Here is a 119941-nt window from a genome sequence, read left to right on the forward strand (position 1 = left end):
CCACTACTCTTGTGTTACCTGTCTCGCCCCACTACTCCCCTGTGTTACCTGTCTCCCCACTACTCCCCTGTGTTACCTGTCTCCCACCACTACTCCCCTGTGTTACCTGTCTCCCACCACTACTCCCCTGTGTTACCTGTCTCCAACCACTACTCCCCTGTGTTACCTGTCCCCCACCACTACTCCCCTGTGTTACCTGTCTCCCCACTACTCCCCTGTGTTACCTGCCCCGACCACTACTCCCCTGTGTTACCTGTCTCGCCACAACTCCCCTGTGTTACCTGTCTCCCCACTACTCCCCTGTGTTACCTGTCTCCCACCACTACTCCCCTGTGTTACCTGTCTCCCCACTACTCCCCTGTGTTACCTGTCTCCCAACTACTCCCCTGTGTTACCTGTCTCCCACCACTACTCCCCTGTGTTACCTGTCTCCCACCACTACTCCCCTGTGTTACCTGTCTCCCAACTACTCCCCTGTGTTACCTGTCTCCCCACTACTCCCCTGTGTTACCTGTCTCCCACCACTACTCCCCTGTGTTACCTGTCTCCCCACTACTCCCCTGTGTTACCTGACTCCCAACTACTCCCCTGTGTTACCTGTCTCCCCACTACTCCCCTGTGTTACCTGTCTCCCACCACTACTCCCCTGTGTTACCTGTCTCCCCACTACTCCCCTGTGTTACTTGTCCCCCTACTACTCCCCTGTGTTACCTGTCTCCCACCCACTACTCCCCTGTTTTACCTGTCTCCCACCACTACTCCCCTGTGTTAACTGTCTCCCCACTACTCCCCTGTCTTACCTGTCTCCCACCACTACTCCCCTGTGTTACCTGTCTCTGCCCGACTACTCCCCTGTGTTACCTGTCTCCCACCACTACTCCCCTGTGTTACCTGTCTCCCACCACTACTCCCCTGTGTTACCTGTCTCCCCACTACTCCCCTGTGTTACCTGTCTCCCAACTACTCCCCTGTGTTACCTGTCTCCCCCCACTACTCCCCTGTGTTACTTGTCCCCCTACTACTCCCCTGTGTTACCTGTCTCCCACCACTACTCCCCTGTGTTACCTGTCTCCCACCACTACTCCCCTGTTTTACCTGTCTTCCCACTACTCCCCTGTGTTACCTGTCTTCCACCACTACTCCCCTGTGTTACCTGTCTCCCACCACTACTCCCCTGTGTTACCTGTCTTCCCACTACTCCCCTGTGTTACCTGTCTCCCCACTACTCCCCTGTGTTACTTGTCCCCCTACTACTCCCCTGTGTTACCTGTCTCCCACCCACTACTCCCCTGTTTTACCTGTCTCCCACCACTACTCCTGTCTTACCTGTCTCCCACCACTACTCCTGTGTTACCTGTCTCCCACCACTACTCCCCTGTGTTACCTGTCTCCCACCACTACTCCCCTGTGTTAACTGTCTCCCCACTACTCCTGTCTTACCTGTCTCCCACCACTACTCCCCTGTGTTACCTGTCTCCCACCACTACTCCCCTGTGTTAACTGTCTCCCCACTACTCCTGTCTTACCTGTCTCCCACCACTACTCCCCTGTGTTAACTGTCTCCCTTCTACTCCCCTGTGTTACCTGTCTCCCTTCTACTCCCGTGTTACCTGTCTCCCACCACTACTCCCCTGTTTTACCTGTCTCGCCACAACTCCCCTGTGTTACCTGTCTTCCACCACTACTCCCCTGTTTTACCTGTCTCGCCACAACTCCCCTGTGTTACCTGCCCCCGACCACTACTCCCCTGTGTTACCTGTCTCCCACCACTACTCCCCTGTGTTACCTGTCTCCCCCCAACTACTCCCCTGTGTTACCTGGAAGTACACCATCCAGTAGGGGATGAGGACAGCAAAGACACACAGGACCTTCTTCAGCTCCTTCACATCCTCCACCAGGGAGTCATGGAACACTCCACCATGGCGATGTTTGGCATAGTCCAAGAAACTCAGCCTCTCATGGAGTGGCTCAGCCTCATCCACCATCCTGGAGGTAGAAACAGCACTGTCACGTGACAACAGCATCCTCTGACTCACACATGGCGTGTGTTATAAATTATCTCCAGGGCTAGCATTTCGGTAAACCTACATTAACCTCTTGATCTAGTCCCATGGTTCTCTTGATCTCTAATTACCCGCCCTTGATATTCATTAACTTTATACCAACCAATCAAACGTCGAGATAATGTAATACGAAATGGGTAATGCTGGAGGACATGAACACATCCTTTCCATCAAAAATATTTTTAAGGGTTTTCTTTTGCATGTTAGTCAGTTTTTCAATGTTGAGTTTCTTGCAAACTCTATCGTAATCAGTGGGACTGGCTACAATGTTGTTGATATCGCCACACCAACATTGAGTCTGGTTTCTGACTCCCAATTCTGATTGGTCTGTTAGATTGAGTAGTGCAGCAAGTTAAATTGGCCAATGAATATCAAGGGATGTTAATTTGAGGTGAGGTGAGGTGAGGTGAGGTGAGGTGAAATTGGGTTTAACGTCGCGTCCAAGATTATTGCACTTATATAGAGACGTGCATGCACGTGTGTGTGGCTGCTTGTACTAGTCCAGACTGATGCCGATTTATAGTGCTAGCTCACTGAGATACCATGCCGCAGTTTAACATGAATACCCCATTCAGACATAGTATACAGACTCCGACCCGACCAGTCCTTGTTTCAGCCCCTTAATGCCAAGCACCAGACAGGGTTACAACAAGTACCATCTTTTAACGTCTTTTTGTATGACGCGGATGGGGATTGAACCCCGGACCTTCCGCTCTTCGGGCGGACGCTCTACCACAAGACCACGGAGGCGGTCATTTTGAGTTCGCTAGAACCATGGGAATGCATTCAGGTGTTAGTATAGGCTTACTGAAATAGTGAGTGAGTGCATGAGTTTTATGCCTCTTTTAGCAATACTCCAGCAATATCACGGCAGGGGGACACCAGAAATGAGCTTCACACATTGTACCCATTTGGGGAATCGAACCCAAGTCTTCAGCGTGATGAGCAAATGGTTCAACCATGAGGCTACCCCCATGGCCTCTTACCAAAATATATAGAGAAGATGCCTCCTTCCAAAATTTAAAAACAATATGCCCTACAGAGAAAGAGTTTGCTGTGATCGACTTGAACTACTTACTTTCCACCAGTTATTGACTTTGTGCGATAGTCCCGGCGTCTTCGACGTCGCATCCGAAAAGCTTCACGGATGATTCGGAAAATGTTTGTCAGTATACTTCCAGCAGCTGGTCGTCGTACATAACAACAGCCACCTGAACAACACAAAACAACCTAATACAACAAATTACGTCTAAACAACATCCTCATTTACATCAAAACAACATCCTCAATTACGTCTTAACAACATACTCAATTATGTCTTAACAACATCCTCAATTACGTTGAAACAACATCATCAATTATGTCGAAACAACATCCTTAATTACGTCAATCTTTACAGGTGATTGACATCATAAGAGTCAATCCAGGCAACTGGGAAATCAATGACATGCAATCTACCAAGTCACCAAGCCTTACCACCCGATCAACTGAGTTGCCCTTACAAACACAGATGGCTGTGGAACAATATTTTAAATCTTGAAATAAACGCGAGCGTGAATTAAATGCGAAAAATGCCAGAGTGGTCTTTGCTCGCTTTTTTAAACATTCATGTTTGAGAGGAGGGGTGTCACATTCATATTGAGTCGCATTTTGGGCTAGGGTCCACTAGTCACATTCTTTTGGAGACGATTTAATTTCACGATTCACAGTATTCTTCCCCTCAATCCTCCTGTCTACCTACCCAGTATAAAGATGATGGCCCCCACTGACAGACACACACAGGCTGACAGGTAGCCGTAGAAGAAGCTCTTCATCTGCTCCACCCAGGTGATGGCGAGCAGCCCGATGAAGGCGCCCAGGTTCACACACCAGTAGAACCAGTTGAAGAAACCAAGTGTCGCCTGTTGACCCTCCTGGTTCACCTGCATCAAACAGACAGGTACACTTCATATTTACATATTACATATTACATATTACATATTACATATTACATATTACATATAACATATAACATATTACATATGACTTTTCTTTCCGAGATAGGGGCGGTCGGGTAGCCTAGTGGTTAAAGCGTTCGCTCGTCATGCCGAAGACCCGGGGTTCAATTCCCGACATGGGTACAATGTGTGAGGCCCATTTCTGGTATCCCCCGCCGTGATATTGCTGGAATATTGCAATAAAGCGGGGTAAAACCAGACTCACCCACTCACTCTTTCCAAGATAAAGCAGTCAAACAAAAAATATTCTATATTCAACAGAAAACCCCCCAACTCTTTCCAAGTCTGCTTGTTGTTACCCTGGAGCTCGACATTAAGGGGATAAAACAATGACTGGTCTGTTCGGAGTCTGTACACTGTGACTGAGTGGGGTATTCATGTTAAAACTGTGGTATCTCAAGACTATAGAAAACGACATAAGTTGGTTTAGACTAGCACAATCGCGCATGCACTAAAAGTTTTTTGCAAAGATTTGGCAAGACCTGATCATATAAACCATTGTTATGATAATGAGTGTTTAGTTGTTTGTTTGTTGTTTAACGCCGCACTCAGCAATATTCAAGCTTACTTGTATGTAAGTAATCATGTCTGGACCAGAAAATCCAGTGATTGACATCATGAGCATCAATCCATGCAACTGGGACACGATGACATGCATCAACTAAGTTAGTGAGCCTGACCACCTAATCCCTTTAGTCGCCTTTTATGACAAGCATAGTCACCTTTTACGGCAAACATGGGTTGCTGAAGACCTATTCTACCCCGGATTGTCACGGGCCTAGTTGTTTGTAAACGTATGTCTGCTAAGCATGCTTATGAATGGCGAAACAGTCGAGATACGAAACAAACTATAGATGGCGATACGAAACAAACAATAGGTGGCGAAACTGTCGAGATACGAAACAAACTATAGGTAGTGAAACTGTCAAGATACAAAACAAACTATAGGTAGTGAAACCGTCGAGATACGATAAAACTATAGGTAGTGAAACTGTCGAGATACGAAACAAACTATAGGTAGTGAAACTGTCGAGATACCATAAAACTATAGGTAGTGAAACTGTCAAGATACAAAACAAACTGTAGGTGGCGAAACTGTCGAGATATGAATATACCGGTATACGGAATGACACTAAACCGTTCACATCTACTCACTTATTAGTGGAAAATTAAAGTGACATTCACAGTTACAGTACTCACCTGATCTGCACCAAATGGAGCAATATTTGCTTTGAATGAGCCATTTCCTACAGCAATGACTGTCAGGACAATGTAGACGAGCCAGGCACATTTTTCATCGAATGGATTCTTGTCATTTGAGTTTGAGTCACTGAGATCAAATTCATGCGTGTGATTTCTAGGAAATATCGGTGTGATGTTGTGCACGTGGATTCGGCAGACGTCTGGCAAATAAATGGAATTGCTGTCGTCCTTTGGTGTCAATAGAGGCATAAAGGCATACCCAACAATATAAATTACTAGCGCTACTATGATAGCCTTGAATCTTCCAAACACTGAATCGGCCAACCATCCTCCAAATAATGAAGTCACAAACGAGAGACCTAGAAAGTAAAAGGAAGCGTTCATCGCATGATACGACTCCCATGTGAACGGTTGGCTGTTGAGAAATAACACTAAATTTCCAGCAAGCGCATAGAATGCCAGTCTTTCCAAAACGACTGACAACAGGATCGCCCCACAGGCAGATCGAACAGAACACAAACTATTTCGAGTCCTGGATGGGCCCAGAGAAAGTTCTTCATTTCTACGAGGAAGCAGGGCACGGCGTTCGTCTGACATGGCGGCGGATATGAAATTTGTGTATTGCTGCTGTCCACGTTATACTTGTCACTGGTTAAATCGTATCATCACGTTAACAAACTTTCTCAAGGCGCGACGAACTTTGTTGTTGTACTCCGCCATCTTTCCTTACAATGTCATGTGATCAAAGGTCATGTGATCTACAGCAAGTTATGGTATAAACCAATCACATTTATTATGACGTCACGAAGACGACTTGAAAAAGGATTACCCAAGGTAAACCCTCGGATGATCTCGGACAGCTTTATACAACCAGAGACCATATATATATATATATATACTATTATATGATCTATTATATGATCTCTGATACAACACACAAGACTTTCATATGAACTACTGGGTGTGATATAGTCAGAGAACTATTGATTTTTGCGTCCATCTTGCTCGAGAAATATTTTTCCATCACTAACGTCATCTATTTGGCTGTCAATGATGTCATCTATTTGAATGTCCACTAGATCTAGGTCACGAATCTCATCTATTTGACAGTCATCTATTCAGTAGTTTCTAAAAGTTTCTGTCATAATTTCAACGAAAAAAAGGCCCAACGACCAAACAAAAAGAAAATTAGTTTATTATGATATTATGGTGGCATTATAGAATACTATCCAATTTTTATTGAAGTGTCTACCGTATAAACTACACATTATTATTGTCTCGTGAACATCCAGGTTATTAGTGGTCACTGGATTATTTACAGACCGTCGTCATAGAAGTGGACTATAGTCCTGTGGAGCGTAAAACAAACAAACACATTATTTGTCCACTTCGAAGTCTACCTGCATTTGATAATCAGCACGTTTGCTATGAGATGTATCTGTTGGATATATATGTAAAGATATATCGGAATATATTGACAAGAGACCCGTGAAGATCCGGGGTAGAATAGGTCTTCAGCAACTCTTGCTTGTCGTAAAAGGCGACTAACGGGATCGGGTGGTCGGGACCGGGTGGTCAGGCTCGGTGACTTGGTTGATGCATGTCATCGATCCCAATTGCGTGGATCGATGCTCATGATGTCAATCACTGGATTGTCTTGTCCAGACTCGATTATTTACAGACGGCCGTCATATAGCTGGAATATTGATGAGTGCGGCGTAAAACAACAAACAAACATACAATGACAAGATTTAGATGTTCCCCTCTTGCGCTATTCATCGAGAGTGGACGCTGTACTGTGGTTCCAAAATCAGAAACATTATGTAATTTTGTAACATCCATGCTACCACGGACGAACTCCACGTCTTCGAAGTGAGTATTTTAAGTCAATGTGTAAAATATGATTCACTTAGGCAATTAACAAAATGCCTAAATATTTCTGTGATTTCACAAATTGACTGAAAGATCTGTCAATTCGTTTGACAAATTGACTAAAATTATAAAGAAGTTCAAAAGGGCCTCAAAAGCACAATATACTAATTATGTTATGATTAGACGCCAAAAATCGGAAAATATACATTGACTTTCATTTTGCTTTTAATCTTATCGATTTCAGTCACTGGGTGCTAAAATTAAACATAAAAATGTTTGAATCTAGTAATCATAATAAAATATATAATGACAGATTTTTCAGCCAAATTGTAAAATAGATGAAATATTTAGGAGTTTTGCAAATTGATATTTGAAAAAGTTGAGTCATTTTACACAATGAGTGTGACGTGCGCACGTATCTCCACAATGAATGAGTGAGTGAGTTGGGTTTAACGCCGCTTTTAACAGTATTCCAGTTATATCACGGCGTGTCAGCTGAATGTTGGAAGAAAGCCCAGATTTCTGGCACACCCAGGCGACAGTGAATCGGGGTGCCTAAGAAAACAGGACAATCCATGACCCCTGCAATATGAAGATATTAATACTTTGATATAAACATATACACGTTACCACAAAATAGTGTATTTTGTACATAAGAATAAGACACAATTTACAAGGGACGCAACTCTGCACAGCGAATCGCGGCACCTTAGACGACTGGCCCATCCGTGCCCCCCCCCCCCCCCAATGAAGAAAAGTTATCCCTGTGTACAACATTAAGGGCCAAATATTATGCATTCATTGCCATTCAAGTATCTATATCAAATGTTATTAATATAAGTTAATTATACATGACTATTTACCACGTAGTAGTATGTTTCACAGTCCCTGAACACCATTATTCCCACCTCCTACTTCAATGAAAAATCAAGTCTAGATTATCCATAGGTTCAGTGTATGAATCTCCGATCTCGCTTGGGCTCCTTTTCAGCTTATATGGAGTAATATAAAAAATACAAGTATATTTTATTATATTTTTTTTTTAAAGAGACAAAGTGTTGACTCATTTACCACGCATTGTTGTAAACATATTTTTGTTGATAACGGTTAACGTGTATACGTCCGAGCAACACTTCTGTTCTATATACATATATATGTATATGTAGCCTTAATTTAGTGCCTGAATAAAGGTTGACACAACCACACATATCATCGCTTTTTCGAAGCAGATAAAGACACACATTGCGAAACGTAATTAATTACATTATGCTAGTACATAGATCGAGGTTGGAGACAAAGGTGGCGCCAAACAATCATTTTATCAAATTATGCTCTGGCGTCTGGAAGAATGATCATTTTTAAGACCTGTGAGTACATTCAATCAAAATCTGCAGGTAAAACAGCACTCACTCTTCTTTGTAATTCGGCAATTCTCACTCACTCACTCACTCACTGACTCGACTGTGCTCCATCATGTACTATTGGTTGGTTGGTTGGTTTGTTGTTTAACGCCGCACTCAGCAATATTCCAGCTACATGACGGCGGTCTGCAAATAATCGAGTCTGGAACAGACAATCCAGTGATGACATCATGAGCATCGATCCACGCAATTGGAATCGATGACATGCATCAACCAAGTCAGCGAGCCTGACCATACGATCCCGTTAGTCGCATTTTACGACAAGCATAGTCGCCTTTTACGACAAGCATGGGTTGCTGAAGACCTATTCTACCCCGGATCTTCACGGGGCCCATCGTGTACTAGAAGTTATTCAAACATAGCAAGTTTAGTGTAAAATTATACTTGTATTGAAGCTATTTGGGCCCAGAGTGACTACCTGATATTGATTCTGTGTTTATAACATTTCCTCATATGTCTAGAACACGTGATACCAGCACGGGATACACAAGGCAATGCTAGAGCAACAATGTCATGTGAACGCTGTGACACGTCTGTTGCACAACTGAAAATAATTTCCTTTAACAATCAATACTTCCGGATAGAAAGCCAGTTGACAATTGCTAAAGAACTATATGCATTCGGAGGAAGTCCGTAATTAGGCTTTTGAAAGGAACAGTGTCATGGTGACGACCAATAACGGTCCTGTACTGGGGAATGTCCATACTTCCGTTAAGGCCTTTAATGTCGTAAGAGGCGACTAACGGGATCAGGTGGTCAGTGAGTGAGTGAGTTTGATTTTACGCCGCTTTTAGCAATTTTCCAACAATATCACGGCGGGGGCCACCAGAAATAGGCTTCACACATTGTACCCATGTCGGGAATCGAACCCGGGTCTTCGGCGTGACGAGCGAACGCTTTAACAACTAGACTACCCGACCGCCCGATCAGGTGGTCAGGCTCGCTGACTTGGTTGATGCATGTCATCGTATCCCGATATAGTGAGAACATGTAAGGGTTAGATAAAAATTTGAAAGATTTTGACCGAAAATATTAGGTTGCATTTTTCAATAGTAGGTTGAACTGGTGCACGTCCATAAGCATGCTTAGAAGACATACGTTTACAAACAACTAGGCCCTTGAAGATCCGGGGTAGAATAGGTCTTCAGCAAATCATGCTTGCCGTATAAAAGGCGACTATGCTTGTCATAAAAGGCGACTAACAGGATCGGGTGGTCAGGCTCGGTGACTTGGTTGATGCATGTCATCGTATCCCATTGGCGTGGATCGATGCTCATGATGTCAACCACTGGATTGTCTGGTCCAGACTCGATTATTATACAGACCGCCGTCATATAGCTGGAACATTGATGAGTGCGGTGTTAAACATCAACCAAACAAATATAAATTACTATTTTCATAATTAATTGGTTTATGGTATTTTTACAGGACCATAGGTCCGATAGTAGAAAATACAATAAATATTTGAGGTACATTCTTTCAAGTGATCCTTTAAATGTAGACAAACCAAAGGGTTTCTGAACAACGCTGTTTTTCGTTAATAAAGCTTGTTGAGGCACCAAGAAAAAGATAAGCTGTTATAAAAGATAATTCTTATGTACATTTATAAAATGTTTGTCCAACGGGTGTATACTCCAATCAATTAAAGCTGAACCACCTTACCTTTCCGTTCATTAGAAGATGTTCTAAGTATGGTGTATCAGATGCACTGCACTGATGCCGTATTGTAATGCCCTTTTATGGAAACACCGGGGGATTCCGAGCTTATTCGACGAACCGGCAGTAAAATCCATATCTGGTCTAAGGGACATTACTCTTCATAGCATGTACGTCAGATATATTCGGGTCAATAACGTATCCACTAATAAGAACATTTAAAATACAGTTGAGCCTGTTTGTAAGTAGCTTTAAGTTTTGGGCTGGTAGAAAAGCTATTTTTATACAAATATCCATTCCTCTGACATGACTGACAAATACATCGTTATATTTTTATTTGATGATGACTTTTGCATATTTTGTAATGATAAAAATCATATGCATGTTTATAATGTGCCAAATCAAGACCCTAAAATATGCCCAATGTACGGTGGCCCATAAGGGACATGGAGTCTGTTTTTTCAATATTTTGATATTTCACTAACTGTTATCGTAACCTTTTGCAAATTAACACGATTTTTCATACAAATATGTGATAAATCATGTATAAAGTAGATATTGAATCGCTGAAAAGTGAAGCGAAAATGTCAAAAACTAAAATTAAAATGTCAAAAACAAAAGCGAAAATGTCAAAAACTAAAATGAAAATACAGAAAACTATTTCACCGCGGTGGAAATAGTTTTCTGTATTTTCATTTTCATTTTTGACATTTTCGTATTTGTTTTTGACTTGTCCATTTTAGTTTTTGACATTTTCGCTTCACATTTCAGCTATTCAACAGCTACTTGAAAGTACATTTTCCATGTTTTCGGTTGTTTTTAGACATGATTTATCACATATGGTTACCATAAAAGTAAGTGAAATATCAATTGAAAATATTGAAAAACAGACACCATTTCCCTTATAGGCCACCGTACCAAGGGCTACATTATTACCACGGTCAATGGTTCCTGGGGAGTATGCAACCCAAGCTGGGTGTGGGGCGCTAGAAGATTTACAGTCCCGTTACCATCTTATTCCACCGGGTACCCATTCACTGCTGGACACGGGTAGCCCAGTCGTCTAAGGCGCCGCGATTCGCTGTGCAGAGTTGCGTCCCTTGGGCACGCCAGAAACCTATGATTGTAGGTTCGAATCCCGGTTCGCCCCGATTATGTTTCTTGGTTTGTCTGCACCATACCCGTGCTCGTGGGTTTCACCAAATTGGTAAACGTCTAAGACCTGCATCACTTCGGGATTTCCTCCCACATTAAGCTGACACGCCATGATATAACTAGAATACTGTTAAAAGCGGCGTTAAACCCAACTCACTCACTCGAACAGAGACAGCCCTAGAAACACCCAAGTCAAGTCAAGTTGTCAAACGCAGTTACCCTTCCAACTACTCGCCACGACCAACGTTGCTTATCTTGTGCCCTGTGCCCTGTGCTCTGATCGCTGTGCACATTGACATCATTAGAACTCTTCCTAAGGATGTGTCTTAGAGACGGAACATTTACAATTCTTGGATGGGGTGGGAGCGGTATGCTTTATTGGTCACATCATACATTTTTCTTCTCTGAAAAGGAGAGCCGAACACTTTTCACAAATATTTTTTCGGGACATTAAAATTTTGCTACCAATGCTGCCAGTGCAATTTGGAAGCAAACCCAAAAGTATATCAGGTTGTAGGTTTAAAAAATACAGGGTATATTGTGTATTCGAACCGTTCACAAAAAGCGATTGATATTAAAGGCATTTATAAATAAAATATATTAAAAAACGCTGTAAGAGAGCTGCAGCACCTTGAATAGATAAGTAGCCTGAAGATAGCAGCGGTTTCGTCTTTGGTTATTCCTTTTTCGAATATTTTAAAACGAACCGGCAGCGAATTCGTTATTAAAAAAACACAGTAAGTCAATCTAATAATTCATTGAAATGTCTCCAAGTATATATAATCAGGTTGCCTAACATAAGTTTATTTTTTCAGAGTTTATTTATTCAGTACTTTATTTCAGTACTCCATTAAACGTCTGGGCGTTCCTTTCTTCTTCAGACGCTCTTTATCCCCGGCATTTTAATCACAAGGATAATAATGGAGAGAATTCGTGCACAAAATATACCCGACGTTTAATCGAGAGCCAGCGTTCAATCGAGACCAGGTGTTTATTCGAGGCCCGGCGTCTAATTAAGAACCAGCGTTTATTCGAGCCTCAGTGTTTAATCGAGGAAATACGGTAACTATAAAACAACCCGCTGCTAGTTTCCGGCTGCTCGTGCAGCTACTAAAAAACTGGAGATGGTCAGGTTAAACAACGCTGTTGGTATACACCAAGGTGTGACGTAGGTGACGTAGGTGACGTTGACGTGAAATGAGTGAGTGGGTGTTTTAATGCCGCTTTGAACACTATTTCGGTTATATCACGAGGTGTCATCTTTATATAGGAGTAGGGCTTCAAGACAGTTTCCCACTCTGGTGAAACCCCATCTTCCCGAGGCAAGAGCGTCCACGGGCCTTTTTATCAAAGTCAATCTCATTAACTAATGAACGACCTTTCATCCGACCAATCAGAGCGTCGCTTACTAGATCATGAAAGTGACAGTCGGAATGTGATTTCTAATCATGCATCCTCGTAAACTTTAACACAGGGTATTCCGAACGATAGTTGTGGGCTTAACGACTGAATCCATACAATCTTGACCATCTCTTAGCCATTCCAGAATGTTCTTTTGTTCAGGTTTCAAATTTTTAATCGAAAATTTGTCAAAATATGTTTCGAAGCGTAGCCGCCAATTTGAAATGAGTGCCGGAAAGCACGAGAAAGCTAATGGATAATGTCGACTTCTTGTCAGTCATTCCATTGGTCGGTCAAAGTTCGCGAAAGGTTGTTCTGACGTGACCCGTAATCGGATGTCCTCAGATCTTTGTTTAGCGGTTAGCGAGAACTAAGATCTGATTTTAATGAGATTGTATCAATATTTCAATAGAAACTAGGCTATGATATAGGCTGGTGGCATGGTTGCCTCGGGAAGATGGTGAAACCCACGATCACGGGTATAGGTTGTTGACAAACCAGTGGCACTAATCAGGAAGAGGCTTAAATTCATTCCCATTAAAAACGGCGTGGTATGTTATTCATGATATCAATAACCGATTATTTACAGGTCGATGTTAAATATACCAATTATTTACAGGTCGATGTTAAATATACCTGGAATGTTACTCAAACAACAAACACAGAATGCCGCCAGAAGTGACATTTCGTAACAGTTCACAACCTTAACAAGACCGCCTCCGTGGTCTCGTGGTAGAGCGTCCGCCCGGAGAGCGGAAGGTCCGGGGTTCGATCCCCAACCGCGTCATACCAAAAGACGTTAAAAGATGGTACTTGTTGTTACCCTGTCTGGCGCTCAGTATACTGTGTCTGAGTGGGTTATTCGTGTTAAACTGCGGCATGGTATCTCAGTGTGCTAGCACTATAAATCGGCATCAGTCCTGACTAGTACAAGCAGCCACACAAACACACACATGTACATGCACGTCGCTATATAAGTGCAATAATCTTGGACGCGACGTTAAACCCCATTTCACCTCACCTACCTTAACACTGAAATATGTTGAAACAACAGTAGCATACCGGGACTTTTGGAAGTATATAAAGAGTTGTTATAGCCACGCCCAAGAACCTGTTTATAGTTCGACTCTCTCTCTCTCTGAGCTAACAGCTGACACGCTGACCCAAAGAAATCACCAACTGTGAGAAATAAACCACACCATTCCACATACTAGTATATAATGTATTCCAAAATGGTAAATTCACAGTGACTACATATACACACCAACCGTGTAGCGTTAAACTTAATAGCTCACACGCATTTGAAAAAGTAATATATACGCTATGTTGTTACATCAGAACATCCGGCGCAGCAGATGCAGTCATATCCTGATAAGCACCTGCACATGCATGTTGGACACACGTGCTAACACGTTTATCCTTCTAAAATACACAAAGAAGATAAGACTGCGCATTTTCTATTTGACAGTTAACGGATTTTTGGTAAACCAATATGCATTGGTACAGGTCGCAATAAAAAAGATTCCGTGCAGCTGAATTCTTTTTTATTTTGCGTAGTGGCTGTAGGTTTAATGGTAATAAAATACATGCTAATTTTGTTTCAAGTGCAAAATCGTTTACATTAATGTCAGCGAGTGTTCATTTTTAACGTCGCATCGGCAATAGTTCTGCCACAAGAGACAATAACTAATCGTATGCATTCCTCAAAAACATAACGGGAAAACGGCAAGGTAACTTCACCGAGTCAGTATAAAACAGTTAACATTAAAAAAACAGGAAACATTAAAAGACATTATTTAAACTTTGATATACATGATAAAAGCGTGTTATTTCAAAATATATGCACTGTTTGCAACGACAAAAACAGAGACGATACATACAATGTATTTAAACATTCATATTTAACTAGTTAACAGCTGCTATCTTCGTTTGATTTTTGTTTAGCTGTATCTTTATTTTTGACTAAACTATCGATTTATTTGACGGAGCGGTAAGGCAAATATAGTTCTATAATTAAGCTTGTTTAATTAGTTTCTGCGGAGTTGGACTCGATCGTATCGCTAAAACCGTAAAGAAAACATCGTCTAAACGGTTGGTTGGTTGGTTTGTTATTTAACGCCGCACTCAGCAATATTCTAGCTATATGACCGCGGTCTGTAAATAATCGAGCCTGGGCCAGACAATCCAGTGATTAATATCATGAGCATCGATCCAGGCAATTGGGATCGATGACATGCATCCACCAAGTCAGCTAGCCTGACCACCCGATCCCGTTAGTCGCCTTTTACGACAAGCATAGTCACCTTTTACGGCAAGCATGGGTTGATGAAGACCTATTCTACCCCGGAATCTTCGCGGGTCTCCGTCTAAACGGATGTGGGGCTACCAACTCCTTTTGGTAAGCGGATTCGGGATGTATTTAGAGGGTGTTCGGAACTCATCAGTCAGAGTGAGGTACGCGGGGCGCAAATAAAAGCATATCTGGTATTCAGATTCAACATTTCATACAAATATAATGGTGTACGTGAAAGTGTTCATTATATATTATATATTTTCGATATCTTGCAGTAATTTAATTTCAAATTCAGAGGTAAGCAATGAGACTCGAAGTGAAATGTGAGATGGTATTCGGGATACAGAGGATGGAGAGATTGGCACCCTCGGATCATCAATTCCTTACCCCTCCTACCCCCCTCCTGTTAAAAAACACGTCGTCGGGTGACGGCTGTATGGTTGAGTGAGTGAGTGAGTTGAGTTTAACGCAGCTTTTAACAGTATTCCAGTTATATCACGGCGTGTCAGCTTAATGTGGGAGGAAAGCCCGAAGTGATGCAGGTCTCAGACGTTTACCACTTCGGTGAAACCCACGAGCACGGGTATGGTGCTGACAAACCTAGAAACATAATCGGGGCGAACCGGGATTCGAACCCACAATCATAGGTTTCTGGCGTGCCAAAGGGACGCAACTCTGCACAGCGAATCGCGGCGCCTTAGGCGACTGGGCTACCCGTGCCCCCCTGTATGGTTGAGCGCGAGTCATGTTGGACGGGTGGCCACCTGGGAAGCCATTTTGTTTGGATCTGGCGGTAACGGGTGGATATGTCAGCTGTTTCCCAGTCATCATACGGTATAAACCCGAATTTCGTGGTGGAGGGTGGGGTGGGTTTTGGGTTGTTAACGATTGTTTGGATTGACGAGATTTCTCAACATGTTAAAGAACTCGTTAAAACCTTCATTGAAAGGAATACACCTCAAATAATATCTTTGTTGTTTAACGCCACACTCGGCAATATTCCAGCTGTATGACGGCGGTCTGTGATAATCGAATCTGGGACAGAAAATCCAGTGATCGATATTGTTGGCAACAATCCAAGCCGTCGGGGTGCGATGACACGCTGTCAACCAAGTCACCGAGCCATTCGTGACCAACGCGTGTTATTCCGGGACAAGCCGAATGCAGGTTACGGAAAGGGGCGAGTGGTGGCGAATGTCACCGAGCCTGACCACCCGATCCGTCGAGTCCAGCATATAGGTTCCTGGGGACATTCTTACCCAGGATCGAGGGCTTTTTAAACAGCATTCATATTTGTCCCATGTTATTTCCAGTACGAACTATTAGTTTCCTGATGTCTTAGGACTCAAGCATCCATTCATCACGTTCCTCACTGATAATCGTGTTTACTGCAAGACTTACACATATACGTACTTGACTGAACTTTGATGTTTATGCATGAGCATCCTTGTCATCACGTGATGAGTGATTGACGTGAGGCTTACCGCCACTCTGTAACACCATCGCCTGCCATCGCCTGAACATGGCGGGAGCGGGACCTTGGCGTCGTGTTGAATTTATTAATAAGTGAGTCAGTAAGCTGGCTTAACGCCGCTTTTAGCCATATTCCAGTTATATCACTACGTATCAGCTTGATGTGGAGGAAAGCCCGAAGTCATGCAGGTCTCAGATGTTAACCACTTTGGTGAAACCTATTGGCACAGGTATTGTGCTGACAAACCTAGAAACATAATCAGGGCGAACCTGGATTCAAACCCACAATCATAGGTTCCTGGCGTACCTAAGGGACGTCACTCTGCACAGCGAATTGCGAGTCACCTGTGTTCCCAAATGTATTAATAAAGCTATGGAGACTATATTTCGGAAGGAAAATGTTCACCTGTCATGCTAAGGTTGGTTGGTTTGTTGTTTAACGCCGCACTCAGCATTATTCCAGCTACATGACGGCGGTCTTTAAATAATCGAGTCTGGACAAGACAATCCAGTGATTAATATCATGAGCATTAATCCACGCAATTTGGATTGATGACATGCATCAACCAAGTCAGCGAGCCTGACCACCCGATCCTATTAGTCGCCTTTTACGACAAGCCTAGTCACCTTTTACGGCAAGCATGGGTTGCTGAAGACCTATTCTACCCCAAAATCTTCACGGGTCGTCATGCTAAGGAAAAGTATTACAGTGGGTGAATCGCGATAAGCTGCACCCACTGACCTATGTTGGGTTCAAAACCCGGGTTTTCATCATAAAGATCGTTCTGTAACCACTGGCCCACATGAAAACTTTTACACACCATATACTGTAAACCTTTACCGTATTCTTACGGTAAATTATCGTCATCTGTGCTGCAAGCTTTTTACAGTACTAATCACGGTTTACAGTTAAACTAACATCATTACGTAACTACATAAACCGTATATATCATAACGATTACCGCAAAAAGTCAAGCTGATTTTTACCCAAAGTAGAAGATGGTTTGTCAAATACGCTTTGCACCTTTGAATATTTTACTTCATGTAGCCAAGTGTCTGACTCAAATATCATTTTTTATTCAGAAATGAATGTGATCATGTACGGCATCTATACTTGAATCGGAGTATGAATGGTGAAACATATACGAAGTATTATTTTTAACGTACACCCCTCTCAATCCCACACCAAACACACACGCGCGTGTGTTGTGCCCTTGAACCTACACTGGGCACAACACGCGTACGCATGCACGGCGCGAATGCTCAGATAAGGCGTCGAGACCCATTTTCTCATCGACAAACAAAAGAGAAATAAGATTTTAATAGAAAAAAGAATATGTCTCAAACAGTGGTTCCTCACACATCAAACCCGCGTTAAACCAAACTCACTCACTCACTCAAATAATGGCGGCAATCCACTACCGCAATGCATGCTTCTATTTTCGGTGAAAACCCAAATATTGCACACCACGAAAGAACACAATTACAATTTACCGTTAGTCTGATAGTACGCTACAGTATATAGATACAACCGAAGCCCTGTAAGTGTTAACAGTAAACTACAGCATGTCTTACGGTAAAAGTTTACAGTGCATGTACACAAACTGTTGTTTACAAGAGGAAAGTTCGTTGGTTTCTTTAACGTCGCACACCCCACTCGAAATACTCGGCCTGTAAATAGTCGAATCTTGACCAAACAATCCAATGATTGATATCGAGAGCCGATGATTGATCCACGGAATTAGGATACGATGACTTGTAATCAACCAAGTCATGCACCGTGTCTGACCATTTAGTTGCCACTTAAGACAAACATGGGTTCCCGGGGACCTATAAACTTACCCGGAATCCCACAGATGACCAGCAGAGTGTATGAAGTGCAAAATGTGATATTTACACGTCTTTTTAGTAAGAAAGTGTAAATATCCCTTGTTTAGCTATATATCTAATGATGGGGAAAATATTCTGGAAAATGTAACAACTCAGAGGTGAAAGGGTTTGGATGAGGAGACATGGCATATTTAATTACCATCAAACATTAAGGGGTGACAGCTGTAGGGTGATAACGCCCCACCCACCACACGTCTAGCCTCACATTAAATTTTGAGGAAGTGAAATAAAAAATAATTAAAGAAAAGTCTCCAATGAAAAAGCTTGCATGGTATACTAAAGGAAAGGGTACGCAAAGGTCCAAGTATTGTTTGAATGGAAAAGCAATTAACACGGCCATCGGGTGCCCCCAAGGATACTGGATACCCGCTGGTCTAGTAGAATATCACAATATCACCACAACGAGCCACTGTTTGCACGCCGTCCTTTGAAACCGATCTCATTCCCCGCTCGAGCGCACGAGACCTATAATTAGATCACATGACCTCGCTTGAATATATTAGCAGCCGACATCAACTTCGGGCCAAGAAAATAGTCCCTGCAATTGGGTCGAAGACGTTGAAAGTTTCAATCACTCGGTATTAATATATTATGTTTTGATGAATATTGATCACACGGAACGTAGTTTGTTGCTTACGATAGAGAATCTTCGGACGTGACATATAGGTCTTCGCGGATGTGATTATATGACAGGGCGGATTAATACATCGACGGATCCGAGCGATTCAGCATGGAAGAACTGACCGCAAGCGAGGGTGAACTATGAATGTCAACCCTTCAACGGAATATCGGGTGTTTTTACGGGTGATATTGTGTCGGAGTGGCATTGCCTACCTCACTAAACTGATGTAGAAACACGCTGGATTTATACTTTGCCAAGACGATGGCGAAGACAGCCGACTTGTGGACATATTTCTGTGTTGTCACTGTGTTTGGTAAGACACTTTTCTTGTCTATTTCAGTCTTTATTTGACACTAGCTTCATCACATCGTGTCGTTTTCACGTAACCGGCACGAAATGCGCGTGCTTCACACCTCTTGTCTAACTTGATTCCTTAATCCTGTCAATCATGTGCGCAGAGCCCGTGCTACGGACGGGGCATTACCGTTGTTATTGCCTTGTGTATTGCAACTCAGTATCGCGATGTATTACAATGTATGTATATTGGAAGCCGCTACTTTCTCAATGGATGCTGCGATTCCTGAGTACCAAGTAACATTGACATACATTGTAGAACCCTATCTCAACGTTTTATGCTTATTCTATGAAAATACATCATCATATCACACATCTATTTCACGCAAGTTCAATGAATGGGTATATTGTTTCGGGAACGGGCGTTAGTTAGGTACCATTTATGTTGAAAACATCTGTTTTTCACGTTACCATTTTGAAATTCCTGTAGCACTTTCGCTTTAGTTTCGGAACTCGATCGTTCATTCTCTGTGTGTGTCTTACGTCCCTGAAGCCAGAAAACTGTAACTTTTGGAGATCTGTTTGTTTGCAATATATCTCGACTTGTTTGTGGGTCAGGGCTCGTGTTGCCCGTCCGGCTAGGGGTGATGTTGGGGTCATCTAGCCAGTATGGTGTGTAGGTATGTGTAGAGGTGGCTGTGCCAGGAAGTCGTGTTCATGAAGTGTTGTTCTGATTTATGATACAATCAGCTGACTCACATACACTCATCATGTATATATATACACTCACCGAATATACCCAATGTCGTGCCAAGTGTAAGGTTCTAGAACTTAGGAAAGTGACACTGATGTGATGTTTTTGCATCTTCCTGCCATTCATAGTTTTGTTAATCATGTTGACTGAATGAGTCACAATGCAGAATGTTATTTTGTGTGATAAAACTTAGAAAAAAAGACAGTTTTACATACTGATACGTACCAAATATAAATATAACAATGATATCTCACCATATTGCTATTGTCTGTTCATGTTTATCATTTTGAAATAAGATTTTTGTTCTTTTTACATTGACATATGAAATAATATTTACCATACTGTTGGCTATACATAGAAATAAAGGGAAATAGTAGAAAAACGAAAAAATGGTTTAAAATATATTTAAAACCTGATTAACCGCTCGTTTCCTTTTCATTCTTGGTATTGTTTTGTCGTGAATGTATTTTTCACAAGAAAAGAAGATTTGATGCGTAATTTCCCTTCTCGGTAAGCCTGGCCATGAGACATGCCCTTGTTCTTGTCTGCTGTCAATACATGGATTTGTAAGTAGTTGGGTCTGTCACCACCCTCACAACCACAACTCTGGCGGAGACAAACATATTGAATAATTGATCAGTGTGGGGGGGAAATACGACTTCATGCTCTGTTTATTCAGCAAGCGAGTCAATATTTTTTTTACCTCATCAGCAGCATTCAAGCTCTATCAGTGTGTGCTGTACTTTCTGTGGTGAGTTTAATGCTATCTTCCCCCCCCCCCCCCCCCCCCCCCGTTGCAAGTATATGATAGCTAACAGGTGTTGGTGCTAAGGCCCAGACGGGAGCTTTGAGACAAGATTCCGTTCCAGAAAACGCTGGGTTCGGTTTCATCAAGCTTTAATTACTTTCATTCAGTTGTCTTCATTAAAGTTACACGATGAAACCACATGTCAGAACCTGCCACTTGAGTTGTGAAGTCGTTATTGATTTGCATGTTCTGGTGAAATGAGAGTTCAGCTGCATCGATTTGGATACCACAGGAACTGTTGTGTGTTGTGACTGTTGAAAATGTGGTATATGGTGTGTGTTAAAACTGTTGGCCTCAGTAAAGCTTCTCAAACGGTTTTATGGTAGACATATGGAAGACATTTCCAAATTTGACGCATCCATGACAAAAATTATGTCCGATGCAATTCCCTATTTTGACTTGTACCATTGGGTCCCGTTTTCTTTTTCAGGCGAAAAATTGACTTGCTTTTGCATGTGTTTGTGACATGTGTCACCGATGGGGCAGGATAAGCTCCCATTTTCGCGAACACCTGGTGTCATCACTATTTGTTAGTGATTCATAAACACATGCTTATGATATAGTCTGAATCATACAATTGACTCTTGCTTTATGCAGAGATTTCTTTTGGATATGGAAATGGTTTTGTTGCTTTATTATTAAAACTGTTAAAATGATTATGTTTGTTAGTATTGTTGAAACTATTGTGTATGTTAATACTGTTGAACTTAGGAGGGTGTTAATACTGTTGAACTGAGGTGTATGTTAATACTGTTGAACTGAGACATGAAGACATGAAATGTTTGTGGATAACAACTTCTTTATTGATTTTATGAACATTTCAGGGCTACTTCTTGGTGAATGCTTCTTCAGGGGAATGGTGTTTAGGCATAGACCCGTGAAGATCTGGGTTAGAATAGGTCTTCAGCAGCCCTGCTTTCTGTAAGAGGCGACTATGCTTATCGTAAGAGGTGACAAACGGGATCGGGTTGTCAGGCTCACAGACTTGGTTGATACATGTCATCATATCCCAATTGTGTAGATAAATGCTCATGATGTCAATCACAGAATTGTCTGGTCCAGACTTGATAGTTTACAGACTGCTGTCATATAGCTGGAATATTGCTGAGTGCAGTGATTAACAAACAAGCTTGGTGAGCATAATGAGTAAATATATACTACTCAAAAGAAGTTAAGGATCACCTGATTCTTTCATATTAAAATAGTTAATCTTTCATGCCATGACAGATTAACATTACCAATATGAAAGAATCGGGTGATCCTTAACTTCTTTTGAGTAGTATATATACATGCTGATATGTTTACACAATATAGGATTAATGTACAAAGATAACAATTTAACAAGGAAAGTTTAATAGTTTGAAAGGTCCATTTCACGATAAATCCCTTTTTGTTTAATTTGGATGCTGAACTTATATCATTTATTTGGTGATAAGTAGTTTCCACATGTTGGACCATGTGCTGTGTTGGTGAACACCTGGTGCATGCTGGGAGGGGAAGTTGGCCCAGCTGTTACTGCGGGTAATTAGATTAATCAGCAGTAATCAGGAGTAATCCAATTATAGACTCCCACAGTAATAACTTGACCAAGCCTCTTACACTAATAACTCTATTGCCAACACAGAGCGCCAGATTACGCTTTGAGCCGTTGCGTTTTTCTCGTTATCATACATATTGGGCATTGATAGTTTTTCAGTGTTTAATATATTTTTTACTCCCTTGAGTCTATTGGGTATTTTTGTGGTAATAAGTAGGCATTTTTTAAAATATTATTTCTGCTCAAACTGTTATTTCAGGCGATTTCTAATTAGTATCTGTTTGTGTGCTGACCCAAGTGTGTGCATGTCACGTAGACTCACAACAGTGATATACGTGTCTAACTAAAAATAGGCAAGATGTAGTGTTCTTATGCAATATCACTGCAGTAGAGTTCGTGTATCGGTGATTTCTGTTTTCAATCATTAAAATACAAGTAACCAAGTTGAAAAGGATGCTTTGGGTAATTACTCAGAGTGTTGTTATCCTATTGAATTTAAAAAAAAAATCATGCATATTTGAATGCAAACAACATTAAAATTAATTGGGTAATGGCGATTTCTTTTTGCTTACACTATAGCTATTGTTTGTTTGTTGTTCAACACTGCACCCAGCAGTCCCAGCTAAATCATGTTTTTGATGACAGACTGTAAATAATCAAGTCTGGACCAGACAGTCCAGTGATTGACATCATGAGCATCTATCTCTCAGTTGGGAATACAATGACATGAATCAACCAAGTCAGCAAGTCTGAAGAACAGATCCTCATTTGTTGCCCTTTATGACATGCTTGGGTTGCTGAAAATCAATTCTAACCCAGATTTTCAGGGGATATGTACGAGTACCTGTCTAAGTCGGGGATAAGAACATACATATTAGTGTAGCCACATGTTAAGTTGTTCTGTATACCCGTGAAGATCCAGGGTAGAATATGTCTTCAGCAATCCATGCTTGCCGTAAAAGGCGACTATGCTTGTCGTAAAAGGCGACTAACGTGACCGGATGGTCAGACTCGCTGACTTGGTTGATGCAACCAGTAAGTAATTCAGAACTCCTGGGCCCACTTGCACAAAGCGATCTTAGTGCTAAGATGATCGTAACTCCCATACCTTAACATAGTTTTTTGGGGGGGCCCGTGAAGATTCCGGGGTAAAAGGCGACTAATGGGATTGGGTGGTCAGGCTCGATGACTTGGTTTATGCATGTCATCGGTCCCAATTGCATAGATCGGTGCTTATGATGTCAATCAATTGATTGTCTGGTCCAGACTCCATTATTTACAGACCGCCGTCATATAGCTGGAATATTGCTGAGTGCGGAGTTTAACAACAAACCAACCAACCAATCATTTAAGTATTCCTTGAAAGTGTTTACTGAAGTAATGGTAGATATAACAAGTCACATGAAGTATATTGTCTTTGGTAGACACATGCTAGACATTGTATTCCACTTTTACCGATAGTTTAAAATATCACATTGAAAATGATTTAATGAAGTAACTGTGGACATGAGGGGCCAACATAGACACTGGTTGATTTTTGTGGACCAACATTTAATCTGTGATATGAATATACTTGGTTAAAATCTATTTTAATATATACTACTCAAAAGAAGTTAAGGATCACCCGATTCTTTCATGATGGTGAAGTAAATCTGTCATGACATGAGAGATTAACTATAGTAACATGAAAGAATCAGGTGATCCTTAAATTCTTTTGAGTAGTATATAATAAAAAGACGCTTGAGATTCTAGACTTGCCAAAGTTATGTAAACTTGCTTGGGAGTTCTCAGATATACTACTCAAAAGTTGTTTAGGATCACTGTATTCTTTCAAATTACAATAGTTAGTGGGTCGTGCTGTGAGAGATTAACTGTAGTAATATGAAAGAATTGGGTGGTCCTTAGCCTCTTTTGAGTAGATTTGTTTAGGGTCTGGAGTGAGTGAGTATGGTGTAACGCCGCTTTTAGCAATATTCCAGCAATATCACGGCGGGGGACACTAGAAAAGGGCTTCACACATTGTACCCATGTCGGGAATCAAACCCGGGTCTGCGGCGTGACGAGCGAACGCTTTAACCACTAGGCTACCTGACCGCCCCTTTTACGGTCTGGATGTGGGACCAGTTGATAACACATGTATTGGGGTAGACATGTTATTGTTTTCACATTTAGAAGTTATAATGGTTATGAATGCAGGACATTGCATTAGCCGAGGCCTTGTAATTCCTCTTGATATGAGACGAGAGGAAGAATAAGGGGTTTAATATGCTTCTCTGGGCACTCTGATTAATTCTGTGAGTTATGAGGACTGAATCTTTATGAGATATTACTATCATCAGTTAAGACTATTTCTGTAATCTTAAATCTGATTTTACAAGGTTTAAAATGAACTTTGCTGTCATTAATATTCCTACGAGAATGATTAATGGGAAGTTGGATCGTTTTATGTTCTTAGAGGAATCGCTGTTATAGAAATGTTTGATTAAGGTTCATTTCTGTGGGGTAGTTTAACGATCAGCATCATTACAAGTTTCAAATCAAACGTTATCCCATGCGGCATACACATGTTACATGGATATTGCTGTCTTAAAAATCCTTTGAAGTATTTTTTGTAATCAAAATTTGAACAATAAAATTGGTTTTGATCACATGGATTTGAAAATCAAAAGTCACTTGGTTGCAATCTGTGACTCAAAAGTGCCATACATCCCTAGACTGAAGCCCAAGTCAAATAATAATCTGTATGGTCTATGTTAAAGTTAGATGCTTCAGTCCCTATTAATGATATGAAAGTGATATAACCTCCCTGTTTGTGATATATAAGGGGCAAATTCTCCATATACATGATGGGGCATTAAGGTAGCCTAGTGGTTAAAGCGTTCGCTTGTCATGCTGAACACCTGTGTTGATTCCCAACATGGGTACAATGTGTGAAGCCCATTTCTGGTCTCCCCACCCTGATATTGTGGGAATATTGCTAAAAATGGCGTAAAACCATACTCACTCACTCACTGATATGTAAGTGGCAATATCTGCCGGAGGGCAGGTTCGATTTTGTTAATTGTGCATAGTCACTTATTGCTGTTTTGTGTTTATGGTTTGTAAAATACAAAGAAAAGTTGTACTCATCATTCTTACCATAAAAACGGTTTTCTTAAATTTCCTATCACTTAAGCTTTATTTATGTATCTGTAAATTAAATTATCGCACAGCAGCATCACATAACCATTGACCAATGGCAAACTCAGCCAATGACTAGCTCTATATACCTTCGACCAATGGCAGCAGTGAGATCATTATCACATGCACATGCAGTGAGTGGTATATTTTGAAAGTAAATAGTTGAGCATGTGGCTATATCATCTGCCTGCCACTTTCATCTCTGGGCAAGGCGGATATCGGTATTCAAGACAAGTAGAGAACCAGCCTGTTGAGATAGGGGATGGGTCGGTTTCGGCAACGTGAGATGTGTATAGGGAACCTGCATTCTGAATAATAACTGATGAGAGAAAAGATCATCCCCAGGGACTGGTCATGTGTTATAGGTTGGGGGGAAATGACAGTTCTATTTTTTTTCATTTTAAGGGAATATGAATTTTAACATTTTTTAGGGACTGGTTGATTATTATAGGGTGGTGGTCATGAAAAATGTTGAATATAATTGGGCCCAACTACCAAAAATTTCAGCCCCACCCCTACCCTATAATAAATGAACTTTGGAGTTGTGTATATTTTGCCCCCGTTTTGTTTGGTCTTTGGTACATCAAGAGAATGTTAATTGTTGAAACTTCAGCGAACAGTTCAATGAATGATAATAAGAGCTTTTATGTTTTTATTTATTTTTTTGCTCTAAAAGTTCTGAATGAATGATCTGCTCACAGTGATATCAGTCTGTTTGATACGATATGTGATAGTCTTCATATGCTATGTATACATGATTCATGTGCACATGATACAGTGTTTTACAGGTTTATTGCATATATTAAGCTATAAACTGGTATTGAATGACATGAAGTCATTATTCTGCCTGAACATTGCTCTAGTTCTCCTCCTTTAAGTCAATATTAGAATTGCAGATATCTATACTGATCCAAAACAATTAGGGATAATGAATTTATATATATTTTGTAGTGAAGACAGAGCACTCAACATGCTCAATTTCATAAAATATCCCAAAATGTATTCATGATGCTTAATTTTTGTTCAGAATTGAAGTTCTGTAACATAAGGCTAAAAATATTATAGTCTTGGTTCTCAGGCACTGCCCACATCATCATAAAGTTCATTTCATTGCACATTTCATTTTTGTTTCCATTTCCAATTTTTTTTGCACATTGTGTTTAAGTATTATGATTTCTATATTTTAAACAAAAATGGAAATAAAAACAAAACATGTGGCTGACTTTATGATGATGCGGGTGGTGCCTGAGAACCAAGACTATTATTTTTTTAACCTATGTGTCTAAAGGAAGATGTTGCTGGATAGATGGGCGTCCAGATTACCTAGGTTTCACTGAACCACATCCACACCAACAGACTTAAACATGCACACAGGCTTCCATAATGTTCCTGGTTTTTTAGACCCCACCAAACATTTTTTTGATGGGGGTCCAGATTACCTAGGTTTCACTGTACCACATCCACACCAACAGACTTAGTTAAACATGCACACAGGCTTCCATAATGTTCCTGTTTTTTTAGACCTCACCAACCATTTTTTTGATCCCACATCCAGAATAGGATAACACTGATGCTGATAGAGCATTGGCCACCACACAGATGCATGTTCAAAGTGCATGGCATATTATCCACCAGTCAAGAGACCAGCATACATTCATATTGCATGCTTCCCTCTGCGGGGATATAGAGCCAGCGCCAGGTGTTATTATGGTCATAGACTGGGTGTGTATTCTCATCATGGGACTTGGCTTGTTGGAGCTATTTGAAGACCCATGTATCATGGGCTCATGATTTTTTTAAAGCAGCTAGAATTTTTATTTTTGATTCAGTGTGTTTGACCTATGACATCCTCCTGAGGCGAGAGAGTTAACTGACTTTAAAAAGTCCAGTTTCCACCCTTGCCGAACTAGGCTGGAGTATTCCTGGGCTCTATCGTAGCGACAACAGTGGTTATTACGGTATATATCCCTTCTAAGCCTCTCCTATGGACCAGTCCAAATCTATAACTTGCATTTGCTTCAAACAAAATGGCGGCACCCAGTCAAGACGATCTGATAGATCATCAAGATTTATATTGTGATAAAAATTGTGTCTTACATCGCGAAGTACATCAAATCACGCGAGCACCTTGATTAAAACATGAAAAGGTTTGGAAAATATCAGTTGACAACAAGTTGGTGGTGTACATGCTTTGCAAATCCTGCAATCGGCCGAAATCTGCACGACAGTTTACGAACCAGATTTCAATTCCGTTGCACGATTTTAATTGGACTATGCATAGACTCGTTAGTCCAGCCAAAATGTAACTCCATATTACCAGCCTAGTTCGGCAAGGTTGGAAACTGGACTTTGATAGTCGGTTAACTCCCTTGCCTTGGGAATATGGGCCTATGAGAGCCAAAGGCCGCAATCAGAATGAAATTAAATAAGTATCAGGGCTCGGTTTAGCTTTGTTAAACAGTGCAAACGATTATTTATGTCTACATGCACCAAGTGCTTGTTAAAATCTTTTTAAATTTGTGGCAAACCCTTACATGTCCACACAACACCTTGATTTTTTAACGCATTCAATATCTCAAAGCTTTATTTACTATGTTATATCTACAATCCCTGTGTTGTGTGTAATTTGTCATGCTTTTGGGGGCTTGATGTCATCAAACTGTGGCATCTTCAAGATTATGAGCACATGTTTCAACTGTGATAAATTTATGGGACCCAAGTGCAACCTGGTTGTGTCTTGGACAGCTTGGTTTCCAGCCTGCACCTGGCGGAAGTTATATCCAATTCCTTACAATAGCCCTGAGTATGCTATGTTTCCTGATGACCGCTCTACCTTTGATGGATTAGAACTATTAAAAGATAAAACACGTATACAAGTGACTGTTTTAATAACGGAAACTAAAAAGATCAAATAAACAATGAACAAGAAGGAAATGGTAAGGCCTCAGGCCAGTGTAAACACTTTAATATCAATTAATTACCATGACTAGAAATCCAGCCAAAAACGTAGTATTTATCACTGGAGTAATGTGAACTAAATGGTTTGATATCTGAGTAGATAGTGCTTTCTGTTCATTACTTTACTGCATGATCTACTGTTAATGTATCCAGTAGAATGTAGCTTCCACAAGCGCTTTGGCACGGATGTTTCAAGTGGACACCAGCGCTATACTAATGTCTTGTTATTATAACGTGTATCAATCATGTTCAGTACACATGCAGGGGTGGTCAGGTAGCCTAGTGGTTAAAGCATTCGCTCGTCACGCCGAAGACCCGGGTTCGATTCCCAACATGGGTAAGATGTGTGAAGCCCATTTCTCGTGTCCCCCGTCGTGATATTGCTGGAATATTGCTAAAAGCGGCGTAAAACCATACTCACTCTCACACACACACAGTACACATTTGTATCGATACATAAACTTGGAGACCATACTGTTATCCTTGCATAACATGTTGCCAATGGGTATTTTATACTAGAATTGAACCTGGAGGAACGAGTGTTGTCTAATACACATCATTTGCTGAGCAGAGTTGTGTCCCATTGGGGTGCCAGAAACCTACCGATCGACTTGATGGTTTGTAGGCATCATACCCGCATTCGTGGGTCTCGCCAAAGTGGTAAATGTCTAAGAGTGGCATGTCTTCTGGCTTTGTTCCACATCAAGCTGACGCTGTGATATAACTGAAATCTGCCCAAAGTGGCATTAAAACCCACTCACTCACTCACTCACTCACTCACCCACTCTCACTCACTCACTCTCACTCACTCACCTTGACATGACAACTACAGTGCAATGTCATCAATGGAGAGAGTGGTAGTAAAAGAATTCAGTATATACTCCTCAATATCTGTCCTTGAGTAGAATATGATTTTTGTGTAATTAAAAGAGTCAAGCCGTTCTACCAAGTGATCACTTGACCTGATACAACTGACAGCAAGGTGACCTGAAGACATTAGATACAGTCAATTATATGTGATTTCTTTGTCGTCACTGTCTCCTTCAACATGGCTTGCGTTATTGTGGTTGTAAAGAAACGGTTGACATTGCCAGCTGCAATACCTGTGTTGTCAGCTCCACCTACATTCAAACACTGCCCGATCTCACGTCCCCCAATCTCTGCTTGGCCTTTTATACTGGGGCTTGCGATGTTTTTCTCAGATCACACGCGATAGTTTACGAGGCAATAAAAAGAAAATTACAAATTGATAGGAGTTTTTGTGATAGGTAGAGACTTCAGTGTATTGACTTATGAAATCTCAACAACTTTGTTCAGAATGCTGGGTGCTTTTGATGTCAATAATCTGAAGATTTTAATTATGTTGGTGGTTTCTATGGAAACAGGGTAGAAGAACAGTGGAGGTTTATGATCTGTGGAAATCCAGTGTGGTATGAATGCCTGATGTAGTACTTTTGTTAGAAGTTAGATTAAAGATCTGTATCAGAGATAACTTAAGTAGAGAAAGGTTTTCAAATGTAGTAGATTAAAAAATATTTTTATTAAATGCTCGGTTGCCAACGTGTTTCAGGTAAAAAAAATAGACATCACACAAGTTCTGTAGAACAGCATGAATGGCGTTTTTTGTTAATGCTGTAAATTGGGTACTTTGATGTTAATAGTTTTGTTCTTACTGAAAGGCTCTTAAGACTTTTAAGTGGGAAGCATATTAAATTGTCGAGAATCAAAGGATTTTTTTTAGACCCAATGTAGGCATGGTGAGGGGCCCGTTTTTTGTTTGATAATCAAACAGTTTTTAGGCCTACTTTTCTGAAGGTTAGAGATTCTGTTCATTTTTAAAAACATGTAACATTTAAAGGCCTATTTTTCTGCAAACAAGAATACACCTGTAGGTGGCTAATACGTGAGTCTACATGGAGACTATCCTCTACCATGTTTACAGGATGATGCCCTTTTCTTGTAATTTTTAGACTTGTAATTTGTGTCATTTGTGAAATTGAGACATTGTCTCCATGTATTATGTAAAGGATATGCATATGGTAGGGGGCGGTCAGGTAGCCTGATGGTTAAAGCGTTCGCTCGTCACGCCGAAGACCCGGGTTCGATTCCCGACATGGGTACAATGTGTGGAGCCCATTTCTGGTGTCCCCTGCTGTGATATTGCTGGAATATTGCTAAAAGCGGCGTAAAACCATACTCACTCACTCACTCGCATGTGGTAGTTTTATCTCAAAGGGAGTCCCTGAACCATATTATTTCCCCTTCTGCACAGCCTTTATGTAATGCTATGGCCTCAAATGAAGCAAGTCTAGATTTTCCACAGATTCAGGTTCTGAATCTTTCTCCCCCCACCATCTGTCTCTCACTGGGAGAATGGAGCTGTTCGTTTCTATCAAAACTATGTATTTTCAGAGACTGGGTGTTAGTCTAGGCATGTGGGAACACCAGGAATAGATTTTGTCATTCATGCCTTGCTGGTGGATGGATTTGAGTTGAATGTCCATTTAAATTCCATGGATTGTCTATGTATGGGACCATTTTTTGTCAATACAGAAGAATTCTGAAATCATTTTGGATTTGAAGTCGAGCAAGTGTCCTGAGTGTATTCCTGTTGCAACTATAAGGTGCTCTGAGGTTTTCAGGGATTTTCACCCCTTAATGATGGTGTCCATGTTTCTACTTTTGTGGCACCGAATCGTACACGTCTGCTTAGTTGAGTTTTGTTTTTGTTTGTTTGTTGTTTAACGCCGCACTCAGCAATATTCCAACTATATGATGGCGGTCTGTAAATAATCGAGTCTGGACCAGACAATCCAGTGATTGACATCATAAGCATCCATCCACGCAATTGGGATACGATGACATGCATCAACCAAGTCTGACCACCCGATCCCGTTAGTCACCTCTTACGACAAGCATATTCGCCTTTTACGGCAAGCATGGGTTGCTGAAGACTTATTCTACCCCGGATCTTCACGGATCACTTATTGGAGTGGGCTTGATTTGGACCACTGTTGATGTGCTGTCCATACTTGTGAACGAGGTAGATGGTGTAACTGAAGCCGATATCTTTGGAACTTTGCAGACTTTGTTGCTTCTTTGTCATCTGTCATCTGTCATCTTCTAAGTAATGCCTGTCAAACAATTTGCAGACTGATGGCAGAAATTTAAGGTTAAAATGGTGCTAAGTGTCATGAATAATTCCCTTCAGCCTAACAAAAGTTTGGGGAAGATATTCCCGGCGTTTAGCCTCATTCTGACTTTAAATGTCTTGTGTATTAAAGTGAACCATGGCAGTTTGGTTGATGTCCCCCATGAAAATGAAACATCTCAATCTTGCCAATGTACTGATTATCAAATACAGGTTGACTTCCAGGTAGAAGAATAATGTCTTTGTTTGTTTTTTAACCCCCACTCAGCAGTATTCAGGCTATATGACATCATTCTGTAAATAATCAAGACTGGACCGGGTAATTCAGTGATTGACATCATGAGCATTGATCCAGGCAATTTGGATTCGATGACATGCATCAACCAAGTCAGCGAGCCTGACCACTACCCCAGATCTTCATGGGTCCGATTATTTACAGACCGCTGTCGTATAGTTGGAACATTGCTGAGTGCGGCGTTAAACAACAAACAAACATAAGGAAACAGTTGAGGAAAGGAGTTGTGTTGAGAGGGGCATTGGGTAGTTGAAACGGCGGTTTCATGTATTACATGGGGAAATCAGATCCCCTTTGTCGCATTATATGACAAGTATGGTTTGCTGAGGACCAAATCTACCTGGATGTTCGCGTGTGAATAGGTTATGTTATGTATTCCTGAAGACTTAAATGAATCAAATTTCTGTGTGAGTGTTCAGTAACAAACTTGCTGTAAAAATGTAAATGCAGACTGTATACAGGGATTAATTTGGACGGTTCTGTTCCCAGCTAAAATGTACTGACAATATATTTCTGTTTTTCATGCTCTTGGTGACTTAAATCACCCGAGCTGGGACTGCCAGTGAGCCCCGGCCTGGTCCCCCTTTAACAGGCTGTGAAATCAGCGAGTGGAATCAGTGTTGACATAAGCAATCACAGTGTTCCCGGCCACCTGGAAACCTTGAGGCTGTGTAGCTTTCATGATAAGACATGGTTGTACGGGGACATGGTAGGAGACTGAGTGCTTAGAGTTAAACACAGCTTTAGTCACACTTGCCATGTTGGGGGAGGGTGGAGGGGAGGGAACAAATACAGGTATTGGTTTTACCGAAGTTGTTGTACACTTCAAGGGGTAGCCGTGTGGTTAATGTGTTCACTCATATCAGTGAAGGCTGGGTTTGATTCCCATATGGGTACAATTAGACTAACACTCAGTATACAGTACATGAAATCATTTCTTTAGACCGTTGTAATTGTTTTTCTTCAAAAGAACCTTTGTGGAATCAAGGAAACTAGACTTGCCTAGGCTCTTAGTTAAAAGAATCTCTCTGTCTCTCTCCCTGTCTCTGTCTGTCTGTCAAATCACCCAGTCATGGCACAGGACTAGGGCACAATGTGAAGCTCCATTCTTGTGATCCCCACTGATATTGCTGGAATACTGCTTAGCATGAGATACATTGTAAGACAAAACAACTGATTGTAGAACAATGTGCAGAAGAAACAAACCATAAAAAAGAATATAGCAACCATATAGGTTATCAAGTCTATCCAAGACAAGAGTTTGTATATTTGAGAAGTATTTGATGTTGAGAGTATAAGGGCAATTAATCCCCTCAAGTAGGAGTGTGCTAATACTATAGCACTGCTGACTCTCAAGTCGGGCTGAAGGAGCAACTGAAGGAGGTCACAAGCGGGTGTCCCAGTATTTGTTTTTGAAAGCTCAGTCTCGGCTGCTGTCAGACCGCTAGGTCTACAGTCCCAACATTTCATGTGAATAAGAATGACTGAACAACTACCTTTGTATTAATGTTACGTAAGAGAGCGTCGTGGCTGACAAGAATTGCCCCCCATCTCCTAGGTTAAGATGAATAATTGTATTAGTCTCATAACATGTTTAGTTTTCTTCTGTTTGCTCTGTTTTTTGTCAATTTTCATCAGGATTAAATTGTGTTGGTTTGAGTTATTTCCCTGTCCACAGTTTGGTAATATTTTTGAAGATTAATTAATATTTAGCACTTGTATTTTATTATGAAGTTCCCTGGTGGTTACTTCATGTTAAAGTCTTGTTACCATGGTTACCCTTCCTGGCATTCGGCATAGGGGAATAAAGGGTCAGTTTTGAGTTGGTAACTGTGCCTGAGTTGGGTATTCAGTGGGCTGGCACTATAACATCGGCATTAGTCTGGACTAGTACACACAGCGGCATGCACGCAATATTCGGAATATTCTCACCTCATGTTAAAGCTCTTGTTGACAACAGTTCAATTGGATACAGACCCCAGTTCAGATTCATCTTATGCCCAAGAAATAACGTACAATGTTTGACAAGGGAATTTGGCCCATTTCATGAATATGCAAAATGATAAAATGTGGCCAATTTACTGGTATGTAAAACATGAGAATTATACAGTCTGTGGTAATTTGTTATGTAAATGATCTTATTTTCTTATACGTACATTTTTACCATGGCTACTGGTTTTGTTAATCATTGAGAAATTGCTGTCTGTTGTTTTTCATTCCAACCTTGGTTAGGCCTGAATATGTGAAACATCCACTTTGGTGAAAACCAAAACATTTGTGCTGAATATTTCAAACATCCTCTTTAGTACTACCAAAGAAAACCATCACATTTTCCTTTATTTTCCCCTGTTTGTAACAGGTTAATATCAACAAAATTTGTGAACTTGAGCCAAGAAAAGTAAATTGCAATATATTGACTACGTGTTTACATGTTGGGGCTGTGGACAGACCGTGTTGAATCAGATTGTAACAGATACCAAACCTGGGACATGGTGAAGGTCTGTGTGTGTCGAGACTGCAGATCGGCTCTAAGTCGGAGCCACTGGAGTCTCACGTCGGAGCCATGGTCCCTCTGTGTAATCACTTCCCAGTGTCGCATGCTGCTGTGCCTATTCACAGCTCTTTGATGGATAAGCCCGGTTTAATATTGATACATGCAAGGAGGTTTATTTGTTAGCATAGACTTGTGAAAGTTTGATATTGCGATTGAAGGCTTGGTCATATTACTCGCCAGCATTTGAGGGGCTTGTGTTGAGAGGGATATATTCTTATTTGAAAAGAAGGTTGTAAAAAGATTGATTTTTTTTTTACAGAGTGTAGGGTGCACAGGTCACGCTCATTGAATGACTGGTAGATTTCGTTTTGTGTGCTACAACAAAAGCTTCAGACTGTTGGACTGTGTAAATGGAAAAATTAATCAAGTTAGTTTATGTTCGTTCTCAAGAGTGCTTGTGGTGTGACTGTTTTGTTTCGGTGTCAACAAGTTGCGAAAAGGATGAAAAAATGAGGACGTAAAAGTGTGTAATATTTTTTCTCATCTTGTGGAAAAGCTGTTTCATGTTGTTTATGGCTCAAGCTGCAGATGTTAATTTATTAAAACTCTCACAGGTTGGTTAAGAGTTTCAAAACACAAAGTGAACAGCTATTTTTTTCATTTATAAAAGAGCAGACAGATTTTGTTAAACATTTTGCTTCAGATGTGGCCTGCTCAGCAAGCACCTGTTTAAACTTTGAATGGGTGTCTCCATACAGGCTCAGGTTGAGTGTGCTGGGCTGTAAGTTATTGCTCGGAACATAATAAATGTCCCGACTCCTTGGTCGGGTGTTATCTGTAATTTTGTAAATGGTCTTGGTTATTTTGTTATTGCTGTGTCTTCATTCAGTTTGTTTAAAAACACTGAAAGGATAAGTGATGGGGGAGAAAGTATTTATTTGTGTATTTTCTGCCTATCATGGTGATCATGGGGAACTGTGTGCTTGGAGGTGAGACCAAAGTTATAGTGTCCCAGTATGCTGTCGGGAAAACTTCTAAAGGTGTAGTAATAAAAATAACAATGATAGTGATTACAATGTTATAGCAGAAAATATAGTAGTTAGGGTGAAGATGTGATACGGGTTTGTACGGGTCATGAAAACGTGGAAATATCATGGTATTTGTGTTTTACTTTCCCAGGCCTGGAATAGTTTTGGAAAATAGAAAATTGTTATATCATCATCATCATCACCATCATCATCATCATCATCATCATCATCATCATCATCATCACTTTTTTATTAGGAAATAACCTGAACTGACACTAATGGGTAGAACAGTGAACATTGCAGACAATAGCTACTCAGTCTGAGTTTGAATCCAAACATGGGGCAGGGGGAAGCCTTTTTGTAGTGTCCCTGTCTGCTTGATTTATTGTTGCCTCCTTAGTAACTTCTACATAAAGGGGCTCCCATGTGTGTTCCAGATTGGAATATAAACCTATGCTTATCTTGCAGGGTGGCTAATGAATCAGGATCAGGGACTTGGTTGATGGGAGGGGGCTCATAATATCAATCACTGGTTTTGTCTGTCCCACACTTAATTATTTACAGGCCAACATCATATTATAGGAGTATTGTACAGCATTAAAAAAACACACTTTGGCAAAGGGTCATGGAAAGTATGATTTGACTATGTCCAGAGTTGAATTGAGCGGGTGGGGGAGTGTGTCTGTGGAGGTGGGTGTGTCTGTGGAGGTGGGTGTGTCTGTGAATTATTCCACCTGCTAACATGTATCAGTCGTCCTGACGGACTCCCTGTGTCAACTCAGTCATCCTTCCGTAGTTCGGCTGTTGTATCGTGGGTTAATCAGCCTCTCTTTTATCTGCCATGGTTGCCAAGGAGGTTGCTAGGCCCGTGGAGAAGGGAGATAGTTAATCTGGCTGCAATACCTCTCTTTCCAAGGATATAACATATTTTCAAACATTAAATGACTCTTGTGTGTTGAAGGTAGAAAAAGTGATGGGTTGATGAGATAGTTGTCGTTATCAACAAGTTCATTAGATAAAGTTGCAGAAGATGATCCCAATTCCTCTGCTGCCGAAGCGACTGGGGAGTGCAGTGTTTGACATAACAAGCACCTGCCAGGGGCGAGGACCTTCCTCTCACAGCCCCTGAGACAGCCTTCAGGGTCTAGTGGTAGAGCGTCTGCTCGGAGAACGGAAGGTCCGGGTTTCAATCCCCGACGGCGTCATACCAAAAGACGTTAAAAGAGGGTACTTGTTGTTACCCTGTCTGGCGCTTGGCATTAAGGGGCTAAAACAAGGACTGGTGAAGATGATGCTGTGTTCTAAAGGATTTCATTGACTATTTTTTAGTGTTATAGGGGACCTGACTTTGCTTTCAGTGGGGTAAGGGGAAGGTTGTGGGTGTAGCTTATGAGAATTGGGTTCAGTTAATGGAACCATGGTAGGTTTTCGATAATCATAATTCAATATAATGTACGTGTCATTTTCATGCTGAATAACCACTCTGATGTTAAGTTAATTGGTTTAATTATTGGCTGACAACATCTGGATATGAAAGATAATTATTATATAAATGTTAAATATTTGACAAATTGTATACTTACGTATATTATACTGGATTATTGGGTTTAATGCACCAACGGGGTGGTCGGGTTGCCTAGTGGTTAAAGCGTTGGCTCGTCACGCTGAAGACCCAGGTTCGATTCCCGACATGGGTACAATGTGTGAAGCCCATTTCTGGTGTCCCCTGCCGTGGTATTGCTGGAATATTGCTAAAAGTGGCGTAAAACCATACTCACTCACTCATTTAATGCACTTACATTTAACATGTTTAAGAGCATGTGTACATGTGCAGCATCGCTTATGTTGATGTGAATGGGATGTAAGTCATCTGTCATTAAGTCATCAAGTCATCAAGCTTCAGGTCACATTATTCAATCCAATTAAGCCAGTGCCATTAAATAACTGATTATTCCAAGTGTGTGTATTACAGCAGATTGTATCATGGCCCTGTGGAATTACTGGGAGTTATGGCCCCTGGGTGTATTAACCAGGTATTGTGTAATCAGCCAGGTAGACACAGGTGCGACCCAATCAGGACAGGTATTGTGCAGGTGAAATATAGTGTAATACATCAACACCTACTGTGAAAGCCGACATCAAAGACTGGCCAGTTTGAACAATATGCTTGGAATGATCTGTCTCATGTTGCCATTACTACCTTTGTGTGATGTAATGGAGGCCTAGTCTGGCTTGTAGAAAAGGAAATCTTTCCTGTTTAATCTTTTATTATGCAAAATTTATGCAGCAATGTTTTTCATTTTGTTCTAGTTTAAGTTTATTCAGACTTGAAAGATCTTGATTTCTAGGCATGTCTTTGAATGACATTTAGAAGTGATACACACATAAGGAATAGAGTTTATGGATGTCAACTTCTTTATTATGACGAAACACAACGTTTCGGAGTATATGCTTCCCCATCACCTGATGAAGGAGGAAGCATGTTCTCTGAAACGTTGTGTTTCATCATAATAAAGAAGTTGACATCTATAAATCCTTTTCCTTAGGCATCTCATGCTCGAAACTTTAGAAGTTACTTTGAAAATACCCTCTGCAGGGATTTTGGGACAGACTTTGAACCAGGCGTCCGGAAACCGTCATATGCGCCAGACATGTCGGATTGGGAATCTCAAATGTCCGGTTTAAAATATTGCTTACCAGACATTTAAATTTTTCTGTCCGGACATTTAAAAAAGTATTGTCCAGACATTCTTAATTTTTGGCCGGACATGATCAACAGTTAGGACTGAGCAGTTTCTGTCTGCAGTTGTAACACAATGAAGATTATCTACACTGACAAGCTTTGTTTGTTTTGATTGCTGTAAATACATCGTACCTACATGATAGTCCAATCGGTCAATCACTGTAATAGGCAATAAACTGAGTTGACACTGATTAATCAAGGATTAACTACTGAGAACATCTTGTTAATTTGAGTGAAAGGTGTTTACAACTGTACATAAAGGGGTCCGGAAAATATAAAATCCCAATCGGACATTTGCATTTAGGCCACGCCCCCTTAAAATAGCGTATATTGGTACGACTTTTCACACACATTACAAGTTGTTACGTATTCATAATATGATCCACCCTGGTCCTAAGAAAGATAATATTCTGAATGGTTGTGATTGCACAGCAAGTGAGTCGGCTTTTAATCTGCCTTTAGCAATATTCCAGCCATCCATGGACGGAGCATCAGTATTGGGCTTTACACACTGTACCCATGTGGAGAATCAAACCAGCGTCTGTGGTGTGACAAGTTAACACTTTCACCTCGTGGCTATTGCCCCATTATTATAACATTGATTATTGATACCGGGGAGCATGAGGATTTGAAGCTATTTAAGTATTAAATTCAAGAAGTTTTCTAATTGCAAAGAGATGTGAAAGATGAGATATCTTTCGTTTATTTTATCAATTTTCACGTTTATTTCATATTAAGGTGTGTAAATAATCATTCTCAGAATTTTTTATTTTACCCCTGACCTAAAAGGGCAGGGGTATATAATTATACCAAGGAATTCCGTCTGCCCTTCCGAGGACATTTTTTATACGACCTTTAACTTTAAAAAAACTACTGCATAGATCTTTTCAAACTGTTCAAACACTTTCTTTACCAATAGGAGAGGTGCAGTGCAAAGTTTGATTTCAATATTTGGTTTTTCTGAAGAAGTACAGCTATTTTTCTTTTTTTGACTTAGAATGTTTTTTACTTCAACATTTGTTTGATCTCTAACCATGCTAACTTGAGAACTACTCGACAATGATGCTTTTCAAATTTAAGGAACATTTCAAAACTTATAGGAGAGGTGCAGTTCAAAGTTTGATTTTAATATTTGTATTTTCTGATGTGATATGATTTTTTCCCTGTTTTGTACTTGAATGGTTTATTTACTTCAACATTTGTGTGACCCATAGCTTGAAAACTTCTTGATGGATTCTCTTCCTATATCAATAGGAGAGGTGCAGTGCAGAGTTTGATTTCGATAAGTGTTTTTTGTTAGAAAATATGCTGTTTTCATGTTTTAACTTAGAAATATGTTCGATTCGTGGTTGGGGATATTAGCATGTGAATAGTGAGCCCTGCTCGTTTTTTTCCTTGTTCAGATTCATTGCATGTTTAAATTAACATCAGGATAAAGGGCTTCAGAACTCATTCATTAGTACATATGTAAATTTATGTCTAACTTTCTCAAGGTTTTAGTGTTATTGGAAAATATTCTTCCAATTTTTGAGTACTATGGAACTTATAATACTATTCAGGGATGTATGGAAATTACTAGAGTGCCAAGAATTCACATTTTTATACATAATAGTAATCATCAGCTACTCCAGGGGAAGGGGCGGTCGGGTAGCCTAGTGGTTAAAGCGTTCGCTCGTCATGCCAAGACCCGGGTTGATATTCTCTAGCTCTTTTTTTAAAAGTGGTCATATTTTGTGTGCAGTTTGTATTGTTTCCTTTCTTACTGTGATAAGTTGATTGGATGGGCAAGAAAACACCATTGTATGTTTTTGGTTGGCACTAGTGTGTAAAGCAGGGATATGACCACTTTAGAATGATGAAAGCGCCTCAAACCCCTTACCTCAGTTTAAACAGGACAAGGCTCACAAGCTTGTGTAACCTTTGGTTTGACACAGCTAAACCTGCACTTAAAAACCTTTGATCTCTACGACCATCCTCATTATAGTGCTTTGTCCTTTTATGTCCTTATAATGAAATTATATGTTCATCGGTGGCTGTATTCATTATGATATAAAAGGTTTTATCCAATTTTTTTTATGATGGGTCTTTTTGTTTGACATTTTGTGGATATAATGTGTTGTTATAGTGAGGGAATACTGTACTTGGGAACACCTGTACCCTCTGCCAGGCAGTATTGATGCCATTGTGAGCTCTCTGGCCTCATTCAGTCCCCTTTGTCTAAATAAAACTTCTATTCTAACAAAGTTCTCAATAGGTTTGTTTAGACGCTCGTACCTCACAGAAAGGTGTCGAGACGCCCATTTTGGAGGGGACATTCCTATGATAGAATCTCAGACATGTTAGAGTAACTATTGTTTTTAGGCGATATAAACATGAGTAAATTCATTTTCAAAAAGTGCAAGTGCACTAATGAAAAATTAGGTGAATTGAAGCTATTTCTTGGAGAGTAAGGTAGAAATTAAGTTTTGAATTTGCGCTAATATATACTGCTCAAAAGAATATGACACAAAAGAATATATTACAAAAGTTAATCTGTCATGGCATGAGTGTCGAAACATGACAGATTAACTATAGTAATATGAAAGAAATGGGGTGGTCCTTAACCTCTTTTGAGTAGTATAATACCAGTTACATCGTGAAAACTACAGTAGTAACAATAGTCCAATTGACATGGTAAAAATCTTGACTTGATATGAATTGGAACAAATATGTTAATATTTTTTGTTATGTCAGTATAATTATATATATTTTTAAATGAGTCCCCCTAAAGTGCTTCCAGTGGGTTTGGGGACATGAGGGACCTAGTTATCTAAATTGTTGCAATTTGCTGCATAGAGGTGCATACCCCGAAACTATGATTGTGTGTTGGATTTCCAGGTTTGCGGTGATTATGTTTCTTGGTTTGTCAGCGCCATTGTAGGTTTCATCAAAGCGTCTAAGACCTGCATCATGTCAGACGTTTCTCCCACTTAGCTGACACACTGGTATTCAGTCATATTCAAGACCAGACCAGATCAGACAATCCAGTGACTGACATCATGATCATTGATCCATGCAATTGGGATACAATGATATGCAGAACCAAGTCACCGAATTTGACCACCTGATCCACCTCGTCACCTCATACAACATGCCTAGGTTGCTGGGGACCTATATTATTACCTGTAATCCTCACAGGTCAATTCAATGGCGACACATGAAGATCTGGGTTAGAATAGGTCTTGAGCAACCCATGCTTGCTGTAAAAGGCAACTATGCTTGTCGTAAAAGGCGACTAACAAGATCGGGTGGTCAGGCTCGCTGACTTGGTTGATGCATGTCATCGATCCAGATTGCGTGGATCAATGCTCATGATGTCAGTCACTGTTGTGATTCACTTGTTGTTGTATAGAATGAATAGATTTTAGGATAAAACAACTAGCCCGCTTAGATTTTTACTAGTCTCAATATCCAACGCTGGATGGTCTTGTTCAGACTTGATTATTTACAGGACATCATCATATGACTCGAGTATTGCGGAGTGTGGCGTTAAACAACAAACAAGCGAACTTGTGTACATGTTTATAAAACGGCATTAACCGTAACCCTGATTCGTTAATCTGGAAATTTTCAATCCATGTGATTTTAATGGGAAAGAATGAACTTGCTTTGATGATAAAGGTTCCATCAGACACCTGCATGCTTCATGATGGCATGGAACAATATCTGATTGTGTAGCAGACACAAGGCCAGCTCGAGGGCCATCAAGTCAACACCATTAGATGTAGTTGTTGCAATACCCTGAATATCCATACATCAACTGCCCTCTCAGTATTGGCAAATCATTTCTGGATCAATGAACTCCGTGGCTCATGAGTCACTTAATTACAAAGCCATCTTGTTAATCCATATACAGTGTTCGTAAGTGTTGGTGTGTGGCATTACTGTCAGTTAATCTGTCCGTTGCATTCATGGTATCAGCATCCGATCACAGTGGTACGGTCACTGGACCCCCATCAATCAGTCTTCATCAGATGCTCCGAGCCAGACCGCCACTATTGGCCATAATGTAGTGATGGAACTGGCATGGGATACGGATCGATATTCACCAGCCACTATTCCAACAGTAACAAATTCCTCTGTTCAATATGGCCGCTGCTGCTATGGAGGCCATGTTGATTGTGTTGTGAGGTAGAAAGATGAATCATGGGACGGTTCCATCAGCACTGGGCTTAGTAACACTCTGTTGACTATCTGGCTGATCTGGTGGAGGCCACTTGTAGAATGTTCAATCACATGTAGGAAAACATAAAGGTCCCAGCTGACACCAGCATCCCTTTATTATTCGATCTTTGCAGAAGTGAATGGAGGGGTGATAACAGCGTGTAAAGTGATATAGACTCTCCATTTATTCCATTGTCTAATTACATCCTGATGTACAGTTTTGTCATTTTTCCGCCATTGATATGAAAATGTTTATTGAGCTGTCAGATGGGGGTATTTTACTTTGAAATATCTCCTAGTTTATTTGTTGAAAGTAATGACACGTTTGATTAATTTTGCTTGTAATTAAGGGGCACGGGTGGCCCAGTCATCTAAGACACTGCAATTCGCTGCACAGAGTGGTGTGCCTTGGGCATGCCAGAAATCTGTGATAGTGGGTTTGAATCCTGGTTTGCCTCAAATATGTTTCTAGGTTTGTCAGCACCATACTTGTGATAATTGGTTTTACCAAATTGGTAAACGTCTTAGACCTGCATTACTTCTGGCTTTCCTCCCACACACCATGACACAACTGGAGTGAGTGTGTATGGTTTTACGCTGTTTTTAGCAATATTCAAGCAATATCACGGTGGGGGACACCAGAAATGGGCTTCACACATTGTACCCATGTCGGGAATCGAACCCGGGTCTTCGGCGTGACGAAGCGAACGCTTTAACCACACCGTGACACAACTGGAATACTGTTAAAAGCAGCATTCAACCAAACGCACTCACCCTGCTTGTAATTATGTTGATTGTCCATTAGTGATGTTAAACCACAATGAATAACTATAAATAAAGAAATTTTATTGTTTGGAAGAAAATGTGAAATCTGAACATGATTTTATAACATGTACAATCAAAGTCAATGCAGACGCTAAAAACTACATCACCTGAATTATGGTATAATTTTTCAACACCGTATGTGCGTAATACATATTCATTAGTTTAAAAACCAAACACGTACAATATACCCCAATAAAATTAGTGGCCCAGAAAGTAGCATCTGGTGTCTCATTGTTTACACATCCCAGCACTCCCAAAACCTTTTCAATGCTGGCATTGTTTTGCAGAATAAAGGAGATGCTTCCTCCGAAAACCAGACCATTTCTGCCCAGGATTAAGGCCTGTTTTTAACAATGAAAGCGACTGAGCCATTATGAGTATTACTCAGGCTATGAGTTATGTCCCTTTATGATAGACGATTTTCAAACCATTTCCTGACCATCTGCCCTATGGCTGTCTGAAACGTGCATTGTTCTTTGTCTATGGGTATTTCCTGTGTCAGTTGGATCAATAAGTATAGAGTTATGAGACCATGGATTAACATTTGTAGTCTGAAACATTATGATCCACATGGTCATGATCAATAATAGATGTTTCTCGCACCGGCAGACACGCGATAAGATGGTCATCTGAGCAGGAATTGAAGAGTGTGAGTGTAGGGATTTATTTTTGCTGGGTGTCAGTGACCAAGTGAGTCATGGTGTAGGAAATCAAACCTAGAATTTCTGCATGATAAGCAAGCACACTAACCACTGGGCTACCCAACCATGGCTTTAGATAAGGAAATGAAAATGTGATATCCATACTTTCTATACAGATAATTTCTGTTTAACAAATTTGTGAAGGCATGGTATGGTATGGTATATGGTATGACATTGTGTATGGTATTTATAGTGTTTGGTACTTGTGGTATGATGAAGTATGTGCGTTAAGAAGAGACGTTTCCATTGTGTACCAATTAAAGACAAAACTAACAATCAGTCAAGTGTTACCACAGAGTTACTTTATTCTTATCACGATATGCTGCACATGATTTCCAAAATTTACCCGCTAATCCCGCACAAGACAAATAGTGCATCTCGAGTCATGGATCTATGACGTCACATTCATGAGCGCCGGTTCACTAAACATACCAGTATGTTTGTTTGTGCATAGAACCAATAATATCTCTTGAATATGAGTAAGCCTTCATATATTAACCAACATGTATGGTATTTGCGTTTCTTTTGGCAGTGAGTATATATTGTTAATGGTATGGTATGATATATATTGTGTATGATATGGTGTGGTATGTGTTTTATACAGAAGGTATATGGAAGTAAGTTCTTCTGTGCATGTACTTCACACATACACATTGTATGAATAAGACACATTATCACATGAGGTGTGGCCGTAATGTTCCTCCATTAAGCTATTATTTATCTAGATCAGGGAGGACTATATAGGTCATGACATTTTGGCAAGGTTCATTACCATGGAATACCAAGAAACAGATAATATTGTATGTTAATTCAAGTGTTGGCCGGGGGCAGGCGGCAGGCTCGGCAATCTCTACATCAGCGTTGGTGGTGTTCAAGAGCCCAGGGATTATTGGGGATTACGGTTAATATCTTACACATTATAGATGGTGATTATCTACTGGTATTTGCCAGGTATTTGCCAGCAACTCCATGGGCGGGCGGGCGGTGAACATTGACCAGCTGAACAGGAGGTTTATATTGTTTACTGATAATGTGGATGGGAATGAGGGGATGTGTTGTCATTCCAGTTGAACATCCCGGGTGCACACAATCACCCACAACTGTTGCCCTGTGTTGTGGGGAGAAGTGCTGTCATGAAGGTGTTTAAGTAGAGCATTATATAGTTCTGCACAACATTTGATGATTTTATCTTAAGTAGTAACAAGATGGAAGAAATATTACATGAGGGTTCTGAGGGCAGGCGTTAGTATTTCTTGGTTGTTGCACATCAATATTTAGCATGCTCCTTTGATAACATCTTTTGAGTCGTGTTAGGCTAGTCAGCAAAAACCATCAGGAGCTTTGAGTTAGTTGTTGGATGGTGTGTTTGTGCTGTATGATATGTGTGGTGTATTGTGTGGATGTGTGATGTGTGAGGTGTGGGTGTGTGTTGTATGGATGTGTGTGATGGGTTGTGTATCCTCATGTGTTGTGTGATTGTTGTGTGTGGTGTATTGTGTGGATGTGTGAGGTGTGGATGTGAGAGGTGTGGTGTATTGTGTGGATGTGTGAGGTGTGGATGTGTGTGAGGTGTGTTTGTGTGTGGTGTATTGTGTGGATGTGTGAGGTGTGGATGTGTGTGAGGTGTGGATGTGTGTTTGTATGTTTGTGCTGTATGGATATGTATGGTGGGTTGTGTATCCTCATGTGTTGTGTGATTGTTGTGTGTGGTGTATTGTGTGGATGTGTGAGGTGTGGATGTGTGTGGTGTATTGTGTGGATGTGTGAGGTGTGGATGTGTGTGAGGTGTGTTTGTGTGTGGTGTATTGTGTGGATGTGTGAGGTGTGGATGTGTGTTTGTGTTGTATGGATGTGTGTGGTGGGTTGTGTATCCTCATGTGTTGTGTGATTGTTGTGTGTGGTGCATTGTGTGGATGTGTGAGGTGTGGATGTGTGAGTTGTGTTGTTGTCTTTGTGTGTGGTGTTTTGTGTGGATGTGTGTTGGGTTGTTGTGTGTGTGTGTGATTGTTGTGTAGATGTGTGTGGTGACTTGTCATTCATTATGTATAGTATGATTGTTGTATGGATAAGGTGTTTGGATGATGTGTGTGTGGTTTGGTGTGTGTTTGTGTGTGTGTGGTTTGGTTTGTTTGTGGTTTGGTGTGTTTGTGTGTTATGTAGTGTTTTTGAGTGGTGTGTTTGGATGTTCTGCGTTCTGGGATGTTAGTGTGTTCCATTGTGTGGTGAAGGTGTGGATTTGTGTTGTGATGTTGGTTGTGTGTGTGAATGTGTTAGGTATGTGGATGAGTCTTAGTGTGGTATGCAGCTGACAAGTTGAGCAGTTTAACAGCAAGGTAGAATAGCTTGTGTCTCCCCATGGTAAGATTATACCTGCCTTTGCATCTCTAAGTAGGCAATAGGCAACTCAACACAATGAATATGGCACTGGAGTAGTGAATGCACAGTAGGTTTATTTCGAATTGAAATTACAATGAGATATCAGTGGTACATTTTTCAGAAACATCAAAGTTTACAGATCAAGAATTTTCACAGGGCAAACAACATTATGACAAATGATTTTGTGTGCGCACAAAACATTAGATGAGGCACAGCTTGTCAATAGCCAATCAAGACTGTCACTGATGCAGCAATGTAGAACTGGGGCTGTTAATCTGTGCTGGTCTGTAATTTAGACTGACAGCATGTCATCAACAGGGTTCGAGAATGTGAGGCATGTCTTGTGAAGGATAAGTGTCCTGTGTCCCAGTTACCTGCTACTTAGGTGGGGGGGGGGGGGGGGGGGGGGGGAGGTCAACAAAGGTTTGGCGGAGGAAGGGTTGTGCTGCAACTAGGGAGGGTGGAGGGAGGGTGGAGGGAGGGGATTATTTATTTTAAAAAATTGAAGCGATATAATCAAGAAGAATACTATGGAATGACCAAATGAGACAAAATCATGAAATTTTGATGGGGCAGATGGTAGCAGTAAGGAGAGATGAAGGGCTATGGAGGGATTTAGGGGTTTAAATGGTTGACAAGACAAAACAGTTTAAATTGACAAAGCAACATATTGAGTCTGTTAGAAAATTGGGATATTACAGAAGCAGATGTGATTCTGGACGAATCTGGTCCTACCAGTTCAGTCAGCTCATGAACTCAGTTCAGCGACTCGGTAACAGGACGGCAACTTGGTATCAGTTCAGTGACTCGGTTACAGGAGGGCAACTTGGTATCAGTTCAGTGACTCGGTTACAGGAGGGCGACTTGGTATCAGTTCAGTGACTCAGTTACAGGAGGGCGACTTGGTATCAGTTTAGTGGCTCGGTTACAGGAGGGCGACTTGGTATCAGTTCAGTGGCACGGTTACAGGAGGGCGACTTGGTATCAGTTCAGTGACATGGTATCAGATCAATGACTCGGTATCAGTTCAGTGACATGGTATCAGATCAATGACTCGGGAACAGTTCAGTGATTCGGTATCAGCTGAATGACTCAGTATCATGGTACTTCTGGCATGCTTGGCTTAGCCCCCCCATGACAGCCATCATGGGCTGCATGGCTGTATCGTCAATGGAGAAACATGTTTACTTCCTATAACCCTGGATACTAAACTACATGTCATCTCATCTAGTGTAGCCTCTAAAATACATACTGCTTCCCTCACAACTGGTTAGCTTAATTATATACTGACTGATGACAACTACTGATAGTGCAGATGCAACTTTGATATTTGAAGATAAGGCTTGGTTGTAGCAAATTTAAGGGATTGGGCTTCTATTTGGGATCTTGTAAATACTTAAGAAATTCTTTATGTCCTTGGGAAATGCCAAGTAAATAATGAAGAAATACTTGTGCCTTTTCTTATCAAAAGTGTTGATAAAATAATTACAGTATCTCGCTCACCACTGTATATCAGCAGGTATTTAAAGCTTCCTGAAGTTTGCCGTGTCTGATTTCAAATTGGCAGACATGTTAGTGCAGGTTGAGGAAATGTGGCATTCTTTCAAGGACTTTTGGCACTAGAGTTAATGATCTGTTTTGCAAGTTTGAAATAGATGGTGTTTATTTATGTTATAGCGATACAGCATCTGGTAAAAAACCCACAGAATTGTCCTATAGTGTAGTGCAACTCCAGTATAGTATGGAGCAGAGTACAGCGCATTTGAAAATATTGTTCTGTTGTTACGGTATGAGATATGGTCATGTTTTGACTCTATTGCAGTAGAAAACTACTTGTCAGAATACCTGAAGTTACAAGGCAGCTTTGGTCATTATCCCAAAGAAGAGCCAAACTTCTTGTAGTGTAGGGATTCCAAAATTGGCCCCCAATAACCCATGCTTGTCTCCATGTAGGGATTAATTCTCAGAATAGGCCCCCAGTACCTCCTGTTGGGTTTCCAAGAAAGTACCCATTCTAAGAAAGTACCCATGCTTGTCTCCATGTGGGGATTCCAGGGCAGGATAGGCCCCCAGTACCTTATGCTGGTCTCCATGTGGGGATTCCAGGGCAGGATAGGACCCCAGTACCCCATGCTTGTCTCCATGTTGGGATTCCAGGGCAGAATAGGCCCCCAGTACCTTATGCTTGTCTCCATGTGGGGATTCCAGGGCAGGATAAACCCTAGTACCTCCTGTTGGGATTCCAAGACAGTACAGGTCACAAGTATCCCATGCTTCTCTTCAGAGAAATATCAGCAGTGTTAACTGCAATTATGTATTGTTTGTATCTGTGGAACATAGTGAAGTCTTGAAGTTCTTGGGACCTCTAGGGACCAGTATATAACTGTATTGCTGATATGAAGGGCTCTAAAGGGTCATGCGGCGATAGGGTAGCCCAGTGGGTAAAGTGTTCACTCATCATGCCAAGTGTATGTGTTTGGTTCCCCACTAGGGTACAATGAGTGAAGAGAAATTCTGGTGTTCTCCTCTGTGACATTGCTGGAATATTGCCCAAACCGTCATAGGACCATACTTCCTTACTTTCTAACTGAAGGGTATAACTGAAGGGTGTAACTGAAGGGTGTAACTGAAGGGTATAACTGAAGGGTATAACTGAAGGGTGTAACTGAAGGGTATAACTAAAGGGTATAACTGAAGGGTGTAACTGAAGGGTATAACTGAAGGGTATAACTGAAAGGTGTAACTGAAGGGTGTAACTGAAGGGTGTAACTGAAGGGTATAACTGAAGGGTGTAACTGAAGTATAATTGAAGGGTATAACTGAAGGGTATAACTGAAGGGTATAACTGAAGGGTGTAACTGAAGGGTGTAACTGAAGGGTGTAATTGAAGGGTATAACTGAAGGGTGTAACTGAAGGGTGTAACTGAAGGGTGTAACTGAAGGATGTAACTGAAGGATGTAACTGAAGGGTATAACTGAAGGGTATAACTGAAGTATAACTGAAGGGTGTAACTGAAGGGTGTAACTGAAGGGTGTAACTGAAGGGTGTAACTGAAGGGTATAACTGAAGGGTGTAACTGAAGGATGTAACTGAAGGATGTAACTGAAGGGTATAACTGAAGTATAACTGAAGGGTGTAACTGAAGGGTGTAACTGAAGGGTGTAACTGAAGGATGTAACTGAAGGGTATAACTGAAGGGTGTAACTGAAGGGTCTAACTAAAGGGTGTAACTGAAGGGTATAACTGAAGGGTATAACTGAAGGGTGTAACTGAAGGGTGTAACTGAAGGGTGTAACTGAAAGGTGTAACTGAAGGATGTAACTGAAGGGTATAACTGAAGGGTGTAACTGAAGGATGTAACTGAAGGATGTAACTGAAGGGTATAACTAAAGGGTGTAACTGAAGGGTATAACTAAAGGGTGTAACTGAAGGGTATAACTAAAGGGTGTAACTGAAGGGTATAACTGAAGGATGTAACTGAAGGGTGTAACTGAAGGGTGTAACTGAAGGGTATAACTGAAGGGTGTAACTGAAGGGTATAACTGAAGGGTGTAACTGAAGGGTATAACTGAAGTATAACTGAAGGGTGTAACTGAAGGGTATAACTGAAGGGTATAACTGAAGGGTATAACTGAAGGGTATAACTGAAGGGTGTAACTGAAGGGTGTAACTGAAGGGTATAACTGAAGGGTATAACATCTTAGGATGATGCTGGTCTGGATTATCTTTTTCAGAGAATTTAACTCTTTTTAAGATAGATATTTGAAGATTTTACTTATTTTTCATATTCAAATTTCAGGTCTAGTCCGGGGCGTGGACATATCTTTCAACGACCCGAACGATGGCTTCTTCCTCAAGTCATCGTATCAGAAGCTCCGGACGAAGGATCCGCGGGTGACAGAAAAGGAGGCGTTTATCGTGACTCATCCTTCGGAGCTATACAAGCTCCGGGTCCACCATGGACCATTCGAGGTGTACCAGTCTGTGCCGGACGCACTGCTGGAAGAAGCCCGGAGCGAGGGCGAGAACCTCAACCTCATGCACAGACAGATCTTGTACAACACTGACATGAGTGCACATATTGTCACAGACAGACTCACACCCAAATGGTCACTTTTACAGGTACTGGTGCATGCACAGCCTTTTGGTAGTCGGAAAGCTGACGGAATGTACAATGTTTATGGGTATGATCAGCAATGGTGTGGTCAGATGTTTGTGGAGCATCAGCACCAACAGCTGTCAGCAGTGTGCGTTCTCAGTGAGAGGGACAGTGTGTGTGTGATGGGCATTGAGCTTCCGTCGGATTGGTGGCACCATAATGACACTGACGTGTCTGTGTATTACCACGTCTCCCGAGTCGGCGCCAACCATGAATGTGCCAGTGCATCCAACTCCATCGTACCAGGACGCTCCATGTCGGGCAATACCGATCAGAAAAAGACCTTCATTGCAACGATTCGTTTGGCGGAAAAGGAATACAACTACGAAATACGAAAGGATCAGAATCTTATATTTCACGTACCAACACAGGATTTCTTTCCAGCGGCCAAGTTTGATGTTCCCGTGTACCTGGATACCGGCTCCAAACTTCAAGTGATTGTCATCAAGTAAGTAAAACAAGGGTTCCACTTCACAAGACTATCAATGCCCTGAAGATCTGGGCTATGACTGGTCTGTAGCAACCAATGCTTGTCTTTTAAGAGGCGACTATGGGATCAGTCAATCAGGCTCGCTGACTTGGTCGATGCATGTCATTGTGACCCAATTGCGGAGATCGATGCTCATGATGTCAATCACTTGATTGTCTGGTCCAGATTAAGTTATTTACAGACTGACGTCGTATAGCTGGAATATTGCTGCCATTATTTCCATTTGACTATTTTAATGACTTCAGAACATACGACATATCTGCATAGTTTAGAAAGAAATCTCTAAGAAGAATGATCAATGAATAAGTTTATTAAGGAAATTTGCTAATTTCAGTGGAATAGTTGCAGCAAAGGTGAAGCAATCACCATGAAAATCAAATATGCTACTCAACATACTATGTACATAGGAATTCATGGTTGTTTTGCTCTGGTTTGGGTCTTTGCCTGTGCTTTCAGTGTTAGATAGTGTTTTCTCATTCACACTTTTGTAAGTGATTGAAAGTAAGTGTGAGAGTCAAGGGGTAATTAAAGGTAAGAATTTTGAGGATCTCTAGATTCAAATACTATAGCAGCACACCTCAAAGATCCCACCTTAAGTTGGAACACTGCTTGTGAAGGAATTCATTGTTATGGCATGTGTGTGTCTTGGCAGGGATTGCATCATTGTAATACAGGGGTAGACATCATTGGTCATATCCAACTAGTGGTTACCGTATTCGACGTAATAAGCCCCCAGGGCGCTCTCAAAATTAGGAATAGGGTGCTGTTATTAGAATATTATTTTGGTGGAAAAACAGAGTTGAAAGATAAATTTTGTGGTTTAAGCTGACAACCTGAAATGTTTATGTACGACAGATATATTTTTCGAGAATTAAATTGCCCATAATTAAGTGTGCTTATAACACACGAGTGTGTATCATACGCGAATAAATAAGTCTTGTGTAGATTGATCAGTTGGAAGGGCTGCTAATGTGGATTGTTCACTTGCCAATATATTAACAAATATCGCCCTGGGTGCTTATTGGAGCGGGGCGCTTATTACATCGAATACAGTATGTCAAATATCTAGAGTTTAGGATAAAACAACTTGAACAAATGGGCTAGTGGCTGTGTCTATCTCTGTATCATTGCATCATTGTATCACATCTGTCGTCCAAAGATGTGACGAAAGAAGGTACGTGATACTGACCGTTAATTCAAACATAATTCAAAGCCTTTAAGAAAGTCCCAGTGTAGGGAAATAAGAACCTTCTTAAAAAGTTAATTTGTATGTTATCGCGTGATGAAAACATGCTTTTGAAATTACATTTAAATGTCTATTTTCAGTGCAGTCATTAACTCCATGATGAGATCTTATCTTACAGAAGTGGCTCAATGTAATTGAAAAGTCAGCAGTTTGTGCTCAGTATTCAATAGCAGTGTTGTGAAAGTGGGCTTGTCAAGATGGTTGACATGAAAATTGAAGCAGTTATCTTTGATGGTTATGCTGTAAGATAAATGAGGGGCAAATTGACCATGTTCGTGTGGGATAATAATGATTGGTTGTAATTGAGCCAATTTCAGTTTGTCTGCAGTGTATTGGCGGAGACCTTTTTGTTGGGCCATTCTTCTAGAAAGTGATCCAGTGTTGGAGATAAGCCTGGGAAAGGTTATGCAAACCATGTTGTTCTGTGAATATGGAGGCATGTGTTTATCAAACGATTTCCCATCTCACTTCAAACACGGCCAGTGCTATCAACAACCGTCTCCCCGCAATACTGTCAAAAAAACAACCAATTTACAAACTGTATAAAAAAATACCCAGTCTCGCAAACCTTAGAAATATAACTCCTAGTTGGACAATACAGGCTGTACCTGAGACTTGAGGTATATGAGGTCTTATACCCCGGGCTTTGAAGACAAACTACAATTACTGACGGCAAGCTTTTGGGCAAATCCTGTAGGTTTAGAGCACTGGGAAGAGTGGAGCCTACAATGGCTGGGGTTAGCTGTTGTTTACTGTATGTGATCTCCGTCTGATAGGTAAGACAAGCGAACCCTCGAAGCAGACGACTGGAGTTAGTTAATGGCTGTTCCATGCTGAAGTTCAGTTGGGTAGGATAAACCACGAGCGGAGTGTAAACAGCTATCTTTTGATTGGGACAGTTTCTTGTATGGTTCCATTTGAGCCAGTTGTTCATGTTTGTCAGATGCTGGTGTTGAATAACACCGCAGTAGGACATACCGAAATATTGCCATCAATCAATAATTCATAACCGTGTGTCACGGCACTGTGTGACATTCTTGTGGGTTTTCAAGCAGACAGATTTTATCTCTGTGGTGAAAAAACGCATTTATTATTGTGAGTGAGTGAGTGAGTATGATTCTACACACCCTTGACTACCTGAAATATCAACAGGGAAAATAAGTACATCTTGAAATGCTGATCTTTGAAAAAGATATATACAGTAAGCTACAGTCATATCAAACTCAAAGGGAACAGAGCCACGATCCACAAAGCACTGAGACTGTCTTGTGTTAATGTGTGGGAGTTATGGTAATCTTGGCGCTATGATTGCTTTGTTGAATGGGGCCCTGGCCATCTCCATCTTCACTTTATTTTGGTAATTTTGTTAGCTTGTTTATTGCTTGATATTATTCGTTATTAGCTTTGTTTATTACAGTGAATGAGATGCCACTTTTCATCATCTACTGATGTGCATGTTGAGCAGAGTCTTAACATGACAAAATGATTTAGACGTGAAATGAGACATCGGTGCAATAGAAGTTTTCATGCCATGATACGATACATGATAGGTTTTTTTCGGTATCAATACAAGACAAGACACTAGCTAAAATACATTACTACTCATTTAATGACTCCTAAGCGTTTTTGAACCTGTCCTGAAATATTTATGGTCAAGAAATATCCATGCGATTTGCATAACATGATACGTATCGTATCATGACCTATGTATAGTGATACGTATCGTATCATGACCTTGCTGTATCGTCTCACCCCCTAAAATGTATGGGTAGAGTGTGTGTGGTAGGCATACATCAGTAGGGTTACAATGAGCCACCAGTAGTTCAGTGTGTGGTATGGGGTACTGTCATATCCCCCAGTTTGACTAAATGCCATGTGACATTTTGGAGAGGGATATGAAACAGATATGTGTAAACCCCTCAACCCGCCTGTCACTACACCTCACAATCGAGTAGTACATTCAAAAAACAATTACCGCTTTATTGACTCATGCGAAAAAAGAAAGTAACCAAGAATGTATGGTGAGGAAAAAAATTGAAAATGATGATATAATATTTCCTGCTTTAGTGCCGGTGGATTGCATGTAGAGACAGGTATATGCGTCGGGGACTGTGTGAGGGTAGCATATCACTGGTGTAGTACCAGCTCTGCGGGACTACTTGATAGTGTTGAAGTAGCACCCGGACTGTCCTGGTAGTGAGGGCTTTGTTGACTCGTGAGTATAGGATGACAGTTTCGGAAAGTGCCGGGCAGGGCATGGTGTGAAGTGGAGGAGGAGGATTTGGGAGAGCTCTGGCGGGAGGGATCCAAGCTTATTGTGATGGTTCTTAAACCTTTCAGAATCTTAAAAGGAACATGGCTGTTCTGGTTGTTTGTTTGTAGGACTCTGAGCTGTGGGAACTTGTTATAATAGTTCTTAAATCTTTCAGAATCTTAAAAAGAATATGGTTGTTCTGGGGTTTGTTTGTAGGACCTGGAGCTGTGCGAGGATGTTCTAATGGTTCCTTAAACCTTTCTGAATCCTAAAAAAACCATGGTCATTCTGGGGTATGTTTGTAGGACTCTGAGCTGTGGGAGCATGTTGTAATGGTTTCTTAAATCTTTCAGAATCTTAAAAAGACTATGGCTGTTCTGGGGTTTGTTTGTAAGACTCGGAGCTGTGCGAGCATGTTCTAATGGTTCCTTAAATCTTTCTGAATCCTAAAAAGAATATGGTTGTTCTGGGGTATGTTTCTGGGACTCAATGGGAAGCTTTTTGTTATGGTTCCTGCAGCCTTTTAGAATCTTAATAAGGCTTTTTGGCTTGTTAGCACCATACCTGCATCAAGTAGACCTGCATCAACCACTGGTTCAAAGCATGAGCAACAATTTGTCACAACATTAGACCAAGTCTCTCATTGTAACTGCCCTTTTCACGTTTTGGTCGGTTTTATCTTGAACTTTGGGTTTGAGGGATATTCTTGAAGTACCTGAGACTAATAACAGAGTTTGTATTTGAGAATAATAACAGAGATTGTATTTGAGAGTAGTAACAGAATTTGTATTTGAGAATATTAACGGAATTTGTATTTGAGAATAATAACGGAGTTTGTATTTGAGAATAATAACAGAGATTGTATTTGAGAATAGTAACAGAGTTTGTATTTGAGAGACTAGTAACAGAGTTTGTATTTGAGAATAGTAACAGAGTTTTATTTGAGAATAATAACGGAATTTGTACTTGAGAATATTAACGGAATTTGTATTTGAGAATAGTAACGGAGTTTGTATTTGGGATTAATATCAGAGTTTGTATTTGAGAGACTAATAACAGAGTTTTATTTGAGAATAATAACGGAATTTGTATTTGAGAATATTAACGGAATTTGTATTTGAGAATATTAATGGAATTTGTATTTGAGAATAATAACGGAGTTTGTATTTGGGATTAATATCAGAGTTTGTATTTGAGAATAATAAAGGAGTCTGTTTTACCATATTCCCTCCAATACCAGCCCCTCTCTCCGAACTGGCCACATCAGGTCAGTCTTTAAGTAATCTTAATAAGCTCCCATGTATAAAACCAAACAATTAACTTGATAATACAACATTTTAAGCAGATATTACACTTATTTTCACACAAATCAGCAATGCAAAAGGGATGTATAATAGCCTTGTAACTGTTATTGACAAGGTTATAATCACCTGGACAGAGCCACAACATTAGTTATTACATGAATGGGGAATTTGTAATTCCAATTGGGGAGGGGCGGTTTGGTAGCCAAGTGGTTAAAGCATTCGCTTGTCACGCCGAAGACCCGGGTTCGATTCCCTACATGGGTACAATGTGTGAAGCCCATTTCTGGTGTCCCCCGCCGTAATATTGCATGAATATTGCTAAAAGCGGCGTAAAACCATACTCACTCACTCACTCACTCACTCACTCACAATTTGGGAATATTTACTGACACTTGCTGCAGACTTGGTGCCGAAATATCCCGCCTTGGAGCCGTTCCAGATAACCGCTGCAGGTGGATGGCAAAGTTTTTATATATTATTACATACATTTCAGTTGGAAAAGACAGTTGAAGCTGTGCTTGTCATGTAAGTTATATTAATGACAATAAAATGTCAGGGTCACAACAAAGATAGAGTGTTGGTCAAACAAGTTCCTTGTTGGGGAGTATTAGCATGACAGGGGTCGTAATTTACACCGCACCCATGACCTGAGTGAAAGATACAGTAGTGTTTTGCCATTATTCAGGTTGCTAGAGGTAACCTCTTCCACTCTTGAAGGATTGTCTGTCAAGGGAGCACGAAAAAATATGACAGGGTTAATGCAGCTACGTGTAACAATATAGCCGAACACCATCTTTTTGAATCTAGGTCACCATCCTCTTGAATTCACACTGAATCAACGTGAATTTAACGCTTAACATCTCCCATGAGGCAATCAAATTCTGAAACTTTAGAAAAGTCTGTCATTTCATTTTGTACTTTATCAACACAAGTGCAAAATTTGTAGTCCGTAGAGATACGTTTGGTGCGAACAACAGCCTATGTGCCACCTCACTGACCACTGTGTTCATCCATCTGTGAAAGCAAGACCGCCGGCAAAGTAGTTCCACAGCATGATTTATTCCAAACTCGTGGGTATTTTGTCCCGGAGGCAAATAGGAAGATTTTATCGCTGGCAAAAATTGTGGGCATAAAGAATGTTGTCCCATCGCATGTTGTTTATTGTTGGAAGTTTGGAGTGGTGAAATTGGAATGATAATATGTTCGACTTGACTTCCATTAGAGCTATACACCATCTGATGGTTATTAAACAGAGAAATCCTCTTAAGGACTAAAACTTAAACTGTTGCCATAGAAACTTCATATTGACACTTTAACAAATGACTTAATCAAATCATCCTCATGTTGCTTGATCCCTGGGCAGGCTGGAAAGGTGAGATGGTAACATTTGGGATGTCAGTAAACACTAAAGGGACTAGGCTGGGAGTATGCCATCCAATTTCCATCTAGGTCCTGACATTACCTTGTGTGACAGGAGACATCGTCCTATTTCCATGTAGGTCCTGACATTACCTTGTGTGACAGGAGACATCGTCCTATTTCCATGTAGGTCCTGACATTACCTTGTGTGACAGGAGACATCGTTTCTGTGTAATTTGGGTAAACAATTCTGTTGATAAATGTACTTCATAAAATTTGCATTAGCATACAAATACTGTGGGACCCATGAAGATCTGGGTTAGAATAGGTCCTCAGCAAGCCATGCTTGCCGTAAGAGGCATCTATGCTTGTCTTAAGAGGCGACTAACGGGATCGGGTGGTCAGGCTTGCTGACTTGGTTGATGCATGTCATCGTATTCCATTTGCATGGATCGATGCTCATGATGTTGATCACTGGATTGTCAGGTCAAAACTCAATTATTTACGGACCGCCGTCATGGACGTTAATCAACAGACAAACAAATAAACAAAAAACAAATATGGTGGTAATTGAACCACCTGAATCAAACATGCTGGGAGTTAATAAGCCACTTTTAGCAACAGTCCTTGATGAATGTTTAACCTTGGAGTACAAGGAGTACAACTATAGAGTGAGTGAGTGGGTTTATGTCACGGCGTGTCAGTTTGTTTTGGGAGGAAAGCCTGAAGTGATGCAGATATTAGATGTTTACCACTTTGGTGAAACCATCGAGCATGGATATAGTGCTGAGAAGCCTAGAAACATAATCAGAGTGAATAGTACATGTACCCACTCCACACACACCAAATCGTAATTATTTATGTTCAGGGCTTGATGACTTACTTGGTTGATGCATATCATCATATCCCTATTGCGTAGACCCATGATCAAGATGTCAATTTGATTATTTTGAGACACCCTATCATTTAGCTTGAATATTGCAGTGTGGCGTTGTACAACAGACAAATAGCATAAATTGTACACGTATCCAACTTTGATGATCAAGGTTATTTCTTTAATGGAGGATCAAGCTTCACCTCCATGTCTCTGGTGCCCGTTTCAGTCCAGGTCAAGTTTTAATTTGTGCCATGTGGTATATTGTGACATGGTCAAGGCCAAACCAAAGCACCATGACTTCATTTCTTGTGTTGTTCCTGCTTCTCTGAAGTAACTGTTAACATATTGTTTTCAGGGTGAAGGTGCGTAATGGGCTTCTGATTCGAGATGCAGTGGTGAGTGAGAACAGCCCATGGAGTATATATGTCGAGATTAGCGACAGACAGCGATCTGCCACAGTTACAGCCTTCGTCAAGGACACTGAAAAGCTCAGCCAGAGGTCAAGGTAAGACAAATAAATCCATGCCACTTTGGTCACCTCTCTTCCAGTACACGTTGCTGAAAGTTCAGTGTTTCCTGCAGAGACATTGACTAGTCTTGTGGTCCGAGCAATGGCCAGCCATGTAGAAGAGGTGGAGTAGCCTTGTGATCCGAGTAAAGGCTAGCCATGTAGAAGGGGTGGAGTAGCCTTGTGGTCCGAGTAAAGGCTAGTCATGTAGAAGGGGTGGAGTAGCCTTGTGGTACGAGCAATGACTAGCCATGTAGAAGGGGTGGAGTAGCCTTGTGGTCCGAGCAATGACTAGCCATGTAGAAGGGGTGGAGTAGCCTTGTGGTCCGAGCAATGACTAGCCATGTAGAAGGGGTGGAGTAGCCTTGTGGTCCGAGTAAAGGCTAGCCATGTAGAAGAGGTGGAGTAGCCTTGTGGTCCGAGCAATGACTAGCCATGTAGAAGGGGTGGAGTAGCCTTGTGGTCCGAGTAAAGGCTAGCCATTTAGGAGTGAAGTTGCCTTATGGTCCGAGCAATGGCTAGTCATGTAGAAGGGATGGAGTAGCCTTGTGGTCCGAGCAATGACTAGCCATGTAGAAGGGGTGCAGTAGCCTTGTGGTCTGAGCAATGACTAGCCATGTAGAAGGGGTGGAGTAGCCTTGTGGTCCGAGCAATGACTAGCCATGTAGAAGGAGTGGAGTAGCCTTGTGGTCCGAGCAATGGCTAGCCATGTAGAGGGGTGGAGTAGCCTTGTGGTCCGAGCAATGGCTAGCCATGTAGAGGGGTGGAGTAGTCTTGTGGTCCGAGCAATGGCTAGCCATGTAGAGGGGTGGAGTAGCCTTGTGGCCAAGCAAAGGCTAGCCATGTAGAAGGGGTGGAGTAGCCTTGTGGTCCAAGCAAAGGCTAGCCATGTAGAAGAGGTGGAGTAGCCTTGTGGTCCGAGCAATGGCTAGCCATGTAGAGGGGTGGAGTAGTCTTGTGGCCCGAGCAATGGCTAGCCATGTAGAAGAGGTGGAGTAGCCTTGTGGTCCAAGCAAAGGCTAGCCATGTAGAAGGGGTGGAGTAGCCTTGTGGTCCAAGCAAAGGCTAGCCATGTAGAAGGGGTGGAGTAGCCTTGTGGTCCAAGCAAAGGCTAGCCATGTAGAAGAGGTGGAGTAGTCTTGTGGTCCAAGCAAAGGCTAGCCATGTAGAAGAGGTGGAGTAGTCTTGTGGTCCGAGCAATGGCTAGCCATGTAGAGGGGTGGAGTAGCCTTGTGGTCCGAGCAATGGCTAGCCATGTAGAGGGGTGGAGTAGTCTTGTGGTCCAAGCAATGGCTAGTCATGTAGAAGAGGTGGAGTAGTCTTGTGGTCCAAGCAAAGGCTAGCCATGTAGAAGGGGTGGAGTAGCCTTGTGGTCCGAGCAATGACTAGCCATGTAGAAGGGGTGGAGTAGCCTTGTGGTCCGAGCAATGGCTAGCCATGTAGAGGGGTGGAGTAGCCTTGTGGCCAAGCAATGGCTAGTCTTGTAGAAGGTGTGGAGTAGCCTTGTGGTCCAAGCAATGGCTAGCCATGTAGAAGGGGTGGAGTAGCCTTGTGGCCAAGCAATGGCTGTGCTGGGTTTGATACCCCAAATATAATGTATAAAGCCCATTCTTGGTGTCGCCGCTGTTACATGAAGGGAACAGCATCAGTGGAGGTGGAAAATGCACTCGCTTGTTTCTTGCAGACCAGACTGCATCCTGTTCATTGTTGCATTGTACCAGGCTGCGAAACAGCGAGTTACATGGAAGCGTAACACCCAACTCTCTCACTCATGAAAGACTGTGACTAGAATAGGTTATGATACTGAGCCAGATGTTAGATTCTCCAGATGAGAAGCTCAAGAACAACACCTGATGTACAGCCTTTCAAGGAAGCAAAAACATGGATAATGACCAACACTCATTCTATACATGTAGAATTCCTTTATCAAATCTTAGCAAAATACAACTGATGCTTAACACATGGACAGACAATTCCTTCATTTCTGACCAAAACCTGTCTTGGATCTGTAAGGAAATGTAAACATGGCAGAATATTCGTTTTCTGATGCTTTACTAATGTAGACATTCCATCAGAACACTGGCAACCAGCTGTTTTACTGGCGGACATATTGGCTGCCATCTTTCTTACCATCTTCCTTACCATCTCAAAGACATGTTTTCAATCACAATCCGGGGGGAACTCTCCGTGTGAGGGATAATACGATATCAGGTTAAACTTGATTATGTAGTAAACATGAAACCAATATTTGTCAGGGGCAGGCCTGTTTTGCTTAATGCCACTTTACAGTACAACCTCCATGTGCTGGAGACTGACAGGCCTCACTTTGAAACTTAGCACTTCCTGGTGTAATTTTATCGCCATGGCACACCCATGGTGTCATGTATTTGGTTTGATGAATAGGCCAACTGTTGTTACAATGTCTTATTTTTTGCCCGTATATTTTCTTGTTTATTGTGGATGATCCTAATTTATACAATGGAAAATTTAAATAAAAAGTAAAAAAGTAAAATTGTTTAAATATTATAATTTGTTTGAACATCATTTTGTTTCGATTTATGATAATCCTCTTTTATCAAGTACTCTCCTGTACAATTTGATCCTAGAAAGTCATGAATCTTTGAAAGTCACACATCTCATTAAGTATTGTCAAATATTCATTTTTGATGCGGATTTGCATTCTTCAAATATGTGAAATACTGTCAAATCATGATCCGTTCAGGCAATTCATGACACTCATAACACAAAATTACCAAACTCTCAAATATACTACTCAAAAGAAGTTAAGGACCACCCGATTCATTCATACTACCATAGTTAATCGGTCATGGCAAAATATTCTTACTCATCAGTGTTTTGTCCAAGTGGCTTCAAACTGTCTCAGTGTTACCTACAGTAATGTGTAAGTTTCGGGTTGTCCTAAACTTGTTTTGAGTAGTATATGTAACCTGTGATGCTGAACTTGCTGACAAGGTAAAATTCTATGTAGATGTCTGGCGATAACTGAGAACACTGACTGGCGCAGTGCAATCGACTGTATCATGTATCGATATAATACTGCTGCCTTGGCTTTCAGTCTTTGATTGATAACATGTTGATTGAATACCTGTGTTTGATTGAAATGCACTGGAGAACAAAGGGGTCCACCTGTACCGTAACGAGTTTTCAGGTGCAACAACAATGGGTTCCAGCAGGCAAGGATTCTTTTCTAATCGTCCATGTTTCATTGGGACTATTCAATATGGCGGAAAACGAGATCCATTGTTGCTGCCTAACTTAGGACATGTTGTGATCAGTCAGCGGAATTAGAGACGAAAAAAATAGTAACCGTGTGTGCATTGAGTGAAAATTATTTTTGTATATTTTCTTTGCCTTTACGAAAAGAATTGTTATTGTCAACATGTATTATTTTCATCATTCAGTTATGAATCCCAACAGATTAGTACTTAAAAGGCAGTGGACCAATTAGCATGAATTACGTCATAATGCAGTGGGTTAACTCTGGTCTGTTTTGATCGGAAGATGAAGGACCCATAACAGCGTAATATTTTCATCATCTTTGGAGTGAGTGAGTGAGTGAGTTGGATTTAACGCCACTTTTAACAGTATTACAGTTATATCGCGGCGTGTCAGCTTCATGTCGGAGGAAAGCCCGAAGTGATGCCGATCTCGGACGTTTACCACTTCGGTGAAACCCACGAGCACGGGTATGGTGCTGAAAAACCTAGAAACATAATCGGGGAGAACCGGGATTTGAACCCACAATCATAGGTTTCAGGCGTGCCCAAGGGACGCAATTCTGCACAACGAATCGCTGCGCCTTAGACAACTGGGCCACCCGTGCCCCCAATCATCTTAGGAGCTTCCTCATGTTGATAAATGAGTGTGTTTTCACACATTGGTATTAACTAGTTTTAAAATTGCTTTTTCACTTTCTAATAAGACATTTTTTATATTTTTGTTGGTGTGCCCGTCACCTTTGATACTGAAGATATATCTGTTTGTGGTGAAATTACATGAGAACACAAAGTTTTTCTGATTTTGTGATCCGCTACTGTGTATTGCAATTAATCATGAGTTTCATTTAAATCCAAAATAAGAATTCGGGGAAGAAATATTTTATATTAAAAAATATTTAAAAAATTTGCGAGGAATGTACCAGACAATTTTCTGCCTTCCTCGGGCAGGTGATGGAATTTGTGAAGTGATTGTCCCTGATACCGCAAGCATTGCTGGGGCAAGCATAGCAAATATTCTGGTGTATTACTGTGCTGGGAAGCATACCCTCAGGCCAATGGTTTCACCGGTACCCCAGCCAGATGCTCTGGACAATGCACACTGCACATTCTTGAAAACAGTCAAGAATTTCTTTTATGTAAAGCATTTTTGTAAAATCTAATTGTCTATGTTGTTTTGTGTTTTATATGCAAATTGTCAGTTTTCCAACTGAGGGTGAACTTTTGGCAGTTTGATAATGTTCTCCAAATAGAAATGTAGGCTTTGGGGTGAAAATAGACTAACACTTAGTTTCTTAAAATGTATAGTTTTTTAAAGAAATAAGCAGGTACATTTAAATTGGAAAGGAGACCCACTGAGATTGGGTTTCTGAATCTGTGGAAAAGTCTTGCTTCATTACTACGAGCTATGGTATAACAGTAAGGTCTGTGCGGAAGGGAAAATAACATGGTTCAGGGACTAAAGCAGACTAAGGTGAGAAGTACATGTAAAATGTGTGGTTGATAGAAATGTATATCCCAATGTGTCATCACCATTTTAGAATCTGTGTTAATGCATTCAGATTATGTTCTGATTAAAATTAATTACTCTATTGTTGGTCATGATTTTCTGGTCATGGGCAGATCCAGGATTTTGAAAGGGGTACATAATACTCAAATGACAAAGTGGGGTGGGGGGGGACCCCCCTGCAACCAACACCCCCCCTCCCCCTTCTCTTCTGGTTCCACCAGTGCCTTGTACGTACTCAGCAATCCACCAATTCAGATACAGTTTGTGTTTTTGCTTATTTACTGTAACTATTTTGGAAAATTAATGTCTATGTAGGTTATCATTTGAGGTGTAAAATAATGGCAAGTTTTGATGAATTCTCTTGTCCATAGCTATTTCCTCATTACAAAGAGGATTATTCATGCGAGTGCACATGTGATTCGAAGCAGTTCATTTGTCTCAAGTATTGATATAGACTCATCAATTTTGCTGTTGCCATGGACACCAGCCTCGCAATCATGTCTCTGTAACCACGGCTACCATTGCAGTTAAAGAACTATCAAATGTATTGATTGTCTCCGCTTGTGTCGGCCATGAATCGGAATGCAGGCCGGGATGGGGACCCAGGAATTCAAAACAAACCATTTCTCTTTTCAGTGAGAACCAGCAGTTGTGTATTGATATTTTTGGGTCCAGAGTGGAAAGTATGCATGCTTGTTGACTATATGCTGATAACTGTTCAATGGCGCTTGGTTTTGATGCCAGTGCATTTGTCCCACTGCATTCAGTGTCTCGTTTGATGATGCTTTTAACTATGGACAGATCAACGCTAACTGTGCATGGGTCAGAGATGTGTTGGTTTTACCGAGTCCTTATTGTTACTGGGGTGCAGAATTGGAGATGCATGTTAGAGTTTTAGGAAATAATAACATTTAATTTGTCTGGAGAGGAAGTGGGCTTCGTGCAACTGGTGGTAAAGTCAGATAGATATCTTCACTGACATGATGAATTGATTTGAATATAGAAACTGTGATGTAGAGTGTCCTTTTCAATTATAATCCTGGAATTTTGATGCATAAATTCGAATAATTTTTTTTTCTCATATTTGTTTTAGCTATAAGTGGCTTCAAAATGTCTCAGTGTTAGTGCGGCAATGTTGAATCTTTAATAAAAGTAAAACTGTTTTGTCTGTATACTGAAAGTCTCCTTTCTTAACTGAGTTATGTACAAGGTACAACACGTATTGGCAACATTTACATCAAGTTGTCTTGCTCAGGTCTGAAATAGAGTATGGTATTTGGGTAGACTAACGCTCAGTCTCTAAAAATGTATGATTTTGATAGAAACGGCTACAATTAAGTTGAAAAGGAGCCCCACGGAGGTGGTAGATCCTGGGCCTGGAAACTCTAGACTTGCTTCATTTAGAGGTAATGTATTACAGTAAGGGATGGATGGATTGGACAATTATATGGTTCAGGGAAATGTGAGACTAGTGTTTGAGTTGCTCTATGACTTCAGATAACCTGGTCATTTGGAACATGCAAGATGTTTCAAAAGTGGTATCAGTGCTTTGACTGTCATATATGTCAAACTTAAAAAAGGTCCCCACGGTGATATTGCTGGAATATTCTTAAAAGTTGCATAAAACCACTCACTCACTAACTAACTTAAAAATGGGAGTTCTGATTGTGTTAGCACTAGGATACTGTTAGAGGCTGTGTCCAATTTAATATTTCCTTCCTCGTTGAGGAAGATGTCATATTAGAGAGCTCGGACTCATAAACATGATAAACTCTAGTTTCATTTGGATATAAAGTACCCCTAAACGGCATCCCACGTCACCCAGAGCCTAGGCACCCTTATGTCTACAACCCACCCCACCCCAGTGCTAGATGCATGGTACCCCTTCCCCACCCCTAGGTTTACAGCCCACAGGGTTGGTGGTTTAGCCTTCAGGCTAAAGCATTTGCTCGTCTTGCCAGAGGCCCGGGTTTGAATCCCCATTTGGGTGGAATGTGTAACACCCCTTTCTGGTGTCTCCTGCCATGACGTGGGAATATTGCTAAAAGCAACATGACACCCAACTCCTTTCCTTGCCCACTCCACAGCCATCTCAATCTGTAGCTCTAGACACAACGTTCCCTTCCCTGCTTCCATGTCACATCAGAGGGGCTCGGGTGGCCCAGTCGTCAAAGGTGCGGTGATTCGCCAGAAACCTATGATTGTGGGTTTGAATCCCGGTTCACCCCGATTATGTTTCTAGGTTTGTCAGCACCATACCCATGTGTGCTCGTGGGTTTCAACGAAGTGGTAAACGTCTTAGACCTGCATGACTTCAGGCTTTCCTCCCACATTAAGCTGACATGCCGTGATATGACTGGAATACTGTTAAAAGTGGCGTTAAACCCAACTCACTCATTAACTCCATGTTCCATCAGGACCCACAGCTCCAGACATAAGATGCCCCTCCCACAGCCCTCATCACTGGATCCCTCCCCCCTCTCCCCCCTCTCCCCCAGGTGACTTTCGGCAGAGTTGGCTGTGAGGTACAAGTATTTTCAGGGTTGTTTATTTACAGAGACTCTCATCACTGGCCATAGCCAGCAAAAGCAAGCCTGTCGAGGTAATTGCTGACACTTGCAAGGAAAGATACTGGCTTCTTGTGGGGTCACTGAAAATACGGGTTCCATATGGAATGTGGCTGTAGGTTACATGCAATAACTCTCGATAAACGAAATCTGTAACATTGAAAAAAAGACTCTTTTCCTTTCCTGAGTTATCTCCCCGATTGGGCTGACCTTGAGGAAGTCCAGGTTCAGCCATCTTGTGGATCATGTGAAGCGCGGAGATTAATGGGATATTGTCTGGTCCAAGAGTCTGCTGATGCATGCTTAGATTTCTGACCACCTCCATGGCCTAGTGAATAGTGCATGTGCCCGGAGAGCGGGAGGTTGGTGGTTCGAACCTCTGGCCAAGTCATACCAAGGGATGTTAAAAGATGGCACATGTTGTTACCCTGCCTGAAACTCAGCATTAATGGGATAAAATAAGGACTGGTGGGCTCAGAGCCAGTATACAAGGTGTGGTATCACTGTTGGCTCGCATGTAAGACCCACCAGCACTAGTCCAGACAAGTACATACACATCGCAAGAATTTCAGTAATCTTGAACATAACGTTAAGCTTCCTTTCACCTCATCTTAGATTTCTACTTTAGTCACTGATAATAACTACGGCCAGATACTCACAGCTTTAGATAATTCCATTTCTACTGTCTCTTACTCATGTCCAGTTTGGGCCCAGACTTGCTGTGTTAGTGCAATAATCTTGAACAGGACGTTAAGCCCATTTCACCTCAGCCACTCTGTGTCCAGACTGTTTGAGATCTCACCCATGCTTTGTTGAAGTGTAGAGTAACAAGGCAGTTCCTGATTTAAAGCATTTTGCTGGAGTTGCAGGAATTGAAGATGGACACTGAAAAACACATATATTAGTTAGTCTTTGATCAATTGACCAAGACAAGTCATCATTAAAGGTAATTTACCTGAGATGCACCAGTGTGTTGGTTTAGTTAAAACGATGTGGAACATGATATTTCCAGGTAACCTAGCAACAGTAATATCATATTGTAACCAAAGGAAAAATAAAATTCTGTTTTTCTCACAAAAATGGGATATTTTGTTACTTTGTTAGCCTGGGGAATGAGCTCATTACAGTGGACAAGTGAAGTTGATTCAGTGAGTGGAACAAGTAGATTCATTTTAGTGCCCAGAGCAATTCCTTCATTCACTGGTTTACATTTCTGCTGACCTTGAAATGTAAGAAAAAAATGAAAAATAAATTTTCCAGAAACATCATTTTTTGTCACTGAACACAAATTTACTATTTGGAATGAAAATGAAACAGTTTTGATTACATAGTTTTTTTTACACAGAACTCTTTCTAAAACATTGTTCCTTGTAAGCCCCCTGAATGTGAAATAATTAATCTCTTCAGTAAGTTGTGCGTGAACTCGGTTAATTATCACTCAGTGATCAAACAAAGATAGTGGCTACATTTCCTTTGAGAAAGTAATCTGCATGAGTCTTTTCTCATCAAAATATGATTTGATATTATTGTCTTTTAAATGTATTTTTAGTTTTTATTATTTAATTTAGCAGACTTGAATAGTTGTTTAATATTTGAATTTAGGTTTGAAAAGTATTTATATTTGTTTATTTATTCACAAGATCATCTTAATTAATTTTTGTTATTTCTTTTCGGTCTCCTCTTTGACTGTTAAAACATCAAATAGAGGCATGTTTTGTTTGAAGACCATCTCATAATGTTATATCAACTGATCTTTAGATTTGGCCCTGAACGTCTTACAGAGGCCCTGAGGCCCTGAACTCTTACAGAGGCCTCGTTTAGTTTTTCCCATTTCTTTTTTTAAAAATCTCAACAAAGTTAAAGAGAGGTTAATTAGTGGCTTGTTCTTTGCCTCATGTTTTTCAATGGAAATTCCATTAAGTTGTTTGTACAAGTTTCAGTATAGATTGGTCAGTGTTTCGTCTTTTGTTCCGTGGGTGTAGTTAAATGGCTATATTTTGTCTAGAATAAATGTCAGCTAAAGATAGGGGGTGCTTTGATCTATGGTGTTGCACTGGAAGCGGGGTGAGCAGGATGGTGTCAAGATTGCTCGGCTACCACGCATTCCCGGAGAGAGAGACGATCCTAGCAGCAATTAGTGTACCTCAACGTCTCACAAGACTCCTTGCCAAACATAGAGGAGTTAATGATAGCTTTTGGATTAGGAAAGTATCTTTGTGATAATGTCTTACCTTGGCAGATGCTTTGGGTGGTGTGGCAGCATTGAAGTGAGAAGAGTTGTGTCCCTTAGTCTTGCCAGGAGCCAGTTATAGTGGGTTAGAATCCTATATTTACCCTGATTTTGATCCTTGGCATGTCAACACCATAATTGTGTTGGTTGGATTTACCCTGTTCCGCAAAGTGAGCTTAGGGCTACGATGATCGTAAGCCTATGTTAAAGTATGGGATTTACGATTACCTTAATGCTTAGATCGCTATTTGGAACCTGGGTGGTAAGTGTCTAGGGTGTGGTCACTTTGGACTTTTCTCACACAATAACTTGATTCAGGCTGCATGCTGTGAGAGAATAAGAATGCTGTTCCAAGTAACGTTAAGCTGAACAATCTCACTCATTTACTGGGGTGGTGAGGTAGCCTAGAGGTTAAAGTCATGACATTGCTCGCTCACTCACTCACTCATTCACTCATTCACTCACTCACTCAGTGTACCATCACAACATCTTTGAAGACTCTTTGCAAACGAAGAACCAATGACAGCAATTTCATCGTGAGGGTATATTTGTGATTATATCATACCTTGTCAGTTCATAATGATAGGATAACATACTATTGTACTGCCATGTTAAATTGTTATTTCACATTGTGCTCTAGATGTCTGCACTGAAATAATGGATACATATCGATCATAATAAGATCATTGCGGAAGGGTAGGTTTTCAAATTAGTTATTCAATCCATGTTTGATTTCTCATTTACCTCTTGATGTCCGTGTACCAAGATAGTTGCAACATGTCCTTGATAATAAGATAAGTGTGGACTGGTAGACACGGCTGAGGCCTGTTTTCATGAACATCTAAGGATACATCTAAGGACACAGAATACAAGCTGCTGGTGGTGATGTGATGAAGAGAGTTGGCTGTTTCTCCCAGGTACACGCGTGGGCTGGCTGTTCGCAGTCAGGTGCCTCCATCTGGTGGTCATTTCTTGTAAAGGTCAGCGTTCACGTCCACATCATCAAGTCACGGAATATGGGATTGAGGGAGGATGCAGCTGATGCCTGTGCTGAAATAAACTTGATCACAACATATAGGATACTTTGTTTTGTCCTGCCATTGTCTGTATCAGTGGAAGTAGCGTCATGGGTTTTCTCATTAGATTAGATCATTTCTCTGTAGTGGGAATCAGATTGATGGGTGATATGTATCAGATGTACTGCAAGCTTTTCCCTGGAGAGGATGAGAGATGGGGTATTGTGTTTTTCTGTGTGGAACAGATGGGTACATTTGTACTCACTGGGCCTTTGATTTTTTATTAATTGTTCTCAAAATAGACTAAAATTCAATGTGGGTAGTCAAAATTATTTTTTTAATGATTTTGACTTCCAGATTAGTACTGCTACTGATGAATGAAGACCCATGAAGATCCGGGGTAGAATAGGTCTTCAGCAACCCATGCTTGTCGTGAGAAGCGACTAATGGGATCGGGTGATCTTGCTCACTGGCTTGGTTGATGCATGTCATCGATCCCAATTGCGTGGACCGATGCTCATGATGTCAATCACTGGATTGTCTGGTCCATACTTGATTATTTACAGACCACCGTCATATAGCTGGAATATTGCTGAGTGCGTCGTTAAACAAACACAAACAAACAAACTAATAATGAAAACTAACTTTTTGTATGTATTAGTCACCATTTCTCACGAACGGTGGTGATAAGATCTCATTGGTATTTCATTACACCCATTTGTAAAACAGTTGGCCCAATTTGTTTTTTGTCAATCATCTATTTTCTAATTTAAGTATTTTGTCAATTGGGCTTTAATATGTTGCACTAAGTCTGCAGTGGTCTTAAGGATATCTGTTTCGAACAAAAGTCCCAGAAATGATGAGTTCCCTGTATATATAGAATACAGTTTCCACTGTGATGTTTCATGTTGATTAAAGGATCACCGGTTAGTAACTATCCTCATCCTGCTTGAATTTGTCTCAGAATGTTCAAGAGTCATGGGAACTCTTTTCATGATTAATTCAAAACAATTCACATTTCCTGTGAATCATGTACATGAATTGAGGAGAACATGGTCATGTTTCATCTTGAAAATATCAAATTACGGGATCAAAGGTGTCCCAGATAAACAAGAAACCTTTATGGCTGCATAAAGCTCCCCACTGCTTGAGGTACTTGTCATGTAAGGAGCTTTGCCTACCAGCCTTAGCTGCCATCTTGTATGCTTATTTACCAGCATCCTCCCAACTGGGTGCCACCTGATGTGTGGGGCTGATGCAGAATACAGCTTAATTGCCCGTAATTACCCACATTGATTACTCAGGTGCTAGGCATAACACAGACCATCTGCACACTGACACAAGGGGGTAGGAACCCTTACAAAAAAAAAACCCAGAAAAGATGTACCCGAGACCGCCCCGAGACCGTCCCGATGCATCTTTTGTGGGATTTTAGCCAATTTTTATGGTCTCGGCTAGCCGAGACTTTGCGGAGACCCATTGAAGACTATTCTGGGGAATAATCAAGTACTTCCCCACAAAGGCATTAACCTACCGATGACGTTTCTAGTGCATCTCCACTAGCAGGGGATGTCTTAGGAGATCTCTTAAGATGTCTCCGAGACCTCTTCGCTAGCGAAGACCTTCAAAACAACTTTGCAAAGACTATTCGGAGACTTCCTCAGAAGGGCCATAAAGTAGCTGAAGGTTTGCAAAGATGTATCAGTGCATCCTCGCTAGCGAAGACCCCACAAAGACTTTGTGAGGACTATTCGGAGACTTCCCCATAAGGCAATAAAATAGCTGACTGTTTGCAAGGATGTATTGAGTGCATTCTCACTAACGAAGACCCTACAAAAACATTTGTGGGGACTTTTCGGAGACTTCTTTACAAATAAACAAAATTGAAAAGATACTGTGGAGTCTTCTTTGCTTGTGGAAATCTTCGAAAGAACTTTGCAAAGACTATTCAGAGACTTCCTGACAAGGCAACTTGATAACCGGTTTGCAATGATGATGTGAATGCATCCTCACTAGCCAAAACTATATTGTAAGTATATATCTTTCAAAGACTTCCTTTCAATTGATACAGATCAATACATCGGAAAACTAGGTCCCTTGCTTGGAAGAGATGACATGATCATTATTATTTATTTTGAATTTTCTTTAAGGATAATACTAAAGCTCTTTATCTAAAACATTCACATGCAATGAATTAGAAATCCTATATATGTCAGCAAGGACATTAATAATTAAATACCCAACACAATTAATGCTTCGAGGTATATTTCTATTAAATACAGTTAAAACAAATGCAGGAATTATCAGTATGCAATAATCAGAAAAAAAGAAATGTACAATATATTCATAAATTCCAATCAGAAAGTAACAGTGTCCGTGTGCCATATAACAGTCTCCTCAGAAAAAGGTATATAAGAAAAGGCAACATAAAGTAATATTACTTGTAGACATAGTGGCTAATTTGTGGCTCAAGATATACATGACAGGGATCGAAATTAAATTTATTTCAAGTTTGCCAATGGGCACAATTATGTCAAATTAAGTGTGCCATTACATTTTTAGGGGTGCCAGGAAATACATGATTGGCTGTTTTAATGGTTATAATCATAATTCAAATACAAGTCAAGTGACTGTCATAGTCAATAGGTAATACCTGTCATCATTTTCCCGATGACAGTGGCTGTCCACTCTGTAGCATGAAGAAATATCTCCGTTTTCGAAGCTTCGCATGAATAACACGTACCATGTGACACACCATTATCTTCTACGTTTATTTTGTCATCTACACGATAGTCAACTCGCCTTGAGTATTTACATTACTATAACATGCTATTTTATTGGTTTCTGCTGACGCTTACTTGCCGAAATCTGCTATAAGATTCGTGATTGGTCAAATTGAGCACGTGACCTTATACAACCAATTACAGCAACGGTACTCGCGTATATCAGACTTTGACGAAAGGTTTTTGTTAAATCGTGTTGTTCTGAACGTTTTAAGCAGGAAATCGCGATCTATATTAAAAATATGAAACTTCGTGGATGTATCGTGCCAGGTTACGAGCTGAGACAAAGATTTTTCTTGCATATATTTGGCATTAAACATTGTGGAGAAAATCGAGGCGATAAAACTATTAAAAGCCGCGATGCCATTTGACTCGCATCACACGCGATCGCACGAAAAGATGGAAATGATAACTTATATCTAAGTTTGACAACTTTTAGACAGATAAATAATTTTGTTGATTTCATTTATTACTTTGCAAAATATAATCTAAAGATTTGATTGACACGTTTTTATTTTGCTCTTTGACTTGTTCGATGTGGACCCATTGTCAAAGTGTGTGTCGGAGAATTCTATTTTCAATAACATTGCGGGAAATAGATCTAGAGAATAATATTTTAATCTATCGATAAAAAATAATAATTTGAAAGAGAAGCAAAAACTGAAAAAGAAAGTCACCAAACCTTCATCGAGATAGAATCTACGCCGACTCTGAGTTCAGCAAGGATGACAACGTATGTTCCTGAACAAACGGTAGGTACACTTTAGATCTGTTTGTGTTACATAAATATATTTTTAAAATATAGCCCTCTATATTGTCTCCATAACAATTATGCTAAATAAATCCACCGAAACGACCCCCGATCCAATCCAATTCTCACTTAGATATTGAACTTAGTTTTAGCATTCGCTGAAAGAGAAATCTTTTTTCAAGCTCAATTTATAAATCGTAAATTTATGTTCTAATTTGGAACCTCAAACTGATGTAATTTGGGACTATTTATGAAAAATAATAGGCGCAGATGTAATTTTGTAATATTGCGCAAGCCTTTCAGATTTCATGTTCCGATCACATCGTGGTTCTCCGTAAAATTTACGGAGAGCACCGATGTGGGACTGAGATAAAAAAGTATTTCTTCAAAACAAATTATGTATCTGGTCACTGAAATGTGAAATATGATCGCAGACTGTAGTTATAAGTTTATAAAATTATTGAATTAATAGATAACAAATTATATATTTGTATTATGTTAAACTCTATTAATCTTAAGTTGTATTTGAAATTAAAACTTAGTTTTTTTTACAAACAAATGTCCATTGTTGTATGGTAATTAGTACGGAAATCGCCGCCATTTTGTAACCTGCTGTTTCATAACGAGGATGTTGGTTGATATTTTTTTAAGAACTCGTAAGTAAGGGAAACTCATGTATTGTAACGTTTGTTTGAAATAGATATATGTTCCCAGTTAATGTTGTGGTCTTATCGTTTTCCCCGTCAACATGCTCCATCGCCATCGCGGTATAGATCCTGAAATACGTTTTGGACTGGCACCAGGTTGTTGACATTTTGGCAAAGTTGCCTGTGTCAACTTTGTTTTGTGACCAGCAATACCCGCCTTTCAGTTTTAGGTTATTAATGAATGCAACTTGATTTTTCAGCCCCCTTCCTTGTGGTGATTTTTGAAGACAAAAAAGGAACGATACTTCATAGGAAGACGTGAACTCCTGCTGATGTGCCTTTTTCATGAGAAGGGATCAAGGAGAAGAAGCCAGTTGGTGCCTGGTGGCCAGCAACTTGGTGTTTTTACGATGCTACCGACACCGATGTGGTACTCGAAGGTCAGTATCTTTGTTAAGTGTCAGGTAAATTTCATTTCAGGTTAATGGAACTGTAACTAAATAAGTTATGAAACTAACTGGTACTTACAAAGTGCACACACAGACTTGTAAGGTAAAGGTTTAATTTTTATAATTAAATATCAGATTCATAGTAAGGAATCAATAGGTTTTACAATCTAAATATCCTTCCTGTGTTTAACTTTTGAGCCAATATGAGTACTTGTAAATGTCAAAACCATTTTTTACATTTTTCTAGAACACAATGACATTTGAATGTGTAATGCTTTGGTCAACTTACATGGACATATCAATATTAAGTGAGTATCTAATCACAAGATGTTAACTAATTGACATCATTTTAAATCTAGTTTTGGTACAAGTGGTAAGTTTTGTAACTTTCAAGTCATCATACATTTGGACTGGAACCATTTCACCTAAGTGCAATTTTAATGCTCTTATCTTGTTTGCAATTTATTTTTACTGTATCATGAATTATGAAGCTTTGATTTATCATCCAGTGTAACATGTTAATTTTTTCATCAGTTCTGAAACCGGCAAAGAAAAAACAACTGGAACTTTGTGGTGAGCAAGAAGATCTGCACGCTTAGGAATGCCTTCAAGTGAATGAGCCATGGTTTGTTTCTTTGACCATAACATCAGTAATTTTGTAGCCCCCCAAAAGTAATTTTTGTAATAGTTTTTAATGAGTCTCCTTGACGTCTGGGGGCGGTCGGGTAGCCTAGTGGTTAAAGCGTTCGCTCGTCATGCCGAAGACCCGGGTTCGATTCCCGACATGGGTACAATGTGTGAAGCTCATATCTGGTGTCACCCGCCGTGATATTGCTGGAATATTGCTAAAAGCTGCGTAAAACCATACTCACTCACTCACTCCTTGACGTCTGACATAAAGTAATTAGTTTATGGCACTGATTGGGGCTGCCCAGTAGCCTAGTGGTTAAAGATGGTTCGTCACGCCAAAGACCCGGGTTCAATTCCCGACATGGGTACATTGTGTGAAGCCCATTTCTGGTGTCCCCCGCCGTTATATTGCTGGAACATTGAGCAAAAGTGGCGTAAAACCATACTCACTCACTCACTCATTATGTCACTGATATACAATAACATTTGATCCCATTTCAGCCTCTTGAAGGACAGCTTCCATGACGACCCCTGCCAGTACGAGGATGACTTCCACTTTCATATGATGACTTCCACTTTCATATGATGGCTACCATATAATGATATCTTCTGTTGATGATGTCCACCTCTGGCTACTTGTTATTGCTGTTATTACTCCAAATAAAGAGAATACTATACAACTTCGTTATCTCATTTTTGACAGTACAGGTTTGGCAAGGATGTTTCACAGACACTTCTGGGATGCTGTTGAAAGACTAGATTATGATGTAAGCACATCTTTTGTATTACTGAAAATGATTGAAAGGTAAAATGTCTCTGAAACATCTTTGTTATGGAGACTTCCTTAGAACTTTGCCGGGATGGTTTAAAGCATGTTAAATTACCCATGACAGGTTTGTGAAGACACTTCAGAGACTTCCTTGCAAGTGTTGCGGGGATGCTTCAGAAGCATCTTTGATTGCATAACACAAGTTTGTGGGGACTTACCAGGGACTTCCTCAGAAGGTTTCCCGGGATGGTTCAAAGCATATTTAATTACCCCTGATAGGTTAGCGAAAATGCTTCGGAGACTTCCTTGCAAGTTTTGCTGGGATGCTTCAGAAACATCTTTGATTACCTAATAATAGTTTGTGGAGACTATTCGGGGACTTCCTAAGAAGGTTTCCCGGGATGGTTCAAAGCATATTTAATTACCCCTGATAGGTTTGCGAAGATGTTTCGGAGACTTCCTTGCAAGTTTTGCTGGGATGCTTCAGAAACATCTTTGATTACCTAATAATAGTTTGTGGAGACTATTCGGGGACTTCCTAAGAAGGTTTCCCGAGATGGTTCAAAGCATATTTAATTACCCCTGATAGGTTTGCGAAGATGCTTCGGAGACTTCCTTGCAAGTTTTGCTGGGATGCTTCAGAAACATCTTTGATTACCTAATAATAGTTTGTGGAGACTATTCGGGGACTTTCTTAGAAGGTTTCCCGGGATGGTTCAAAGCATATTTAATTACCCCTGATAGGTTTGAGAAGACGCTTCGGAGACTTCCTTGCAAGTGTTGTGGGGATGCATTAGAAACATCTTTGATTATGTCACACACGTTTGTGGAGAATAATCAGGGACTTCCTAAGTGGGTTTGCCGAGATGGTTCAAAGCATATTTAATTAGCCATATAAGGTTAATTCTGAGGAAGTATCGGAGACTACTTCAGTAGGTACTGTGAGGAAGTCTTGGATACTTCTCAGCAAGCTGCAAGTTGGAGTAGTTTGCCGAGATGGTGTGGAGACATTTGCCGGGAATATCTAGAGACTTCCTTAAGACCCTGCGGAGAAGGTAAAAATGTGCCTTGCGGGGAATGATTAAGGCGGTCTCGGATGCATCTTTTCTGGCCTTTTTTTTTTGTAAGGGAATGGCCACTAGTGGAAGTCCCTCTGGTTACTGGGTTATTCCATGTGCACACTGACACAAGGGGGTAGGAATGTCCACTAATGGAAGTCCCTCTGGTTACTGGGTTATTCCATGTGCACACTGACACAAGGGGCTAGGAATGGCCACTAGTGAATGTCCCTCTGGTTACTGGGTTATTCCATCTGCACACTGACACAAGGGGGTAAGATCCGTAAAGATCCGGGTTAGAATAGGTCTTCAGCAACCCATGCTTGCCGTAACAGGCGACTGTGCTCGTCATAAGAGGCAACTCGGATGGTCAGACTCGCTGACTTGTTTGATGCATGTCATCGTATCCCATTTGCATAGATAGATGCTCTCAAAGTTTCTAAACTTTAAAATCTATTTGGGTCTAGCTTTGCTTGACGAATGCTTCAGTGACATGTGACCGAAATGGTGTCTGATGCTCTTCCCCTTTAGACACATACCTGTTCCTGTGTTTTTTTATGTGAACAATTGACTTGCCGTTGCATGTGTTTCTGATGGTGCCACCAGTGATACCGTTTACACTTACCTATTTACGAACAGGGGCGGTCGGGTAGCCTAGTCGTTAAAGTGTCGCTCGTCACGCCGAAGACCCGGGTTCGATTCCCGACATGGGTACAATGTGTGAAGCCCATTTCTGGTGTCCCCCCACCATGATATTGCTGGAATATTGCTAAAAGCGGCATAAAATCAAACTCACTCACTATTTTCGAACACCTGGTATCATCACTATTTGATAGTGATTCATAAACACATGCTTCTTGTATGGTCGAAATTGTACAATGGAATTTCGTTTTAGCAGATATTTATTACAATAATGGAAAGGGTTCTGTAAGTTTTATTTCATTTCTTGATAAGGTATTAGGTGGTTGTGGTGTAGCTGCTGTTTGTGCGAGCTTGCTGACACCTTCCTGGTTGTTTTGGCATTTAGGCGTCATGGTCATTCTTGTGCAGAATAGGCTCCCAATGTGAGGAGTTGTGTAAGTGAATTGTGGTGGGATCGGATGCCCCCAGTGGCTGCTGATTGTGGGGAAGAGTCACCATGGGGAATATAATAGTACATCGGAGAGTTTCTGATCTCGTTGTGCCCGGTTGTGGATCAATGCTAACACCATCAGCCACTATTTGCCTCAGCCACTCCTGATGACACACACAGCCCTGCTCACCACCTCACCAATTAACTACCATTTAGAAGACAAGTGAAAGAAACACATTTACTCTCCTCCAGACCTACTGACATAGTCTGCACGCCCACACAACCATCCCACTACACCCCAACCCCCATGAAGAAATGTGTTAGAATTGGTCTTCATCAACCCATGCTTGTCCCCCTTGAAGATCCGGGTTAGAATTGGTCTTCATCAACCCATGCTTGTCCCCCTTGAAGATCTGGGTTAGAATAGGTCTTCACCAAACCTTTTTGTTCCCCATAAAGATCCGGGTTAGAATTGGTCTTCAGTAACCGATGCTTGTCCCCCATGAAGATCCGGGTTAGAATTGGTCTTCAGTAACCCATGCTTGTCCTCCATGAAGATCCGGTTTAGAATTGGTCTTCAGTAACCCGTGCTTGTCCCCCATGAAGATCCGGGTTAGAATTGGTCTTCAGTAACCCATGCTTGTCCCCCGTGAAGATCTGGGTTATAATTGGTCTTCAGTAACCCATGCTTGTCCCCCGTGAAGATCTGGGTTAGAATTGGTCTTCAGTAACCCATGCTTGTCCCCCATGAAGATCCGGGTTAGAATTGGTCTTCAGTAACCCATGCTTGTCCCCCGTGAAGATCCGGGTTAGAATTGGTCTTCAGTAACCCATGCTTGTCCCCCATGAAGATCCGGGTTAGAATTGGTCTTTAGTAACCCATGCTTGTCCCCCGTGAAGATCTGGGTTATAATTGGTCTTCAGTAACCCATGCTTGTCCCCCGTGAAGATCTGGGTTAGAATTGGTCTTCAGTAACCCATGCTTGTCCCCCTTGAAGATCTGGGTTAGAATTGGTCTTCATCAACACACACCACACCACACCACACCACACCACACCACACCACACCACACCACACCACACCACACCACACCACACCACACCACACACACACACACACACAGAGAGCATGATGAAGTATGTCAGGCATGTATCTGTCGCGTCCGTTGTTAGCATCTCCAGGACTGGAGGGCTGACCTTATGAAGGGACAGGGCAGGACAGGGCACGATGCCACTATTAGTCTGTGGCAGAGAAGATCCTCCTGTAGAATGTCATCAATACATGGGGGGATCTCAAGCCATTACGTGTGTCTGGGTCACACTACACTGTCACGCCACACCTTGTGCCTGTTACATTCTGCTGTTCATATCTTTCATGAAACTTATCTTGTCTATACTGAGGACTTTTATAAGGCCTTTTTTCAACACTTGGTTTACTGATATTTTTTCTCTCAAAATTTGAAGTTGGTGGTCTAAAAGGAAAGGAAGAGTACCCTCAATTTATTTTTGTCTTTTGTGTAAACATGGTCGGTAGGTAGGACAAAATAATTATTATGATTCAGTGTCATGGTGGCAAAGATCCTGAACAATATCTAAAAATGGTTGTGTGGTGAGTTGAGCATGTTTAGTGCTGTGTGTCGGGACATACATGAAAACAATTTATGATAAATTTTGTTGCTGAATGAGTTTTTTAGACTTGGCAGTAACAAAAAAAACACTTCATGGAATATTATGTTGTGTGTACAGGGGTGTGTAGGGTAGAGTGCATGTTCAGGAGTGTGGTGGATGCGGTATGTGTGCTGGGGTGTGTGTTCAGGGATGTGTAGGGTAGTGTGCATGTTCAGGAGTGTGGTGGATGGGGTATGTGTGCTGGGGTGTGTGTTCAGGGATGTATAAGGTAGTGTGCATGTTCAGGAGTGTGGTGGATGGGGTATGTGTGCTGGGGTGTGTGTTCAGGGATGTATAAGGTAGGGTGCATGTTCAGGGGTGTGGTGGATGGGGTATGTGTGCTGGGGTGTGTGTTCAGGGATGTATAAGGTAGGGTGCATGTTCAGGAGTGTGGTGGATGCGGTATGTGTGCTGGGGTGTGTGTTCAGGGATGTCTAAGGTAGTGTGCATGTTCAGGAGTGTGGTGGATGGGGTATGTGTGCTGGGGTGTGTGTTCAGGGATGTATAAGGTAGTGTGCATGTTCAGGGGTGTGGTGGATGCGGTATGTGTGCTGGGGTGTGTGTTCAGGGATGTGTAGGGTAGTGTGCATGTTCAGGGGTGTGGTGGATGCGGTATGTGTGCTGGGGTGTGTGTTCAGGGATGTATAAGGTAGTGTGCATGTTCAGGAGTGTGGTGGATGGGGTATGTGTGCTGGGGTGTGTGTTCAGGGATGTGTAGGGTAGTGTGCATGTTCAGGAGTGTGGTGGATGGGGTATGTGTGCTGGGGTGTGTGTTCAGGGATGTATAAGGTAGGGTGCATGTTCAGGAGTGTGGTGGATGCGGTATGTGTGCTGGGGTGTGTGTTCAGGGATGTGTAAGGTAGTGTGCATGTTAAGGGGTGTGGTGGATGCGGTATGTGTGCTGGGGTGTGTGTTCAGGGATGTATAAGGTAGTGTGCATGTTCAGGAGTGTGGTGAATGGGGTATGTGTGCTGGGGTGTGTGTTCAGGGATGTGTAGGGTAGTGTGCATGTTCAGGAGTGTGGTGGATGGGGTATGTGTGCTGGGGTGTGTGTTCAGGGATGTATAGGGTAGTGTGCATGTTCAGGGGTGTGATGGATGGGGTATGTGTGCTGGGGTGTGTGTTCAGGGATGTATAGGGTAGTGTGCATGTTCAGGGGTGTGATGGATGGGGTATGTGTGCTGGGGTGTGTGTTCAGGGATGTATAGGGTAGTGTGCATGTTCAGGAGTGTGGTGGATGCGGTATGTGTGCTGGGGTGTGTGTTCAGGGATGTGTAGGGTAGTGTGCATGTTCAGGAGTGTGGTGGATGCGGTATGTGTGCTGGGGTGTGTGTTCAGGGATGTATAAGGTAGTGTGCATGTTCAGGAGTGTGGTGGATGGGGTATGTGTGCTGGGGTGTGTGTTCAGGGATGTGTAGGGTAGTGTGCATGTTCAGGAGTGTGGTGGATGGGATATGTGTGCTGGGGTGTGTGTTCAGGGATGTGTAAGGTAGTGTGCATGTTCAGGAGTATGGTGGATGCGGTATGTGTGCTGGGGTGTGTGTTCAGGGATGTATAAGGTAGGGTGCATGTTCAGGAGTGTGGTGGATGGGGTATGTGTGCTGGGGTGTGTGTTCAGGGATGTGTAGGGTAGTGTGCATGTTCAGGAGTATGGTGGATGGGGTATGTGTGCTGGGGTGTGTGTTCAGGGATGTATAAGGTAGTGTGCATGTTCAGGAGTGTGGTGGATGGGGTATGTGTGCTGGGGTGTGTGTTCAGGGATGTATAAGGTAGTGTGCATGTTCAGGAGTGTGGTGGATGGGGTATGTGTGCTGGGGTGTGTGTTCAGGGATGTGTAGGGTAGTGTGCATGTTCAGGAGTGTGGTGGATGGGGTATGTGTGCTGGGGTGTGTGTTCAGGGATGTGTAGGGTAGTGTGCATGTTCAGGAGTGTGGTGGATGGGGTATGTGTGCTGGGGTGTGTGTTCAGGGATGTGTAAGGTAGTGTGCATGTTCAGGAGTGTGGTGGATGCGGTATGTGTGCTGGGGTGTGTGTTCAGGGATGTGTAAGGTAGTGTGCATGTTCAGGAGTGTGGTGGATGGGGTATGTGTGCTGGGGTGTGTGTTCAGGGATGTGTAGGGTAGTGTGCATGTTCAGGAGTGTGGTGGATGGGGTATGTGTGCTGGGGTGTGTGTTCAGGGATGTATAAGGTAGTGTGCATGTTCAGGAGTGTGGTGGATGGGGTATGTGTGCTGGGGTGTGTGTTCAGGGATGTGTAGGGTAGTGTGCATGTTCAGGAGTGTGGTGGATGGGGTATGTGTGCTGGGGTGTGTGTTCAGGGATGTGTAGGGTAGTGTGCATGTTCAGGGGTGTGGTGGATGGGGTTTGTGTGTCCAGGGATGTGTGGTTAGGGGTGTGTGGGGCGAGGTCTGTAGAATGGGGTATGAGTTCAAGGTGGGGTGGGTGGATGTGTGCAAATGTGTTCGGGTTGTGTGGTGTGGATATGTATGCAGAGGTGTGGGATGGGTTGTGTGTGTGGATCTACTTTATGGCTGTGTCAAACTTGATGGATAGAGTCCTCCAGGTCAGTCAATAAGCTAATTTTGATTGAGTTCCATGTAACCTTGTTTCATCCCCTGTTATGTAATGCTTTAATGGCCCTGACAGAGTATTGGTTGCAGTTCAGGACAGTGCTGCACCTGATGCAGGCTACAAGCATACGCATGTGAACAGCACATCCTTGATAGCCCGTGGTGTCGGAATCCCGACAATTAGCTGTCTGCATCTCCGACAAAGCCAGCTTGGAGGTAGACTGGTCCGGTGTGCAGGATATTTCAGATAGCTTACTGTCAAGTATATGAACAAAGTCTGTCTAAAGATAGACCTGGCTGGAGAACACTCCTCCATGAGCATCATCAACCTAAGGCCTACCAAAGAAAACAACAATGTGTTTAAAAACATTTTGCATGCTAAAATATCAACTTATCAAAATATGAGTCTATTTTGCACACTAAACCTAGTATGAGTTGACTTAGCTTTTGGAAAATGGCGAGTAAGCAGTGTTTTCATTATATATTGTCATGAATAGATTTACGACCGTACTCAAGATGGTGCTCAAATACATATTTCTGCTAGTTGATATTTTAGTGTCCAAAGTAGACAAATGGCATTCACTTTTCTATGTTTATGAAAAGTGGTTAGTTTTTTTTCTTGGGTAGACGTGGTCAAATGGCAGTCTCCGTATCTAGGAGGATGGGCCGCTTGGAACGCCTCTGACCAGACAATGGGATGGGTCATACCCAGTGTCAACAGCAGCAGCAATCAGAAACAATAAACTTAACATTTGTAAGAGCAAGACCATGACCCCAGGTGAAATTTGGACTGTATGTTCCCATTCTCAGTGTCTCGGGTCAAAGACATTCTCATGCTCAAATATTTAAATTCTTCCTGAAAACCAATAAAATCAGCATTTTAGACACATTTCAGCCTTGTTTATGAATTTAATGTCATTATTAAAAATTTATATGTCAAAACATGCATATGTTGAAATGGTACATTTCAGCCTTGTTTATGAATTTAATGTCATTATTAAAAATTTATATGTCAAAACATGCATATGTTGAAATGGTCAAAGTGTAGCATTATTTATATGAGTGTGATTGTTTACATAAGCATTTCTGGAAGTTATGCCCATATCCTAAAAAGGCCCCTTGTCTTACTCTGTCCTTTATTGACAGGTATTTGTGTTGACAGGTGTTTGTGTTATGTTCAAGGACATGAGAGTAGGGTTAGTATTAAGTGTGCGTGTGTGCATGCATGCATGTGTGCGTGCGTGCATGTGTGCGAGATGTGTGGAGGATGGGGGATGCCCCCCCCCACACACACACACTTCAATGTACCATCCTGGGAACTGTGATTAAAAGAACCAAATGACCACAAATAAAATGTAATGAATTTTGTATTCAGCCATCACACATTTATTAGCATTTGTTAAAGTGGAAAAAATAGATAGCTGACATGATTTACATAAAATCATTGTTAAAATTTTGTGTTTTATTGACTCAGATTCTGTTGAGGTGAAAAATCAAATTAGTCTAAATTGCCAGATAGCAATGATAATGAAATAAAGAAACAATAAAATATGTAGAGAGATTACTGTGTCCTTGTTGATAACATTTCTTCAAGCCGTTCGTTGGCAATGAAGATGAAAATAAGGAAGCGAAAAAATATTATTGAGTTGGTGGATTGTCCTGGCTGGTGTGAGGAGCAAGTCGGTAGACAATCCCTGAGTATCCCTGCCATGTATTGATTCTGCCTATGAAATATTCATAGACCTGAACACAGTCTTTGTAAGCAATAGAGAGCAGAGATGGAGATGTGTTGCTACTCTCAGAGAACCTCAGTGTGGGGGCAGTGTTCTGGGAGACTCCTGGAGGTAGAGGCCGACCTCTGTTGCATGTTTGTGTAATGGATTACAGCCTTGCGTCAGAGTCAGACGAGTAGCTTTTCACTGGCGTGGGGATTTATTTGGAAAATCTACTTTTTGCGCATTGATTATATTCATGAAGAAATTCTTCTCATGGCTGACTTTGGATGTGGTTGTAACACTAGCGTTAGGACTCGGTGAATTAATTATCAGATTTTTATCGAATTGTAATTTGTAAGTTTTACATAAAATTGACCTTATTTCCAGAGCATACTATTTTGTGTGTTATCTGAAGAGGCATGTGAGAAGCAAGGATAATCGTAGCAAATAAGATTGTGTGGTGGTGGGATTCCCAGTTCGGCAGATTGGGTTCAAAATCTTGAAAAAATCTATCCAGGTCTAATGTGTTTTAGGGACATTACTCTCCTCAATACAGACCAGTGTGCAGGACGTGGAATTAGGACCAGGGTCGTTATTTGGCAGGTTTATATGTCCACACAGCTTCACGAGTGGGAAACTAGTTGGAACCTATTTCACTCTTGGGAATGGTCATCTATTTCCAAATTTATGTAGCTCCTGAGAACTGGGTTTAGGTTGAGGAGCTTTCTGACGTTGCCTTGAATTTTATCATTTTAATTATCATTGGTGTTTTTAATGAATCATTGATTGTGATATGTTGGCATTTTTTGTTTTCTTTGATAATCTTTGATGTGTTTCTGTTTTTGGACTTAATTAGATAAGATGTTATTCCTTCCTGAAGATATGGGGTTTTTTTTCAATAAAAATATATGCTTATGGCTAGTGTTGTTAGGTAAGTATTTTCTACCTTGCCATGTGTAACTAGTTGGCAGGATAGTATTATCACCTTGAAGCAGATGGCCACTTTGAGCTTGTGGAAAGTGAAGTAGAACACACAAGGTCCTTTGCCTGCAGAAACCCTCAAAGAGATGAGGAAATTGGCAGAGATAGTTTTTGCAGAGTTCCTGATTTGATTTTGTTGAAGAGTTTTAGCAGACAAGGTGATAACTCAGTCTTTATTACTCTTACAGATCTTTGAAGACTCTCAATACACCCAATCAGAAAATGACTCATCAAATACAGAACTTTTTTCACCGTATTTTATTTATGGCCGCTGTTGAGTTTGTACCTAATTTACAACCCGGCTTTGTGTTCAGGGAAAAGGAAGTGGGGAAAAGCATAAAGAAAGATTTCTGTATCAAATGTTTCTGGTCGTGAATGTTTCATGCCTACACTTGGTGTCAAAGAAGCTAAGAGTTAGAGTGCAAAGGATGAAAAAATAAATTGCTTTCATGATTTTTGTGAACACACTTTGTTCGTTTGAAGAATTGAGATCTATAGCGTAGTGTGTTGATGTCCATGTGTTTAAATTAGGGGTTAACTCTTCATGGTTTGAAACAAACGTGACAATTTGTTATTGGCCATAAAGAAATGTTTCAGCGAGCCATTTTCCATGTCAACAGGTTATCAGATCAAATTTTCGAACATTTTATATCCTTTGTCATCTGAAACATCAATGGAATTATCACAACTAACTCCAGGAAAAAATGGAGCTATGACTTTCTTATAATGTGTCAGATGAAAGGTTAGAACTTGTTATATTTAAGATAAAGGGTTAGAACAACCGTAAATGATTTTGCTGTCTGTTTCTTTGATAAAGTGGATGAATCATGATTATGATCAATTCTTTGATTTGACACGAAGACGTATGTTAGAAGGCTTATGATATTATCCAGCAGTATTCTGGGAACTCACAACATCAGAGAATTTTGATCAAGAAATTACACCTAAAGTTATGCTTCCAACAATGTCTGGCTTCTAATCCGTCAAGATAGAACCCTAGTACTTTGTGAAATCACTTTGATTTGTCAGAAATATGGAAGACGGGGAGTCTGGCAGACATCAAATTACATTTTGTGGCATTCCAAGAACGTCCCCCACATTGTTTGAAGGGTGTAGCTCTGAGCAGGGGGAATCATTCCTTTGCCTTCACAACCAGATGGACAGCTCGCAGCTCCGATAAACCATTGCTGTTTTGAGCCATTGAGTATGTACTCACAAGTTGACATTCACAATTCACATTGGGTATTGACAGTTTTCTTTGGGTATTTGGTGTGAAGCCCATTTCTGGTGTCCCCCGCCGTGATATTGCTGGAATATTGCTAAAAGCGGCGTAAAACCATACTCACTCACTCACTCACTCACTCACTCACTCACTCACTCACTCACTCACTCACTCACTTTGGGTATTTGCTATATATTTACTCCCTTGGATCTAGTCTAGTGGATAATAAGTGGACATTAAGACATAATAATTCTGGGTTTCAGATAGTTTTTTGTTTTTGTTTTGGCCTTTGAGTATTTACTCACACGTTTTCATACACATTGGGTATTGACAGTATTTGGGTATTTGATATATATTTACTCCAGTATGTTGGGTTTTTTTTTACACCAATGAGTAGACATTTGAAAAAACAATATACCCAGACTGTGTAATTACATGATGAGTTAGCGTACTTCATTAAGGATTTGTTGACATGGTATTTCCGGTGCTCACAGTTATGTCTGTGTTTGGGGGAAAAACATCAAAACTCTTCAACCCTGTGTATAAGACAACCCCCCTTTGAAAACCCCCTAATTCGAGGTACTAAAAGCTTGCCTTTTCACAGCGATATATGGTGACAATAGGGCCTTTTGTTTGGTAGAGTTCATGCGTGGATGATGTCTGCTTTTGATCAGCAAATATGGATCTGTAAAGAAATACAGTTATGCCAATTGAATAGGGTACATTGGGTAGTCGCTCTGAGAGTAGTTCCACTATAAGGAATTTCATGCTTACTTGGGGGCGGTCGGGTAGCCTTGTGGTTAAAGCATTCACTCCTCACGCCGAAGACCAGGGTTCGAATCCCGACATGGGTACAATGTGAGAAGCCCATTTCTGGTGTCCCCTGTCGTGATATTGCTGGAATATTGCTAAAAGTGGCGTAAAACCAAACGCACTCACTCACTCATGCTTATTTGTACACAAACAAGTCAACATTAATTGGGTAATGGTTATGTATTTTGCATATTTTATGCAAATACACAGCTTATCTGGAACTCTGGTCATCTTAGTTTTCTGTGATGGTATTTCGAAACCACGTACTGTGTAATACATGGAATAAAAACACCATGGATTGTCTGGGATGAGGGATTGGGCAGATGATCACTATTGATTGTAATAAATCCAATTCTATGATGGTACCCTGGTGTGGTTGCCAATGGTGTTGAATTAGACCTGGAAGTAGTGTCCTATGTGCGAGTACCCCGGTCAGTGGATCAGTGTGAACTTGATTTTTCATTCTCAGCTCCCTGGGGAGTATACAACCCAAAGTTGCCTGTGAGGCACAAAAAGATTAAGTCACATCACCATCTCATCCCACTGGGTACCCATTCACTGCTGGGTGAACAGTGTCATATTTTGAACAAAGTCACTTGCCCACATGGGCGACAGACCTGTGAAGATTCCGGGGTAGAAAAGGTCTTCAGCAACCCATGCTTGCCGTAAAAGGCAACTATGCTTGTCGTAAAAGGCGACTCACGGGATCGGGTAGTCAGGCTCGCTGACTTGGTTGATGCATGTCATTGATCCCAAATGCGTTGATTGATGCTCATGATATCAATCACTGGATTGTCTGGTCCAGACTCAATTATTTACAGACTGCCATCATGTAGCTGGAATATTGCTGAGTGCGGCGTTTAACAACACCAGTGCGACAGGTGCTTTTAAGTGAGGAAGGACTGAAGCTCTAAAAAACTCTCAGTAGCCATGCTGCCGGACACTCACCCATCTAAGGACTCTCTGCGACCATCATTGCTTAACTTAGCCCGCTATGTAACCTGACCGCGTACCATCGTGGACACATGTTGATAAAAGATCAAAGATTTCCTGGCCTCATAAACACCAGCAGTCAGTCCTGTGGCAAGCCATAATCATGAAGATAAAAACCTATTTGTTGATTTGATATTTTATCCTATGGAGACCTGTGGGCTAGGTATAGGGGCATTGCTAGGCAATGTTTATCGGTTTTGTCCAGGACCAGGTATGTACTGAACCCAACGTGCATCTCTTTCATATTGTGTGCCGCCTTCGATCTTTTATCCTGACAATGCCGGTAGATGAAGAAGTAAAAAATGAAGTAAACAAGGAAACTTTTGCCAGACAACAAATCACTATCCCTGATTGGTGACTTGTTTCTCTCTTTGGGCTGTAATTGATATTTACTCACCACCAAAAGAAACGCGAACCATAGAAACATATGGAGTAGTATATAGATTAAGACGAAATGTTTCCAATGTGTACCAATTAATGACAAAAATAACAATCAGTCAAGTGTTAGCACAGAGTGTCTCTACTCTTATCACGATATGCTGCACGTGATTTCCAAACTTTACACGCTAATCCTGCACAAGGCAAATGGTGCATCTTGAGTCATGGATGTATGACGTCATATGTGTTCCGTACATATCAGAATGTGCGTTTGTTTGTGCATCAAACCAATCTAATATCTCTTGAATGTGAGTAGTTCTTCATATATTTACCAATATTGGTATTTGTGTTCTTTTTGGCAGTGAGTATAGCTTAAGATTTCCCTGCCACACGATCAAACACCTCGCCTCACATTGTGTTAATGTCCGCCAGAACCTGCAGAGGAAGAACATGGCAAGGTGCATTTCCTGCTGTCTCTACTTGATGAAACACTCCCCACACAAAGTCACACCGAACTATCATGCCTAGAAGTAGTGTGCATAGATGCTAAGAAGGAGAAGAATATTTATTGTACATAAACACCCACTATGTAGCTTAATGGCAGGGTCCCACTTAAGAATCCTTTGATCAAGGTAAAAAAAACACCACTGTGAATATATTGGTCTTCAGCAACCCATGCTTGTCATAAGAGGCGACTAACAGGGTCTAAGGGTCAGGCTCGCTGACTTGGTTGATGCATGTCATCGCATCCCAATTGCATAGATTGATGATCATGATGTCAATCACTACATTGTCTGGTCCAGACTTGATTATTTACAGACCTGCGTCATCAAGCTAGAATATTGCTGAGTGCAGCATTACTCATCGAACAAACATATAAAACTTATGTTGGCCTGAATAGGCTTAAGCCTTGCCACAAGCCAGCCATCCCCTATTTATGTAGTGTAAGTATAAGGCTTCTCAAGGGCATGGCTGCCCATGGAAAAATATTCCATGGCGACTTTATTACTTTCTGGGCCGAGGAAAGAACACGCATGAAAGGTGTTAAGTTGGTTGGCAAAGGGACAGCTTTATGTGTACATCTTATGAAGAACAAAAAAGGTATTAAAACAAGATTGTATGGGAAATTGATAGCCTAGAGGTTTCTACATATACTCATCACAGTCATGGCCCAGTGGCTTCTAGGGGCTGGAGGCTATTCTCGGTGTTAGGTTGTATACAATGCCATGAATTTGACTTGAACAAGGTGGTTGAATGTGGCTATGAGAGCTGTGAGGACAGGGCCATCACAGGAATAACCCTGGTACAAGCTGAGCTGAGGGTTGGTTGGACCTGTAAATTTCCACCGAAATGATTTGCAATTAAATTCCTTAACTCCCTTGATTCAGTGGCTGAAAGGATGTGACAATGCATATGAAAGGGGGGTTAGGAGATTTATGAATGTTTTGACCAGAGTGTTCGGTGACACAAAACATTCATCAGATTGTTGGCTAATTTAGGGGCCTGACTAGAAATTAGTATTTGTCTCATCAGAATGGTTGTGACCGAGGGCCGCCATATTGAAATGCTTGTGAAAGTTAGGAGGCCGTGTTGCGATGGGCACTTAATGGCATTACTTCCCGAATTCTATGTCTCCTCATGCCCGCTAATTAAACATGTCTCCTGACGATGATTGAGACTGATGGACCAACATGGCGGGGAATGTTTTGAATAAGAATTCCAACATCAGCCATGCATAATTTCACCTCTTATGTCACGCACTGATGGACGACATGTGAAAAATCTGAATATCATTCGAGCCACTTTTTCCATCCAGATTTTGAAAACAATATTCGAAAAATGTTCCTCTTTCGCATGCTTAAACTATTTGCATATTTTTGTATCATGGAAGTGATTGTACATGGGAAAAATAATATGTTAGGATAGTCGCGTATTCAGGAGATAAACATACTGTGTTTTTTCAGTGTAAAGCTAGGTTATTTGTAGATTTTATTAATTAAATTTGGAACTGAAAACAGATCATGACGTTTCGAATGTTAAGTTTAGACGTGCTTTATCTACAGGTAACCTATCTCTACATTAAACCAGAGTACGTTTATCTTCATTCTACCATAACAGAATTACATGAGAACTCTTTGGTGTTAGCAATGATATTAAGGAAGTGGATGGTTGAGTCTTGCTCTGACATCAGGAAACACAAAGTATTGTGCTGTATTTGATAAAAAATTGGGTTTATACATCATACTTTACACAACTTTGGGGGCTGGTTTTGATGCAGGCGTGCACACCTCTCCTTCCACACCTTCCATATCAAGCTATTGTGTTTTTGTTCACATAACCAAGGTGTTGTGTGAACCCACCTTTCTAAAAATCCTGGCTATGCCTCTGTTTTTTAGAAATTTGTCAATATCATTGTGAGACGAGATCGTGCAGCATCTTTGCACAGGCAAATGGTTATGTCGTTAACTTGTTTACTATACATGAACTTGTGTGAGCCTGTTTAAGAGGATGACTGCCCAGGTCCTCCAGTGAGATATGCTCTGTAGTCATGTGAAAAAACAAAAGCTTGTCTTGAAGGATGTGTGAGAGACAGGTCAGCCATGTAGCTGGTAAGCTGAGGTATGCCAGGCCGGATCAGAACTTGCTAATGCTTGTGTAATGACACAAAGGCGATACAACAGTTGAGATAAATGGACTGCTTGCTTGACAAGGACAAGTAAAGCAGACGATACGATTGATGTCTAACCAAGCCGACAAAACACTAATGCTAAGAGGGGACAGGCACCGGATTACTACAAAATTAATTTGTCCTTTGACAAAAACAACTGTCGTTCAGCTGTAGTGGGATTACCAAATGTCTATCGGTCCCAGCAGCGTGAATTCTGAGACTGATATGCTTGAGAACATGTTGGAAAATGTTGCCGTCTGCTTCAATGAAGGGAGGATCTTTTCTTGACATCCGCAGCATCCAGACACTTGGCAACCAAAATAGCTGTTTATAGCTTCTCCCATCTTACCTCTGTAGGCTCATAACAGTAGCCATTTTGGAACTGGCAGGGAGCTGTCTGCTTGTTGGAGAGTGAGTAGCAGACGTATGGAGAACACTTTAAAACTGGGAGGATTTTTCTTTGGAATGTTGTTGAATGAATTCTCATTGTTGTGATGGAATGTTGTCTATTTTGGGATGATGTATTGAAATAAACAAATCTGCTTGTTCTCCTGAAACAAGCTGGTCTGGTGTGGGGGTGGGGTTTAAGAAAGACAAGAGGTAAACTGGCAGCAGACAAGACGGGTATTAATTTCAATGTAAACAATACCTTAAGATACACACAAAACATGTTCAGCTTAACATCTTCGCTGAAATATTTGAGAAAGAGAATGGGTGATTTTCCTTATGCTTTTCGGTGCAACGGACACTTTAGAATGTCCTCTGAATTAATATTTCAGAAGAACTAGTGGTGGGGTCTATTTTTATTCTATAGAGTCTGCTTGTTGTTTACTAGTATATATCAAAATTGAGTTTTGGAGCTGCTCAGACTTGGATGTAACTCCCCAGGATTCAGTATGTCAGGCCTGTTCTTGGTGTCCCTCATCATAATGGTTGGTTGGTTGGTTGGTTTTTTTAACGCCGCACTCAGCAATATTCCAGCTAAATGATGGCAGTCTGTAAATAATCAAGTTTGGACCAGACAATCCAGTGATTAAGATCATGAGCATCGATCCACACATTTGGGATCGATGACAAGCATCAACCAAGTTAGCGAGCCTGACCACCCAATCCCGTTAGTCGCCTTTTACAACAAGGCGCCTTTTACAGCAAGTATGGGTTGCTGAAGACCTATTCTACCCAGGAGTCTTCACCTGTCCCATCATAATGGTAAACACTCATTAAGTAGCCAGATGAAATGAAATTTGGTTTGACAAGGTTACCTTGACAACAACAGGTGCTGCTCGATGCAGTTGGGTAGCCTAGTGGTTAAAGCGTTCGCTCGTCACGTTGAAGACCCGGGTTCAATTCCCGACATGGGTACAATGTGTGAAGCCCATTTCTGGTGTCCCCTGCCATGATATTACTGGAATATTGCTAAAAGCGGCGTAAAACCATACTCACTCACTCAGGTGCTGCTCATGCTAACAACTACAAGTTTGGCTGGCCCATTGCTGAATTTCGCAGACATTAGAATTAAATAATCTTCACTCACTCACTAACCCGTTCGTACAGAGAACACTGGTGAACATTCTGTAAGCACTAAATATGTTATCCACTCCTCTGAAGGTCACTTAACTCAAGGTATGGTTTATATCTCCATGGGTCATAACACCACAGTGTTTCAGCCTTGAATGTTACAAAATCATTGAATATTAATGCAGACTAATATACCCTTGACAAACCAGATTTACCGTGCGTCCATTACCCGGGGAGGAATTCCCCCATGGGAGGAACCCTTATTTACCTGGCTTCTTGTTTACGAGACCCAGGTTGTACCCTCTGAAAGCTCTCTACGGGGCTTTGTTTGTTGTCTGACACTCGGCTCTGATCTACAGGTAGGCAGCTTAAGGGGGAGATGAGCTCGCTTCCATCCAAGCCAACTTTAAACGAAATGGGCTTTCTTAGTACCTATAATGCTGTCAAACTGTCCTGATTTATGGCTGCGGACTGCGATGACGGAATTTAGTTTTGGGAAAGCAAACACATTGTTCATTTAGTGTTCCTCTGTTGAGAAAGGTTAATTTAAGAGATGTGTGGCAGTTGTGATAATGGTGGCCGTCCATTGCTCAGTTGTTTTGCATGCAGACGGCCAATAAGCAGGTGTTGCGTAAAACAGTCTTGGTGATTCTGTGGTCTTTCTACAGTTGTGGTTTATGAGATCATTATATTAACTTGAGATAAGCTTTTGTTGGGGTCTACAGGAGTGGGTCTCCAATATGGCCGAAGTCTATGTGGGTCTTCAGGGAGGGTACTGGGGTCATAATATCAACTTGAAATGTGTTCAGGGTCCACAGGAGTGGGTCTCAAAGATGACCAAATTATACAAGGCTCTAGATGGAAGATACTTCATGTTGGATGAGGTTACAATATCAGTTTGGGAGGAGCTTATGTTTCGGGTCCGAGGCTCTCCACAGTCAGTTTTCTCATGTGATACTCCTCAGAATAGGTCTTAGAGTATGCTTGCATATCAGGAGGGCCAACTTATGAGCTTGTTGGCATGTCATTGTACCCTGACTGCGGTGGGAGGGGAGGGGTGTGTTGTGGGGTAGGTTCATGATATCAACCTCTGGTTTACATCATTGTTTAAAGGCTGCCATGATATAGCTTGAATATTGCAGGCTGAGGCAACAAGCAAAAAAGAAAGCAATGTGAAACTTACTTCTCAAATCTTGGCCTGTTTTTAGATCCAATACAGATCACACTTGAAAATATTTTCTTCAAATTCTTCAAGCATTATGGGGTTACGGGTGACCCCGTCATCTAAGGCCCTTGTGATCGGCAGAAACCTATGATTGTGGGTTCGAATCCAGGTACGCCCTGATTATGTTTCTAGGGTTGTCAGCACCTTACCCATGCTCGTGGGTTTCACCGAAGTGGTAAACATCTGAGACCTCCATCACTTCGGGCTTTCCTCCAAAATTAAGCTGACAGGGTGTGATATAACTGGAATATATTTAAAAAGGGCGTTAAATCCAACTCACTCACTCACTCAATCAATCATAATGATGGAGATTGCTTTCATTTCATACATTCAGTCATACCCTGCAAGCACAACCTGGTAGTGGAAAGAGGGAATATATTTTGTCATCATCATTACCTATAGGGGAGGGGCGTCGGGTAGCCTAGTGGTTAAAGCGTTGGCTCGTCACGCCGAAGACCCGGGTTCGATTCCCGACATGGGTACAATATGTGAAGCCCATTTCTGGTGTCCCCGCCGTGATATTGCTGGAATATTGCAAAAAGCGGCGTAAAACCATACTCACTCAATCACTCACCTACAGGGGAACATCTTTAATCTTGATGGTTGGGGCTCCAAGGAAAATTGTCAAGATGAATGAAATTTCTGGATTAAGGAAACATGGGCCCAGACTTTTACATGGTGTAAGGGCCACATTGTTGATTTCATCTTGGTGGTTTTGTCCTTGGCAAGGCAAATGATGCCAGGGAATCATGTTTGCAGTGATGCAGCTAGCAGGTCTTGTGTCAATATGATCGGAGTAAGGCTGTGATCAATTGTACTGGGGGATGAAACACTAACAAGTGATAGCTCCAAGGACAGATAGTTGTCTTAGCTTAGTTTGTCACAGCTATTATGCCCCGAAATTCCAATGTTTTACATACAGGGATCATGATTGGTGACTCCGTTGGGAGCCTTGGTTAGAATTGGTCTCCAGCAACCCGTTTTGGTTGTAAGGGGCGCCTGGATCCAGTGGTCAAGCTTGGTCACCTGGTTGATAGAATGTCATCTTACCATGACAGTGTGGATCATTGGCCATAATATCAATCACTGGATTGTCTTGTCCAGACTTGATTATTTACCGACCACCATTGCACAGCTGCAATATTTACACCAGACAACTTGTTAGCTTGTGATAAAAAAGCATCCTTATTTTAAGAACAGCTTTCCCTGTGCTTGCTTTATATGACAATGCAGTATTAATGTATTCATACTGAGAATCTTCCCAAAAGAGAAATCTTTTTTTATAGTTCATGTTCTTTGCAAATATTCCAAGATGCAGGAGACAAAATAAATAAAAAAATTGTATAATGTTGTTTTGGATAAGTCAAAGTAAATACAAAAAATTAAAATAATCTGATAATTAAAAATGTTAACTGTGAAATATCTGTTCTGAGTAAGGATATTTGTGTTAGTTATTTGAAAAATCATTTTGAAATAAAAGTTAAAAATGAAAATCTTAAGTTGTTCAAAGTAAGCATGTTATCAACCATAGCATTTTACAATCCTTATGTTATTTTGACAATTTAGGACAGATTCAAGATAATACAGCCGACTTGACAGGTGTAGAAATTAACATGTGTTTATTGTTGCAGCTCCCTGGAAATCTTCCACTGGCAGTTTGAGGTTGAGGACAGTATCATGAGTCCAGAGAATGGCCGCATCATCTGGACCATCGACTACGAGAAGAACGCTCCGGCCCTCAACTCTTACTACCCGCCTCGCAACTCCCGCGTAACCGCACGCATCAAGATCGCAGGACGCTACCACGAGAGAATTGTCCCTGTGTTCAAGGTCAGTATTTTCTTGACATGACAAGGTGGCAGTGCAGAATTGCGTTCCTTTGCCAGAGAAGAAACCTATGATCATGGGTTGGAAAACCTGATTCACACTGATTGCTTCTTAGCTTATCAGCACCATACCCTTGTTACGGTTGATGTGTAATTTCTGTATAATTCTGCACGTTTAGAAAGGCCAGTGACCTCCTGATTCAGAATCGACTGCAATGGTGTAACGTCATCTTAATGGTTGAAATGCTGGAAAACTAATGCTGGTATTCCCAAGGTTTGGACGTTTAAGGCATCGTTAAAAGAAACAAGTAAAATTTGCAGTTTATGTTTAATGAGGGTGTGCCATGCGCTGGCTCCCATCAGTGACAACCTTAGGAGAATGTTACGAGGTACTGTACGGAGCTGCCTGCTAAGTGTCTTCACAGCCCAGCTTAACGCCTTCTTCTGGAGCATATGGATCTGTTAATGAGTTCACAGTCTTCAATCCCCTGGCCACATGGTGTAGAGGTCTCGCAAGATATTTATCTGGGGATATTCTGAAGACAGAAGTCAAGTTGTGACAATCTGAGTAAGATCACCGGAAGGGAAGCCACAATCAGCAGATCCTGGCAATACACATAAGGAGTTCTGCCCCCTGAGGCCAATATGGCTGCTGCTGGTGTTCCATATATTTTCCAATGGAACACAATGAAGTATACAGCGCTCACCTTCTCTTTGGTGCCCAGACACTTTTGGCACTCATCATTTTGTCACACAGCTCACGAGAGCCATGATTAAGACAGCAATAACCCCTTGGGGATTCTGGGTTAGAATAGGTCCCCAGCTCACTGTGCGCAATGTTAGAGGCGACCAAATGGATCAGGTGGTCAGGCTTAGTGACTTGGTTTATTGCGTGTCATCGTACCCTGATGGCGTGGGTTGTTGCTCACAATATTGAATGACTTGATTGTCTGGTCCAGACTTGACAATGTAGATGAGATTTTCAGAATAACTCTCCATTCCTTAAAAGTAATGGAGCCAAAGCTGTGAGATACCCTTACAGTTTAAGAACATTCTAGAGATCCATGTACCATGCATTGTAGATCATGTGTAACAGCAGAAGATAACACAGTCAAGACGAATTTTAAGGACCAGAAAAAGATTCTGTAAAAGTGTGTCGGCTTATATATGGGTTACACTTTCATCAAACTATTTTTCTGTTGGGTAAATAACTACATCGTATCGCTTCAGGTGAATGAACAACGCTATGTCAATAGAAATGTGAAATTTGCGATTAAACATCACTAGATTGTATTTCTCGTTATGCTAGGCATTGTTTTATATGCAGGGATAAAGATTACCATAAGTATTGTCTTGTAAACTAAGCCGGAAATAGCAATCAGCTGTACACATGTTTTATCCCAAGCTACCAGTGATTACGTTCAAACATACCCAATAATATAACGGAAAAGAATTTTCATGCAGTGATCGGAAAAAGTAGTATCTTAAATTACTAGTTTACTACAAATAATATATTCTGATATCGTGTTAATTTAATTGCTTGTCTTACTATATATCTTCAAGATTAGGATACTATAACCAGGGTAGCACGTTTGTGTATTGTCGGAGACTTTTTTCAAATGCAACAATTTGACAAAACACCATTTAGGTTTTGTGCGATTTTGCTATTTCCATCCCTACTTCCATATGCGTGTTAAAACAATTTGCTAATATTAGTTTGACACCTGTGTATTGTGGGTACATTCTGCTCCTGCACTGTCTGTAACTGTGTATCAGTACTGTGTACTCTTCTAGAGAACATTACCATTGATGTACAACGCTACAATGGCCCAGTTGTCTAAGGTGCCGTGATTCGCTGTGCAGAGTTGCCTCCCTTGGGCACGCCAGAAACCTATGATTGTGGGTTCGAATCCCGGTTCGCCCCGATTATGTTTCTAGGTTTGTCAGCACCATACCCATACCGTGATATAACTGGAATAATGTTAAAAGCGGCGTTAAAACACAACTACAATGGTGCCTTCTGCATGGCCTATTACACAGACTGATTCTTGGTAGTCCTTGCATTGCATCACATTTATGATGTCACAGTCTACTCTTCAATGTATATTTTGCCAACAGCAGTATAGAATTTATTGCCCTTATCACACAGAAGTTGGAAGCACAAGTTCCGGAAACTTCAGTAAGTTTCCTCTAGACTATAGAGTGAAACTAATTTGAGGTAATTTAAGTTTCTTGAATTATTTGGAAATTGACAGTAATGTTTCTGTGTGTTTAAAGTATGTTTTATTTATCGTCTCTTGAATACAAACTGATAGATTATTGAGCTTGGAAGCCATGATGGACACTTTGGAAAGTCTCCAAGTTCTGAATATCTACTTTTCGTAATGGTGCATAGTTATGCCGCACAACAATGACATGTTCCGGCTACAAACCAGGCATGATTTCACGCAATTATTCGTTCACAGTCTGTCCTGTTGGTGCCTATCGATGATGAAGGAGTATATTTTCTGTACGGCAAGATGGAAATCTTTATTTTCTCAAAGCAAAATCCAATAATAACCTTTTCAGAAATTCAAAGTGTCAGACTTATTGTTTAAATTTGAATAAGCAGTCAATATAAATTCATGTGAAGAGGATGCTATTCGTCTCTGCCATGACCTCCTAAGATGTGGCTGTGCTGAGATGCTACAGTGACCTTCACTTGAATGTTTGTTATGGCTGGACTTGGCATCCTGGGATTGATTTTCCAGAAGGTTGAAGTGCCAGTATTATTGATGTCACAGGTCACCGTGCCTACTGATTCCGTGCCAGGATCCAAGATTGGTTTTCTGGACTGGCCGAGGTTTTTATCGGGAGAAATTATCCCTCAATTTGACATTGTCTTGATGAGTCTTGTACAACAATGAAACTGATGAGGCGTACTCCGTGATGGTTTAATGGCAAATTGACGTTCCTAAACGCTTGCCCAAAGACGGATATTGGATGAAAGTTGTTGCCGTATAAGAGGTGATGGTGATGTTGATGACGTCCATTGACATCCATGATTGTCACCACCAACACATATACTGCTATGTCTAGAGGAGATCATTATGGCAGAAGCCCAAACTAGTCATTAACAATGGCTTCATGGGGCTAATAAAGAACTCTCGTCTTTGATGCCTTGATGATGGATGTGTCAGACATACATTTCAGGACTACATTTCTGATTACTGTCTGACCCTAAATCGATCATGTTTCCTTCTTGGTTTACTCCGACTTTGTGCAAGGAATTGGAGTGTGCACTGCATTCTGATTGGTTGAGAAATGTTACACGGCATTGGATCCTGGAAATCTTTCAGACATTTCACTGTTGTGAATACCTTTGAGAATATTGTTTTGGGGGTTTTCAGTTAAAAATTGGAAAAAAATGTGTGATATTTTTTTTAAATGGATACCACTATAATTAAATATCAATTTGGATCAATATTCATTTGAAATCATGGAAGTATTGGATGTCATCCATTATAACATGGTGTCGTTGCGTTCCTGAGTGACGTCATGTCTGTCATAATTCAAGTACAGAGATAGTGTAATCTTGTAAAGTACAGTGTCGACAAACATGTGTTTTGAGATGTATGGGTGTTATGGAGTATTCCAAGCCTAGTAATGTTCATCTCCTTATTGAATTGGGGACAGGTGGCCCAGTCGTCTAAGGCGCCGCAATTCGCTGTGCAGAGTTGCGTCCCTTCGGCACGCCAGAAACCTATTACTGTGGGTTCAAATCCCGGTTCGCCCCGATTATGTTCCTAGGTTTTTCAGCACCATACCCGTGCTCGTGGGTTTCACCAAAGTGGTAAATGTCTGAGACCCGCATCACTTCGGGCTTTCCTCCCACATTAAGCTGACACTCCGTGATATAACTGGAATGATGTTAAAAGCGGTGTTAAACCCAACTCACTCACTCACTCACTCACCTTATTGAATCAGGTTACACCAGTGGCTTGTCTGTTTACTTGTCATGGATAAGGAGGTCTAAGATTAGTTCCAAACATGGGAACCCTGTTGTAGGTGTCCCACAGTTGTTCATGAAGCAGTCTCCTTTGGAGGTTCTGGTTCAGAACTGGCCTCCAGTACCTAATGCTTGTTGTAGTGAGTTGGGTTTAACGTTGTTTTTATCAGTATTCCAGTTACATCACAGCGTGTCACCTTAATGTGGGAGGAAAGTCTCAAATGATGCAAGCCTTAGACGTTTACCACTTCGGTGAAACCCACGAGCACGGGTATGGTGCTGACAAACCTAGAAACATAATTGGGGCGAACCGGGATTCGAACCCACAATCATAGGTTTCTGGCGTGCCCAAGGAACACAACTCTGCACAGCGAATCGTGGCGCCTTAGATGACTGGGTCACCCGTGCCCCTTGCTTGTTGTAAGCTGAGCCTGTATGATATTAGGATTGAGCAGAAACAATGTGAGACCTGGCTGATTGTATGTAATCGTGTTCCAATGACATGGTGTGTTGGATGTCAACTGCTGGTTTGACAAACATAGACGGAAATAAGGCTTTCTTATATGCCATATTGTAGCTGGAATATTATTGACTTTAGCATAAAACAATATTCATTTTCTCTCTTGTTTGAGCAGTTTATAGACTTGATTGTTCTTTGGTTAGTATAAAGAAGTAAAAAAGACGACAGGAATAAACATACCAGTTGGGTAAATACATATTTTATTTAATTTTGAAGCAGATAATTGTTGAAGTAACATTAATTACAAGCAAAGAGTAACCAAAATTTATTTTATCATTTTTTAAAATTCTTTCTGATCTTTATTCACTTCAGTGGCCTTACTGACAGACACATGCCAACACCTTTCTTGTTAATATTTTTGAAAAAGTAAAATACTATGAATGTAGATAAAACTTTGCCCACAGTTGACGTCATCTCAAGGTGTGTTTCTACAGTTACCTGAATAAGTTGTGTCCCATATAGCATCCTGGCTGTCCCTAGCCAGACAGAGGGCATACGGCAGACTGTTTGATGTGTGGTTGATCATGCGATGTCCCCTTTGGCAGGTGCTTGCATGCTGCCTCAGAGAATAAGTGACAAAGTCACAAGTGTAGGTGGCGCTAGTGAAATGATGTTATTGGCCACCATCTTGTCAAGATGATGGATGCAGGCCTTTGCAGACAGGAACAGGATTTACTGGTTATCAATTCAAGCACTCTGTCATTTTCAATCTTGTTATTTGTGGAATGGTTAAGAAGCTTGGGTAATCAATTTATGTGCGTGGGCAGATTTGTCAAATTTAGTCAAAGCCTTGAAAATATCAATAATAAAATCCAGACGTAGTTAAAATCAGAATGCTACTTATTTCATTACAAGGTACTCCTTGTATAAATAGAAAAAAATAATTTAGAAAACTGCAATTTTGTCTGGAGTAAAATGGAATGTTTTCCAATTTGCTGAAACGAACGTCAAGGTGGACCGGTATATGAATGTAAGGTACAGGAGTGGTTGGGGATGTGATGCCTGTAGTCAAAGGGGGAGGCAACATGAATGCTTCAATATGTTTCCACATAATCATGGTTATTTTGTCCAGTCTTGGAAAATGCAGATTTTTATTTTTTGTGTAGGTGTGTAATATGATTCAGAATTTACAATTTCATTTTGATTAGGTCCTGATTTAAGTATAAAAAGACAGAAACTTGTGCATCTTATTCTTACTTCCACAAGGACTGTTGTGATAAATAAAATATATAAAAAAAACATCCACACAACCACCTCATTATATAAATACATATATATTTCCACGCTTATCTCAGTTTTGAGATTAAAGTACATAGGCTATCTGGAACCTTGGACTTTTAGTTTACTCTAGAATTTTGTACCTATTTCCTTAAGTTGCCATTTGCCACATTAACAGTTTTGAGAAGCACATACTGTATTAGACGTAATAAGCACCCAGGGCGCTCTCAAAATTAGAAATAGGGGGCTCTTATTAGAATGTTATTTTGGTAAAGAAAACAGAGTTGAAAGATAAATTTCGTGGTTTATGCTGACAGCATGAAATGTTTATGTACGACAGATTTTTTTTCCAGAATTAAATGCCCATAATAAAGGGTGCATATAACACACGAGTGCGTATTATACGCAAATAAATAGGTCTTGTGTACATTGATCAAACGGAAGGAGTGCTAATTGGGATTGTTCACTAGCCAATATCTTAGCAAATGTTGCCATGGGCGCTTACTACGTGGAATATGGTATATATCTAGTACCTTTCCCCATACATCAGTTCGATTCCCGACATGGGTACAATGTGTGAAGCCCATTTCTGGTGTCCCTCGCCGTGATATTGCTGGAATATTGCTAAAAGCGGCGTAAAACCATACTCACTCACTTACTCACTCCCCATACATCATAGCTGTAAGAGTACAGTGCCGTTGAAACCTATCAATGATGCTGTTACTTGACCTGTGTGGAAGTTCATGCCTTGATATTGCAAATGTCCAAGATAATGGGTTCCACTGTATTTGATAAAAAACAAACAGTGATGTGTCTGGAGAATCATCCTTTGTGAAGTGGGAGCAAGTTTCTACCACAAACACAAGCAGACAGATGCATTGTTAGACTTGCACAAGTGTCTAAGGGAATAATTATTAGTTAATTCATCATCCCAAGATGTGATAAATTATATGAACAAGTTGTCCGTATAAAAGACTACTGTCCACTTATCTAGACTTGCTTATTTTGAGGATAGAATTACTATACATCCATGACTTATCATTCAGTACAGACTTGGAGCAAGGCTAATGTATGGTGGATGAGGTGTTTCTTGTAGGGATATATATACTGACCAGACAGCCGTACTGACAAGGCCGCAGCCTAATCTGTGGTGTGGCAGTAAAACCTTGGGAATGAAGGGATCATATTGATGAAACTCCTCTATATGGCTTATAGTATTACTGTAGGTTTTCTTTTTTGTCCTTGATGGTCGTCTTACAACAGAAATAAAAATAATGGTTGGATATAGTTATGTTAGTTGTCTGTATCAATGCTCTCACATACGCATGCATGCACTCACATACGCATGCATGTACACACATGCACATGCATGTACACACATGCACAAACACACATATGCGCATGCTCGCGCAAATATTGGATGCACACACACTGGTTGCCTGTATCTGTGTAAATGCACAAACACACACGCACATGTACATGTTGCTTGCATCTAAACTCACTTGTTGCACAATTTCAAATCTTTTCTCAGCCATGTACTGGTGAAGCTGATTGCTCAAAATGATTATCTTGTTTTTCAGGAGACTGAGATTCTGAACACAGCCATCTTGACCGGAGAGAGACTGTCGTTCCCGCTGAAAGTCTATGCTGTGTCGGACGTCGGGATATTCCGCGATGTGTCGGTTCTCACTGCCTGCCACTCAACAGACAAGGATGTCCTCAAGGTAACTTTTGTCTTGAACATTTTATGTTTTGCCACGTGGGGATTCCAGGTTAGAATTGGTCCCCAACAACCTACGATGGTCGTAAATGACTTAACAGAGCGGGTGGTCAGGCCCAGTGCCTTGGTTAATTGCGTTTCCTTGTACCCAATGACGTGGATTGTTGCTCACAGGATTGTTACTGGATTGTATGGTCCATATTTGATTATTTACATGATGGCGTCATGTAGCTGGAATATTGCTGATTGTGGCATTAACCAACAAACAAATTATTCATAGGAATTCTAGGGGAGACTGAATTGTGAGTTGGTTACAGTGTGTGACCTGGCTGATTGTGTCTTGTGCCCTGATGATGTGCTTTGCCTTAGCCAACTTCATTCTTGCCATGATATGGCTGGAATATTGCTGAGTGTTGTAAAATAAGAATCACTCATTCATTTTGTTATTAACGATGTAGTATGAATACCAGTGATGTGAAGAAAGTACCTTCCGTGTGACCAGCAAATGCTTTAGTGACTATAGTGTTTTAGCATTTGAAAAATGGAAGTGTTTCAGTTATATTTTCAATACTTGTTTCTTGTTCCTGCATTTTGTAATTCATTGATTATTTTCTTTGTAGGTTGCACCAGATTGCTCAGAAATCTACTTTGAAGGTAACGAAACACGTGGCTCGCACAATGTCACTGTGATCGCCAAGACTGGCCTGTACACGGACAACATGTACATCCGCGTGTGGGTTCCCGAGAGTAGGCTGGACATCCAACTGTCGGACAACAAGCTCGGACAGATTCGGGGCTGGAAGGTGCAGACCAAGGCCCAACGAAGGTCCGCAAACATTTCTTATGTACTAATTGTAGTTCTGTGAGAGCACTTACGTGTGTTCCCAGAGTTAAACATACGATATCATTACTTCCATTTCGACTGTGCTGCATTTATATAACCTAATATTTGAGAAATATTTGGTACTTTCTTTTTATTTGACCTTCATGCCATCATGCAAAAACATTTCTACGTTTCCCTTGAAAGCAGTAGTTTCAGTGAACTTGTTTTTGTGCCACATTTCCATGTCCTATTGAGCTGAGTTTTGTGGCAATGATCCAAGCATAAGTTGTATGAAACAAACATTTCTTTGTGCTTGAGATATAAGTAAACTATACAGCCTGATTATAACCCAAACCTTATCTGTCTCCCAGACCTAGAGAAGAAGTAAAAAAGTGAATCCAATTAAAATCTTGAATGATTTGGCAAGTCTAGATTAGTCTGAAATTGAGCATTGTTCAGGGCTGCATTTGGATTTTATTTCGTAGATATATAGTTAAAAGTAAAATTACTTTGTTTCCTGGATCATGGTCCGCTACACGTTTCTAAAATAGTACGACAAGTTTGATATTGAAAACTAAATGAGAAACTGGAAAGTACACAAGCTGATACACGATCGCAAAAGATGAGATTTCTTTCTCCCAGGGGACCACGTTTTACATGGTGGATGGCTTCTGGCTGTTTTACCATCTTGTTTGATTGTATCCTCAAATTAGTTGTTGCTTTGAATTCTTTCACAGCAGCTATACCTACCATTACTGTTAACCTATAAATCACAAGGTAATTTGTTAACCAGTGGTAGCTTCCAGTTAACATCCTTTGATTACCTGAACAGGAAAATAAGAGCTTTTCTCCATCAGTACCGCATTAGCCCTGCTCGTTACTGAACTGTAGCTGCAGCTCCGGAGTCGGGCTCGCTAATTATAGAGCATCCATAAACGTGATGCCTTTCACGTTGAAGGACCAGGAACCAGTGCTTAGGAAAATACTTTTAAGTCATCAAGCTTGATTATAGTTAGATTAATAGCATTGCCACTCATCTCTGTTTATGCCTTGTTTGTTAGGTACCACTTGGTAAACAACTAGTTCTCATCATGTTTGGTCGTGAGAATGTAGGGTAAGGATAATGTTGGCGCTATGAAAGGGAAGAGAAAGACTGTTGTGGAATTGGATGAATGTTGATGTTCTCCTGGTGGCAGGATAGTTACAAAACCACTGTTATGCTAAAAAATAAAACTCTTTATCCTCAGATGATGACTGTGAAATAGTTATGGTGTAAAGAAGGGTGCAATTTCACTGTCAAAGTCTTCACCTGATATATTGCCCAATTTGACATTGTCCATGTATTTGAAGTCTTTGATTAGCATTTAGAAATTGTTGAATATCCATTAAGTGTATTGTCTCCATCATTGTCTACTATTTAAGAGAAGTTAAAGAAAACATATTTTTTCATGTAACCATAGCTAATTTGTCGTGGCTGATGGGTATTGCATGACACAGCCTTCCAACTGTGGTTGTTCTTTAACTTGTTAAGAACTGTATATATGAATGTTACATGTTCCAAATGACCCACGGTACAAAGAAGCAGGGTTATAATTTTGAAAAATCGCAAAATTGCCCAGCATGACGACAAACAGGAATACTGTGTATGTAATGAGCAGAATTGTGTCTATCACATTTTTTCTGTGAATACTGACGATAAACCTCCAATTTTCCACAAGTCCATGCTTCTTAGGAAAAGGTCACTGAAGGTCAAGGTGTCTGAAAGGCTTGTGGCAACAATGATGGTAATTTTTTATCGAGGGCAGCTCTTCCTTTTGATTGAATTTTGGCCGATTTCCATCTTTGGACCAGGTCCCATTAACATTATTAAGTCGTACATCATCCCATAATGATGTGAGTGAGTAGGGTTTTACACCGCTTATAGCAATATTCCAGTAATATCACGGCGGGGGACACCAGAAATGGGCTTCACACATTGTATCCATATCAGAAATCGAACCTGGGTCTTTGGCCTGATGAGCGAACACCTTAACCACTAGGCTACCCAACCGCCCCCATAATGATGTGAACCTTGGAGTATGCATATTAGTTCTCACTGGTGATACATGATGCATACGATATAAACATCTTGATATGGTTATTAATCCTTCCCAAGAGGCAAGGTCATTGCCAAGCACCTTTATTTAAAAATAAAATGTAATTATATCTATAGCTAAATTAGGGTAAAATCTATCGGATGAAAAAATCACAGCCGCAAAACCAAAAGGAAATTGAGTATAGAGACTGAAAATAGCAAGCAAATACATAATTTGTTGTGGCCGACTTGTAACAATATGCTCTGTAACATTGCTACACAATGGTGGACCATTTCCACATTTCCATTTTGGCACAGGCATGAATTTATAATATAAATGTTCATGGGACAGGAATTAAACTCTACTGACAAATATCCATTTCCGCACGCTGCTGCTACATTTTGAGGTCACAAGAGGTTAGTTGTCAGGCAAGCAGGATATCCATGGAAGTTTGTTCAGGGAGATAAAAAACCAACACTTGCACTTCACTTCAATATGTTACTAGAAGATAAGAGAGTTATATAGGATGTTTTTGTTTAGGGGCATTCACATGTGCATTTGAAAAAATCAGTCTGGGAGCAAGTTCAGTGCATGTGTTTATGATCCCCCTTTCAGGTGGTGTTTGTAGACCATGTTGTAACTCAGAGGACTGGTCAGACGTTTTGGATACACTAATGTACTGAAAATATTGACCCTCTCCTAATTCTTGTCATATTTTTGGATGACCCTCCTCATGTCCTTGTACATTTTTTCATGGCCCTCCCTGAAAAGACAAAATGCAAGAAGCACTTCATTTTTATTTTTATTAAATGTTCATTTTTTCATGACCCTCCACAAATATGTGTTATATTTTTTATAACCCTCCCCGAGAGACTGTCATATTGCCTGGTGATCCACCCCCGATTTCCCCTGACTGGCCCCCAAGACAGTGGACATTATTAATTGGATGTTGTGTACTATTGTAGTCAGTCTGGACTAGTACAACCAGCCACACACACGTCGCTATATAAGTGCAACAATCTTGAACGTGACGTTAAACCCCATTTCTCCTCACCTATGGCAATGAATAGCATTAGAAGACTGCCAGCCTAAGAATTGTCTTTTTTAAGACTAGTCCTGGGTCCCTTTCCACAAAGCGATCTTAGTGTTGTGACTGACTGAGTCGCAAATCGCTTTAGTGCTTAGATCACTTTAATGAACAGGGGGCACGGGGGGCCCAGTCGTCTAAGACGCCGCGATTTCGCTGTGCAGAGTTGCGTCCCTTGGGCACGCCAGAAACCTATGATTGTGGGTTCGAATCCCGGTTCGCCCCAATTATGTTTCTAGGTTTGTCAGCACCATACCTGTGCTCATGGTTTTCACTGAAGTGGTAAACGTCTGAGACCTGCATCACTTTCCTCCCACATTAAGCTGACACGCCGCGATATAACTGGAATACTGTTAAAAGCAGCGTTAAACCCATCTCACTCACTCACTCATTTGTATTTATAGAATTATGAACCTCAAATGCTACTAGTCATTGAGGACCACCATCGTTGAAGTTTTACCTTTTCTCTGCACAATTTAGTAGTCTTGGGCTAGTGGACTATTTTGAAGGTCCTCCCACATCAAGCTGACACGCTTGATATAAGTGGAATACTCAACTGTATGACAAAGTTCAGTCCCATCTGTTAAAAGAAATAGATTTCTGTAATAAATGTGCTCATGTTTCTGTTCCAGCAAACGGAGTGTTGATTTTGGACTGCTGACCCACTCAGGGTTCTATGTTAGTGATCGTAACCAGAAACTGGACCGTCATGGCTGCCAGTTGCGTCTGCAGCAAGCTGAGGTCGAGGTCTTCACCCGCTTCCACATAGAATCTCGGTCTCGTATTGACTACTACCACAACCGAAAGGCCTATCTCAAGGTCACTGACATTGTCTTGAAGAGGATGAGAATGTCGGATCCAAGGATTGCTTCCCTTGAAGGGAACATTATCCAAGGTCTAGGCCAAGGAAGGACGGAAGTCCAGGTACACTTCTAGAAGTTAAAATGTCCTTAAGTAATTGTAGGTTTTCATAAAAGACCTGTAGTGCTGATATCATTTGAGTACTTATTGTACCCACAAGATCTGTTTATGTTGTATTTGTCACAAGAGTTCCTATGCAACTCATGCTTGTCGTAAGAGGTGACTTATGGGATCTCCCTGACTTGATGCATGTAATCGTATCCCAGTTGCGTACAGCAATGCTTATGATGTCAATCACTGGATTGTGTGGTCCAGACTGGATTATTTACAGACCGCTGCATATAGCTGGAATAGTGCTGAGTATGGCGTTAAATAATAAACAAACAAAAATCTATGTGCAAGTGAATGAGTGAGTTTGGTTTAACGCCGCTTTTAACAGTTTTCCCGATATAACACGGCGTGTCAGCTTAATGTGGGAGGTAAGCCCGAAGTGATGCAGGTGTCAGACGTTTACCACTTTGGTGAAACCCACGAGCACGGGTATGGTGCTGACAAACCTAGAAACATAATTGGGGCGAACCGGGATTCGAACCCACAATCATAGGTTTCTGGCGTGCCCAAGGGACGCAACTCTGCACAGCGAATCGCGGCGCCTTAGACGACTGGGCCACCCGTGCCCCCCTATGTGCAAGAGATACCAGGGTGAGAGTACTAACATGTGCCTATGTAATGCAGGTGCTGTCCCCGACCGGCCGTGTCATGGCTGCCAGGGAGGTCCGTGTGGGCAAGGAGAAGGTTGTCATAGAGCGTCTGCTCATCCGAGTCATCAGCGGCGTCCGGCTTGATATCGTCAAGGGTTCGCTTCCTGGCACCCTCACCGCCATTGCTCACCTTGAGCACAAGCTGATGTCCAAACACAAGGTATGTTACAGTTAGGAGTTAAGCATTATGTCAGAGGGGTACACAAAGTACGGACCCGAGAAGATCCGGGAAGAATAGGTCTTCAGCAACCCATGCTTGCCGTTAATGGTGACTATGCTTGTCGTAAGATGCATGTCATCGATTCCAATTACGTGGATCGATGCTCATGATATCAATCACCGGATTTTCTGGTCCAGACTTGATTAGTTACAGACCACCGTCATATAGCTGGAAGATTGCTGAGTGCGGCGTTAAACAACAAACCAACCAACCAACACAAAGTACGTGATCTAGACTACCAGTTGTCAGACTATAATGTTTGTGGGAGCCTCAGTGGCTGAGTGGGTTACGTTGCTGACTTTGTGTGTTGGTGATTGCATACATGAGAAAGATTAACAAGACCCCAAGCTAGCGCCCCATGCTGGTCGTAACAGCAACTTGTCCATGGGTTTCCGGGTTTGATAAGACATGACTAGTGGAAATAGAACGCCTGCTGACTTCCACTTTTCACAAAGGACGAGATAGGATAAGGGCCCTTTTTGATCCACAAGCTCTGTTTTATTAAAGTATTGAACACAAGTCTTAGAAATTCGTATGAAAGTTATCAGATGTGTTCAAATGAATGAGGACTAGGTTAAAATGTGTCAACAAGGATTATTTTAGAGCTTTTCAAGGAGCAATATCTAATATTTGAACAGGAGCAAGTTTTTTGCCCAAGCTGACTTTCTTAGGCCTAACAACAGCAGAAACATCTGGAAACAACTCATGTTGGGTAACAGACTTGTGCTTAGTGTTGTTTTTTTTAAAAATTTGAATAATCTCAGCCTTTTTCACTCATTTTAGTGATATTTTTGTATATGATCATGTCAGAAGTCCAAAACGTGCACATTTAAAGGAGAGAAAATGTTACGTGTCAGTCGTTTGTACATGTCTGATAATTTCCAAGTTTTCCATACATTTATAATTTGACATTTTTAATGAGCCACAAAGGGCACCTGTCCTACCTTGTCCTACCTTGGATGAAAGCTGATAATTAATTTGTGGTCTAACAGCTTAGACCAATGTCTCACTCATTCAAGGCTGTTGATGCCGCAAGTCTTCAGGCCTGAATCAATTGCTTATTTCCAATTTTCCACGTTGAATGTAGACCTTGTTTGTTGTTGTGTTGTGTAGGCAGTTCTAGATCCAAACCTGCAGTAACTGGTTTGTCTTGAGTACGTCCCATGTCCGTACGTTTTCATGTAAAAAAATGACTTCATCTCTCTCAACAACTTGATTCACTTTGCTGCAAGGCAGGATAACTTCATAGACCTAATAATGTTCATTAGAAGACCTAGCCTTTAGCATCTGACATTTAAATCAAAGAATTTGTTTGAACATTTTGTGTTGCAAGTGGCCAGGTTGAGGTACAAAGACTGCAAGCCCCCTCCTACTGGGTGCTACAATATGGAGATGTTAGCCTGAAGAAATAGTCCATTTCTTTGGATACGATTGAGCATACATTCTACTGCAGGCAGTAGTCTGTTTGTTTTTATGAAAAAAAGACAGAGAAAAAAGTTTGAGAACTGTGCAACTGATTTTAAGCACTGGCAATGTTTTCATGTGATGTACAAGGATTTGTTTGGTTAATTTTATTCAAAGAAAGTCGTCATTTCAGGTCACTAAGTTTCTGTTCCTGTAATGATGTCCTTATGACTTTGATGTCAGTATTTTTCTCTTGATACTTTCCCTCGAGCATCTAACCAGTCTACATCAAGTGTTGAGTGTGTGCGTGTTATCTTGTGTGATGTATGGCTTTGAATTGCGTAGAAACATGGCCTTGTAATGTTTTCCTGCTCAGAATCCTCCATGATCACAAGTCCAACTATTTGATATTCTGAGTCTTTGCTAGTTTGATCCAGCAAATCCTTGAATTTTGTGCTTTTTGTCTCAGTTTTTTAGAAAAACATTGTTCACTCAATGTGTTAAAAATATGTTTTTGGTTTCCCCAAAATTGTTTTATGCAAAGAAATAGAGGTCACATAAAATATATTCTGTATCAAACACAAAATCTTCAGCATTTCTTTGTCTCTTTGTTGTTGCCCTGCTTGGCGCTCGACAATAAGGAGATAAAACGATGACTGGTTGGCTTGAAGTCAGTATACTCTGTCTGAGTGGGGTATTCATGTTAAACTGCAGCATGCGTCTACGCTATAAAACTGGCATAAGTCGGGACTAGCATTTACACCCCACACCCCCAATTTCACCTGACCCCACCCTTTCTGTTTCTGTGTGTAAGAGGTTTCAAGGCACAGTTATAGTAATTGATTCAGAGTTAATATTATGTTTTTACTGGGTTAGCCAAGAGGTTGAGGTGTTTGCTTAACCATGTCAAATACCAAGTTTGATTCCCCTCATGGTTACAATGTGTGAAGCCCATTCTTGGTGTTGTAACCAATGATGTGGTTGTAAGATTGCTAAAACAATATTCACCTCAATCAAGCATGTATCTACCATTGGTTTGTCATTCATGTGTAGATGGAGGAGATATGAAACAAAAGGTGTATGTTTCCTGTTCCTTTAGGCTATATTACAGCATTAACACAATAGTGGAAACATTGTACCCATATGGGGAAACAAAATCTGATTTGAGACATTGAATGAAATCTCTCACTACTTGGCTACACAGGGGTAGGTGGAGTACTGATGAAAGTGCACATGGGTAGAATATGTGAAGCTCAGTTTTGTGCCCATGCTGTGATGTGGTCAGAATAATGGCTAGAATATGGCTAGAAAAATTGTTAGAATATGGTTAGAACGTGGCCGGAATGTGGTTACAAGAATTGCTAGAATATGGATTAGAGAGGCGCAAGACCAAACACACTCAAACTAGGCTCCGAAACATCTCTTTGAAGCAGTAGTGAATCAGCCTCTTCATAAATGTCATTGTCTGTAAGATGTCTTTGAAAGCAAAAATGTTTTTTCCATGATTTCAGGAGGCAAGTCTGGATGTGTCCGTGCAGTATTCTGATGGCACAAGCTTCCCTCTAAAGTACATCAATTCTAAGGACTATGACATAAAGATTTCCTCCCTCAACCACCATGTGATCGACATTCTTGACACGGACAACTACGAGATTCGTGCAGTTGGCGAAGGAAGTGATGAATTCGTCAAAGTTGTTTTCAGGCATGGAGACCAATGCCCACGAAAACGTTCCCGCCCACTCTCTACAACCTATGTATATGTGACTGCCGACTTCTCCAAGGAAGGTAGCTACCATGACAGTCTTCAGAGTGACGGCAACTACAACAACCGCGCCAGCGGACGGTGGGAGGATGAAGATGATCACAATCAGAACATCCAGAAAATACATATTGACAATAAAGACAAATACTTTCAACACCAGTCTAAGTCAAAGTTCGATAAGATTTTGAAGAAGGACAAGTCTGATCCTCAAGTGATTCCTGTCGATTTGGCCTTTGGTAATCTCCCCATGTCCAAACCCAAATCTGAAGCTCACCAGCAGCCAATCCGAGAAAACAACCGCCTGTCTCCATTGGAGATTGGCATGTATGTCCTGCTGGCTGTATTCTGCGTGGCCATACTGGTCTTTACTGTTAACTGTGTTGTATTCATGCTCAGATACCGCCGAAAGCGTATTCCAAAAGGTCCTAAGGATACAGTATCTCAGGCACATGACTGGGTATGGATTGGACGCTCAACGCTCGAGCGTAATGGTGCTCATCACACACGCTGCTCACAGACGCTCATGCCAGAGGAGGACTTCAATGGGAACCAGATGATTGTTCGTCCTCAGAGCAGCAGTCATAGCTCTAACAGTTCACAGAACGGTGGAAGCAACCGCAACAGCACCGTGTCGACATACAAAGGCTCGGAATGCAGCATTCGGATCACTGCCAACCCACTCTTGGATGGGGCAGAAGTCCCCAACCCAGAGGATGCCGAATGGGATTATGAAGCAATGGGGATGACATACGATCAACTAATGGAATACTTTGATAATTTGAAAGAGTCAACTGCATAACGCCTTAAGTTTTAATCTTCTTCTGAACTATTTTCAATTTTCTGCTGTATACGAGAGAGCATGAACACTATGAGGAATATGGCACTTTGCTTGCATTTTCGTCCTGTTTCATGTCCAGTGTTGAGGGAACAGTTGGATGCAGTGCGTCTTGCCTTTTGCCAGAATGAACAGGAAAACACAAGTGGAAATCTCTCCCTTACGAAATGGTTGTGCAGAAGACTGGATTAGGGCACGGTGTGGTACTGAGCTGTGGACATGAGTGTTGTTCAGGTATTTAATGGGCCAGGTCCTCGTTGTGATGTGAACCAAGTATTTCTTGAGGACCCACACTCATCTAGCAGTACTAGAGACTTATACCATCATACTGGCACCCTTGTATTGTCTATACTACATGTGTAGGATATACGTGATTATATGCCACACTGATAGTTTGTGATCCTATATTGGAAGTATTCACTGTAAATAATTGTATGCTGCCTGAAGGTCCTATTGAGATGTTCCATGGCAGGAAGAAGGCAGGTGGGACCTGAAATGCATAATGACTAAATTTGAGAGTTTATGTATCAAAATGGCGGCCTCTTAGCACATGCCTGAGCAGTGAGATGGCATTATAGTGCTGGTGTATATAATACTCATATTGTCTTATATATTTGCATGTGACAGGCAAAGGAGACAATCATGGCATATGAGAATTGGTCCTGAGTCAAAGGAGTTGGTAAAGGGAAGTAACTCTAACAAGGGAGAGAACTGGTGATGATAGGACCAGGCACATGCACAGTGAAGAACACTGTGTGGTGGTCATGTAGAATAACAACAACTACTTCTACAGACATGGCAGATTATGTTGAGTCCTTTCCCGGACAATGTAGGCGAATGTAACCAAATTTCCTTGAAGAAAATGTTTTGGTCAGATGAATTTAAAATCTTTTAGCTTGATCTTGGACATTTTTACTGTGTCTGTAACCAGCTGACATGAAGACTGCAAGATGAGATAACATCAAATGCTTTTTAAAATGCACTGTAAACCAGAGTGTATTTTTGTGTCGAAAAAAATATTGTGGAAAAAAATGATCTGTAAGAAGTGGATCTGTATTGCTCGCTGCAACTGTTCTCTTTGTCGAGAATTGTTCTTTGTTTTTGATGGTTAACAAAAAGTAGTTGAGTATCAAATATCCTGGTCAGTGTGATTGTTGTGAAGTTACTGCAGGCCACCCCTATATGTGCGTTAACCAACCCTCCGCTGTACACCCAACAAAAGGTTGCCATTTGGTTCTGGGAGAGTCCATTTAACAACAGGGATGGTACGATCTCTCTCAATATACCCCTTGAACAATTATAATATATTTCCTTAGATTATTTTCCATTCTGTTTGTGTGTATTCTCCCTGCTTTGTTCAGTGGAATGCCCCGGGGCTGTAATGCCCATCAACAGAATGGAAGAGTCCTGTCTTTAGTAGGGGTGTCAAGTGCAGCCCTGTCTGTTTTTTAACTGAGCTGTTTTCTCAGCCCTGTGTTATAGTGTTGTTTATTATGCATATGCGAAATGCAATATATTGAATATATGCTGGAACCCCCTCACAGTGTCTTGCTTTGGGAAATTACTTTGATTAGCAATGATTAATATAAAATTGAGAAATGCATCAAGACCAGTTTGCATTTTCTGGATGGAAAATTAGTGAGGTGGTAGAATCATCAAAGGCGCAGCAGTTTGCTGTGGTGAAGGTCTGAGACCTGCGTCACTTTGGGTTTTCCTCCATCAAGCTGACTTGCTATGAAATAACTAAATACCGGAAAAAGCAGTAAACTCAATGCACTCACTATGAAAAATTGCGTGTAAAAAATATTGGCAATTTTGTCATGTGAAAAGTGATTTGAAAAGATTTCAATCGATATTTCCTTCTTGAAAAAAATGGCTGTCTTAACTGCACAGATTAGAGCAAAACCTAAATTTGAGAAGTCAAACCCACGATTGCCAGAAAAATTGGAGTAGTTTTACTTCCATCTGCGTGTGTTATTTTAGACGGGTGGAGTAAGTCCTGACCAAGACACTGTGACTAGGGAGCCAGCGGTTACTATGACTATGATGTAACTCTGTGTAGATTGTGTTAGCGTGGACACGTCGCTTCAGTGGTGCTCCAGTGCAAGTCATGTGACTTGTCATTTCACAGCAAATAGATCTGACTTCCCCCACTCCTCACGTCTTTTTCATTAGTCATTCAAAAGATTGTGATAGTTGCCAAGGTAATGTTGTCAAAATCTATATCAGGATTACAGATCTTGTAATAATGAAATCTCAATTCAAACTTTTGAAAGGTGATTAATTTCGTTCAAGAAATTTGATATTAGTATTACTGATTTGGAAATTACTGAAGCAGATATAAATGCAACGTAGTGCTAAGGAATTGAATGGGATGACAAAAACAGTATAAAGCAATAGGCGTTTGCTTCATGGGAAGTATGTTTATTTTGGAATTTCCTCTTGGAGATTGTAATTAGCTCCTTTTTAGAAAACAAGTGAAGTTGTTGTTAGTGACCTAAATATCGCAAACCACATGTAAAATATGACACTTTTACTGAAAGTATTTGTGTGTGTTGATGTTTGTTGCAACCTAATCCTTTTTGTCTTTAGGACGCTAGGATAGATATTAAAATGTTATTTTTTTTAATAAAAATGAAATAAATTCAGTGTCTAAGGCTATAGTGAATTAATTATAACATTTTCAGACAAAATTACCCAAACAAACATATACCACTCCACTTTTGAAAGGAATAATCAGATATGTCATTTTATTTAAATTGCACTTGACATACCGTATTCGACGTAATAAGCGCCCTGCTCTAATAAGCGGCCCACGGTGATATTTGTTATTATATTGGCTAGTGAACAATCTCAAATAGCACCCTTCCAATTGATTAATGTACACATGACTTATTTATTTGCGTATAATACGCACTCGTATGCTATATGCACCCTTAATTATGGGCAATTAAATCCAAGAAAAATATATCTGTTGTATATAAACATTTGAGGCTGTCAGCATAAACCACGAAATTTACGATATTTCAACTCAAAATAATATTCTAATAAGAGCCCCCTATTTCTACTTTTGAGAGCGCCCTGGGTGCTTATTACATCAAATACAGTATTATGAGTGTCTGTTTTGTGTATCATGAAAAGATAAAAAAAGATATCCCTATCAAAAGATGGAGTAGTGTAGATTAAACAACTAGTCACTGTTTCAGGTTTGAATTCAGAACAATTGAATATTTCTCCCAACAAACCCAACTCCAAACCTGTTCTTGGAACTGTTTTGATGGGAATGGGATCTGTGAAAAATGACAGAAAAATGATTCATTTTGGCGGATTTTAATTTGTTGTGTTTAAAATAATCAATTCATTATGGTCTTGTTTTTTAACTAGTGAAGACCCTGTTAAGTTTTGCACATTTCTTGATTGTGACAACACCTGATGTTAATTAGTTTCCTGTAACCATGGTAACAGATTGTTCATGTCATTGTCTTGTTAAAGTTCCCCAGATGCTTGGTTGCCCCTACTGTTGTCTAATCAGCAAGCCTTTGTGATACTATCAGATTTAGCATTTTCCTCAAGAATCCACAAGTAAATATCACTTAACTTCTCTATAACTACTTTACAAGTCATTTTTAGATCTGTATTTTTTCTTCTATTCTATAACTTTCCATGATTTGCTATGTGTTAATAAGTATTTTTGTTTTTTTATTTTGATGGCCATTTTAATGATGGAATTTACTGCATCCTATATTTTTCTCATGATCATTGAATAATGGGACATTTCTCATCTTTTGTTGCATATTAATTCTAGCAGTTGAGAAATTATGAGAAGGACTTAATAAACTTTAAATTATATTAGTTATTTCAAAATGTTACTGATTTAGGCTATTTGGCTAAAAAATACCAACCAAGTAGGGTGGCGTACACATTTGTTAGAAATTTGTATACCCTACCTGAATTCTACAGTCTTGATGGCATTTAAGAAAAAGGAGAATTGAAGTCGATAAATTTGAATAATTAAATACTGGCAGTCTTAATCAAATCAGTTTCTGAACATTTGGCATTATTATCCTAAGGTTCACAAACAGTAATCAAAATACATATTTCATATCAAGAAATCAAAGTTGATTAGAAATACTCCAGGTTGGCCCTGTAGTGTCGACTTGTGTAGTTAGCTATTGTATAAAAATCTGGTGCTTACCGAAATATGGCAAAATTAGGGCGCCAGACAATGACCTGGAACTGTAAATGTTGAGCCTCCTCCTCACCTTGTGTCCTGTTCCACAGAACAGACTCAGCTCTACAATCGTTGTTAACCTGCTTCATGGACCAGAGCCCTGGTGAGGTGAGCTAAATCAATATTCTTGTTGTGATAAAGTCATATAAGAGGCTGGGTAAATTGCTTAGGTAGGCGGTCGGTCATGAGAAATGAAAGAATTATTTTAACAAGCCTTGGATAGCCATGCATTGTGAAAGACAACCGTATGTGTTCAGCGCGTCTGCCTGTCTGCCTGTCTGGTCACAACGCTGCAGCAACACTACAGTTTTTTGGGTATTTCCTGTTAAGTTATATCCCTCACTGTCTTCAAGTCTGTGTGGATGTGTGTCTGTCTGTCTGTCTGTCCTGTGTTGTCATGTGACTGTCATGTGACCTGTCACATGACATAGCAGTGACAGTGTGTCTGTTGTTTGTGACAGATCAGTTCTACTGTCAATAAATCATTTCATTATAATACATTGTTTGTTGTGTTCATGCTGTTCAATGGGAAAACACATCAGGTCTTCAGAAGGAGAAAATATCAGTCCTTGGAGGTTGAGATCAAGGATGAGGTTAGGAATCCAAAGACTTACCTCTTTGCTTAGAGCTGGTCATCTGGTGGATTTGAGGAGCATGTTATTCGACAGTAATAAATACCCACTGGTGGTTGTACGAGCATAGCATCTGACAGTTATAGATACCCCACTGGTGGTTGTACGAGCATAGCATCTGACAGTTATAGATACCCCACTGGTGGATGCACGAGCATAGAATTTGACAGTTATAGATACCCCACTGGTGGATGCACGAGCATAGTATTTGACAGTTATAGATACCCAACTGGTGGATGTACGAGCATAGAATTTGACAGTTATAGATACCCCACTGGTGGATGCACGAGCATAGTATTTGACAGTTATAAAAGATCCACTGGTGGATGTACGAGCATGGCATTTGACAGTTATAAATAGTATTAAATACCCACTGGTGGATGTACGAGCATAGTATTTGACAGTTATAAATACCCCACTGGTGGATGCACGAGCATAGTATTTGACAGTTATAAATACCCCACTGGTGGATGTACAAGCATAGTATTTGACAGGTATAAATACGCAAGCCGTGGCCATAGTCAATGATGTCTCACTACTCGTGTCTGAATCGGTTTCAATTGGAGTGAGCTGATGTTGGGGCAATCTCTCTTCTTGTGTCAGAGGACGATCGACTGGTGGATGTACGAGCATGGTATTTGACAGGTATATATATACCCACTGGTGGATGTACGAGCATAGTATTTGACAGGTATATATATACCCACTGGTGGATGTACGAGCATAGTATTTGACAGGTATAAATACCCCACTGGTGGATGCACGTGCATGGCATTTGACAGGTATAAATAGTATTAAATACCCACTGGTGGATGTACGACCATGGTATTTGACAGGTATAAATACCCACTGGTGGATGTACGAGCTTTCATGCTGAAGAGAGCAGCTCTATGAATACCATTTCCTGGAGACAAGAAAACGAAATGGCCCCTTGACCTTCGAATCACTCAAGCATAAGTAGTTATTTTACGCCAGCTTCTTTCGATAATTACTGTTTTGTTAAGAATTGATTTCTTCGCAGAATAATAAGCTGCGTACACCGGTTTATGCGTTTAATCTCCTGTCTAACAAAAAAGTCAACAATACTAACTTCACAGACTGCTTATTTAATCATGGACAAAAATGTAGACAACGATACGAAATCCGTGACATCGATCTGCGCAATAATGCAACACAAACTACTCGATGATCATCATTATTATTATTATTATAATTACTGTATATATTACTGTTGTTTGTTGTTTACGCCGCAATCAGCAATATTTCAGCTATATGACGGCGGTCTTTAAATAATCGGGATCGGGTTGTCAGGCTCGCCGACTTGGTTGATGCATGTCATTATATCCAAATTGTGTAGATTAATGCGTATGTCAATCACTGGATTGTCTGGTCCGGTCTCGATTATTTACAGATAGCCGTCACATAGCTTGAATATTGCTGTGTGCGGCGTAAACAACAAAACAACCAACCAACAACCCACCCACGCGTTTGACGGTCCCTCAATCCAGAAATAAATTACGCCTACACTAAACATTAGATCTTGGGCAATTTGGGATACTGACGTCCTCCCCTTAGACTACCCCTATCGTACCCAACTTCGCCATTTTGTCTGCTCATTGAGATACCGTCTCAGAGGCACATTTAAAACGTGTACTTAGTTCATTTGCATAAGTGATTGTGAGTCGCAATACTTGTGTGCACGTGCATCGAGTGCTGTACATGCATGAAACTGTAAAATTCCATTGCGATTAGATGTTGCGTTAAGGTGAGCGAGAGCATGGATCGCTTTGCCGCCAAAAAGTGTATGACCCGTTGCTAGCGTATGACATCATAATAGTTAAATGACGTCATCATTCGTTGTGCTCTTTTGTCAACATAGACAAAATGGCCGATGTGCGTTGACTTCAGGTGGCCGAGGTTTGTGAAGCGTTTCTTCTCATAATCTGACCAAACAAAAAGCTGGTCCAATGTACTTGTAATCTTTCACTTCGTTATCTATGCATGGTAATAGTCTCAATGGGCAATGTCGAAGGAATACTATTTTGGTGATAAGCTATAAGATAATGAAGATACAAAATACGTTCTAGGCCTCACGGCAGAATCTAACATATAAACGTCACAAGGCACATTCCGAGACAGACATATTAACGATTAAATTGGAGCTTCAAATGACCAGTATTCAGATATTCGTAGATTGAAGAAACCTGTAATATTTATACCTATGAATGTTCAATTTGGTTTTCAAGCGCGACCTTGACCTTTCAGAACTTCCAATGCCCCCTTCAGCCTCGTCAGCGGCGAGTTTGTTTGTTATTATTAGTAGTCCTATATCTTTTTAATAAATGTATATATTATACCTCTTAAACTCAACAATATTCCGCTTATATGATAGTAGTTTGTAAATATATAAGGATCAGAAAGTCCAGTGATGGACACTATGACCATTGCATGCACATGGGAAATGATGGTATGCACATAGAAACAAATATGTGCCATTTTGTTGCAGACTAGCAACCCAAAAATATTGTTTTGTATTTATATGCGTTTTAAAAATATAATTGAGCACTTGTTTATGTTTGGAAAAACATTATTGAACTCCTGAACATGAAAGAAAATAATGCTGAGCTCAAATCAAATCCTACACCCAAATGAAAATCTGCAAATGGTTGCTCCCCATCCGATATCCAGTACTATCCACTAGGGCTTGGACGAGTCCAAATTTACTACCCGGGTATACCCACCCCCCTATTACCCGACCCTATCAGGGTACCCACTGTAGGTCTCAGGAGATGTCTCAAATTGTCCGACTGAACATTTTTAGCATAGCCCTGGCAAAACGTATTTAGATACATGTATTAAACAATCTGGTCATTCATACACTGAAGTTGAATAAAGTTTTATCTTTATTCAACCATATAA

General features: G+C 40.9%; 2 protein-coding genes and 1 long non-coding RNA gene across 6 annotated transcripts in view; 2 read left to right on the forward strand and 1 right to left on the reverse strand.

Moving 5' to 3' along the window:
- Positions 1 to 5983, reverse strand: part of LOC139456258 (solute carrier family 15 member 4-like) — a 13468-nt gene extending 7485 nt beyond the window's left edge. The window contains exons 1-4 of the mRNA XM_071237878.1: positions 5261 to 5983; positions 3805 to 3985; positions 3142 to 3274; positions 1818 to 1986 (exon numbers count right to left, since the gene is read on the reverse strand). Coding sequence (XP_071093979.1) covers positions 1818 to 1986; positions 3142 to 3274; positions 3805 to 3985; positions 5261 to 5860 — 1083 coding nt within the window. The 5' untranslated portion in view covers positions 5861 to 5983. The remainder of the gene's footprint in view (positions 1 to 1817; positions 1987 to 3141; positions 3275 to 3804; positions 3986 to 5260) is intronic.
- A 13063-nt stretch (positions 5984 to 19046) lies between these two features.
- On the forward strand, positions 19047 to 114276 carry LOC139456259 (transmembrane protein 132C-like). The gene is made up of 9 exons (XM_071237879.1): positions 19047 to 19359; positions 50194 to 51001; positions 58439 to 58588; positions 94691 to 94889; positions 102192 to 102335; positions 102952 to 103157; positions 106949 to 107240; positions 107913 to 108098; positions 111074 to 114276. The coding sequence occupies exons 1-9, from the start codon at positions 19308 to 19310 to the stop codon at positions 112121 to 112123; spliced, it is 3087 nt and encodes a 1028-aa protein (XP_071093980.1). The 5' UTR covers positions 19047 to 19307; the 3' UTR covers positions 112124 to 114276.
- Positions 73296 to 75090, forward strand: LOC139456261 (uncharacterized). Of its 4 annotated transcripts, XR_011652521.1 has the most exons (5): positions 73296 to 73340; positions 73592 to 73771; positions 74028 to 74088; positions 74315 to 74405; positions 74912 to 75090. It is a non-coding gene; the product is annotated as an uncharacterized lncRNA (long non-coding RNA). The 4 variants fall into 4 exon arrangements; XR_011652522.1 differs by lacking the exon at positions 74028 to 74088 and having other exon boundaries at positions 73592 to 73795; XR_011652519.1 differs by lacking the exon at positions 74028 to 74088.
- Positions 114277 to 119941: the final 5665 nt, after the last annotated feature.

Source organism: Haliotis cracherodii, unplaced genomic scaffold (genome assembly GCF_022045235.1).
Source record: "Haliotis cracherodii isolate W230 unplaced genomic scaffold, xgHalCrac1.p SCAF_11, whole genome shotgun sequence".
NCBI lineage: Eukaryota > Metazoa > Mollusca > Gastropoda > Lepetellida > Haliotidae > Haliotis > Haliotis cracherodii.

Excerpts from the sequence above, each read along its gene's own strand:
- LOC139456259 (XM_071237879.1), top strand. The coding sequence starts at position 19,308 with ATGGCGAAGACAGCCGACTTGTGGACATATTTCTGTGTTGTCACTGTG. Across the intron at positions 19,360-50,193 it reads CTGTGTTGTCACTGTGTTTG|GTCTAGTCCGGGGCGTGGAC; the intron begins GTAAGACACTTT and ends TTCAAATTTCAG. Across the intron at positions 51,002-58,438 it reads CTTCAAGTGATTGTCATCAA|GGTGAAGGTGCGTAATGGGC; the intron begins GTAAGTAAAACA and ends TATTGTTTTCAG.